Here is a 138,322-nt window from a genome sequence, read left to right as displayed (position 1 = left end):
CCAAGACATCCATGAGAGATTTGAGACATTTAAGTTACCAGAAGATTCGGGGTATTTCTGCTGAAGACAGTCTTCAGCAATTAAGAGGAGAGATACCTGGGTTCCAAGCGAAGATTCTTCTGCAAGAGCCAGATCCTTTCCTTATAATAGTGAAACTCTAGAAAGATGTGCTTTATGGTAACATAAAATTCTTGTTCATGTTTTATATGATTTGCTATTCTTATACTTTTTCTCCCCACATGGAAAAGATCATGCAACTTTTTCCCTGCCTAGAATCTTGGCAGTTAACGTGTGTAAAAAGAATTCACTGGTTTATCATATGAATTTCCAGCTATTGGTGTCTCCTTATATTGAGAAAGGCTTTTCCTGCTGTGCCAGGGTCAGGCTGAGATATAATGAGAAATAGATGTGATCAGCAAACCTCTGAACACCAACAACACAAAAGGAAAAGGCTTCATGTGCTCACTGAAGTACCCTTGAGAACGGGATAAAGGCAGCACAATGCTGGGCTATTTTTTCCACTGTAGAACATGTATTTGTATTCCACAGAAAGCAAAGCTTTTTCTTTTGAACTTGAGCATGCAATAAATTGGGAAGAAAACTGTTGAATAAAAATGATTACTATTTTCCATCCTGTACATTAAGAGGGAATCATGATCAACCATTCACAATAATAGCATGCAGGTTAATAACAGGTCCTCTTCTATTTTGCAAGCAGCTGTAGGAAAGGGTGTTCATATTTAATCCTAATATATGTGAAACTCCAGATCCTGCCTAGGCAAGCACTCTGACCTAGTATCACAGATCAGGTTACTGCTTGAATTTGCTGCAGTCAGCCATATTAATTTATTTTCCTTTTAAAATGGCTAGTTTTATATTCTCCTTGTATTACTGAACACAAAGGAAGTTTACACCACTATCTCTAAGAGTGCTGGGCTGCTGTTGCGAAAACAAAACAACAACAAAAACCATTTCACATGAACATTAAGACAACTTAAGAGGTAGCACCAAAAACTTGAGGCCACCTTCCAATAGCTTGTAAGCTGCATACAAGTTTACCCTGCTTCTGCTGAATTTTCTTTGATGTAATTTGTACATGTTTGTATAAGGTTATTAAAATAGCGAAATACATCAACAATTAATTTAACACATTGTCAAACTGCCACCTATTTAACTCCTGTCATTATATAGCCGAAGATTGCAATTTTAAGATTCCCACTAACTTTAGGAGACAAAAGTTTGAGAAAATACTCTTATGTCCACAAAATATAAAATATAATATTTTAAGATTAGTCCTACTCAAAAATCAGAGTCTATATACATTACTTGCAATAAACACATTTGGGGATTTGGATGGTGGTATTTTGTTTGGGGTTCGTTTGTTTGTGGTTTTTTGTTTGGTTGTTTTTTGGTTTTTGTTTAAGAGTAACAGTTTTCTGCTCCTATTGACTAACTTTTGTGGTAGTATTCCTCAGGTTTTTAATAATGTATCTTCAAGAACTCCTTCCTGCCATCACACCACATCTTCACTTTTTTCTGCCTTGCATACTTTATGACAAAAAAATTAAATTACATCCGTAAATTATTGTACAAGTTTACCACAATACAGCATTGATTTTTATATATATAATTAGAGGAAAACCCCATAATCTTATGGTGAGCAGTCATGTTCAGTAACACTAGTTCACCTGAAGCTAACACGGTGACTGCCAGATGTTATTTACACTGGTAGTTCAAGTTTAAGCAGTGCTGCTCCAAGGAAGCTTGTAGACCTCTCTTTCTTCAGGAGAGATATAGTGGGTTTCTATCTGAACAACAGCTAGCTTGATCTCATTTCTTTCAGTTCTATAACAAGGCTGGCACATCTTTCTGTGGAACTGACCCCTCCCAATTCACAACACAGAATTTTTGAGAGAGGAGACAGAAAAATGTAACAGAACCTAACACAGAGATTGTAGAATCAAATCCCTACACGAAATTTGTTTCCAGCCCAAAGAGTTCACACACTACGAGCATGGTTGTTCCCAGTCCATCCTACAGGGACTCAAATGTCAGCAATTCCAGATGGTCAGAGAACGATACCCACAAAAACACTTCTTGTTAAAAAGAAATCCTTCATCCAGCAAATAAAGACCTGCCACAAAACAGCTATTTCACAGGCTTTCTACTTAACACAGTGCAGAGGTGGCAGTTTTTTCAGAAACAGGGGTGGCAATTTTTATCATGCTACTTTAATTGCACAAAAAAAGGGCAGTGGAAGACTATTGAGAAAATGCTATTAAACCATATTTTTTTTGCTCTCTTCATGCTGTGACAGGTCTGAAAGCAAATGACAAATGTATGTAACCTCATTTTTTTCATGCAAGGTGTTAGGGTTCAGAGATAAGAGCACCATTATTATAGTTGTGTGTCAAGGTTAAATTTAATTCAGTTTTAAACTTTTCAAACATACCTGAAATGGCAGAAGATATAAGAACATAAGTTTCCAATACTTGCATTTTACAGTAGTTCGATGATAAATATTTGTGCAGTAGAGAGGTTTCCCAATCACTTTTTCAGCCTGTGCTTCATGCCTTAGAGATTGTTATTTGTTTTTCAAGAATTATACTTGACCTGGTCTTTTTGTTAAGGTTGTCACATTAGGTATTCCATCGGTTATACCCTGAGTATCTGGTAAACGCCCATAACATTTCTCAAGTTTTGTTGTATGTCCATTTAGAGCTAGATGCCACAAAAGTCCTCTATACATAAGGAAGCTGTATAGTTGCTCCTGCATCATATTTTGAGATGCTAGTACAGCTTTAATTCATTCAATTAAACTTGTTTTCATCTCCTGGGGCACAGAATGCCAGCTGCACCACTGTACTGTGACTAGTGATAAGCTACACTATGTACGAGTGCCATAGTTGTAGTGTGAGCAGCTGGACTCGATGATCCTTACAGGTTCCTTCCAGCTCGAGACATTCTATGATTCTATGATATCTTTCAGGACATCTTCCAGTGGCAACTTGATAATAGAGCATGAAAGAAACATTTCAAGACTCAACTAGTAAGATGCTCAGCAAGGACTAAGTGGGCAAAGTTGAAAAGATAGTAATTACCATCACTTATTCCATTAAAATACTAATATTGCAGGTAATAACTGTATATCTATTAGGCTAGTTGTCTCCCTAACAAAATAATACATTTTAAATTCTTAATTATGAAAGTGTCTGTGAACATTAATTTTTAGAAAGATACTTTAAGTCAAGATGTATATTCATCCTATCTCATTCCTACAATTTACCTTGAGTGAAAGCTGTTTGATGCTTCTCATGCTAAAGAGCCACCACATTTGCTAGAAACTGGAAAGCTGGCAAGTTTAAATAAGCATGTAGGAATAGCAACTAATGTATTTTTAAAAAATAATTCATCTTTAGCAAGAACAAAACCTATACTATTCAACAGATATGTAAGCTCCATTGTTAAGCCAATCATCTGGAAAAAATAATGTAATTAATATCAGACAGTTCTCTAGCCTCTACATATAAGGTCGACTTCTGTGTAATTTTTACTTTATGACCTTCAATCTGCAAATGAACATTTTTGTATGTTCACAAGCACAATTCAATTACAAAGAAAGAGAAACTGTGGCACCTAGAAATCGATAGCCCGTTATAGTATCCTATGATGGGCAATTTTAACGGTATGTCATCTACTGAAATGTGATAGTATATGCTATCATATTGCATGCTTGGAAAGCATCACAAATCTTCACTCAGGTTCACTGAGGCCAGCAGGCATGATCTTACCCATCGGTGCAATCCTACACAGTAAACAAATTGAATTCGCAAGCTTTAAAAAGAGAGCTAAGAGCATCCAATGAGAAAGCCCAGTACGTCAAAGCACTTGCCAGTTGAGAAAGCATGTTGTGCAAGAAGAAAAACTTTGCAAATGCCTTTAAAAAAAAAAAACAAAACTAAAAAGAGTAAGTTTCATTAGTTCGACAAGTTCATAGAAACTATGTCTGACTTCTGCTGCAGTCCAGATTGCTGAGTGATTTTTGAGCAGGAGACTGGAAACTGACACTAGTTGAATCAATAACGTATGTTATTAATATACTGAAACTTCTAAACAGCTTAATAAATTCATTTTACAGTGCTCTGTCATGACAGCCAGTGTAGTCACCATGAATCTTTCAAGCCAGCTATACGTTTAGTTGCCAGGAGGAAACAAGAGTTTTGGCAAAAGAACAACCACCAGTTAGCATATTAGCACTCAATAAAACTCTCCCCAGTCTGGGCTCCAGCTAAAATATTCAACCATAGCACTTTATCTGATAACCAATTTTGGACTATCTTAACATTTCAAAACAAATAGTCTATTATTAATAACTGGATAATTCACACTACAGAACGATCATTCCAAGATCTCCATAGACAGCCATTTGACAGGTTATCCTTGCTTCATGTATTCAAGGTTACCTTGTTAACACCAGAGGGTTGGAAAGCTCCTTGAAAAAGAAAATGGCGTTTTTTTGAACTTAATTCTGCAACAAGGGACAAATTCTCACAGAACACATAGGGCTCTAAAGGCAGCTAAACAAGATGCTAATCAGATGGCTGACATACACAATAGAAAGGAAGAAAAGGAAAAAATCATTGAAAAGTTCTCTGTTTTTCACACTGAAAATTCATCCCTACAATGAAAGATGTTTGTAAGTCAATTTCTGCAGTACATATACTGAAATCTGATGTGATCAACAATTGGTCAATTTATCCATCTCAAAATGGAGATGAGTGAATATTTGTGAGATTTTAAACAAAGTTTAAGAACTATTTAATTGAAGCAGTAATTAGAAGTCTGAATTACTCATGAATTACTCATCCTTTCTTCTTTTATTACAAAAACACTTCAACTAAGAAACATTTCAGCACTGCTATTTACTCACAGGACTCTTTATGTACCTCCTAACTACAGTATAATGAAGATACCATATTCCATTCAATATCAGTTAAACCTCTCATTAATGTTCTGAAAAACTGCCACATGGTGGAGGCAGATGTCTACAACTTGAAATGAGAGGCAGAGACTATGTACTCTTACATTTGACATTCATTTTATGTTAGCGTACATGTACTACTCAGATGTCACTCACTTTGAAAGTTACCAGAAAGCTAAATTGAGGAGGGCTAAGAGGAAAAAGAAGAAAAAAGAAAGAACAAAAACCACCACATCTTCAAGTTATAAATGTCTTTACCAAAAAAAAAAAAAACAAACATTAAATTTTTAGTGAAATTACCACTGAAACAATACTACAAATCCTTCTAGAATTTAAAACTATGCAGATCAATATTCTAGAAGTAAATTAGATCCCTAAGTAATGTGCTTGTGACTGAGGCAGACAACAGAAAATAAGTACTCATGACAGTAATGCCATAATCCTGTGAAAAACGTAGTCCGCAGTCTTATAAGAAAGCCCATACAACTGAAACCAGAACTGAACTTCATGTTATACAACACTAGCTGAAGTCTGTAACTTTGGTTTTAATGCAAATCACATATCTAGCTACAGCTAGAAGAGAATCCACCTTCATTGCAAAGCAGCAGGTACATAGTTAAAGGAATGGGAAGAATTGATTTTTAAATGCAATGCTACCTAACAGTAGCTAGCCTTAAGAAGGTTTACTTGAAGACTTTTCTAGTGTTTCAGAGATTCTTCACATGTGTACTTCTCAATATCCTCTGCTCTTTCACACATAGCCCTTGTACACTCATATAATTTGTAACAGTATGATCAGGAACGCATTGCAAAAAGCTGTGCAGTGGTTTGTGCAGCACGGGACTGTAAAGCTCTCACACTTAGTAAACCAAAATCATTGATACCAGGATTTAAACAGTTCATGACACTAAGACAATGTATTAAGTCTTACCAGCAGTCCAACTTAGCACAGTTTTAAATCTGGTACTTATTGGAGAAATAGGTCAGCCAAACTACTGACTTTAGTTTCAGATTTAATTGATCTGAGTTCAATCTTATTCTTCACCACTTGACTAAACTAAATCCTATACACATCATCACAAGCCTGAAGTGCACCAGAAGTACATTTTGCCAAGCAATTAGAAAAACAATAATTTAGCTGAGCTACCTATTTTGTCCAAATTCATCTGCATGACAAATATTTTTTGACCAAGATAAAGCCAGATGTATCTGGGAAAGCAGGTTCAGATATTAAATAGGTTTGAGCAGCTCATTTTGATCAAAAGTAAATGAATGAGTAGCAACCAATATTCCAAAAGCATCAGCCAGCAAATACAGTCAAATGCATCTCAAAAACCTCTGAATCTGCCTGCACGTAGGTTACTGCTAAAGCAAACAACAAAGCACGAAGTGCCCTGAGGTAGAAACCCAACTTCCCACTAAGTGCTTCGGGGATTTTAGTCTGGGCTATCTCCAGCTTAATCATGTAAACTGGATTCCCATTAGCATCCGAGGGACATTAGGCATGCTCCTGGACTAATCTTTCCATCTTATTTCATCAAAGAAGTACAGCTGAAGAACTCTTGAAACCACACTGCAAAGAGAAGCAAATGATGGAAATCTGTATGACTGGATATTCATCTGACAAACATTGACCCAAACTAAAATGCTGATGTTGACTTACACTAACACAGCCACAAAAACAAAAAAGTAATAGTTGCATGTAGTTTCCAAAGTACTGGAGAAAAGATTGCACTCTTCCCAGATGAAGGAGACCTTTATCTTGAAGACTACAAACTTACATGACACATCATTACTTGAGAGGGTCATCTCCAAACAAAAACTTCAAAGGGGAAGTATTTTTTTTTTTAAGTCATCATTCAGACAATACTTTAGAGAAAATTTCTTAGAAGAGTATCGAAATGAAAGCAGCTCTGGTTATGACACATTTTTCTGTTCAGCTATTTCAACCCAACATTTTAGAATGCTACAGTTTGTTACCTGTTAAGTGCACACTACTGTAGAATACCCATGGAGATGACATTTAAACATAGGCTAGTTTTATACGCTAGTTGGTACTATTTCAGTAATAATCAGCAGCATCTGCTCTGCTAATAACCTTTTAATAAACATCAGGCAGCATCATACTTAAGAGTACTGCAAACAGTTTTTCCTAACAGAACTCATACAGCCTAAGAAAAACTTAACTTTATTTAGCTTTATTAATAAAACGAAGAGTTAAAATGTTGCTATGACATTTAGAACATGATGCCACAGATAATTATAAAACAGCAATGAATCCTAATAAAATTACAATTATATTTACTAAGAACAGTCCCTGACTCTGAGAGCCAGCTGTGCATAGTGTTCTTCCTGCAAGGAGCCCATCATCTTTCCAGGAAAAAAAAATAAAGGCATCAGTAAATAAAGTCACCATTTTAAACATTTAAACTTATTGGGAAGTAAGTCACAGAAAGTAATTACAGAGGAAAAAAAAAAGTCAGTGCTGTTATTTTTTCTACAATCATGCAATCAGAGCACAAATGGGGAAAAAAAGCACTTATATTTACACTTACTCAGTTTTTAAAAATGTGTGTACATTGCCATTGTTTAAAGTGCAAGCTACATGTCTGCTGAATTAACTGAAGGCATAACAGGTGAGATGGAAGTTAAAATACCGCCACCAGTAGTTATATAACTAACCACGGATGCCAGTAGCATATTTCAAACCCTGGCCAATTTAGAGCATTACTTCCTCTTGTATATTACCAGCCGAACATATATTCCATTGCTTTAGATACAATACTTTCATCTTTCTTAGGAGTTTGTCTGTCAGAAACCACCTAGAAGGCAGGGGGAAATAGAGAAAAATAAAGAGAATCAGTCAACATATAGTTAATTCTTTTAATACTAGCCAGGTTGTTTTTTTTTTTTCCATAAGTGCTAACACATTTTGACAAAATACATTTGAAAGATTTTCAAAACAAGCCCTTAACCCCTGGAAAAGTGACAAGTCATTATTACTTATTACTATTATTTTAGAGACTGAACAGACTGAATTTGTACTTGAACCATGCCTTTCAAGAAATGACAGAAGATAAAGGGTAAGGTCACATTAAAGTTAATGTGTGTACAGCCTCATACAATTAAGGGGAGGTATCACAAAGCAACACATGCTTCTCTTTCCCTTAAAATACCTGATAGTCACTAGTGGAAGCTTTATATGCTGTTACAAGAGGTCTCATTGTAGAAATCCTTGTAGTATTATTTGCAGGTTGTACTGGTGTGCCAGTGGATTTCGTAGGTGGAGTGAAAACTGCAGATATTGAAGATGTAGAGCTTCTTTCAAAGTTTTCCATCACACTCTTAAAAAGAAGGTTGATGTAATGTAAACAAATACCAAAAAGCAGTATTTCAACCTTTATTATCTAGAATTGTTTGATAAAATACGTTCACATCTCCAAGTCAGCAAAGTCCACAGACAAATTGCTTGTCAGTACAAAGCACTACCAAGCATTTTCCTCACTGGGATCATCTGTGTGGTGGATGATGCCATCGCAAAGCAGTGAAAGCTTTCAATCTGTTCACTGTATGTACTAAATGTCAGCCAAGTTTGAAACAGTAAAGAGAAAGTAAAAAATTTTAAGACTTGCAGCAAACTTCAAGTAGTAACTCTTTTTCAGGCCCAGCTGAACATAAGCAGCACAACATTCTGTTTCTAAATAATTCTAAAATATTCTACCTGATCTATACAGGAGAGTCTCCAATCTTTTACCAACTTGCAGCATTTTGCTCCGATTCATATATGCCCAGGAGTTTCTCCCAGTCCCCTTGGCAAATGCTGGAAAAGGAGTCAGAAGGCTCCATTTTTGTAAGCTTATGTTTAGAAGGGAATGCACACAGAATAGAAGCAACAGCAAGTGACTTGATGGAAACAATGAGTTCCTCAAGAACTCAAGAGAAAACAAGACTGGGGAGACTCTATTTGCTGCATTTAGACTCAGTGGAGCACAGCATTCAACCAGCCTAAAGACATCAGAAGTTCAGAAGCACATGTGGCAGGAGATGGCTATCCAAAATTCAGGATAGAATTAGTGTCCAGTGTGGGTGGCAGATGACTCTGCTCAACACAAGGGGAACTGACTGCTACTTTTAAATGAGAAGACTACACACTCATGTAAAATCCATCGTATCTAATTTCCAGTTGCAAGGAAGAGTTTCACATGCTAACGCCAAACCCTGCAATGGATGTCTCCTGAATCTTCTCTTGCCTCTAAAAATATGTATTCATGATTACGGGTTTATTTATTGATATTTGAAAGTGGACACTATTCAGAAAAGACAGAGAATTAAAAAGCAACGAAGATCAGATACATAACAATTAAATTTCTTAGACCATTACTTCTGGATTTTCTGCTTACAGGCAATTCAGTCCTTGATACAAACTGGACATCAAAATAGTCAATAAGGCAGGAAGACACTGGAAGCCATACCAGAAACCCAAAAGGAAAAGGGGCACTGACATCAATTTCTGAATTTTAATCAGTATAAGAAGTATTTTGAACAGATAAAAATACTCTCTTTTCTACAATCATGCAATCAGAGCACAAATGGGAAAAAAAAAAAAAGCACTTATATTTACACTTACTCAGTTTTTAAAAATGTGTGTACCTTGCCATTGTTAAAAGTGCAAGCAACATGTCTGCTGAATTAACTGAAGGCATAACAGGTGAGATGGCAGCCTCTAAATGCCACAAATGTCAGTCTAGGAAACTCTTACCTCAATCATCTCTGATGCTATGGTTTCACTTCATATCTTGCACAGCAGTATAATCCTGTGCCTTATAACTTCCAAGCAGCACTGAGGCTTCCAACAGCTATCTTTCCCAGTAGGAAATTTTGTCAAGTACTTAAGAAAAACTCATGTAATGTATAATAGACTATACCTATTAAACTTCCTATGCTTTGCAGTTCAAAAAGAAAAAATTAAAGAGGTCAGGGAAAATACAGAGGAAGCCCAAAAGCAGAGTAACTTATACTGAAATAAAAGCAGCTGTTAACTTACTTTATCTATACACGGCTTGACACCAATCATAATAGATTCACCAAAAATTCTTCCATCTTTGCTTAAGGCTTTACGGGCTTGAAGCTTAGACTGGTATCGAATATGCATCCAGTTTCCTGTGTTGGACATCTGTATGAGATTAAGTGACAACTGTGAAATTCCGCCTTTTAAAGAATGTACCCAAAAGTTTTCAGAAGTAAGTCTCAAACTAAGACATACCACGTGCTTTAATATGTTTCCATACTGAGCAAACTGTATAAGAATATATGAAGCGGATGCCTGAGGAAATCTGAAAGGCAGAAAAAAAAATACTCAAAAAGTTATAATGAGTAGTTTAAGAATTTCAGTCCTAAAATACAATCCTTTGAAGGGTTTTTAGAAAAACAAAAGAGACCAGTGTGTTAATATCATTTCAGAAGCAGTGAATTGAGGAACATTATCTTCCAGGCATCACTACTTTACCACACACCTCAATGGTAGAACGTTGCCATTCAAATTTGAAAAAACTAACATGCAGCTTAAGTTAAGGTGCTTCACTAAAGTTTGCTGGCTTTAACCACAGATTTATGTCTGCAGAAGCCAGGAATTCCAGAGAACAGCAATGTCTGAACACTTCTTTCCGTATGTTCTCAAGACTTCACCCCTGATTTTTTTTAATACATTGGAAGTCAACTTACCCAAATACAGTTACCCATGTGTCATCAAGTTGATCTTCTGAAGTTAGGGAATCACCCTGAGTATAAAAAGGATCTAGCTGAGCAGGAGATAGAGTAGTCTTCTTAGGCTGCCCAATACTTGTAGGACTGAACATACTTGAAGCTGTTAAAATGAAATGGTATTGTTTAGGAAATTACTTTTGCAAGACAGGTAAGCTTAAGAGTAACTTCACCTGTATATGGAGGAGTTTGATGGAGGTTTATTTAAGGACACAGACAAACAGTAAGTCAATCCAAACTTCACATCTGCAAGCACGCTAATAAGTTTCATGACTAGCAATCTAGATTTCTCCTTGGCCTCTAAACACCAGCAGCTTAATACAGATGGCAAATAGGAACAAGACAGCAGAATTAAGCTTAGCAAGAAGCCATAGGTTCATACACAAGATAGGAAATCTTATGAAGATGGAAGGTGACCCATCAATCTCAGCTGCTTCACTCAAGTGCAACCACCTCTGTGCCAAGTTCAATAAAAAATAAGGAATAAGTTTATTGAAATTCAATCAGTCTCAGAGTGGAAAAGTATTTCCTATTCCCATCCACATACCTTTTGAAAAGCTTGTAAATGAAGATGCAACTCCTTCACAAATTAGCAAGTAATTGATACAGCTTGACCAGTTATGATTTTTGTGTATTAAGGAAAGCACTAAGAAAGTAGACAATATATTTTGACAGGACATCTACCTGTTCCAGGAGTTGATGGCATAGTTCCAACCAATGGGCTCTGTGTTAGAGAAAAGCTGCCCTGCATTAAAACACAGAAAGTAACAAATCATTCTTACAGGTACTCTTCTCAGATCAGAAGAGATGGGGACAGACTTTTTAGCAGGGCTCGTTGTGACAGGACAAGGGGTAATGGTTTCCAACTAAAAGAGGGAAGATTCAGGCGAGACATGAGGAGGAAATGTTTTACGAGTGGTGACACACTGGCACAGGTTGCCCAGAAAGGTGGTAGATGGAGACACCCAAGGCCAGGCTGGACAGGGCTCTGAGCAACCTGATCTAATTGAAGATGTCCCTGCTCATTGCAGGTGGGTTGGACTAGATGAGCTCTAAATGTCCCTTCCAACCCAAACTGTTCTATGATTCTATGATTTTCAAGTAACTTAAACATCAGGCAAGAATACTAACTGTTTGCCTTGAGTTACTCCTAACTTTAAGAGTAAGAACAGACATTTACATATATATTTAATACAAGACTATTAAATGTTATTAACAAAAAGTTATTTGGTAACGTTTTTACATTCTAGCGCATAGCCCAGCTGATAGCCTGGACATTCTGTAGACCTCAACTACTACATTCTGGAATTTCCAGTTGATTACTAAGCCTTAGAAGAGCGTGCAGTTAACTTTCTTGATCTGGGGCTTAAATGCAAATATCAGAGATAGTATGGGAATGTAGAACAAACTACACATGGGAAGCGCCACAAGCAACAAGATTCAGGTACTGTCTACAATGTTTTACAATCTAACAGGAATGAGCTACTGATATACAATTAAGTCTATTTAGTTGAGCTTTAAGTTATAAAATGGAAAAATCTGTTACCTAACATCAATCATACACTTTGTGAAACCAAGTACCTTTAGGTATCAATACTCAGAAATATTATAATTTAACTTTTTCAAAATAGGCACCTCACTGTTGCTGTGGTATAGTATTTCACAAATTCATGTGCACAGAATGGATGTCACTACCAAAAGTTACCAGGATCTGATTTTCACTAAAAGACTTCAAAATTATGGGAACATAATCCCCATTTGTGTTTTTTCATCACTGAATTACTTTCTCTCTCAACTACTTAGTGCAACTGCACTGAAGGAAAGGATGCTTCAAAGTTTTAGTTGCTAGTAGTTTTATTTTTAACATAGGATGTCTATATCTGAAACAATTTTAGTGTATTTTTAGCTGGAAGCATGGCATTTTTTAGATACAAGACCAAACTGGAGCACCAGGCCTAGCAACATGTGTTCTGATAGCTGTTTTATTTAAAAAAAAAAAAAATAAAAATATCCAGCCCTTTAAGACAGTATTGGATTATCTCTTTCAAAGGGAATCTGAACTTTTGGAATAAACTTTTCAGAAGGCAACACTCAATAAAAAGACTGCTCATTCAATGAAAGGCCTTCTCCTTACATGAAAGAAGCATGTTCACTGAAAAAGAACCTACTAACACTTGACTGCTCAGTTCAAGTAAGTAAAGGAGATTACAAGAATGACCTTCCAGAAATGTTACTGTTGCTCTTTCAATTAACCCCACCTGCTTGTCCAAATTTTTATTAGATATTTTACTCAGCAAAAATTCCTTCTATTTCAGTAAGCGCCCCTATTGCCCACTAGAAGAAATTATAACGCATATCTGGACCCTTCTGGCAATCAGCAGCACAATAAATCCGCAAGGTGAAAAGCTGTAACAAGCCTGCATTTGTCTTGTACAAACCATAGCAGCAGCATGATTTGCATTTTTCCTTCTCTACAGTATCGAAAACCAGCAACAATAGCAGACGGCTCCATGATGGCAGCTCTCATTTAGAATACACAGGAGCAGGCACACCAACCAAGCAGAGTAAGCAACAGCATGATCTGAAGGCTCATCAGTCACTTTGCCACAGCAGTTTATACAAATGAGTTAATGAATTTACTGAAGCAGTAAGCTACTTCACATTTTCTGATAAGACAAGGACAGTACCAAAGCCACTTACTGGTCGCCTTGAGGTTAGTGGCGATGATGCAAGTCCAGGACTAGATAATTCATCATATATGCTTCTAACTGGTGGAGCACCACTTTTATCCTTATGCGTAGGGACTACTGGTTGTGGGGGAGATCCTCCTGCAATTAAAAGGAACAAATGAAGAGCATGAGGAAACTTGTAATTTCAGTCACTGCTACTTGTTCTTGAAACTTCAACAGTAAATTCAGCCATGAAAGACTGTTGATTGTTTCACTGGAGGTTTGCAAAACCATCATGCCTAGCAAACTATTCAGGTTTGAATATTCTACATAAGAATATCACATGCATATCAGAAACTGCCTCCTTACACAAGTATCATCTCTGCTTAAGCCAGTATATTTGCTACTTTCATGCACTTGTTCCTTTCAAGAAGTTCTGAGTATAGCTATACCTTCCTACTTTAAAGCAGGTTAGCAGTGTATTTTAACTGTTTTAGAGACTAACTTTCCTGTAGCAGAGATGCAAAAGCAAGGTTTTAAAGACTTGATACTTACTACATGCTAAAGAACCATACCAAAATGCACACAGACATTGCACATTCCCACTGTCCAAATCCCTTTCCTTCCCATATGATTCCATATTAAATAAAAATCTAAGCCCTTGAGAGCAGGGACTGGCTTGCATTTAGACAGGATGAAGTTAAGCCAGTTGCTTTCCCATTTTGTAGACTTTGAGACTTGCAATATAACAGACAAACTGACTGAAAGATCTTGACTTACCTTCAAACACTTTGTACAGGTTTACCCCCATCTTCACCACCCAAAAGCAGTTTGATCCAAGAGTTTTCATTTGCAAAAAATTTGGAAATTAAGCTTTTCCAAAGTGCTTTTCAATCCTAAATTCTGAGCTTTAAGACTCGGCTCTGAACTGTTTACCACACCCAAGAACTGTTACAGTGTATTATATAATGCACTCTCCCATCAAGGTTTTCAGTTTAAGTGAGGTACTTAACCATACATTTTGGGACATCTGTGTTAGTATCTTATTGGTTCCTTGTTGCTAGAGTTAATACTTTCAGGCTGTAATAACACCCTTTAAAAACAATTAGGTGAAATTCACATAATTATTTTCAATTTTGTAAATATTTTCCTAAGAGGCTTGTATTTAAAGAAAAAATCAAAAACAAATGCAAGAAGCAGATCAGCAGACACCAATCCTGCTTGAAATTGAAAGAAAATAATATCTAAAGTTATCTTGCAGTACTTCTGCCCTCAATTTCCCCTTCAAAATTACTAGCATACTATCGGATATTTGGTTTATTTAGCCAACGTTACCCATGACATTAAATAAATCAGTGAAGCTCTAACTACTCACTCATACTTCTAAGAGAATAGGAATATATAACACTACCATCCTAGAAACATGGGTTAGGACTTTTTCTAGTCAGATCAACTAGGTGTTTGGAAAGAAGAGCATTTAAAGCTAGGAAAAGTCACTACTCCAACCCCATTACAACAGGTGTCAAGTCAATACAACTACTAGACACTAATTAAGGAGTATTTTTTAGTCTTTCTCTATCCAATTTTTAGAAGCCTGAGTGAGTTTTTTAGCATTCATTGCAAAGAAATCAGCAACTTGCACAAGCTGCATTTAGTTTGCCAGAAGACATCTTTGTTTGAAACAAAAGGAAACATTGATGGTTGTATGTGCCATTGACTTGTAGAAAGCTGTATAAATTGCTTTTATATTAGGAGTGGTTCATATTACCTTACCCATAAAAGCAACCTTTCCTGGTACCAAAACTGCCATGTTTTAAATGTTTATTAAACTTGCCTACTTTGAAGAATTTAACCAAACTCCACTGAATACACTTCAGTTCACTGTTTATTCTGTGAGTTGAGTTCATTCATAGCAAGTTATAAAACTACAGGAATTCAAGTCTGCAACAGTCATGTAGAGCAATAAGAAAAACAAAAATTCTACTTTCACAACGATTGCTCAGAATTTAACGAATTCTGACCTGCAAGTAGCATAGACCTCATTTCCATTACACCAACTGAAGGGCCGCTTAAAGAACGTGGTTGCGGAGTCACTGGAGCAGGTAAATCACCCATCAAGAATCCAGGAAGGAACTGAGCACTAGCTCCTGGTTTTGGAGATGTTGGGGAGCCAAGTGCCATCGGCTCAACTCCTGTATTAATGAAAACAAAATTTAAAGATGTGGAAGAAGCCAAGTGATCTCACCTTCTCCATTGTTTAGTGGTCCATTAAGGAAATGTAAAGCAATATACAGCAAGGGACTAAGGCAGTTCTAATTACTTATTTTCCAAGTAAGCAAAGTTTATCACAACCTTGCATTTTTAGCAACTGCAAGAACTGCCACACAAAAAAAATTAATTCTTAAAATACACTGGTTTGGTTACGGCTGGATTTCAGGCTTCACTGGCAGCTTTAGGTTTGGTGCTGTTTGAAAGGCGTTTCTTACACAAAAGCCAGGAGGTCCCGGCTAGACCCTCCTCCCCGGCCCAGGTCCCGCGGCCCAGCGCGGGGAACACGCTCCGGCAGAGCACGGCGGGCTCCCGCCGCTACAGCAGGACTCATCGCACCCCGCATCTCTCCTTGGAGCTCGGGGTGCTCCTGGACAGATCTTATAGCGCGGGGCACCGGCGCAGCCCCCGCTCGGTTTGCCCCCACGCCCCCTTCCGTCCTCCCGCAGAGGAACGTGCTCATTCGGGCGCGCACTCCCACCGCTCGCTTCAAGCCGGCGGCGCCCGGACTCCCCCCTGCCTGGAGCAGGAGACCAGCCCCGGGCCCCTTGGCCAGGCCGGAGGGGCGCGCCGGGCAGCCCTGGCCGGGAGGCGGCCGCCTCTGAGGCGCCTGGCGCCGCCCAACGGCTCCGCACGCGCCCAACCGCCGCACAGGACGGGGCGCGGCGTGGCCCAGCAAAGCCGAAGGGGCGCGACGCCGTAGAAGGGGAGCAGGGGGACGGAGCAGCTCACCTGCGGGCGGCGGCTCCATGGCGAAGGCGGCCATGTCGGCCCGGGCGGCGGGAAAAGGCCAGCGGTAGCTACACCGGGCGCTTTCAAACGGGACGGAACTTCCCGCCGCCGTCACTTCCGACCCGCCCCCCCACCATCTTGTGAGCCGCCCCAGCGGCGCGGGCTGTGACGTCACAGAAGGGCAGGGCAGGGCCCGCCCGCCGCAGCCGCCGCGCAACCTCACTGAATCATTTATCCAAACAGAATTCCTTTTATTTTATTGTATATTAACATATCAAACCGTTTAGAACTGTCAGGAAGGCCACAAAAACATTATTAAAGTCTTCTAGTTTTTTAAAACATGACACCTGAAGACAGCAATTCCAGCCCGAGATCGGTCAGGAGGGTCAGCTCCCTGTCATGTGATACCAGTTCCTCAGACATCATGTGGAGTAGTGAGGGGACAGCAGCTGAATGCAAAGGCAGCAGCAGCGAGTCAGACATAGGTTGTTATAAACATTTTTCTTATCACCATCAAAATGACCTTTAAAAAGCCAGCGATAGCCTGGGTCCAGCACTTTGAAAATATCATGTTAACGCACTTCAAATCACTACCTGATGAGAAACAGTAGAAAGAAATGAAGCATTAAAGCATTTTAAACCTCTGCTTCCATCAAAAAAAACATTGGTTTTAATTTCCAAAAATATTTAATGGCTGGCTAGCCCACAAAATTCAATAAAATCCTCTGCAGTTGCAATTTAAATTTAAAATCCAATAGAGGTACTTTATTATATGAACATTTTATTATCTAGATTTTACAACCAACTAGAATGCATAAAGATTTGGTTTACCACTTAAAGTAAAAAGGGCAACTAATCTCAGTTGATTTCCTTTCTCTATTGCCTGCATTCTCTGACGGTTCAATAAAAGAAATCATTGCGTTTTTCTCTAATATTGCAAGGAAAGTAAAACTTCATCTTTTTATTAATGCTCTAGGAAGAGCTGCTTCTTGGGCAAAATAATCTCTGAAGTCAGTGGAATACCATTTGGCCTTTAGACTACATGCTGAAAATGAGGTCAAAGGGGGGAGACACAAAAAAATGCACAGAGAAAGACTTTAAAATGCACATATGAAAGGGGACTGCAAAAATGACAGTACATCCAACATCTGTTACTGTATAGTTTAAACAGATCGCTTAACTTCTCCCTTTTGATCAGTCATGATCATTTATGCTTCCATTTGCCTTTATATTCTGTGCTTGGTACTTGTGAAGCTGCTCCATGAAGCCAGGATTTGGACAAGCCGCAGGCCTTGCACTTTTCACCAAGGAAAAGGCACTAGCAAAACTCAGTCTTTCTGAATTCATCAGAAAACCAGTGACTACTGCCGCGGCACGGGAGACTCCTGCGTTGCAGTGGACCAGTACCACACCATCCTTCAAGAAACAAACGTAACATTAGTTGGGATATTCATTAAGTAGATAGCCACAAGTAATAGAAACTTTACATAAAAATCTATTAAGAGTTACTAAAAGTTCCTTGCTGAACTCCAAGCAAATATTTCCATATATAAGTAACTCTGAACACAGATATATAAGCCCCAAATTAAATATTTTTATAACCAAAGCCACTTAAGCAAATGCTTCAAACCTAATTCATACCTTAGAACCAAAACACATGCCTCTGTCCCTTTCCCCAAGACCTGGAAGTAGCCCCCTCATGTAAAAAACAAAATCACAGACATCTGGGATACTAAGTGATCTGATCTAATTGGGTGCCGATTAAAAAATAGATTTTATTTGCAATATAGAAAGGAACTTGGCTGTATCTTGTTACCAGGCTAAAAACATATCAAGGCAGCAAACAGCTAGGCACAGAGGCAGATTTTAGAACACCTTGGTGTTTCAGTCGCACGCTTCTTGTGTACTCTGCAGTTCTTCCATGAAGATTCTGGGTAAGCAGGACCATGCACAGGAACAGAGAGATCAGAAAAGGTATCGTGTGATTTGCAACAAATCTCTATCTCCCCATCATACCGCTGGTACAACTGTAGTGGTTGGTACAGCTGGTGCAACTATGATCCCTTAACTGGGGGACAAAGGTGCAAAATCCAATACTACTGAACCTCCCATAAATTCACAAACATGTCTCCTGGCGGTTAAAGTCAGGCTTATCCTGAATTACATTTAAAATTAATGTTTTCATCCTACTTAAGCATTTCCCATAAAACCTTTGAGACACCTGAATGACTCTAAAGAGACACTGCAAGTTTCATTAAGAAAAAACGGGTCTGAGTTAACACACAGACAAGTAGACAATCTAGTGTAGCCCAGGTGGTGGTTGCAACGCCCAGGCCTTGTGATGGTGTCATGTTCGTACTGCAGACTATGACCTGGAAAAGGTTTGGTCAAAATCTGCCAAATGCCACTTCCACAAAAAAAAGGTCCTAGCATATTCTGAATAAAGACAGTGAAACACGACACAATGTGCTCAGATAACTGAGGCTAAACGGATATCATAGAATAGTTTGGGTTGGAAGGGACCTTAAAGCTCATCTAGTCAAACCCCTGCCATGAGCAGGGACATCTTCAATTAGATCAGGTTGCTCAGAGCCCTAGCCTGGCCTGTTTCCAGGGATGATGGAGCATCCAGCACCTCTCTGGGCAACCTGTTGCAGTATTTTTACCACCCTCATTGTAAAAAATTTCTAGATACAGACAGCTTCCTCTGTCTGACTTTAACAGGCACAAATTACTCGATGGACATTTTACCTACAATGACAAAAAAAAAAACCCAACAACCTTGTAACCACCAGGGGTCCTTTCCAGGAACTGGGTGACTTATTATACATTGCAGACCTGGGAGTTGCAATTACCTTGTATGTTAATCAACACACAAAGCAGGAAATGGTTCTTGCTCTAAAAACCTTCCAGTTTAAATAAGACAAAGAAGTATGAAATTGACTGTTATTATCCTAATCAAAGAAATGCCAAGCTGAGACTAGAAGAATGGCTTGTTCAACTTAATGGAACAAGATTTCGGCAGAGGTAGGAACTTCATCTAAGTTCCTGCGTCGCAGCACAAATAATCACAACACTACCTTTTTTTTGCAATGGAAATCACATCCCCTCGCATTGTCTACTGCAAATTATAATCTTCATCCCCTTTCTCACATTCACAGGGGCATGCCTCCTGATCACAGAGAGTGCAAAGCACATTTGCACGCGTTATTTCAGCTCACTGATAAAGTGCCAGTGGTGACCTGAAAATCCACTACCTCCTTTATAAAAATGACATTAAAATTATGAAATCAAAAATATTCTTTATGCCACTGCTAATGAAGAAATGGCTGAAGTCTATCCACTGTAGATCTGAAGTACTTTTTACTGATTTAATGGAGTTATTTCAGACATAAGATACCATAATCAAGATCAATATTTAGCAGTGGCACTGAGGGTAAAAAATAAGCATTGATCCTTTTTTCTTTGTCGAATTTGTGCTTTATTTCCCTCTTTCACATTTCTTTAAAGTTTTCTTTTAATGATTTCAGTTGTACATTGCCAAAAATTATATAGTGATAGACACAGAATAGACTTGAAAACTACTGAACATGAATGAACATGAGCAGTATCATTTAGCCAAATTTAACACTAAGAATATTTATCTTTCCTTGCTAAACCCTGTTGTTTCTTTATACAAAGATTAAATTGATATGTCATTCTTAACTAATTTTGTATTGGATATGAACACTGAGTAAAAACAAGAAGCAGATTTCAGATATGAAATCAACCTCTATTTACCAAGAACTCCTTGCTCTGATCCTGATAACATAACCTTTGCCTACCCAGAAATGGTCCATGCTCTTGCAAGAACTGCTTAAGATTCAAGACCAAATTGTTGTTTTAAAATTTATATACAGAGGGAAGCAAAACTTACTAACAGAAAGGGTTATCAGGCATTGGAACATGCTGGCCAGGGCAGTGGTGGAGTCACCATCCCTGGAGGGGTTTAAAAGACATGTAGATGAGGTTCTTAGGGACATGGTTCAGAAGTGGACTTGGCAGTGCTGGGTTAACAGTTGGACTCTATGATCTTAAAGGTCTTTTCTAACCAAAATTAGTCTATGACTGTATAAAATCACCTTCCACCAAGATAAAAGATAAAAGGTGATTATACAGTGGTTATACACAGTGGGCAAAAAGCCTCATTGAGTAAAGAAATGAAAAAGCAGCATAAAACTTTTTATGAAGAGCCATGGTCTAGTGTATTTCCTTAGGGATCCACTTTATTTTACAGGGGTGCCAGGGCTTTTTCTTTATGAGGGACAGGGGGAACAATGAGGAGAGATGTTCATAAATGAGCTAAGATTTCCTCCCTGGAAAGACAAGATTTTAGAGGTTTTATAATTAGATATTAAACAGAAAGATAATAATAAAAAAAATCCCTCATTGATAGCACTATGATCTGACATGGGTCACCTAACATGCCATGGAAAAATCTGCCTGCCGATGTGGACCCTAGAAGAAAAGGTGAGCTCTGATCAGTATCAGAGTTGGTACTATAGTTTCTCCAGACTTGAGCCATTACAGTTTTAGAAGAGTCAGTCCTTTTACAAGCACCAGCTGGCAGTGACTTACTGAACAGTGCAGGCTTTACTTCCATTCTCTAACTCAAGTGCTCTCATTCTCTTTCATTAAGTTAACCATGTTCTAGTTATAAATTCTCATGTATCATGCTCTCTCACCAGTGAACATCTCTCCCTCCCCCACATTAGGAGATGAAGCAGGAGTATCTCTTCATGATTACTTAAACAGAAAAGCACTTCATTATACAATTTATTATAAGCTCTTTTAACACTATTTTGACAAAGCAAATAAAGTGATCCAAACCATCCAGCGATCTGTCTCTGCATAACTATCATCACATGCTTCAAGTGCTGATCGCAGAGAACATCAATTACCCCCTCTTTTACTCAACTCTCCCATTAAAAATACCTTAGTATTGCTCTAAGTTTGCAAGAAAACTCCTTAGCTTACAAAATAGTAACTGGAATATAAACACCAGCAGCAGAAAGCAACACTGTAGTTATGAATGGCAAGTCTTATTTAGAAAGGAAGTGGAAACCGTAACTAGAAACCTTGAGAAGGTCATTAAGTGAGAATGCATATCACATAGCTCGTAAATGATAAATGAGAGAAGGAAAGAACATTGAGTGACACAAAGAAAGCTGGGGCAAGATTATCTTATTTTATCCCAGTGTATGTAAATAACAAATATGGTAGATATGGCGGAATAGCGTAAAGTTTGGTTGTCAAGTCATAGTGTTGATCCCAAAGCAATGTTTGTCAGTAAGCCTGAATTTAACAAACAGAAGTCAGGGATGGTCCTGGTTACAGACAGGTCTGCCAAGCAATGCCCGGAGTCCCTTCACCTTGTTTCCTAAGTGAAGTCTCTTTCAGGATTTTGTTAGCAGCTAAAAATCACTGGTTGGCTCAAATACTACTAAAACATTCTCTGACAGTCTTGGTATGTAACTGTGTGTGGATTCACAGCTCAATGGGTTGCATCTTCAATGGATGATAAAGCACGGGGATGGTAGATAGCTGCTGATAAACCACACAGGTCTAAAAAAGCCCTGTTAGGCTTGATTCTCATACAAAGCAACATCCCTCATGGATAAATTGTAAAAAGTAAAAAAGTTTCTGCTTTTCCCTCTGTCATATGTAGTGACTTGGGACTTACAATGATATTTTATTATCTAAAGTCAGACACTGTTCCAAGCTTCAGTGAAGATGCATTGCTCTAAAACATATGATACAGTCATTCTAAAAAAACCCAATACTGGAGGGAATGAGGATTAACAGTCATGCCATGTCTCTAAGAATGCTTAGAAATAGCTTGAATTTTCTATTTAAAATCAAAATGGTCAACAGCAAAACTATTCTTTTGGTACTATACTTTCTTTTGACAAACTAAGCTACTTTCCATTTTAAATAGGCTAATAAATAATCTAAACAGAATAACTAGTAGCATTAATTATTGATCTACTGTACCTGGATCTTGGCTTCCTCAATAAACTCAAAACATTCCGGGAAATAGGAGGTAATATCAGTTTCTGGGAGGTCCAGAATAGAAATAGTCTTGTATATGAAGTCATCAAGGAAGGCATTTTGGACTCCATATGCCACATTTAGAATATGAGTAACCTAAGACAAACAAAAAAAAAAAAAAAAAAGGAAAAATGGCATGTTCTGAAGACAGCAAGCAAAATCAGCAGTAGCAAATGTGGATTACTCATTAAATGTACACAGATTGTAACTTACAGAATTGTATTGTCTGGTTTTCCATGGGTATACTGTCTATGATAGTTTGCTTTTCTCCAAGCAAAATTCTACTGACCATTAAAGTATATTATGCTAAAATTCAGGTTTTTTTGAGAGGAAATGAAAAGATCTGTGCTCAATTAAACACATACTAAAGTAAGGTATTCAACAGAAAAGGGAGCTGTCGGTGCACAGATGGAAAACAAAAGAGAAAGCAATAGGAAGAAGAGCACAGACCACCCAACAATCCCCAAAATTTCAAACCTGCCCTAACCCATCCTCTCACTATTCCTCCTGCTAAGTGACCAGTACCATCTACTGGAGCAGAAGGATTTCAGAGTAAACTCTACTTGCACTTGGCAGACAAGACCACCTCTGGCCTCCCACCACCTTTGCCCCGCTCAGGCTACGGCCAGGATGTGCGTTATTTTAACTTACAGTGAAGTGACATTTAGATGGCACCATGTGTCAGACTGGTGCACGCCCTGTCCTGCAGAAGCACCACTGTCCAAAGGCCTTAACACCCCATTACTGTAACAGCGAAGAAGAAAAAGACCAAAGTTGGGGACAAACTTAGAGCTGCTTAGTGTCCGAAGCTGAAATGCATCTGGTAACTCAGGGATCTATTCCAGAAAACAGCTCTGAACAACCATTACTCTTGCAGCCAAGTATTTTGTTTTCTTGTGAAGCTCGCAGGCATCCAATCCATCTGCAGATGGAGCAGCTACAAGCTCTACTGGTAGCAGCCTTTCAAAAGTGCCAATTAATATATATTTTTTTAAGGTTACTTGAGAACATTTTAGACTTTTTAACATACAAACCAAACCCACAAACAAGCACTATGCGAGATTTTTTTTTTTTTTTTTTTTTTTAAATTTCCATGTAACCTTACCTTGTACTTTTTCAGCGTTTCCAGGTCGTGAGCAGCATCCTGCGACCCTGAGGAGAAAGGGAGCCGGTTGCCGCGCTGAACCCCTCCCCGGCCAGCGGTCCCGGCTCCGCCGCTCCGCGATGGCCCCGGCAGCCGCTCGCTTAGCGGGACGAACCGCGGCCTTTCGGGCAGCAGCAACGCGCCCCCGTCCCCGGCGAGGCGGGACAAGGCGCGCAGCCACCGCCGGGGCCTGCTGCCGCCTCCCGGCCCTACTCACCCAGCAGCAGCCAGGGCTTCACGACGCCGACCTGGAGGTCGGCACTCAGGTCCTGCACGAAACCGCCCCCGGGTGCCGCCGCCGCCTCCTCCTCCACCTGCAGGCAGGCGCCGCGCCACGTCTCGATGATCCTCCTGCCGCTCAGTGTTGTCACGCGGGTGCGCTGCTTCCGTAGGTTGGCTCTGGAGAAGCTGCGGATCTCCTGGGCGAGGGAGTGCATGGCCCGGGCACCGCTGCGGGCACCGGGCACGGCCGCGGGCACCACCCGGGCACCACCCGGGCACCGGGCACCACCCCGGGCACGGCCGCTCGCCCCGCCTTCGTCCCGCCGCTGCGCCTCGCCATTGGCCGAACGCGGGCGGCCCCCATTGGCTGCCGGCCCGCCGGGGGCGGTGCCTCAGCGCGCAGTGGCGGGGCGCGGGATAAAGGTTCCCACGCCCTGCTTGTTCACCTGAAACAACGGGGGGTTGTTAATTCTTTGTTTGTTTTGGTCTGCTAGTAAAGAATGCAGCAAGTGTAACTAAAGCAGCTTTTCAAATGTAAATGCCTCTTTCTGAAATAAGTACTCCTCTTTCGAAAAAAACAAATGGTGCAGTATTTCCTGTCTGACTGCAACTGGGATTTATTTTGTGGGAAGCATGGGAAAAATATTTAAGGCAGTTAAATGGAACATATTAGAATTAAATAGCTTGCTTTTGGGAGGGTTTGTTGAGGTTTGTTTTCTTCTGTTGGTTGGTTGGTTGTTGGTTGGTTTTGTTGTTGTTTTTTTTTGTTTTCCCAGAGTCATTGGTTTGGTGACCAAAAGCTAACCAAAATCAGCCTCTCCTGTTTACCAAAGAGGCAAAATAGAAAGTAAAGGAAGACAAGGTGAGACCAGTTTTTTCCTTATTCCCAAACCACTCAATGCTGACGTTTTTGTGTTCTCTATAGAGTGTAGTGTTACACAGCTAGTACCTAAGTGTGTGAAATTCTTGTTTGTGAATTTAAATGGTAATACTGTTAACTTAAATTGTGCCAGAAATACACTACAGTTTTTTAACAATCCTTCATGCCTGTTTATAGAATAAGGATGTATTACTATGGTACTTCCCCTCTGATGTTATAATATTTCTCAAACCTGTGCTGGCAGGATATGGTGACTCTGAAAAGATCTTTCTGATAATTCCCTAGAATGCAGTACAGAATGAGGGTGATTTAGTTCCACGTAAAGAGGTCTATGAGTGCCTTGTCAATTCAAGAGGCAGAGAACAGTGTTGGGAACATCAAGAGCCTAAATTATTTCTAGGAATGCCAGAGGCAAACTTCTGTCAGGAATTAGAAATAAAACAAAGTCCGTTTGTCACACTGTCTGGAAAAGCAAGAGTGTAAACCAAGTGATGAAATTGAGGAAGATGCTTAGGACAGGAGAGGAGCAGAACAGATATCTTGGCTGGATTGGAGATTAAGGTAGCAAAGGTGCCAAACAGAAGGCTCCAAGGCAAAACATAATTATCAGTGATCACTTTCTGCAAAAATAATTAAATTGTAAGTGCAAGTAGGAGGTTTTGTAACATTCAGCATGATGTGTAGATGTGTATTCAGTAGCCTCTCTGAAAGTGGACAGTGGCTCACAGCATTTAACTTAAAACAATAATGAGGTAGAAGTTGATTGATTTACTTTTGCTGAGGTCTAATCGATAATTTTGATGCAACTGATCAGAAAAAAGCAACGGAGAGCTTTAGGTCTTTGCGCTAAGCTAGCTATTGCATAGTACTTCATGGATGTTTTTCAAGCTGCCCTAGCTTGCTAAAGCTGCCCCTGAGCAAGACCCAGAGCAGTGGGCTATCCCACAAGAATGCAGAAAGCCTCATGCATCAGGAACTTGGCCAGGCCTGAGCAAAGTTTGCTTGCAGGCCAGGCCCAGAAGCTGCTGTTATGGTAGCAAGGCTCTAGGACGTGCTTTATAACCAACTTCTGACCCTTGCAAGTGTTTGCAAGAATAAGCTGTGACAGATATGTAAGACACTTGCAATTAAATTAAATAATACAGCTACGTGTTGTTCTGTAACCTGTGAAGAAAAGTCTGCAATATGTGTGGACACAGAAAGGCAGCTGATTCCAAACTAATAGATTCATTTTCTGTCAGGAATGCTTATCATTGTTATAACTATGGTAAACACCAGGGGGCACTACTAGACATAAAATCTACTGTTATCTCTCTGAAATCCAAATATTCTGCATATGTGTACATGCAGAATTAGTATATTATTATTTAATTACCGTGTCCATATCATAAATGTATATGTAGCCTAAATATTCACAGATGCTGTTTTCTGTGATGCGGACATTTACTTACTTCTGTCAAGTTGTTCATGCCTTCCATCACAAGACAGAAGATAATGGTGAGATTAGAGGTTAATATTTGGATGTCAGCTCAGAGATGAACACTTCCTCTTGCATGCTTTAGTGAGGGTAGAAGACTTCTCTAAAGATGTGCCAGGAGCTGGATGCTGTCTCCACTTCATTGGTTGAACACATTCATGGTATTGCTGGATCTTCAGGTTTTGAATAAGCTACCTACCAATGCAAATGCAATAGAGTTTTAAGTCATCTTTAATTTCACAGTTCTTCTGTTTTGTCTGTCAAGAAATTCAGCAGAACCTGCTCTAGTGGGTATAAAACAAGAAATATGTAACATCAGCGCTAATTATTACAGAAAACCACTTGTACACATTCAGGAAGCTCATATGAAAATACGTCACCTTCTGTTGTGTTTGTTTCCTTCCATTATTCATTTTGATCTAGGTACTGCCTGTAGTCACCCATGCAAAAGAGCCAGCTTCTATTGGAGGAAAGATAACCAGACATTCCAGATAGCTAACTTTGAGAAACCAGCCTTGTGCTCTAAAAAATGCATAGATTAGAGGGTTGAATTTGATTCTAAAATGCATCAAAAATTGTCAGTCAATTGCTTATGCCAGTAACTTAACTGAAGTGAAGAATCAAAGCCTACTTTGTATGCCAATAATATTATATTTGAAACTGAAGTGACCAGATAACTTTGAGGAGTAAAATGGAGCAAAAAGCAAAACATTTTTAGCTAATATCTAAATAATAATACAGACTGCAGCAGAGGCTAGTAAGTTCATTAGCTGAAAATAACTGAGAAGTTGAAAGTAACTGTGTGCACCAGTTTGTCACAGGATGACTGTGAATCATCAATGTAGTGTGGTGATGAGAAAAGCTAGCGTGACCATCAAGAGGTATTTAAAAGTAGAGAGATGGAAATAATAATGCTACTGTATAAAGTTCTCATGCATTGTGCTATTTAAGTGTATTCAAGAAAGAGGATCTCTTAGTTGAAACAAGTGCAAAGAATAGCTTAAAGCTTAAATTGCACTATAATATGTATTAGACACTAAACAAAGCACTGAGTGGCACTTGGACCCCTCAGGGCAGGCAGCTCCTGCCCATACTGACTTCAGTGGGAGTAGCCCTCTGGCATTGCAACTATTCCACCAACATTTGTGCCAATGCACATACAAGCATTTTTAGCAATGCCTTGTGTGCCTCAGACACCCTGGAATGGTGTGGAGGCCCTTACCTGATGCAGAGTCTGTTTCAGCTTTGCAAGGTTGTCAAGATGTGATGCCTACTCCTGCTGTCATTCTTGTTTCTGAAGATGTGAGCAGCTTGGAGACACAAGCTGAGGATCATTCACACTCCAAGCAACAGGGCAAGATGTCACATGGGAGGATGGCTGGAGCATGACATGCTACAGGGGGGGGAAAAAAAAAAAAAAAAAAAAAAAAAACAACAACAACAACAAAAACAATTTCCTTCAGAGGCATTTGCTTTGGTGTGTGTCTGTGCTCCATGACATTTCCCTTATGTAGACAGGTTTTGGCTGAGAGACAACCACACATTTGTTCTCATCCGTTTGTTTTCTGTCCTTTAGACTTAGCCGCATCTGATATGTGTGGAAAGAATATTCTGGAAGAAAGTTAGAGTCCCAGCAAAGTGCAAGTGAGGTTGATGGAGAATGACTTGTCCTATTCTCCACCCTGGTTGTGTACCTTGGTCCCATTTCCTGTATGAGGATGCAGATACTACCCATTGTGTCCTGGTATCCAGTAACATGCCTGAAGAGTCTGTTTTAAGTGGGATCTTGATTGGGAAGTGAAACATATTACCTTAAAAAGCTACCGAAGTGTAGACCAAATCTTGAAATGTAATTTTATGGGGAAGAGTGAATTTTTAGCAAGGCCTCCTCTGGAACTGGATGTAGTGAGGAGTAAGAAGTCCACAAGGTTCTCAGTTTTGTGTACTGAGATCACCGTGTCACTGGAGTGAGCCGTATAGGCCTAAGTAACTGTTAGGTTACTGATTATTGCAGGGGTTTTATTTGTTTGTTCGTTTCTTTTAGGATGTCAGGAGGAAGGGGTGAAGGCTGGGGCAGATTGTTAAGTATATGGCATTTTAAAAGTGTTGCTACAGTAGTTGATCCAAATGATAAAAGTGATGGGAAGCAGGACCACGCCAAAGTCTGAGTAGTTATCAAAACAAAAGGTTGACAGGGCATCCCTGCACATATTGCTGCCGTTACATGAACTAAGTCCTGAATGTGAGCAAAGCTTCAGTGTAAAGTGTTTGTTTCGGGATTTCTGGTGCTGCCAGTTCATAATGCATTGGCAGCAGCAGACCCAGTCAGCTAAACAATGTGCAGTTACTTGTGCATGGGAATAAGGGGAGGCCAGAGGCCTTTTCGTGCTTTGGTTCTACGTAATTGTGGTGCTCATTTACTGTTGCAGAGGGTTCCCCATCGTAAAGGATAGTATATATCCTAAGCACACATTTACATAACCTCTCTTCCTATACTCCTTTAACATATTATACAAATCAAAAGATCTATTAAGGCTATGTTTCAGATATATGCTACATCATTCTCAATCAGCTTTACCTAGGCAACATTTCTTCAGGTGGGAGCAGAAGATGCATGTTGGTCGAGCGCAGCAACAGAGCCATTTCCTCAACTCTGAGTGGGTAGCCTGGGTGACCAAGTTGGTGATGTGACTCTGACAGCATGCATGTGAAAGCCCAGTCCATGCTGCAAAAGACTGTGAACAATCAGAGGCCCAGCGGTTGCTCAACGATATTGGTAAGTCTGTGGACCTCCTCCAAACACCTATCTTCTGTCCCTGGCCTGAAGTGTAGGCAGGTTCTCTTTTATTTATTCATTTCAAGCAGCATTGTTTGCTGTTTTTTATAAAGCTAGCCTGAGCCAGTGGTGTTTCCACTGGCATATCGCCTCATATTGCTGCAAGGGAGTTTCCCCGGAAGCAAAGCCATGCCCACAACTCAGGACATTCCTCTCTGCTCTCACCACACTTTGTGAGTAATCCATGCAAATGAACAGGCTGATTCACTGATCTAAAGATGTATATTTTTATAGTGTGTCACGGATTATGCTGAATAATGAGCACTGAGGAACAGGGTAGAAAGCAAAGCTGAAACGTTTAATAGCCATAGGGAGTATCCCTGGGGACCCGTAGGTGTGAGGAAGGTCTGGCACAACTCGTATCTGTGCTGCATAAGTAGGGTCTGAATTCCAACCCCATCTTCACTCAGGTTTCTTTTCTCCAAGAGTTCCTTGACTCGCATCAATGCAGTCATGTGTGAGTGAAGGTCAAGATACAATGGTCATACGTTCACAAACCTTGGTGTAAAACCAGGTACGCCAGCTCGTAGTAGAGACACAGGCAAAGTAATCAGGGGAAGGGACGGTCTGTAAAGAGATTGCAGAAATCTATGCATACAAAACACCTTCCATGAAGGCCAGCTGCTGTGTGAAAGAGTTAACTATACAGCTTGCACAGGCAGTCAGCCACCGAAGCAGCTGCTCTCCACCATTTCTGTGTTATTTCATTCTAAGAATACCTTCACTTCAGAAAAGCTGACTTAAGAGAAGTTAACTTTGCAGTAAGGCCTGAAAAGAACTTAAAAGGATCAGGACCTTCAAAAAGATAAAAGAAAATCCGAGCTTTTCAAGAGAAATAATGTTAACATAAGTGACCTTCTGTAATGTTTTCAAGTCCTTTGCAGCTTGAAGTATGGTTTTCTTTCTCCATTTTAGGGGGCAGGGGTGAAGTAAAAGGTAACAGGATTTTTCAATGGCTGACCATTATGACTACTCATTATTTGGTTTCTTAGCAGAACACTCAAAGGGGCAATTTCCATTCTGCACTTTAGCTTCTAGCAGCATACATCTGCATAACCACAATTAATCTGTCTCCCAGCCTTCCTGTTTCTCTACAGGTTTATTTCAGTGGTCGTTCAAAGACCTGAGAGCTACTTTAGAACAAAAATCCCCACGAGTTTCTCTTGCAGCAAAGACCAAGCCTACTGCCTGGAAAGTTAAAATTAAATAAGGTAAAATCAAAGTTTATTTCAGAGTTCTTGTAGCATCTTATGTGTAGCTTTTGCTTATGTGTAACTTCCACAGGCTTAATAAAATATTAATGTTACCATTTGTACCAGGATGCATAGCAAGTTTTTCTAGCTTTGCAGAGTTCAAGAATGAAACCATGATAGCTTCTAGTCAAGATCATAAACCAAAGGCAGTAGGATAATTATTCTGTAGGTTAGCCTAGTTGGACAGTAGGACCTATTCTTAACATTTATCATGGAGAGATGCCTTCTCTAAGTAGGATTTAAGGTGAAGTGGAACATGCATAAGCACAGCATCTCACTTTGTGCAAAAAGAAATAATTGGATAATATGGTTCCTCTGCATGCCCTTTTCTTGCCTTAGCATATTGCTAATATTGCATTGTGCTTGCATGCTTGTGTGTGGGAAGAAGTCCCCTGCAGGCAGGGAAGGAAAATGAAGCTCTCTGTGCCCTATCTCATTCCACATCTATTGCCTGATCCAGCCAGCCCAGAGCTTCCTGATAACTCCCATCCCACTAACAAGGAGGGATCTGATTTTTCCTTTCCCTCTCTAAATACAAATATATTTACGCAGGAGCTGGCCTCTGTTATTACTCCAAATTCCTATATGCAAGACACAGTTAAGCTAAGTGAGCATTTGCTACAGAAACCTAAAGGTTTGCTTGGGTCCAGAAGGCAATGGACACATGTGTAGAAGAAAAGTAGATCAACAGCTATTAAATGCACGACAGTGTCTCTGGCTCATACAGTTCTTATGGTTTTATTCTCCTTCTGGTCAAGTGAATAATAAAAATGAGTAAGCTTAGCATTATAAAGATTCAAAATTCCATGAGATCACTTCATATTTTAATTACATAAATTACATAATTACATAAAATCCCAGATGCTATAAATGTGAACAGTAAGAGCATATATATTGCAGGTGACAGAGTAAAGCCTTGACTAGTCAATAGTGTCGATGGGATAAAAACCACCATCATAACAAAGTTGGTAATGTGATATTGCATGTGTCAGCAACAAAAGCAATACTGCTGGGATTTATTTTTGCTGTGAGGACTGAGGTAGATGCATTTATCAATATTTAGGGGATAGCTGAAAATATTTGAAAATCACAGCTTCAAAAACAAGAAGAAAACTATAACTTAGAGGCAGAAAAAGAGGTGACGTCCTGGAATACAAACACACACTCAAAAAAAATCTAATAATTTTTGGTATACTGCAGAATTGGAGAACATGTAGTTCATTTAGGCTTAGACTAATGGTAGAAAATCACAAATTTGGATATCAAAATGAATACATGATGTATTAATTTGACGTAAATAATTTACTACTTTGATAATACCTTAATTAGGAGGATTTCTTACCTTTGGGACTATCTTGTCAAAACAAGTCATGACCTGCATTTCCCTTTCTTCCTTTTCCCCCCCCACATGTTTTAACCTCACTTTCAAAATCACCAAAAGCTTACTGAATAACACTGTCCTTGAATGTGAAAGATTTCCATCCAAGGTTGATGGTCAGGACAAATGTCCTACCAAAAAGGCTGGTTAGTACTTAGAGTACCAGTCGACAACTTTTTGTGAGCAGCACTGAGAGTTCTTGGCTTCCCCTTTATTTTAAAACTTCACAGTTTTTCTTAAGATAGAATAGCTGCTTTCTGTCCAATGCTGAACAATCATCTTCATTAATTCAGGCACATGAAATCTCTGTGCTAATGGCACCACTTCTTACTGGAGCATAATTCCACAAGTTGAACAAGAGGTTATCTCTGACATGAGCACTATCTATGAAGGAAAAAGATTTTCCTGGATTAGAGATGATTACTTTTTGTGAGTAGCACATGCTGGATGATTAACAGTTTCCTTATCAATATCTCAAAATTTTGCAGGAAAAACAAAACCAAAAACCAACAGCCCTGGAAGATATACATAATGAGGTATAAGCCAAGTTTTTTTCAAACACATTAAAAGGTATTTAGGGGAACATCCTTAAAAAAAAAAATCCAAACACTACAACAACGGAAAAACTGAAAATTTTATCGCCAAAGAAGAAATGTATGTGAAAAGCCTTAAATGCAGTAGATCTAATCTATGTCAGGAAATCCACTAGGAAAAAATGGTATAGATCTTATAATTAATGATTTTATCACCTTTTAGACATCCTTAGAATTGTGTTTGTGTTATTTCACATTCTGCTTTATAACTCTAAGAAGTATTACTTACATTGAAAAAACATTTTAAAATACCCAAAACATTAGATGTTCAATGAATCTATGAAAGGAAATTTTTTGGTATCTAGTTCTCTGCCTCAGTGAAGGCAAACATACAGTGTTTCCCTAGAGAACAAATCATCAGGAAATAAGTACTTCCAAAATACTTATGCTCCCTGTAGTAAAATTACCATGCCTGGTTTTCCCCATACGCAAAATTTTCTGTATCTTATTTCAAAGAAGAGCTCAACAAACCAGGCTATTTGAAGAGCAAATGTTAAGATGCAGAGTAATCCCATCTGTTTCTTCAACTGGTGTAAATTTGAAGTGATGACACTTATTGTTGTTGTTGTTGTTGTAGCAATCTTAATAACCACTGAACTTTAGTTCTGAGCTACAGCTGTTTGAAGTATGAGCACTCCTCAGTGTTCACAGCCTTATCCTGTCCTGCCACCTTTCTCCACACAGAGATTCACACTGCATACTGGAGCTAGACTTTTGTCATATCTATCACAGTATTGTTTCCATTTCTGGTTTAAGTGTATATTTCTATGCTGTGTGAAGCAACTGTTAAGGGGTTTTTTTATACCCTCGAGTGATTCATATTTCTTTGTCAAAGGGAGAAAACATTACAGATGGAAATGTGGAGGATAACTGTAGTAGTTTTTCAAATTTTTTTTCCCTATTTGATCATAGCACACAGGTGTGACAATTTGGGTGATACTTCTGTTGTCCTTCTCCACTAGCTTGCTCTTCTCCACTCACATTTTATCTATCAAAATCTACAGTTGGACTGTTCTGTCTTCAAACTTTTGAAGGGAATATTTTAGCTTGATTTCTACTATAATCTGTATTCAAGATTCCCACTGACCAGTAAATGTTATTCCTAGAAACAGTGGGGGTTCTTTGGGTGTTCCTTGGCTAAAATTTTCCCCTAAATGCAGGGTAAGTTTAGGGCAGAGTGCTTCTTAGTCTTTGCTGGGTGGACCATGACAGCCACTGTATTTAAAGAGGTACGTGCTATTCCCTGGATTCTCACAAGTGAACTGGAGAAGAAGGGAGGAGGCAAATAAACCTCTACTAAGTTATTTTTGCACATGGGTAACTGTGGCCACATATTAGTCCCTGGTGCTATCCCATTTATCTAGGATAGAAATGTAACAGAGGCTGAAGAAATAGGTCAGAGCACATCAACTTGTATGCAGCTGCCAAAGAAGGCTCTGTAGGTAGATGAAGACACTGAAAAATGTGGGACCAGCAGAAGCCCCCCCAGTTTTTCTGTGTGCGGGAACTCTTGTTGGATCCTATTTGACTGGCATCTGTATTCCAGCATCCACACACAACTTTCCAAACATATCCTGGTTTCAAAGAGGACAGAGGTGATTCTTTGCAAACTGATCACTTGTAATTTATTCTGGTCAGTGGGCAGTTAGCAGAGGTTAACTCATCTTTATGACAAAGATTTGCAGGCCCATTAGACATTCTGTCTCCAGTGGACTCACAGACATCTCAGAGATCACTATTGGTTCTTCTTGACTCTTGCCTATAAGGAAACTGAAAATCAAATGTCCTTCCTAATCAAGGTGGGCTCCTAATCCACTGCCCTTGCTGATTTTGGTATTTACCAGGACATTTTTAAAGCTGGTGATGTAACCCCTGCTTAGAAATCTAACTTAACGCATACACCCCTATCAGTTGAGTGACTTAATTTAGTTGAGTGACTCATTCTGACAGCCCTCCTGAGCTTTGTTTGATAGCCAGCAAGAAAAGTCTTTAATCTATTTGCTCAATGGTTTCTGCAAGAGTTATTATAGCTGTAACCCTAACTCTGAAATTATACAATTGGATCTAACCTACCATCTTGCTTCCACCTCTGTTCCAAAAGTAATCGGTGCTTCAGGCACAAACAAGCCAAATCTTAGCGCACCAACACTTTCTATGCTCATTTTGTTTAGAGATACTGATAACTCACATGTAACCCATTTTCTTCCTGCTGTCACAAACTTCCGTAGCCACCAGGCTGATGTTTAATTTGCCAGCTGAGCATCACTGGTTAGTCGTGGGCCTGGGACATGCTGAGAAAGCCACCTCTCAAATGCTGATAACAACCTGCTTCGCTCCTGATTAAGGCTCTTTCGCATAGTGTTGGACTAGAAGCTCTGGAGCAGCGTCATCATACTTGTCCTTCCAGTATGAGCAGAAGTGCTCACACATTCCCAAACCAGCAGGTTTCTGCAGCGTGTGAGAGAACAGCTGCTATAGAATTCATCTGCTTCAAACTGGCTTTGCACACCCCTTTCATGTCTTCTCTATCCAATGTTCATGTTCTTTTTTTTTTTAAGTTCAAAGGCCTCATATATCTGAGCAGCTGCTGTATGGCATATACAGTGTCAGCTAGAAGGACTTGGACACATGCACAAAATTGAACAGAGAGCTGGCACACATAGGAGTTTGCATGTTAAAGAGAGAATAAATTAAAATAATGCTCAAATACCCTTGAAGACAGGGAGGGAGAAAAAAAAAAAGATAACATGGGAAGCTGCAGGCATGTTGGCTCCATGACAGATTAAATAATGATAAAGGTTTGGATTCACCAATAAAATTGTAGATTAAAATACAATGAATCCATCAGCTTGGTTTAGTGAGGATGACAGGTCTTTTGAACATGTTACTCCTTCCGATAAGATCAGAAGTTTGTCCAATAAAGGCAACTGTATTTGTTCAATACTATTTATTATTTTTATAGGTGATCTCAACAATAGTATAGCCTTTCCATGGTAAAGTTTTCAGCTTGTGTGACATTACATGCCAGTTTAACAGTGTAATAAATATTCATGTATTATCAACAAATAAATACTATGGCATGACCCAAATAACTGGGAATATGAGGATCGCCATTTAAAAGTTCTGGTTGGTTCAGGTAACTGTTTGGCTTTCTGTTTTGAATTGGTTTTACCTAAAAAGGAAATACTGAACAAAATGAGCCTGTAAATATTGCTTCTTGGTTCTGTCGGCCAAATGGACGGAAGTCATGCAGTGGACCATATGTAGCAAAGATCTTGGTGGCAATACAGTTTTCTCTGTGGTATTAAATTGTCCAGTACATGTTTTAAAGTAACGATGCTAGAAAAGTGTACATACTGTTTATATGCTTCACCAAACACCAGGTGGAGTTGACACATATGGAGCTACCTGGTGATTATTCTTTTGAAGCTTCTCAAACAACACTTTCATTATTAAAAGCCCCATAGTGAATACCACAATTAAACCTTGAACTGAACTAAAATTTGGCTTTAAAAGGACCAGAGCTGAGCTCAAGACATATCTAAAGGGCTGTTTGAAACTTGCTCTAAACTCGTACCTTTGGAATAAATATAGAAAGCTGTTTAAATGTTAATCATTAATAAATCATCAAGCAAATAGTAGTTGTGTGTTTTTAAAATAATTGTTAGCCTTCTTCCTTTCATTTAGTTTTGCCACATCTGTAAGAGCTATGGTGTTACTGACAAAGCTTGTATTTCCACTTTATTGTTATGCTTGCTGCTAGACTGGTGAACCCAGATTGTACAATGCATTCTTATAACCCAACATGTAATAAATCTTCCTGTCAAAAACCTATACATATTCCTGAAGTTTCTACATAAAATTCCAACAAAGGCAGTATGACAACATGGGCTTTACCCTACCACCATTAAAAGTGATGACAAAACTGTTTACTCCTTAAGTACATTCATTCACATTAACCAGGTTTGATCTCGGTGACATCTGCTTTCTGTTATTGTGATTTCTTCATTCACATACAGTAAAGGTGTCCACGTTGTTTTTTTTTTCATTGTGGTTTCTATGAAACCTAACTTTTTGCCTATACCCTGTCTTCCTTAGATGTGTGCATTTTCTCTTTCTAATAAGCAGTAAGTGTTTAAAAGCAAGAGGAAAAAATGCGTACTTTGTAGTTCCAAGCTTGACACCAGTCCTAACGCTCCCATTAGCAAGATGCTGCCAATTATGTGATCAGCTGCATTTTGTGTCTGCTCGGGCACTAACATCTTCTGTCGCTGAGTTTTGAACTCTCCTTTCAAGCCTTTCTCTGAGTTGAGACATGGTACACCTTCTTTTCCTAATCGTGTCTTGACACTTCGCTATTACCTTTGCTGAAAAACCCTCCTTTTGCAGAGGGTGGTAAGGGACACCGTGTACTTTAAAACCTCTGGTCTTCTTTGTTAGGTTCTACTTAGAGAGGAGATTATTCTTTGTTCCAATGTATCTGCTTGCATGCTAGAAGAATATTGTTAAAAGTCTGTGACTAACCACATTACAGTGATATTTCAGATAATATTCTGTTTAGTATTGGGTCTGTATGACTGCGTGGTAGTAAAAATTCCTTCTATCAGAAATTCTTGTTTACTGATATTACAGAATCATAGAATCATTTCAGTTGGAAGAGATCCTCGGGATCATTGAGTCCAACTGTAACCTGACTCTAGCACTAAACCATGTCCCCAAGAACCTCATCTAAATGCCTTTTAAACACCTCCACAGATGGCGACTCCACCATTTCTCTGGGCAGCCTGTTCCAATGCCTGAAACCCTTTCCATTAATAATTTTTTCCTAATATCCAATCTAAACCTCTTCTGGTGCAACTTGAGGCCATTTCCTCTTGTCTATCACTTGCTACTTGGGAGAAGAGACCAACCCCCTCCATGCTCCAACCTCCTTTCAGGTAGTTGTAGACAGCGATAAGGTCTCCCCTCAGCCTCCTGTTCTCCAGGCTGAACCCACCCAGATCCCTCAGCTGCTCCTCATCAGACTTGTGCTCCAGGCCCCTCACCAGCTTTATTGACTCCTCTGCTCTCTCTCCAGTATTTCAATGTCCTTCTTACGATGAGAGGCCCAAAACTAAACACAGGATTCAAGGTGCAGCCTCACAAGTGGTGAGTACAGTGGCATGATCACTCCTCTAGTCCTGCTGGCCACACTATTCTTGATACAAGCCAGGATGATGCTGGTCTTTTTGGCCACCTGGGCACTCTGCTGGCTCATCCTTTCCCTATTCCAATATTTGGCATGCTTCCAAGAAATGCGGCTAACTCAGTACCACTCACATTAAATATATATATATATATATATATATATATATAGCCAGCAGAGATCCTTCTTGTAAAAGGATCTTGTGAACAGGCTCACAAATAGTGTGGGAGTTTCAAACGAGGCTGCTCTGTCCTCACCGCACAGGAGGGTTGGTCATTTTTCCCTTCTCTGCCTCAACCTGTTGCCTGTGCAGCCTGGAAAGCGACTGTGAAAATGACATTAATTGTTATAGAGAGCCTGAAAGTTCTCCAGTGAGCTCTATAGGTGCAAACTCTATCAAAACCAAGTGACTTTGATTCCTTTGTAATCTGTAGTTTCTTGTATTAATTCCAGAGGAAGAAAGATTGGGATATTAGACCGTAGATGATACAATATGACACACAAAAATGCCCAATGAACTGTCACGATGTTGGTATCATTCCACTTGCTTGGCTATATATGAATTACAAATTCTGTGATTGTTAATGTTTGAAACTTCCAGAAGACTCAATGTGTCTGAAAAATAATTTAATATGGAATTAAAAATTGGCAGTTGTTGTTAGATGAGAAACAAAAAAATTGCTCTCAGCAATAATATTTGCTCTTATTTTGCAGTGCAACCACATGGGAACCATCTTCATTGCAACTAGAAATACTATATTTGACTTAAAAAAAAATACAATGAAGATGTTTTGTGTAAAAATATTACTATAAATATTATCAGTTAACTACTTCAAAATTACATAGCATTTTATGCTTGACAAATTTTAATACTGATTTGAATGTTTCTGATGTTTTCCATAGACTACGGCAGTGAAAGGTCAGGTCGAATCTAATTACTCATTACAACATTGTTGCTAGGTATTCCCTCCTCTTGGACACAAATCTGAGGCAGAAAATCATCTGATAAAGGCCAAAGAATGAGTCAATAGCAGACTTAAGATTGGAACTCTAAGTTCTTGCTTCCTGATTTCATTCTGAATCAGAAATTGTCTTGTAGCTGCTAAAGGGAAGAAGGAGGTCAGTAACAATTTAGTTACATTTAGGCTTCTCACATTCATTTTCTAAAATCTCACATTCATGCTTTCTGAAATCTATTAGTTTAAAACCACTAAAAGAGTGAGGTTGTCTGATTCAGATTTCTAATGCAAAAATGCAAACTGAAAATTAAATGGAAATATTAATATAAAAATAAAAGCACAGATGGTGGTGCCATTATAAAAAATGAGATTAGAAGGTTAATTCTTAAGCCTGTCTCCTGCTAACTGGACTCAGGAGCCCTGCAGCCCGGCTGGTTGTGCTGGATGATCAGCGGTGCAGCCGGCCCAGTAACAGGTTGCAGGAAGGGACAGCTCTGGTGGAAGCCCCACGTTGACATTCATGGTGTGGAAATCTCACTATTCCTTAAAAATACATGCTTTTAATTCCTGTGCTTTCAAGAAGGAAAAAAACAAAACAAAACAAAACAGTGATGTGACTCAAGTAATTAGTCAAATGGTATTTCTCTGAATTTGCTGTACATGGGTGTGCAGCTCAGGGGATGGCAAAGCCTCACAGGTGTCAGCGTGTCCCTGAGTCCCTCATGCCCCTGCCCTGTGGGTGTCCCTGGGTTCCTTCTGCCTCCCGGGTCCCATCCAGGTGCGGTCCTGAGGTGCCCTCAGAAAATCAGGGACCCTGGCAACGATAGTTGTATCAATATACGCCATGCAATGCTTTTCTGAGCTTCAGTTCCTGATTTCTGTCACGTAAAATTTAAAACAATAAAAAACAAAACGATTTTTTTATAAACCTTGAACAAAAATGAATATTCTTCCTGGTTTTGAAGCACACCTTGGGATTTTCCCTGAAATACAGCCTGACGGATCTGCTGTTCAGCACAGCAGCAAAATAAACCGCCCAGGGAGACCGCACCCCAAACCAACGCTCCCCCGCCGCGGTTTCCACCCCAGCGCCGCTCCCCTCCCGCGGCGCCGCACCGGGCGGACAGCGGGGACTCAGCCCTGCACGCCCCCAGTCCGGCCGCGCCACCGCCCGCCCGCAGGGGGCGGCCGAGAGCGGCGCCACGTGACGCGCGCCGTGGCCACGCCCCGCGGAGGCAGCAGCGCCGCGGCGGGCGGCGGGGGGACAGCGCAGCGCCGGGCCGGCGGCCGCACCACGGCGGGGCCCGGGCCGCGGAGGGCAGCGGGGCAAGATGTCGCGGTCGGTGCTGCAGCCGAGCCAGCAGAAGCTGGCGGAGAAGCTCACCATCCTGAACGACCGGGGCGTCGGCATGCTCACCCGGCTCTACAACATCAAGAAGGTGCGGGGGCCCCGGAGGGGAGGTGGGGGGGAGGAGGAACCGCCCCGGCGCGATCGCCGCGCTGCCGCCCCACCGGGCCCCGGCCGGTCCGGCGCTCCGCCTCACGGCTTGCGGCTCAGCCGGCCGCGCTGCGGCCTAGCTGCGGGGCCCGAGAGGCAGGGCGGGGAGGCGGCGGGAGCTGCGCCGCCGCCGCGGTCAGGCGCTCCGGCCCGGCCCGGCGCTGCGGCGCCTGCGGGCCCGGCGGCGGCGGGGGGTGACGGGGCTTCCCGGGCGGCCATCGCCTCGCTACCTGGCGGGCGGGAGGCCGGTTCTGCGCGGCGCCCGCAGGCCCGGCGCCCCCCGCCGCGGGGCCTAGGCCCGGAGCCGCTCCCGCCCCGCCGTGCGTGAGTCACGGGAGCCGGGAGTGGGCTGCTCGGCACGGGCTTTCCCACGCCGAGTTGCGAAACCCGTCGCTGCCGAAGGGAATGGTTTGGGGTAAAATTAGTAAGTTTTAATTTCGATAAGTTCGAGGCGCGCCGTTGCTTAGCAGCTCCCGGCGGGAGCTGGAGCAGATGCGCGAAGCTGCCGTGGGTGCTGGATCTGGTCCCGCCTTCCCGAAATCCATCCATCGGTGTTTGCCCGGCTGAGGCGGTGCGGGCGGCGGCAGGTCTGGGTATGAAGGAAAGGATGGGTTACACCTCCGTGCTTAGTTCCTTTCTCCTCTGGAGGAAATCCTGGTGCTTTCCGATGTATTAGAGCGTGGTTCATGGCCATCCCCTGCGCCGGGTGTTTCGTGTATTTTTATCAGTTTAATTTTCCTGACCCGCAGTGCATCATCTGAATGTGTGCGGCTGCTCAATCCACTTCTAGTAATGAGTATTAGTTCAGATTTTATTGCTTTCCCTCAAACACAATTACTTCTGAGAAAGGTTTTCCTTGTTTCAAATAAACTGTTAGTTATTCCGTTCAAGCAAGGGGCATCCTTTTGCAGGCCTAGTGTGTTAAAATTTCTGTGCCATTCACATGCTGGGTTCAGTTGGCCTGCGCTGCAGCAGTAGCAGAGGGAGTGTGAGATTTTTAGGTGCTTACTTGATGGCTTTGACTTCCGAACTCAGGTTTTTGTCAGGAGTGCTCCTGCCAAACAGATCTGAGCTAAAGGATGAGTTTTGTCAAATTGTTTTGCTCATATGAGAGGCTTGTATTCCAGGAATAGTAAGGGCTGCTTGGCTATACCAAGGGAAATGTTGATTTTAATTAATATGATGTTTCCAGGAATATAATAATAAAAAAACCCGAAGTATTCAGAAGTCAGTGTTGATCCAAAGCAATGTCAGTAGTCGATGTGCGCTTGAATGTTTGCAAGTCTTTGCTGACATAAATAAAGCATTTAAAATTATTCCAAATTTGTATATTTCCAAAATAGAAGGGAGGTTCATTTTAGTCTGCAGTTTCCTATGTTGGAAAACTGCATCAACTTAATAATTGTAACAATATAATCACACTTCTAACATAAAACAGGAGTTCCCTGTTTATGGGGAAGAGCATTGAAGTGGGGAAGTCATTTGTGTGTGTGCTTGTTATGCTGTGAGAGGAATACACCAGGTGAAAAACAGGCCAAAGGAATTTCTCCTGAGCATAGCCCTGCTTTGGGGCGAAAAGGCAGGAAACAAGACAGGAGAAGTTAAACCTTGTCCTGACATAGAGCTGTGCCTTAACCAGTGTGAGTGTGGACTCTGTTTCCATTACCAGTGCTCTGATTTGGGGCCACTTACTCATGTTAAGCAACCCAGCGCCTACAGACACATTTCTGCTGGCGTGTTTAGATGGCAGAGTCCAGAGCATGTGTGCCAGTAGGGTGGTAGCTTCTGCTGTTACTCGTATTAGTGATGTGAGTGGGTAGGTTCTCAGCAGGGGAGCACTAGAGATGACACCAGTTTTTCCTGCAAATGCCATGAACTGAGTCCAAAATTGTGTAGGTCCTACATACAGAGAGCAGACATGACCAAGCAGCTTGATTATTGTGTGATGTATAGTTTTGCAAATCTGTGTCCATCCCAGATGCAATTCTGTGTACTCATATAGTGATTTGTGATTCAAATAGTTGGTTTTTTAAGCTTCAGTGAGTACCGTTTGTCAGTAGTAACTGGCTAGCTCTGATGGTGAGCCCCAGAAGTCTCGGGACTGATTACTGTGTTTTATTGTGGACCTCTTTTCAGCCCAGCTGCAGCATAGCTGGCTGCCTGGAACGCTTCATTTTTCTTTATTTCTATTTTTTCTTTCTCTTTCGCTCTCTGAAAACAGTAAATGCCAAAACTGCTGTTTAAGATTCTCATAGCTTCCTCCTTTGAAGATGATATCGAAACTCAAGTTACTAGAGATAAGCACACAATATGTGGTATTGCGGTTAAAGGAAATGGTTAAGACTTTTTTTAATAAGAGGAAGTAAGAGGTGAAGTGTTTGTAGCTGCCATACAGATTGCTGTAGATGCTGTCTAGGGAGCAGAGATTTTAAAGGATCAAGAATTCTCTTGACTGTTAGAAAGAAAGCAGGAAAATTTTACTTCCCGAAGAAATACAGTTGTTAAAAGCAGTTAGAAAATTGATAAACACACTTCATCTTCCTATATAAATGTCAGTTTTGATGTCATTGTGCTTATAGCTGTTAATTATTCATAATGTCCTGTTTAGTGACTTTCTGTGGTGTTCTCTTCTGAAATAGTTTAAAATTTGTTGTTTTTAAGGTAGAGTATCCGTATGGTTTTTTTTGTCTCAGAGTGACATGGAAAATATGAAAAGTGGAGTTACTAAGGCCATAGCGTATCATGAGACAAAACTCTCATTTTATCCGTGTGGAGGTGGGGTTTTTTGTTGCTGCTGTTATTTTGGAGGATGACCCTTCGCTTGCTGCTTTCAGCTGGCTTTTGTACTGGGACAAGGATTAATTCTGAACTTGGAAAGCTTACTGTTGTGGTTTCTTTCCTAGTTTGTTCCTTCTACTTTTTAAGAAGTTATCCTCAGTTATCCAGGTTAGCAATTGTATTATTGCTTTCCATGTACCTCTTTTCTTGTTATGTGCCCACATCTAAACCTTCATAAATCAGAGGCGGCAGCACTTTTCATGCCACCCTGGCTCAGGTGAAGCTTGGATTTTGTGGTACCTTTCAGAGCAGGCCAAGTCTGTGTTGGCAAGTTTTGTGTAATGCCGCTGGTACTGACAAGTGTGTTGTTCAAGAGTGGTGGCAGAGAAATCTCGTTATCTGTGGGCCCATCTTTTGTTTGTTTATGAAGCCCTTGGATACTGGGAAGTATTCGTAATAAGAGATTTCATCTTAAAATACATGAAGTGTAGATTTAGCCAGAGCAAATCAACAGAGTGTAATTTTTGAAGAATGGCGAAGCAGGGCTACTGTCAACAGAAATGCTAAGGGTAAAAGTTAAGATTTTGAATTATTTAGAGTATATGTTATTCAAACATGATGATTCTGTTGTTTAGCATTAATTGCTTTGCTAGCAATGTTCTGTTCTTCACACTACAGGTTTTATGTTTGTGTGCAAAATTTTTTCTTAAAATGTCATTAACAAAAAAGTTCTTTTGACTTTCACAACTGATGATTCCATAGCATCTGAAAAATGAGAATGTTAAACCAATTCTTAGATATGAACTGCATAACCAAACTGAAGTAGTAGATAAGGAACAGAATAAATATTTGCAGGGGCTTTAGCTGATTTTATCTTTACCATTCCAAAGTAAAAATGTGGTTCCAGTCCTATTGTGAGCACCACACAGCTTAGTATGAAGCCAGATTTAAAATAATTTAGCAAGTGATTAAATGCCAGTTAGTTCTTTAAGGATACAAAGGCAGAAATATTGGATTTTTATCTGTATTGAGGATGTTACTTGTTAGCCTGTTTAAAGACTGAGTACTTTTTGTTTTGCCTATTATCTTCTACAGCAGGTAAAGTACTTAATACTTTCCAAAGTGCAAGAGGAGGCGTATTCTGTGAGGGAGAGAGGAGGACTGCATCAAGTCTCCTGTAGTAAAACAATGCCAAGTTGACCAGATCAGCCAAGGCTGAATAGAGCTCAAATCTTCCTTCGCCAGTCTTTTACGCTGTTTGTGAGATTGGGGTGAAGAAAAAGATCCCAAAAGTTCCAAAACTGAACTGGAGAGGACTTGACAATGTCTAAATATCGCGGGGGCAGTTGTAAATTGTCTGACTAGAACCGGTTGATAAAGTGTCCTGTTTTGCTCAGGCACTAGGGCAGTGCCTCAGGAAAAAGTAGGAGAGATTTTGGGTGGCAGGCAGAACATGGAGGAGTTTCCAGTCTGCAGACTGCTGAATTTTGAAAGACTGTAGGATTAGATCACCCTTTCGACACTGAGCTCACTGTTGGGGTGCAGAGCTTTGAACTGAGAGGAAAAGCTCACAAATAAAATCTAGTTTTGAGTTGTAAGGTTGATATTGGAAAGAACAGATAATGTCTTGAGACTGTCAGGAAGTGGCTTAGGGTGGGGTGGTATTGCTTCCAGGGATTGATAGATATCAGCAGTTCTGTAAAGGTTAAGATGATAGTTTATGTTTGTCTATTTGTGTCTGTGGTCTTGGAGGAATGACTCAGAATACTGTCCTGCTGATAGGAGGAGGAGGAAGAAGCCCCGAACAAACTCACAGGCAGTGCTGGAAATAAAAAACAAATAAATAAATTCATTTGCTCAGGAAGCAAACACAAACTGATGATACCATGTCACATTATTTTTTTAAACTCAGAAAAGCAACTTATTTTGTAAATATACAATAAGACTTTCTAATGCAATATAAAAATATCCTATGATGTCTTTTAAAATATACAGAAAGCCAGGTGGATTTATCCTTTTGCATCAAGTGTAGATGCCCAGAATTGCCTTGCATTGTTCCTTTGTTTACAAAATGAATTACGTGCCCTTCCATTTACTGTTCGTTTGTCCTGCCGTGTGTTGACACAAAACCAAATGTAGTTTTAGTTGGAAGAGATTTTTAAGATTGTGTGCCTCTGCATACAGAGATGCAGCTAAAAAGTCTTTAAGAGTTCCTGTTCTAGATTCAGAATAGACTGGACATTTCTGTTGCCTTGCTTTCCTTTATTAAGATGTTACTTTATAAATCACAGTTCGAGAAAGTTTTGTGGCAGTGCAAATTCTCTTTGTTTGTTGTGGGGGGTTTTTTAGATTTGTGTTTGGTTTGGTTTTGGTTTGTTGTTTTGTGTTTTGTTTTGTTTGTTTGTTTTCTTTGGGTTTCACCTGCCCTGTATTTGGTTGCTAGAACCAAGTGCTTACTCAAACAAGTGTTACCAAGCATATTTCTTTCGTGGACGAGCTGACAGGTCACTCTAGTATGAACAACTTGGTGGATATTTTACACTTAGACCTTAGCAAGGCTGCTGATGTGACCTCATCTGATTGTTCTCGCAAACAATCTAAGGAAGTACAGTCTGGATGAAATCGTAACGATGAAAGCAGATGGATAACTGTATTAGGGAACAGTTACGAAGGTCTCATTGTCAGACTGTGGTTCAGCAGGGTCTTCTTGGGCTGTGTCTTAACCTCTGGTTCCAATCACTCTTTATATTAATAACCTAAATGATGACTATGGTGTGCTTAATAAATTTGTGGCTAGGAAACTGGGAGAAGCAATGGAAGTAATGAAGAACCTAACTGGACTTCAGTTTGAGCTTAACAAATTGTAGGTATGGCCTAACGAACTTGGAAGTGGCTGAGAAAGTATGATTGTGCTTAGTGAAATTTAAAATGGTAATGAAAAGTAATGCGATAGCAAGTCTGCGGAAAATAGCCAGGAAAAATTAGGCACCTGCCAGCAGAAATGTGAGCCAGCTAAGTTTTGCTGCAAAAAAATCAGGGATGACATGAGGTTCTATAAATGTGTAAGCAAGATAGAAAGAAAATAATCCTTTTGGTCTGGATGGCATGCTTTCAGACTCATCTGAAATGTATCTGATTTGACACACTTTTCAAGAAAGATGTGGACAAAATGGAGAAAGTCCAGAGTAGAATAAGAAGACCACTGATGCAGGAAATTTCACCCATTAAGAAAATGGGAAGAATTTTTTTAAAGTAAATTAATAAGAGATACAGATTTTTAAGTATTTAGAACTGCTGTGGAGAGAAGGGGAATAGTTTGTGCAGTTCAGTATGGCCACAGAGATGAAAAAGTGATGCGTTAAATTGTAGAGAGAAAAGTTCAGTTTAGATCTTAGAACTTTCTAATTAAAAAGATTGTTAAATATTGGAAAATACTGTGAGAACGGTTTTGAATGTAGCCTGTTGGAGACCTGTAAGTAAAGATTTAGAAGATGTCTCCCAGGAGCAACAGAGATACAGTTCATCTTGCTTTGGAACAGGAAGGTCATTTCTAGCCTTTTCTTCTCATTTCACATGAGTTTACGTTGTAGTGGTATAATAATTTTGAGCCATATTTTGGATATGTTCAAGGCCTTTAGAGACTGTCCAGGAATTAGTACACTGGAGACTTTCTTCTGATTCCGGATCCTGGTTAAGTCATGGGAACAATACAGTTCTGGTTGAATCCACTAGCCTAGTTTATGTATCAAAATACATGTTTACCTTTTGTACAAGTATCATTTATGTAACTGTAAACATCAATAATGTAATTTAGCTGGTACAAGATTACCCAAGTGATACCGTTGTAGGACGGTTAAGCTATCAAAAGTATTTAAACTGTAATAATTTGTCCATGTGTGACCAGCTAATTCTTGCATCTGCTTGCTTTGCTGTTAAGAGGGACAAAGCTTCATTCACAAAGCTTGTCTGGAGTCAGCCTGTTTAATAATAATCTTAGGCTTCCATAAAACCTAAAATACAGCAAAGCGGTTGTAGTAGGCTTCATCAGAGATATTAAGGCAGATATAGTATGAACTGTTTCCTCACGTATTCACCCTTCAAAGAAGCTCTTTATTGACTATTCACCTCTCTCCTTCTCAGTTTTGCATTTTTGAAATTAGAGCTTGTCAGATGGTAATCTCATTATTTTAAATGCATGACAGAAAGAATAAATAATGTGTTTTATCCTACAGAAGTCTAGAGTTAATGATGAACCTATCTCTTTTAATGTTTCTTTGCCATGTATTATTTAGTATAATTTATAGGATGCATAGCTGCAAACCAGGCATTCAAACTTACAGATACATTTTAGGGTGAAGTCTTCAATGCCAGCAGCTATTCCAAGGGAAGCAGAACAGTTTTAGTGTGCATGCCTTTCTTGCATGTCAAGGGAGTGTGCTGTAGTAAACCTTAAATGGTACATACAAGAGCTGTTCCCATTTTTTTAATGTGAGAAATCTTAGTGTACTTCCATTTACTAATGAAAGTTACTGACTCAGGGGATGGCATATTTTTTGCTGTTATTGAAATTCCTTCAGTTTGCTGGTTATATTCATAGAGGTTTTTTTAGTGCATGTTCATTTGTAAATGACAGATTATTTCAGTAATTGTTGCAAAATATGACTTACTTTATGATCATCTGCTGATGTAGGTTTGGGGACTGAACATAGGAAATTCTTGATTTAAATGGCCCTGTTTCTCCTTTATTGGGAAACAGCCCTGCTAATCATTTGAAATAGGTTGGGCTTAGCAGCAGCAACAACAACAAAAAGTGTTTCTGTAATACAGTAACATATTTGGACTTTTAAAAATCATCCTACACCATGTAACTCAGGTAATACTTCCCAATATTGTTACTCAAGGACACCTGGCAGGTTTATGTAAAAGGCAGGAGTGAAGTTTAGGAGTTCTAAATGCGAGTTTGCACCCTGTTCACTGTGCCATGGCACTGACTTTTGGCAAGGATTTTACCTGAACATAAACTTCCCTTTTTTCATGTCCCATCAGTTGGATATATGTAACAAATTTGTTGATTTTGTTGTTGTTTGTTTGGTGGTTTGCGTTTTGTTTTGTTCTCCAACATCCTCTGCCCTCAAGTAGGAAGTAGAATGTTGGGGTTTGATTTTTGTGGTGATAGCTGTAACTGCACTGGGGCAAAAGGGCTCTTGGCCATATCTCTTAACATTGGTGTATGCTGCACCAAGGGCAGTTGTACCAGATTCTATGTTCTTTAGAGGCCCCTTATTTTAAATGTAGACCTTAAGGAGGTTTTTATTGTTGGTTGTTTTCTTGTTGGCCACTTCTGAATGATTATGACCTAAAAAGTGAAACTATGTAGTATTCTTCAGTTTCAAAATGAAAATAGTATAGAAGAGCCTCATAGCATCAAGTGAAGAATAGAGTCTGTATTTTGTTTCGTAATAATAATGACCTAGCTATCTAGATTATTAGGTTAGGTAGGAAATCACTGCGTTAATTCAAAACGTATGGCATCATGTACATGTAGTCCAATCTCTGAAGTTTGGCCTATACATGTGATAGCAAATGAGAATTCTGAATAATGAATCTCTTAGCTATAGAAGTCATATTCTTGTTAAGAGTTGGATGCATGGAATGAGATCAGGAAAATATGTTCACTTAGTTAACTGAGAAGTGGAAGCTTACCACAACGTGGACCATTCTAAACTGCTGTGGAAAATGCTGTGTAACTTGGTAGAAATCCAGTGCCTGAGCTTTTTTTTTTTTTTTTTTTTTTTAGGTTACTTGGATTAGTCTCTGATGGTAGCTTTGCATCATCTTGTTCAGCATAACTGCTTGGCAACTGTTTAGTAATGTACAAAGGGATTTAGAGATGACTGCTGGGAGATTCTTTCAGTATAGTATTTCGGGGCCAAAGCAGCTGGAATCCTATAGCTTCTCAGAGCTGTATTCCATGAATGCTGCTCTAGTAAGAACATTTTAAATTCAGATTTCTTTTTAATGCTCAAAAAACATAGCCATTCTGTTTTTCCTTAAAAAAAATAAATGAAGAAAGGTTATTGCAGCCCACTTAGGGGAGAAAGTGACATCTGAGGCTGACTGAGAAAGAGCTATTTCTCAAAATTCTATCTGAATGCTAGAGATATGTATATGGCAAAGTGATATTTTTATGTTGTACCACCATGTTCCTGCCTATTACATTGCTGACAAGGGGTTTTATATTGACTAATACAATGATTAAAAGCAAAAGCTGCTTTTCTTATCTATATTCTAAGGCCATTGCCCTCAATGCCTTTGTTCTTTCTGCAGTGCAAAATTGTGGCTATGTGTCTTACCACTTGTGTGAAAGTGCTGGGATTGGGGTTCGTATCTTCATTCTTTTATGCTTCCTAGACTAAATTGTAGTGAGCTTGAGCTTCATAGGTCTATTTGCCATTTTAGGGGAGGCTTAGCTTATGTAGACTGTTTTACCTGAATGCAGGCAACAGCATGGATGAAAACTGTGTTGATGCAACAACAGATAGTAACCAAATAATATCAGTTCTTAGAAAGGAGCTGCGGGATGTGGGAGAGGAAAGGAAAAGGCATTAACCGCCTTGTTCTGTGGTGTCTGACCTCATCAGTCCACATACATAGGCTGGTCCAACTTGTTAGAAGCTGGAATTTTGAAATGTATGGAGGAGACATTTAACCTTTTGTATCTTGCAGCAATTTCCTTTCTTATCGATGGATCCATCTTGTGTGGTTTATTAGTAGGAAGAATTAAAGTTGCTTTAAGTGCACTGTTAGTAAACAAACAATTGGAAGGAGCAAGGCTTTCTTGCATACTCAGATCTATTGAGGGGATTGCCAGTTAGACCGAGGATAATATTAATCATCTTTGGGATTAGAGTTCCTGAAGCTACATGAGGGTGTGCATGGTAGTGTTTTCAGACATGTGTTTCCATGTAAGTGATCTGGGGGGGGGGGCTTGGGTAGAACATAATTTTTACTAACCGTTTTGGAGAGCTGATTTACACAAGGAAAAACATCTGTTGCTACGAAAAACAAGGAGTGTAATGTGGAAGTAGTGTTTGAATTCAAACCGAAAAATTTAGGAAGTGAACAGTGGCGGATTTCTTGTCTCCTGTATAAGAGCAACCATATTGGAATTTAACAGGCCACAAATATGTGTTGTCTATGAAGCTGTTTTCCGAGTTTGCGATCCTTCTTTTAGTAGAGAAAATTATATAACTTGTGGCAAGGACAGCAAATTGAAATAATCTGACAAATCCGTGACATCTGGTTAAAGACTTCATAAATTTGAAGCTTGCATCATTTAATTTTTGGACACCTATTTACAGTATAATTTTTACTTTTGAAATTGTATAAAGACTTTAAAGTGTGTTCACAATAGATCTTCTGTGGCACATGTTTGCTGCTGGAAGAATATTGAAGCAACTATTTAATATCTAAGTGATACTGAGGATGTTGCTGCATTTATTTTCACTGTAAATTCCTCTTGTAGTATTATAGATATGATATTTTAATAAAATTAAGTATTTTTGTGGAAAAATTAGCAAATGTGAGAGTGTTGGTGTTAGGGTAGTACATTAGCATACATCATGATGGTCATGTACTACTGGTAGGAGTTTTAGAAACTTAAAATAATGACTCTTTTTTTTTTTTTTTTTCTTGGCTACCGTTTCTTTTTCAGGTATGTAAAACTTCACTGAGTTTCTCTCCTTTTTTCCCCTGTAGTTGCATGTGATGTTTGTTAACTCCTTTTTTTCCTCTCCCTATCTAAACTTAGTTTGGAAATACTATTAGAAGTTACATGTCTCTCTATATATGCAGCACTTTGCACAATAGTGAAATCCTAATGAGTATGCGTAAAGTTGTGTTTGACTACTAGAATAATCGCCATCCAGTAGAAAGTATGCTGCCTATAGTAACAGATGGTCATAATGTTCTCTTGGATGTAGGTAATAGTGTGTTAGTTCACTTAAATGTAACGTGTTTTAGAATTTAAGAGTAATATGTTTATATGTAATTTTTCTCTCTTTTTATTACACTGCTTTCCCAGCAAGGACAAGTTTGGAAGGTTTGCAAAGCTTTTCACCTTCCCTTTGCCCGCTTGCCCGCTTTCAGAATCGGTCTCATACTCCATGACTTCTGTCTCTGCAGTCCACAACTCGGTCATAGAAATCAATGTGGAGAAGTTTTTAAATGAGCTGTCATTTGAGTTCACTATGTTGCGTAGAAACGCCTAGCATGTGATTTAGTTTTGCATGAGACACGAAACTCCTTTGCAAATCCCTATGAGGACTGTAAAACTAAATAAATATTTGAGAGAAAATACAATTTGAGCACAAATTTTGTCATGTAAGTAACCCTGCTTTTAGTGTGTTGCTCTAAACTAAATGGTGTAGCATGGCTCACTAGTCAGAGTAGCGGAGGAGGAGTCGTGTGTCTGACAGCATGCTCTGGAGCTGGCAAAAGTAGGTGCTTCGTCAGTCCTTTATCCACAGAAGCTGTTTTGAGATGTCTACATAAGATATTTAAATAGAGACCTAACACTTAGTTGCGACCTCTCTGCAAATTAAAATTTAATGAAATTTCTTGATTGCTGCTTTTAAAGCACAGCCTATGCTGTTATAGGAGTAAAGAAAAGGGACAAAACTTGAGTTCTTAATCTAGGGAAGTAGGATACTTCACGCAAGTACTGGTGGTTTTATTGTGGCATGGAAAATTGTCTTGCAGTTAAGTTTGAAGAAAAATTAAATGCAGGTTGGTGGTGGGGCTTTTAGTTTTGTTTAATAAAGGATAGTTTAATCAACTAATGTGCTCAGCACTGTCCTCCACAGATGATTACATGATTGAATTTTCTAACAGTTTATTAACTTCAGATGATACAACACTACCTCAAACCAGGAATAGCATTAAAAAGAAACCATTCTTTTTCCTCCTTCTTTTAGGATTGAGTTTTTTCCCTCACTGCTGTTCTGCACTAACTGCTTTGATACTTCCATGCATCTTTTTCAGTAGAAGAGCATCTCTGTACTGTTTCCCATTGCATATTTCAGCTGTGACAGTCCCTGCACTTTGCCTTTCATTTTATCACCTGCTCACTAAAAACAAACAAACAAACAAACAATCTTTCTATAAAATTGTGTCGTCAGATTTGCAACTATCGCTTAGCTTTAGACGGATGATTGTATGTTTACTTCATTTTTTATTGTATTTTTTTATAGGCATGCGGTGACCCCAAAGCCAAACCATCCTATCTTATTGACAAAAACCTGGAATCTGCTGTCAAATTCATAGTCAGGAAGTTTCCAGCAGTAGAAACACGCAACAACAATGTAAGTAACTAAATGGCTAAATAAGTATTTTTCTTAATACCCTTCAGCACTTGTTGCTCAAATCCGTAAAGTTCTGTATGTTCTTGTAAAGCATCTGATGCTGACAGTTACGATTGGAATATAGTTGTTAATTCAAGTGTCTGACAGGGTACTCTAGAAAGAATTATCTCCAAAGAGAGAATATTGTACTGTAATTCTGGATTGGTTTTGTTAGGGTAGGATACTTGCTGGTTTTCTTTTTCTCTCTTTTGTTCAGTTTCAAAGAATTGCCAATGGGAAACGATTGTTGAAAAAATCATGCCTTACTTTGATAACAGAAATTCTTGTGACCAGGCTGATTGGAGAAGATGGAAGTTGCGTAACTATTTCTGATGAGACCGAACCAGCAGTTGGTTAAAAGGCACCTGACTGTAAAGCAGGCGAGTGTGTTTGTACTTTACAGGTGCCTGTACCTTCCAGGTGGCCTTACCAATGGGGTCAATCCCTGTGGAAATAAAAAATGTTTTAGTACATAAGGAGAAACCTTGTGAAATACAAAAATACATAAATATGTTTCCTCTTCAGATACAGTGACTTCAGTTGTAGTAGCAAATTATTTTTCATCCTTCTGAGTGATCCAGCATTGCTGAATTTGACTTTGTAGCCTTTTAGAGATAATTAAGATTATTAGATTACAGGTAGGCTTTTTGGCAGGTGATGGACACTTGTTTCTCTTTTTCAATTTGAAAGTCAAGGGAGAGATTTTTGTTTTACCTGCTTATATTTCTTTCCAAAGGTAGAAAATGGAGGTAGGTGTTGGGTTTGCATGTTCCCTGCATGCAACTACTTGCATGTGTGCTTGAGAGGTTTAGGCTTGCTTTAAGCATTCAGGTTTCTGCAGAATGGTGGTGGTAACATTAGTGGTAATAATTAGTTTACAGTGCCTTCTAGAATCCTTATGTGATGTCTCCAGTAAGACCAATGAAAGAAAATTAGAAAAAACTTTCCCCTGTGGAGGAAACTATTTCAGTAATGATGCTTCCTCATGTTAAAATTTGGTCGTGTTTTGTAGTGTTTAGTATTGCTCATCTTTGTATTGAATTTGATTGTGGTAGTAACAAATATGACAAATTCTTTATCAAAGTTATGTAACAACAGTAAACCTGTTAAACCATGTTTGGTCAATGCTTCATTTTTCTCTAAATTTCAGTGGCAGATCTACTGTTAAAAGTGATAGATTCTGTATATAGAATTTATTTAATGCAGTTGCATGTACGCTTGATATGTCTTCCGGTTGTTGACTATGAATTTGGAGCTTAACTAATGATAGATCTTTAAGGATACTGTGAGATTTATGGAAAGAGATCAAAGCTAACTTGATATGTTTTGACAATCACAGTTTCTAAAGTGGGACACGCTCATAATGTTTTGTCATTGCCTTGTGTTTATTTATCATGAGCCAGGCCGGACTGTGTTTATTAAGCACAGTTATCAAAAGCCCTACCACCTCCATGTATGAGCAGTTTAAAGTAGGGATTTGGAGTCGTAGCAGTAGGCAGCTGGGGTTTCCCTCCCTGCGGTTAGAGCTGACGGCAGTTTGCTTGTCTTCATTGTTTACAGAAGTTTTCTTCTGAAGTGGTGTATCTCCCAAAACAAACCTTTACCCATAGCAGGTACCTAATGAGACAAAAGCCACGTGATGTGCAAAGAACGTTCTGGTTTGATGTAAGGTGGTTTTTTTTTAATTTTTGTAAACTTTAGCTTCAAAAAGGCATAACCATGTAGGTCCTGGTCAGCAATATGGCCTTGTCAGCCTCTGGCCACCAACCAGCTCACCATGTACTGGGAGTGTCCACCAGTGAGTTCCTCCAGTAGGGAAGTGGGTGGTCAGAGATTTGGAAGAGCAAGAAGCTTCTTGGAACAAGGACACATCAGTTAATGAAATGTTACAAAGGATTCTTGCAGGGGAAATAGTGGAGAAGTCATAACCTGTACTTCCTCCTTGCAGTGAAAATCCAGGACAGCCTTTCGGGGGGCGCTGTGGATTTTGTGTGTTCAACTGCAGCAGCTGCTGTAGCTTAGCACTGTGCAGTTATTACAGTAGCACCTGTTGACATGTCAGTAGGTGATGTTGCTGAAGAAGCTTACATTTGGTGAGAGAAGCAGCAGTGCTTGCTTTTGAGTTTTGTTTTTTTTTAACCTATTGTTAGCTGCTAGTTTGTTTTTCTCGGGTGCCATCATTTACAGTGCTCTGTATCTCAGAGGTGAACAACATGTTTTATTGAAGAGTATGAGCAGTCTCTGCTGTAATCAGAAAGGTGTCTGATCTTGAAAAGCCTGCACTTTTAGAACTTTTGAAACAAGTGATTCTGTTAGGTTTACTATTGATAGCTTTTACATCTTTATTCACAAAAATGCAGCTCCTGGTTTTGTTTTTCCTTCAGTGTTTGGCATGCTGAGTCAGTCAGACTAGAGCGATGTCTGACAACCGCCGATTTTCAATATTGTAGCAAGAGTGAAAGTTTATGAACAGTTCAAACAAAAATTAAATGCCCGATGAATCCTTGCTGGCCAGGCTGAAAAACAAAATGAGTAGTTCATCTTCCAAGTATCGATTATAGATAATTCTGGACCTTCTCAGTTCATAACTCACTCTCTTCTGTCATCCGAGGGCAGTCACTGTGATCTCTTACACTTGCCTTTTCTTCTCCAGTCACCATTGTGAGACATATAACCTTGAAAATGTGCAGTTTAAAGACTGAGCTCTTAGATCAACCGTTAATTATGTTGGTCAGCAATGTAGTGTTGCTTAATAGTGTACACAGCACCTGCAAAGGAGGGAATATATGTAAACAAAAAATGTGATGGATTGACCAAATGAGAAACAAACATTTTAGACTTCTATTTGAAAAGGAAACTATATAATAATAAAAAGTGTATATCTTCTGTGTTTTGGAAACCTTAGTATTTGTATTTGTTTTAAACTGACTAAAGCTATGCTTTGAAAAACCCTTCTGAATTGGAGAGGGCTTCCAAAAAGCCTTTTAGCACCATCATTCTCAGTCAGAACAGTGATCTGATTGTGCTAGTGTTGACTCAGGGTAACATATATTTTCACCAAATTTCTTGCCTAGTTTCAGACGAAACATTCTGAATTAAGGGATGCAGAAGCAGCCTGATTTTTCTGAAGGTTTTTTTGGACCTCATCCTCTTACAAGGTGCACAGGCAAGGTTCTCACCACAGAGAAATCAAATGAGAATATACTGAACTCCAAAAAAATAGTAGGACCTAAATATTACTCTTTTCTCAGTCAATGCTAATATTTAATGCCATTGTAAAACCAGAATAAAATATTTCATTATGGGGAACTGGAGGTGCCAGGAGAAAAGATGTAGATTTTTCTGTAGATTGTGGAGAGGATCTGAAAAGTCTGCTGCCCGTGCAGGTAAAGCTCTGTGTCCCTGTGTGATGAAGTTGGCTCCTCTCTGCTTTCCAAAACACCACATATGGGAGGTAGTGAGAATATCTGCCTTCTTTCTTGAGCATATGTTTTTCTTTTACTCAGATTGCTCCTGAGCAATTTCTCTGTAGAAAAACTTCCCCTATTTTTAAATGTCTACCAGGGAAGCTGAGGCTTAGTCATTGCTTAGCAGTAAGCAGAACAGTGAAACATTACTCAGAAGTTGGTAAGTGTATGGTTGGTGGGAGAAACATCCATGTTTTCCACATATTGCTAGTCTTTATTTTTTAGTAGCTGTCTTCCAAGTATTGTTTATATCAATTCCATTGTGTTTTGTATTGACTACACATTTAATTTCTTAGGAGATAATATTTTGGAGGTTATTTCCCTGATTAAATTGTAATAATTTTTTGCATTATTATATCAGCAGGAATGGAAACAAGATCATATGAGAGTAGGGTGCAAGCAGTGTGAGCATTTCCAGCGCTGCTTGGATGAGGATCTGTAGATATGAATTAGTTCACTCCACATTGTATTTAATTCTACTTCATGGCTGCGATGGCTTTTTCCTTTTAGATGCCAGTGTGTATGTTTGCTCGGCTTACTGTGGCTTTCACAGTTTCACTTCATCGTGAGCTGGTTGCATAGCAAATTAGCTGGATGGTGGGAGGGGTGGTGTGGGCACAGCATGGCTGGACCTCCTTGGCCAGAGCTTATTAGAAGACATTAATGCATGCTTTTGTTAAGCGCTTTCTTCTATAATTATTGATATATGCACTTTATAACCAATCCTGAATTTTAAGTTGTGATAGGTACTTGCAATAATTAGACATTTTCAAAATACTTCACAAAATACAAATAAGAATTTGCTTTCTGAAGGGGTACTACTGTGCCAAAAGCAAAATGTCTTGTTTCCAATCAAGCTTTTAATATTGTGTTTTGCACAGTGCTAGTGAAGATAATTTAGAAATTCTCTTCTGAGGTAAAATCCAGGTCTCAGCCATGCTGCCTTATGTACTGGTAACTCTTTTTCTCTAAAAATCTTTTGAGGAAACAATAAGGTAATAAACACCTATGGCAGCTGATTTCTTAAGATTAACTTAAGGAACGTAACTTAACTCATGAAATTCAGTAAACCTTTTTCCCCAGCTTTCTGGAGTTCTAGACCTCTTGTCTGGGAGACTCAATTTTTCATACACCTTATTGCTTAGTTAAGCAATAAAAACCCAGCTCCCTGTATTTCAGCAGAAAACTAACTGGGTTCCTGGCCATGAAGACTAAAATCTTTTTGAGGTAAGAGGATGCTGTGCTTTGCTTGCACAGCTGCCTGCTCAGCTCTGCTTGCCATTGCTCAAGGAACTTACAGTGCTGAAGGGACTGCCAGTGAGATTGGTTTTCCAGAACTCACTGAGGCAGTAATTTAGTTTATTTAGTATTTAGTAATTTAGTTACCCTGCATGAGTAAGCCACATGACAAGTAACTAGTCTCTGATCAGCTTTCTACGAGCACTTAAGGGTTTTTTTTAGTGCTTGAGAATGGGATATACTAATGATAGTTTATTTCAGAAGAAACTGCAAAATATCTGCAACAAATAACAATTTTATTTAAATTGTTACTAAAAATCATTCAAAATGGAAATTGCTGTGCTGGTGCCTTGCTCTGATACAACCATACCTACTAGTTTGTGCACAGTAGCATGTCTGCTGTTTTCAGTTGTTACCTGCATAAGACTGACTTCGCAGCTTAAGATAACTTATGCTATAATGTAATCAGACAATAGCACATAAATTTTTACAGCCTAACAGTCATTTGAAAGTAAGCATTTTTAATATTTCTATAGCAATTCCAAAAGGAACATGAAATCTTGGATTGTCTTTAAAACGTTTCACCAAACAGAACTGTCATAATGTAATTTATCTTTTCTCAAAATCATAGTACCATCAGCTGCGATGCTTATACTCATGGCTTAACCCTTGGTTGTGCATGAATTTGAGATGGAGTAACATCCAACTACAATTTCATTTTTGTTATTATTTGTAGTAAATCATTGTATTATACTGCTGTAAGTCAAATCAGCCCGTGAGTCACTTGCTAAGGTAAACCAAACTAGTCATGTGCTCACTCTTATTACTTAATAGCATATGCAATACCTGCAGAGGGGTGAGTGTGTGTCATACTTAACGTGTTTGCTTTGTTCATTAAAACCGAAATCCTCTTTAAATATGATGATTGACAACTTCAGAGCTTGGCAATTTAAAACAAACAGAGAAAAAAAACCAACCTCAAAACAAAAAGAGAAGGAAGAACCTCCACTTGTTAATACCTAAACCATACTTTAGTTACACACTGTTAACGAAGTGGCATGTCAAAATTAGTTTTCATGCATGTTAAATGAATAGTTCTTTCATGATCTCATGACACTAATGTAGGTATGCAAGCAGCTAGAGACTTATGTCCAAAACATTTTGTCTATAGAACAGCACAAGCTTTTAGTCTGTAAATTGTTGCCCCAGAGGTGTCAAGACCTGTGTTGAAGGCTCGGGTGATGTGGTAATATATAGTGAGTTTAATGTAGGAATTACTGTATGAATTTATGTGAAAGAAAGTGAGAGAATGGGGAAACTGTTCTTATGACTGACAGGAGGGTCAGTTTTTAAAGAGAAGCCTCACTGCTCCAAAAGTGTATTGTCTGCCAGTGTTAATAATCTGGTCAGCCCTATGGGATGGTAACAGCTGTTGAGGGGCATGGGTGGCCATTTCCTTTTCAAAAGGGTAAACTTAGTGCTGGAAACTTAGAAACAAACAAAAAATAGATCTTGCAGTAGAAATACATTAGTTAGTAAACATGTCCATTGCATCTTTTTATATGCAGCATGTCATTTCAGAGGCTGTTAGAAATTGGAAATAAGAAAACCAAGGACACATCCATCATTCTACAGTCAGTTTACAGAATTCAGAACTGGTTTTCTTCATTTGATTAGTTCTTTCTCTCTCTCCTCACCGTTCTGCTATGGATTTTGTAGACACGGAACTTTGTTCACATAAATTGAGTTTTTAAAATCTTCATCTAAAGACTCTACAGGTGCCAAGTGTAGTGAGTATAATAAATGACAGTAAGAATACTGACAGTGGTTATTTACCCCTATCCTCAGAATTTTAACAGTCAGAATTTGTAATACACTTTTGGGGGCTTATATTGCATCTAGTAAGATTAAATTGATGGTGTTTTCTCTGAGGATATTGTAATATCTGTTGTGTTGGTTTGTGGAAAACAAATACAAGTGTTAAATGATGATGCTTGCAGGAAAAATATCACACTGACAGAAGGAGAAAATTCCCCTGCCTGCTGTCTGTTCCTGGATCATGAAATAAGACATTTATTTGCATGCTATTGCTACCAGTGAAACAAATACGATGAAATAGAGAACTACAGTTATCCTCTGGTTTTCCGCACATAAATCTCCCCGAATGCCTCTTCTGGTGTCTCGTATTTTTTCCTGTGCCTTCAAGTTAAATTTGTATTTATTCATACTGTTAAAAAGGTAGTGTCTGTGTCATTTTTCTCTTGTCTCTGAGCATTGTGTTCATGTAAGCTTCTGGTGAGGCTCTCCTGCACTTTCTGGTTTGTGTCTCATTTCCTTTAATGTACTTTCTCTGTGTACATCATCAGTTGTGTAAAGATTTTTGAGGGTTTAATATGAGGAAGGAAAGGCACAAGACTACTTGGTAAAGGTCAGTTCCTTCTCTTGTAGATCACATACTTGACAAAGTGTCAGCTTCACTCTCTGGAATTTAGAATCCTAATTTATAAATAATATTCAAATGTGTTTGGAGATGTAGTATTTTTTAGTAGACAAAATAAATTACTTTGGAATTTATTTTTTTTAATCTTTCAATATTATGCTAAAATTTGTGCAGCTTTTCATATGTCTTAAATTCAACTCACTTTGTTCAGCCAAAATACTGTTGTTCTCTGGTATAATCTGTACTTCAAGTTCTTTAAGAATAAATAAAACACGTCTAACCAATCAACAAGGCATGGTTAGCTATAGTGAAAATAATCTTTTGATGCGAGTAATATTTTAAGAGTTATTTCTTCATCTTATCCTATTATAAAACTTCCATCAACTATTGGAAACAAAAATGTTTGCAGTTAAATGAGAATTACAGGCCAATGAAGATAGCCTCAAACCAAATCCAAAATGATACAGCACCAGCTATTTCTAAACAGCTGTTAGGAAATTAGTAATGGAAAGTTTTGTTGCAGTGGGTGTGGAAGGCGTTACACCCACATTCCTGAGTGATAAAAATGCAAACAAATATCCACGACCCTCCGTGCTGTAAGCTGCACTTTACATCGCCATTCTGTCAGTGCTGGATGAAGTGAACTGTTTGCACCAAACTGATTTAACTGGGATTGCACTTGATACATAGTTTTACTTCTATACTAATATTTTAAATAAAAGTTTACTAACACCCTTGACACTCAGAGTCGGACGAATTATCACTTTAACTCTGTGCAGAAGTTTTAACATCATTTAAGTATAAATGTTTCTGGGAACACAAGTAGCTAGTTAACAATGAACAGCAGTGATTCCTTAATTCTTGGTTGAGTATAATGAATACATCCTTATATTCTCTTATTTGATGTACAGCTTCATAGAATTAAATAAATAAATATTTCTCTTGCAAGTATAGTTTCCAGCACTGTCTCCCTTTTTGTCATATCTCCCCACTTCATGTATTGTGGTTTTGAAACTGTGGTGTCCCTCAGAAGTGGACACTAGTGCCATTTTTTAATACTAAACGTAGGTGTTGCGTACAACAAGCTCTAATCTTGGTCTCCCATAGCATTGCACCTTGCTCAGTACGAATCAGTACCGTGGTAGGAAGATGCTGATAGTTGACCCGAAGGTTTGTTTGCTGGAGCTCCAGCCTCTGCTGGACCGTGCTGGGGCCTTTGTTCACTCAGCACAAGGCAGCTCTGGTTCAAGGGGCACACTGGGAATGGTAATAGCAAGTTCATAGTGAGGATCAAAATACGATTTGTAGGACTTGCATTTGAAAACAGATTTTGTACAGCAGCAGTTTAAATGGAAATAACCTATTTTTTAGTGCGTGAGATTATGGGATGTTACAGAATAAACACATGTACATACACCCATTTTTCATTTAAGTCCCAGCTGATGACTATGTGAAAGAAACTTAAATAGGGCACGCATTCAAAGTTGTACCTTCAAAGTTAAAGAGTTTAAGAGTAGGCAGGAGTATTTTATAATGTAGCCATTCCAATTTGTTCATATTTCTGTATATGCCTATCTTCTTTGGCTATAATGGAAGTCTTATGGCATAAGGCTTCTAAAAATCATAGTCGCCTCTAAAAATTCAGAGGAAAGAAGCAAATATTGTCTTATATATGATAAAGTGGTCCAGGCAGTCTGTTTTTTGCATTTAATGGACTTTTAGTGGTTTCCATAAAACTGAGAGGACAGAGCACAGGTTTATAAAGAGAGGGAGATGAACTGTGTTCAGGTCTAACATCTCACGTGAAAATGAGCTAACCAATTTGAAACAATTTTATTTAATCTTTCTTATAATTGATTGCTCTTGCTGAGAAGAAAACCCTATTTAGCTTCATCAGTCTTTAATTCAAAATCTTGCAGCTTTTTGGAGGGCACTTTTTCATACTGAGTGTTATGATTGCTTTAACTCATTTCAGTTCCTATATCAGGAAAGAGACTTAATTAGTTGCTGGATATTGCAAGTTAAATAATTGGATTTTTGCCATGCTGTGAGACTGTAATACATAGATAAACAGAATGGTTGTTCAGTAACAGCCACCTTTTTGTGTGTTCTAAATTGTAATTGTTCAAATGATCTGTCTGATTTCTCCAGAAAATTTTGAAAAATATGGAAATTAAGTGGTATTTCATTGGATTTATTTTTTTTAAAACAGACATATGAGGTATTTTATGCCTTTGTATTCGCATTTGCCTCTTCCATTTTATCCACCAGTGTCTAATGCCAGTGTTTTGCTTCTTTTTTGTTTCCTTATTTTGTTGCTTTTGTTTGAATGTATTATTGTCTTTATATGGAACTGGTCAAAGAACCGTTACTGTATTTTATGTTTGTATCTACATTTTATTTTGCATGCTTAACGTGGCTTTGCCTGGATATTCTTTTTGGTAAGTTCAGAATTTAAAAGCATAATGTTTTTCTGTAGTAAAGTTTGTAACCTGCCACCTTCTTTTCTCCCACTTCAAGTAACGTCATTATTTTTTTGTCATACTGATTTGTGGTCATGTACTGTTTGCTTTTGCTAATTATACATAACACTGTTTTCCTAACTACCCATTTTCATCCCTAGCTGAGTAAACAATATGACTTTGGTACTAATGTGTACTAATTTGACTTTTATCTTCCAAGTATAGTCAGCAGCTGTTAAAATGGTCTGTTTTGAGAACTCTGTGTTGTGTTTGAGACACACAGAACCTCAGTCTTAGAAAATCATGTTAAGGCTTCTTTGCATAGCCTGGTGGTTACTCTGCGCTTCACAGGTTTTGTTTTTCAGCAGTCTTCTCAAGAGCTTCTAAGAACAGTGTGAATGTTTATGCTCTCTTTTAGCAACAGCTTGCTCAGCTCCAGAAAGAAAAGTCAGAGATTCTGAAGAACCTGGCGTTATACTACTTCACGTTTGTTGATGTCATGGAATTTAAGGTAAGGTATTGCAAATATGTCAGTTGTTTTGTTCCATCAAGTTTCTGTCTTTATATTATATTAAATAGTACTATATAGCTGAACTTGTAGCTCTGTTATTTTAAAAAAGAAATCAGCATAATCCCCATCACTAAGCAGGGCTCATTTGGAGAGCTTTAAACTAGACTCGAAGGGGGATGTGGTTGTAGCCTGGCTTGCATCAGTAGGGCATCACTCTAGAGTTCATGAAGGCTGGGAGGCCTCCCATGCCCCTGGGTTGAAATCGGTGTGCTCAGCTCGCTCTCTGAAATGCCTGTACACCAATGCGTGCAGCATGGAGAATAAGCAGGAGGAGTTAGAAACCTGTGTTAGGGCAGGAGATTATGACCTAGTGGCAATTACAGAGACATGGTGGGACAGTTCACATGACTGGAATGTGGTCATGGATGGCTATGTCCTTTTCAGGAAAGACAGGCCAGCCAGGCGTGGTGGTGGAGTTGCTCTTTATGTGAGAGAGCAACTACAGTGTATTGAGTATTGTTCAGGCATGGATGAGGAGCGAGTTGAGAGTCTATGGGTGAAAGTTAAGGGGCAGGCTGGCAGGGATGATACTGTTGTGGGCGTCTATTATAGGCCACCAGATCAGGGTGAGGAAGTTGATGAGGCCTTCTACAGACAGCTGAGAGCAGCCTCACAATCACAGGCCCTGGTTGTGGTGGGGGATTTTAACTTCCCTGATTGTTGAAAGGACTACTCAGCCAGCCAGCCACAGTCTAGGAGGTTCCTCCAGTGCCTTGTAACTTTCTGATGCAAAGGGTGGAGGAGCCAACTAGAAGAGGTGCACTGCTGGACCTCATCCTCACTAACAAGGAGGGTCTGGTTGAAGCGGTAAAGGTTGAGGGCTGCCTTGGTTGCAGCGACCATGAGATGGTGGAGTTCAGGATCTCATGTGGCAGGAGCAGGATAGTAAGCAGAATTGCAACCCTGGATTTCAGCAGGGCAAACTTTGGTGTTTTCAGGCAATTACTAGGGGAAATCCCATGGGCAAGGCTGCTTGAAGGTAAAGCGGCCCAAGATAGTTGGTTAGTGTTCAGGGACTGTTTCTACTGGGCACCAGATCAGAGCATCCCGACACATAGGAAGTCAAGGAAGGGAGCCAGGAGACCTGCATGGTCAAACAGGGAACTGCTGGGTATGCTCAAATGGAAGAGGAGAGTTTATAGATCATGGAAGGAGGGGCTGGCCACTTGGGGAGAATATCAGGCTGTTGTCAGAGGGTGTAGGGATGCAACTAGGAAAGCTAAGGCCTCGTTAGAATTAAACCTGGTGAGAGGGGTCAAGGACAACAGGAAGAGCTTTTTCCAATACATGGCAGATAAAACTAACACCAGAGGCAATGTAGGCCCACTGATGAATGGGGTGGGTGCCCTGGTGACAGAAGATACAGAGAAGGCAGAGTTAGTGAATGCCTTCTTTGTCTCTGTCTACTCTGCCAGAGGCTGTCCTGAGGAGCCCCGTGCCGCTGAGGCCCCAGAGGAAGGCAGGACAAGGGAGGAGTTTGCCTTGGTTGATGAGGACTGGGTTAGGGAGCAGTTAGGCAATCTGGACATCCATAAATCCATGGGTCCGGATGGGATGCACCCGTGGGTGCTGAGGGAGCTGGCTGAAGTCATTGCTGGACCGCTCTCCATCATCTTTGCCAAGTCTTGGGAAACAGGAGAGGTCCCTGAAGACTGGAGGAAAGCAAATGTCACTGCAGTCTTCAAAAAGGGCAAGAGGGAGGACCCGGGTAACTATAGACTGGTCAGCCTCGCCTCCATCCCTGGGAAACTGATGGAACGACTCATCCTTGGTGCCATCTGAAGGCATATCAGGGATAAGAGGGTCATTAGGGGCAGTCAGCATGGCTTCACCAAGGGGAAGTCATGCTTGACCAACCTCATTGACTTTTATGAGGACATAACAAGATGGATGGATGATGGCAGAGTGGTGGACGTGATCTACCTTGACTTGAGTAAGGCATTTGACACAGTCTCCCACAGCATCCTTACAGCTAAACTGAGGGAGTGCAGTCTGGATGACCAGGTAGTGAGGTTTACTGGGAACTGGCTGAAGGGAAGAAGCCAGAGAGTTGTGGTCAATGGGGCAGAGTCCAGTTGGAGGACAGTATCTAGTGGAGTGCCTCAAGGGTCAGTACTGAGGCCTATATTATTCAGTATATTCATAAGTGATTTGGACAAGGGAATAGAGTGATGTTTCCTGATGACACGAAGTTGGGAGGAGTGGCTGACACGCCAGAAGGCTGTGCTGCCATCCAGCGAGACCTGGACAGGCTGGAGAGCTGGGCAGGGAAAAATTTAATGAAATATAACAAGGGAAGGTGTAGAGTCCTGCATCTGGGTAGGAACAACCCCAGGTTCCAGTATAAGCTGGGGAGTGACCTATTAGAGAGCAGTGTAGGGGAAAGGGACCTGGGGGTCCGGGTGGACAACAGGATGACCGTGAGCCTGCACTGTGCCCTTGTGGCCAAGAAGGCCAATGGCATCGTGGGGTGTAGTCGAAGGGGGGTGGTTAGTAGGTCAAGAGAGGTTCTCCTTCCCCTCTACTCTGCCCTGGTGAGACCACACCTGGAATATTGTGTCCAGTTCTGGGCCCCTCAGTTCCAGAAGGACAGGGAACTGCTGGAGAGAGTGCAGCGCAGGGCAACAAAGATGATGAAGGGAGTGGAGCATCTCCCTTATGAAGAAAGGCTGAGGGAGCTGGGTCTCTTTAGCTTGGAGAAGAGGAGGCTGAGGGGTGACCTCATTCATGTTTACAGATATATAAAGGGTAAGTGTCATGAGGAGGGAGCCAGGCTCTTCTCGGTGACAACCAATTATAGGACAAGGGGTAATGGGTTCAAACTGGAACACAAAAGGTTCCACTTGAATTTGAGAAGAAACTTCTTCACAGTGAGGATGACCGACACTGGAACAGGCTGCCCAGGGGGGTTGTGGAGTCTCCTACTCTGGAGACATTCAAAACCTGCCTGGACGCCTTCCTGTGTAACCTCATCTGGGTGTTCCTGCTCCGGCAGGGGGATTGGACTGGATGATCTTTTGGGGTCCCTTCCAATCCCTAACATTCTGTGATTCTGTGATAGTAAAACAATTTACTTCTATCTTTTGAAACTGAAATTATTCCTTTGTTTTTCAAGGACCATGTTTGTGAGCTGCTGAACACTATTGATGTTTGCCAAGTCTTCTTTGATATTGTAAGTTTTGTAGGTTAAACGTTCAAATGCCATGTAAAAATGTTTCCAATAGGAGTCATGCGTGGAAAATTAGAAGAACTTGTTTATGTTAGCCAAAGAAACATGACATCTCTAGTTATAAATGCAAGAGAAATAAAAATGTGATCTTTAGGTCCCTAACTTGTAGAAATAGCTGGAAATCAGAAGAGACCATTTTAAACAGGCTACTTATGGACAGCAGTAACAGTGTTGTCTGTTATCAAATATACAAATTGTTGTGTAATTTTTACTTTATTGTATTTCTATCTTAGAGGTTTACTGTCATCTACATGATTAAGCCATGTAGACTCACAAAACAGGAATATAACTGTTGTCCACCAAAGAGATCTGTGATAAGGTCCACCACCAAAAAAAAAAAAAAAACGAACCTTAAAACAAATCATCAAACAGCTTTTCATTTTCTTCTCAGCTTTCTTTTCTAATGTTCATAATGTCACCTTGCTAGTTTTAGTCAGTAGTCTAAATTTTGGCTGACTTAATTTCATACTATGAAAAAGGAACAGGTATATATCCTATGGAATGATCTTACCAGGCCAGTGGGGTATGTGTCAGCTTTTTATATGACAGAGTCTTACTAAATTATAGTTCTCAGGCAAGGCACTTGCTGATTGCTTAGTAACATCCAAGAAAAGCTTTCTTATCTGTCAGCTCATCTGTAACACCAGAGCCTGGAAAGATTTATTTGCATGCTTGCTTTCAGAAATGTAAACAGGTCTGGGGATTTGAGTGCATAAATTAACATTATACATGTCTGTATGCAAACAGAAAAAAAGCTGATCGGGGTAGTCCGTTGTATTTTTAAAAAGCTGAAAATTGATGGAAAGGTGAAGAAAATGTTTTATGCTTGTTTTTGAAAGTTTTAGGATGATAATGGACTGTATTTTGTCTCTAGACTGTAAACTTCGATTTAACAAAGAACTACCTAGATTTGATTATAACCTACACAACTCTAATGATATTGCTGTCTCGAATTGAAGAAAGGAAGGCTATCATTGGATTGTATAACTATGCCCATGAAATGACACATGGAGCAAGGTAAAAATCCGTTGTGTTAATGATGTGTACAATAATAATAGTAACAACTCCACCTGAGTGAATTGTTTGTTGTTGTTTTTAGTGACAGAGAATATCCACGCCTTGGCCAGATGATTGTGGATTATGAAAATCCTTTAAAGAAAATGATGGAGGAATTTGTACCTCACAGTAAAGTATGTAACTACTTTTCACAGGCACTCAGTAACCTTACTTGACAGAAGCAGAGATAAAAAAGTAAATATACAAGAGTTTGTTTTGTCAAAGACCATTAGGTATAAATTTTATAGGTCATTTTACTTATAAGGGACGCCTGGGGCTGGGGATTGATATCCTATTAAATAACAAAACCTATAGAAATACAGGAATGCTAAGACTCATCGGTAAGGTTCCATTTCATTCACTATGGATTAGAAATGGATTAAGAATCAGTTATTGTTCTTCTGAGAATAGCTACATCTGGGGTTTGGTTTGTAGTTTGAAATGTAGGAGACGGCTCATGTTTCTCTGAAACCAGTTTTTTGCTGGTTTACCATCCTAGATTAATGTGGTTTTTTATTTTGTAACCTGAAAGTTTTTGCTTTGCGTTGTCTTTAAACTGGGGATCTTGGAGATCACTGCTGCCTCTTTAATAATATATCCTGTACTCAAAAGCCGACGTTGTATACCCTGCTCGGTTGACTTGGCAAAGTTAAATGAACCCAGTTCCTTAAGCGTTTTCTATACAAACGTTTTCAGGCTTGCATTCTTACACAGCTGGTTGTGCTACAGTTCTGTGATGATTTGTCTAGGCTGTGTTTTCGTATGTTGATATCTTGGAAAAGTGACAGAAGCCTCACCGAAGTCAATGTATATCCTGTTACTCACTTCCCTGTTTGTCCAGCAGTCTTGCAACTCTGTTGGAGGAAACTAGGTTGGTTTGATCAGTGCTTGACCAACTTATTTATAAAGGTGTTATTTTATAGGTGCTTGCAAAATGATTGCCTAACAACATTTTGGAATCTTGTGCAGGAGTTAAATACTAAGTTACTGCCTAAAGTTTTAAAGGTTTGGTGTTTTTTTCCTATTTCACAATCTACGTACTGATTGTGTGTTCCTTCTCTAGTCCTCTTGAGATTTTTCTTAAGTTCCATAAACTTTTTAAGATAGTCACTAGAAGTTCAGAGAGTTTTCCAACTACTTCTCTAAGTGCTCTGAAGCAGAATAGTATTGAATACTTCTCATTTGTCTAAATAATCTGTGATCTTATTTTTTATACTTTCCTCTGCACAGTTCCTGTCTTGTTAAGGCTTATTTAGCTAAGGATCTCATTTGCAATTAAACTTTTCTTGTCCACATTTTAGCAGAGATGCTTTACTTTTCAGTGTTATCTTTGTTTGTGCTCTTACATTTCATAGTGGGCCAATCCTTTCGCTTGAAGAGTTTTGTAAAGCCGTTTTTCAGTTTGAGGGCTTTTTTTCCTCTTTATCCTGTGCTAGAGGTATAAATTGGGGTCACGGATCCCTTCAGGCACTATGCTATAGAAACACAGACTTAGGTTGCACTCTCCAGAACTGCACATTTAAGTTGTCCTTCCATCATCTCACTACTTTGTGGTAAACTGACAGTTGTTTAGTCCTTTAAATTAGCTTCAGCAATGACTTTTTTCTTTTTATTTTTGTGCTTCCTGAGTGACCTTCTCTGCTGGTGTAATGCTTAGACATGGCTCCCTAGGCAGGCACCAATACTGGTGCAAAAGACACGGAAAAGACATGGATCCACAGTTAAATAAGCTTAGTCTGCTATGAGGATGTTCCTGCAGACAATATCTGCTCAAAAAAATTAAGATTTGCTAGCGAAGAGGAAGGACATACTAAATGAAGTCACAGAGAAGGGTATAACGCAATAATTGGGATGCTTGAATAAATAATGAAAAGCTGTCAGTGGTACATGAGAGGTTTCTTGTCTCCTGTTGATTTTTTTTCATGTCCTCCAATTCTGAACTTGGAATTTTATAGCTCTAATTAAAAAAAAAATCAAACCCTCCTGCTTATCTGCATCCTTTCCTTAGCCTGAAATAGTCTTTTATATGTGAAGTAAACTAGATGCAATGGATTTTAACTTCAAATTTAATTTCAGAACTAGTTCAGTAAGATGTTTTTATTATTGTTAGTAATAACGCTGAGAAGGCAACACACAGTTCACAAAAGGAGGTGAATAACTTGAACATTTATCCAAGACGGAGCCTTGAGGGCATCTTTAAACTAATCATTGGTCATTTATTTATTTATTTATTTTTTCCCCCAGTCCCTTTCAGATGCTCTGATTTCACTCCAGATGGTCTATCCTCGACGAAATCTCTCAGCTGACCAGTGGAGAAACGCGCAACTACTGAGCCTCATCAGTGCCCCCAGCACAATGCTGAACCCTGCACAGTCAGACACAGTACGGCCTTTTAATTTGCATTATATGATAAAGTCAAGCGGGGTTTTACAGAAAATAACATGGGGGTGTTTAATTTTCTGTTTGATTACCTTTATGTGGCTTTTAATGAGAGAAGTAAATAGGCTGGCTTAGAGAGTGAAATACTTTAGTACGGGGGAAAAGTTTTCTCGCATTAATTAAAGCTTCTGTTGTGTTAGTTCATGCTTTCACCTCCAGTATTTGATAATTGAAAGATGAAGGGAAGCGGTCCTAGTTCTGCAGTGTAGAAGGAAGGAGTCCTGGATACTGCCTTGGATGCTTGTGAGCCAACAAACTGAAAATCAGAACTGATTTACCTTGAAAATTTTTACTGTTTGCGTTTACTGCCTCAGTTTTGAAATGAAAGGTCATCTTTCTGGAAATATTCAAGTATGAACAGCTGTCAGGTTATGAGTAGTATACATCAAAAGCCCTTTGTTCTTAAATGTTCTTAAATACAATGTGTGTTGAAACTTTTGCCAAAATTTGTTCACCATTTTGTTCATGGTATTGGAGGATATAGAAGAGCATTTAATATTCAGACTCTCCATTTCTAAAGAGATAAAACAATATCCTGTTAGTATTCAGCATCAGCCTTTCCTGATTCATCAGCATTTAAGGCTTTATTTTTTTCTAAAAAGCACTTCCCATAAAATGTATTGTCTTTTCTGTCATTACGTGGCTACAAATTAATATTTTTTCAACAGATGCCATGTGAATACCTCTCTCTGGATGCAATGGAAAAATGGATCATTTGTGAGTAAAATATTCTGAAACAGCTCATGGTTCTATTAAAAAAAGTTAGTTTACATATAAAAGACTCCTTGCTTTTCTGTAATGTACAAAAGCTGTTGCATTCAAATTAGATTGTAGAGAACTTGATTGGATCTCATTTGTATGTATCATACTTTTACATGCAGTGAAGGTAGAATTCAGGATATGCTGCTGAAATAAAATGTGTCATCAGATTATTCCAAACTTTGACTAAAAGCGAGGGCTTTAGTCATTCTGATGAAAATAGCTGAGTAGTATCAGCATTAAGTTATTAATGGTACAAAACCCTTGCAAAAAAGACCTCTTCTAGAACAGTGTGGGGTATTTCTCTATTAATATTTAAAACAATGTTATCCATTAAACACTTTATCAATGAACTGTTTAAGAGAAAATATGTAATAATCTCACTGTTCTCTTATTGTCTTTGTACATCGGGTTTGTGACATCAATCAATGTGGACTTTTGAAGTTGGATTTATTTTGTGCCATGGAATCCTAAATAGTGATGCTACAGCTTTGAACCTTTGGAAACTTGCACTTCAAAGCAGCTCTTGCTTGGCTCTGTTTCGAGATGAAGTATTCCATATTCACAAAGCTGCAGAAGACCTGTTTGTAAACATACGAGGGTAAGTTTTTGTTCCCTCTTTCTCCTTTCAGAACCTCTGTTTAAAAATCAGTTTATTGAAAAACTGTTTTGAAAATGTTACTTCATATAAATTCTGCTTGAGGATAGTCAGAATACAAACGTTTTTGCTTAGTATCTTGACTGTTTCTTTAATACATAACTTCCAAGAGCCTGATTTCATAACCATTGTGCCTTTTTTTAATCTCGGTTCTGAAAAAGTTTGGTGAATCAGTCTCTAAAATGGCAAAAGTTAAAATTAATGATCCCGCCCACAAATCTTAATCTAGGGAAGAGAAATGATGTCAGGAATGCGGAGTTTGCTTGAAAAAGTTGCAAGTATGTGCTACTGTTTCTGCAGCGTATCACATGAAAGCTCAGGCAGTGACCAAGTTGAGGTCTTTACCAGCCGATACCAGGACCTCTTTTCCATTTGGGTATCCAGTTTTAACATTTAGCTCCGAGAGGGAAATAAATCTTATGTGAGCTTTTTGCTGTGTCCTCCTTGCAGCACCATTGCAGCTCCTCACAAGTTGCAGTTTTTTCTAAATTCTGCTGCTGGTACTTACTACTTTATCGGATTGGTTTTCATTTGCAGGTACAACAAGCGTATTAATGACATCAGAGAATGCAAAGAAGCTGCTGTTTCCCATGCGTAAGTGTCTTACAAAGTTTTCCTGACAGATTTTAATGTTGTTTTTCTTAGTGAAGTTATAAAGAATGTTTAAACAGGATTTGTTGAATGCAGAATTAATTGTGCATTTTCAAATGAGATCGTGTACTGACTGTTCTTTCAAATCTGGATTTGCTTAATGGTTTGTAATTATCGATTTAACTTCCCAAGTTTTAGATTATTTTGCAAGTTTTCAGGACAGAAGCATTTAGTTTATGTAGTGTCCAGTTTTTGTCTAATTACTTAATGTGAATGCAAACTAAATAGAAATGTTTTAGTGGAGTCAAATGCTCATCACAGACCAGGGGCAGAGAACTTGTTTTTTAAATTTAACCATACTTCAGGAATATACAGCATTGGTGATGGGGATGCCAATTTTAATTGAACCACATCCTTTAAAATACTGAACTTTTGAAGTTGTATCATATGAGCTGCCTATGCTTGGGCTCAAATGTTTGGAAACTTCAAGTGTTCTGTGTTTGGCACAGTGGATGATGATTTGCTTTGTTCTTTCGATGCAGCGGTTCAATGCACAGGGAGAGACGCAAGTTTTTACGTTCTGCACTCAAAGAACTGGCCACTGTCCTGTCTGATCAGCCCGGCCTGTTAGGTCCCAAGGTAATTATGGTTCTTATGTTTTGCGGTTATGGTATCTTAATTTTGTTTCTCGGTGATAATATGTTATTTTCGAAAACCACACTTGACTCCAAGAGAAAACCTATTTAGGTTTTAAGATTCTTTGGTTTTACAAACTAGTTGCCTTTTAGTGTGCACAAGGTGTCCAACTGTTGTATGTATCTATAAAGTTGTGAACAACTTTTCTTTTTCAGGCACTTTTTGTATTTATGGCATTATCGTTTGCTCGTGATGAAATTATTTGGCTTCTTCGTCATGCAGATAATATGCCGAAGAAGAGCGCAGATGATTTCATAGATAAGTATGTTAACAATTTTTAGTGTGATACCTTAAATATTTATGAGAAATTCACAGATGAAATGCATTTGAAGGCAAGGGAATCTTGGGAAAGGGTGGCTCTATGGAAGAATTGGAACTGCTCAGAAAATCTTTACCTGGGAATCCGAAAAAGTGAAGCATATAGGTGGAAGTTTGTTTTCTCTAGAAAGCGTATTTATAAAATAAAAGTATTTTATAAGAGCTTTATGCATTTTTTTTCCTTTGAGAAAGCAAAACAAACAAAAAAAAAACCCACTTTATCCTTTATCGTCAGTGTTGCTTATTTGCATTGAACAAAGCTGGTGGGGAGAAGGAAACTGTCAAAAAGCTTGATTTGTAGAATATTTCCTGTGTTGTAGCAACACTGACTTTTAAATCAGATAAGATTTATTTATATACCAGAGCATTATTGTCATAATAAAGAGTAGTTAAAAATGAGAAATGGGCTTAAGAGATTTGTGAATATGGATAGGCAGAAGAGCACTAGTTGTCTTTGAGTTCTCAAGATTATTGAACACAAGATTGAACTGAAAGTCTGTGTATTTACTGCAGGAGTTTAAACAAGAATTGACAATCACAAGGTCTCACATCCTCTCTGAAACAACCTGTGCAAGTATTTAGCCATCCTCATGGTTTTTAAAAAAACCCAACCAAACAAACCAAAACCAGCCCAACAGAAAAGCAGTCATTACAATCGTATTTTTCAGATTTAGCCACTTTACAGGGTTGTGTGGATGTGGTTTGGTTGGTTTTGTTTCTTTGTTTTCTTTTCATTTTTTTCTTCAAATTGAGCATTCTAGAAGGGCTTCTTCTAAAAATAAGTGGATAGTCGTACAAACCTTTGAGGATTATCATGAAGGCATCCTGGTAATTTATCTCTTGTTGAGTGGATTTTGCTTTAAAGAGAAAATTACCTGTGTAAACTCCTCTTAAAACATGAACAAGTATTTTCATACAGAAATTGCCTGTAAGTAATACTTTTAAAAGCAAGGTGTAGGAGGAAATCCCCTTGAGAAGCATTCCACCAGTAGAAGATATTTTTAGTATTTTTTGATGTTTTCTATTTTCTAAGCTTTTCCTTGTTGTCTTGCCTAGACACATAGCCGAGCTAATATTCTACATGGAGGAGCTCAGAGCACATGTGCGAAAATACGGGCCTGTGATGCAGAGATACTATGTGCAGTATCTCTCCGGCTTCGATGCAGTCGTCTTAAATGAGCTTGTTCAGGTATGTCAAGCCTGTGGTTTTGGCTTCTCACATGCAAACTTTAAAAAGGGCTTTTTATCCAAAATGTCTGTGAAATGTGTCCTGGTTTGTGGATTTTGAAAAACATATGGAATAAGGCGAATTAACTTAACTTGCTATTTAATTCTAGGATTTAGAGTTGTACTTAAGGGTTTTATATGAATACTTAAACGTTATTAAGCAGTGTTATGTTTAGGGACAATGAAAGGAGTACTGCCACTGAAGGACTGTTGAAGAAACTTTTCTTTATTTAGCCTGACCAAGACATTATGGGCTTTCTGAACTGTTTTGGTTTCATTCCCTGGTGACCACTAGATGGAGCCCACATTTTGTGAGTAGGTCAGGTATGTGAACCTGATGAGTCTGTACAGCAAGCTTTCAAAAATTAATTTCACACTTCAAGCACTACACCAGTTACCAGGAGGTGGAGCTTACATACTCTATTTAAATGAATTCTTAAATAGTTTAAATACCAGTTTGTATCACTGTTTATTAGGTGTAACTGAATCCTTGAGTTTGCATTTAATACCATAGTAACTGTACTTAGGGCTTTTTTGCTTATAGCTTTATGTATTTACATGTTAACAGATTTTTTTTTTTTTTTTAGAGTGACAGAATTAAGTTTTTTTACATTTGTCATCAATTCCTGGGAAACTATTTCCTAGATTTAGTGAGTTACTTCTAAATGCTGTACAAGTGGCGCAGGTGTACTCTGTTTAAATAAGAGAAACCTTAGGATCAAACTGAAATGAGGAAAAAAATAATTGGCTTGAGTTTTAGTTGTAATTAATTCATAACAGGTATCAAGCACAAGACTAGACAAATGACTGAGTGATAATTTGGAATTTTTTCAGCTTAAAATGTCAGTCACAGCTGGAATTCTGAGAAACTTCTGTATTGTTTTGTTTATAGAAATATGATTTTATCATTTGCTGAAACTGCTTTTTCATGCACTGTCTCCTTTTGTAAAATTTGAAAATGTTATAGCCCATCTTTCAGGTGGTACCAATCGTAGAAGTCAACATTAGTGAAAAACTCTTGAGAATGGGTTTTGTGGGAAGCAAAGTGATTGTCGAGGGTTAAGATTGCGGGGTGACAATAAAACCCTGGCAGATGTATTGTTAACCTCCTCTCCCCTCCCACTTCCCCCTTTTTGCCCCTCCCTCTCCCCCCTTCCCACTCAGGACAGACGATCAGGAGGAAAAGAAGGACAGAGAGAAGAGAGTTGGAAAAATTAAAAATGTTTTACTAATGCTGCTAATAAGAATAGAGAATATAATACAAAATATACAAAACCAGTCTTGAAAAGTCTCAGCAACTGCAGAACCTGCACCCAAAGTCCTGGATTGGACTCTGCAGCCAGTCGGAGCTGTATTGAGTCTCTCACTAGGTCTCAGTTCGCAGGGACGACTAGCAAGGCCCTCTCCTAATGTCAGTGATGCAGCAAAAAGAGACAAGATCCTCCTGATCTCCCACTTTTATATGAAGTATTCACGTGAATGGAATGTTATACACCGTTGGTCAGTTTCTTGGTCACCGGTTTCTCATTGCCCCTCTCGCGAGATGTCCATCCGTGCTTATCAATAAGTTTGCATTCCATTGCTATGTTTACCAAAACATGTATCTGGTTCTCCAGGAAAATGCAGCTAATATGAAAGCTTTAGCGGACAGGCAAATTCACTAAAAGAGAAACTTGGTTTTTAACAAAACCAGGACAGTAATGCTGATGTTGTCTCTGTTACATCCTGCCATGGCCAAATTTTCTTTGCAGACTGGTCAGGTGCCTGTAGAGGTCAGGAAAATGTTTGCTATCTGATATATAACAGGGTAATATGGTGTCTATTTTTGTAAATGCCTACATTCTGAATATTGGTGGGCCCATTTACTGCCAGATTTTTGTGTTTTAAGAAGGTGTTGGTTTGGAAGCAAGCTTTTCTAGGTACCTGTCATCAACCAATGAATTAAAAAGTGAAAGCTTTTAAATAGTGCTATTTGAAGTATTCCATCAATTAAGTTATCTTGTGTAAATTTTTGTACATTTGAGAGCATAGCTGATAAATTGGGCATGGGTGGTGACATTATTTCATAAAGCAAGTTTGAAATAATAATAGCAGCAACATTTACTTTAGAATCTTTCAGTGTGCCCTGAGGATGAATCAATCATCATGTCCTCTTTCGTAAACACAATGACTTCACTAAGCGTGAAACAAGGTAAGTTTAAATGAACTTGGGAAAATAGTAACAGAATGGTAGATTCCTCTGGAAAGCTTCATCAATTTGTGCTTCATGCAATCAGTTGAAACAGATAGCTTGTGTAAACTGAACTTATTCCCTTGTTTCTCTTTCGTTACGGTATCGGCTTCTTGTTGTGTGTCCTTTTTCCAGGGCAGCTCTATACAGATACAGCTTTTGAAGAATGCTATTGGGAAGTAATCCTACTGTTTAATTTAGAAAGCGTATTACACAGGCTTTCATCTAGATATTTAAATTCCTATTAGCGTGTCTGTGCTGGATCGAAATTCTTGCGTAAAAGCATCAGGTTAAGTACCCAAGTAATTCTTGAGTACTTTGGAGTTTTTTAGGATGTCTGATATAGTATAGCTGGATTTGTAGTCGTTTTCCTAAAGGTTTTATGTTCTGTATTGTTTCCTTATGCAGTTGAAGATGGAGAGGTATTTGACTTCAGAGGAATGAGATTAGATTGGTTTAGATTGCAGGTAAGACTTTGTAAATATGTGTGGCACTTTACTAACTTAAAACCAAATGTTTCATAAATTACTTCTCTCATAGATTACTCTCACACTGCAAGTGGATGACAGGCTATCTAAGAATAACTTGCTCTTTTAAAATAGAAAAAATACTTAAGCAGATAATTTGCTACATTTTCGTGTAACTTTGCATTGCATACTTTATGCAAATCATTCTTTGGGGTGTTTGTAACAGTTCAGAAATAGAATGTGTTGAGGATGAACAGTTTGGCGGCTGTGCAGTGTACGGAGTGATTCAGCCTGCCCAGCCCAGGGGAGGCAGAGACTGTTCAGTGGGAAAATAACATTCAGTGAGAAAATCACTCCTGTGCATTGCAATAACAGTGTCTTCCATTGACTTAATAAAGGGGGGAGTACTGTTTAGGCTGCAGATCAATTGCCTCAAGATTAGATAGACATGTTATTTTTATATTTTCAAGATACACCTGCTTTTTCTTGCCTTGCAAAACCTGATTGTTAAAGTGGGGTCTCGCAAGTGCATGCTTGTGTTTTGTCAGTGCATTTGTTCTACACTTTATCTGTGAATTGGTATCACGTTCAAATGACATTTGGATACTTCACTGAAAGGCAGTTTGCTTTTCTTAAGCTATAGTGGAAAGATAAAGCCGTCTATTCATGGTCTTTAACTACATGGGTATCCTATACATAGCATAATCAGTATTTAACTTTTGTATTGGGCAATAGCAATGGAATTTGGAAAAAAAAAACAGCTGTAGGTATGACAAAGTTTTTCTTGTGTCTTTCCAGGCCTACACCAGTGTTTCTAAGGCTTCACTTGGTCTTGCAGACCATAGAGAACTAGGAAAAATGATGAACACAATCATTTTCCACACAAAAATGGTAGATTCTTTGGTGGAGATGTTGGTTGAAACCTCCGATCTTTCTATATTTTGGTATGTTACTAACCTGACTGTAGAAGCTTTTTATTTTTTATTGTTTGGTTTGTTCTTGCAAGTGTCATTTTTAAATAACAAATTTAGTAGAAAGATAAGCCAGCGGGAGAATCAATTAGAATTTCTGGTTTCTATCAGAGGTTGATAAAGGTATTTCTGAGGATGTCAGAGATTCTTCAAGCAGTCATGTAATTTATCTGGCATCATTTGCAGATTCTTCCTCAATAGATTTTTGCAAAACGTGCAAGTTTTTGCAGTGCTGAGGTGGCAAACATCAGAATAATAAGATTATTATGATAATGATAATAATAGAGAGATGCAAATAAAATGCATAACAAGTGAATGCAGAAAAGAAACTTATTTGAAAGTATGATGCAGTTTTTGATAAGTTATAACTATAAATCTTACAATAATAGCATGTTTGATTTGTGTGAAGTAGACTTTATTTGCAGCAAAGTTATGTATGTATTCCATTTAAACGTCTCTTTCTGATCAGTTTTTATAGTCGTGCTTTTGAGAAGATGTTTCAGCAGTGTTTGGAGCTTCCCTCTCAATCAAGATACTCAATTGCATTCCCACTGCTTTGTACTCATTTTATGAGTTGTACCCATGAACTGTGCCCAGAAGAGGTAATTTTTAAACATATTTTCTTAGTTATTTTCATTTCTCATTTAAAGTAGAGAGGTCTAGAGCTGAGCACTGCAAGTTTGTGTTCATGGTGGCAATGTAAAATTTGAGAGAGGAGAGTGGTAAAAATTGAAGTAAAAGAAGTAGATAGCTTCTTGTGTGATTCTTCACCCGTAGAGCTCAAAATCCTTTTCTGAAGTGAGTAAGCAGTATTATCTTTGCTTTAAAGAGAGATTAAACTAAGGTACAAATGTTAGATGACTTTTCTGGGGTCATTCAGGCTTAGATGCTACTAATCTCATATGCCTATAAAAACTTGCAAGCAACAGTTTTTCTTTCAAATGGTTTATAAAGTCATAGTTAGAAAAAGGAAATAGGAAATTGGGAGTTCTGTATGGCTTGTTATTAATAGTGTTTCTTCAGTATGATTAAAAGAAAAAATCCTAAATGATATACAGTATAATGCAAGCATTTGTTTTGGTAAGCATGGGGTAATGCAAGCTCTCTTTGATTAGAATTAGAAATGAAAAATGCAGAGTGTTGCTTAAAGAAACAGAGTCTTTGTTAAGGGAAGTACTTTGATTCTGAGGAAATTCTTTCTATTTCTGTTGCAATGAAATAGATCCTTCACTACATTTCCTGTTTGTCCATTGACTTTGGAATTACTCCGGGGGTTAACTTGGCCAATTTTGTGTAGTGCTCATAAAAGTGTGTTTTCATTCTCAGCAGCACTCATCTGAAACAATTAGATGAATAAGACCTCTTGTAATATGTGCGATGTAGGTTTTTTTGTACTTAAACTTTAAAATCCTCATCTGCTAACATCTCAATATATGTCTAGATCCTTATTTTCCCAGTATACAGTGCTGTAAAAAGCTGCAAACTGTATTTATACTAGACAACCACTAAAACGTTTCTAGGAAAGCTCCCTTTCAGAACAAGAGATGTCTTTCAGCACAATTATAGAAACAGTAAGGAATTGGTAGCAAGAGTTCACTGTACACTAGTTACTGTGAATTCAGCTGCAGCAAGCACATTCTGCCACAGCCAGAGAGCGTTGTATTCAATATCTGAATTGTATAACTTGGTAACTATTATCATTTTGGAAAAATAATCTTCACTGCACTGTGTACAATGCGTGGTAGTGTGGCTGTTGGGAAGTAAACATCAGTGGTGAAAGAAAGATTCGAATGAGACAGTCTGTGCTTGTGCGGATCCAGTGACAAAGGGACTGAGTCCAGAAATTAATGCAGCAGGCCTTCATTATTGACTTTTCCAGTGCTGTGAAGAACATTCTGCTTTCTCTGTAGCTGGAGTTGCATGCTCTTTTGCTCTAGATTTAGTACTGGTACAAATAACTGAAGAAGAGATTCACAGAAACCTTGAGTACTGGACATGATAAAGTAGATAAAATTCCGTGTCAGTGGCTTTGAAGATTTCATGGTTCAAGTTGCTTCTAAAAATAAAAAAACCTGGAGCTGAGATTATTGAGGACTAATTAATTTAGTATTTCTCATACCCTAGTTACATGATGCAGTGGACTGTTACCTGCAGTATGGTGTGTCTTGTGTGAGTATTGTAGGACTAACGGGAAACTGAAAATCACACTCCCTTTGTTTTCTTCTTTAACAGCGACATCATATTGGAGATCGTAGTCTTTCCTTGTGTAACATGTTCTTGGATGAAATGGCTAAGCAAGCTCGAAACCTTATCACAGACATTTGCACAGAACAGTGTACACTGAGTGATCAGGTGAGTGTGGTTGTGTCTATTTTAATTCTCCTTTGAGATTTTTCTCTGTTCAACTTTCTGAACTTTATGGTTCTATTTCCTGTTTGCCTCTTTCCCCCCTGTCCCCCGCTCTGTTTTGGGGAAGATTTTTCTGTTTGTAAAATGGAAGGTGATTTGAGGAAGACTTTTTAATATTTGAATTTTGTAGTTAGTAGTCAAAAGAACATGTTACTTGTTTGAAGTCTGCATGGGACCGTAAGCTTAGTTTGTATGTCATGGCTGCTGAAAAGTTGGATTTTAATTTGGATGGGCTATTTCTTTTCATTTACTAGTTGCTGCCAAAGCACTGTGCCAAAACCATCAGTCAAGCAGTGAACAAAAAGTCAAAAAAACAGACTGGAAAGAAAGGAGAACCTGAAAGGGAGAAACCAGGAGTAGAAAGCATGAGGAAAAACAGATTGGTTGTGACAAAGTAAGCCGCCTCTTCTGTTCCTTTCACCTTGAGTCCTAAGTCAAAACATGTGTGTTTGACATATTGAATGCTTCTTGCTTAATTTACTCAAGTAAGTTTGACTGTAAATACAGCTTTGTAGTTTGTGAGCGTATGATGCTTCTGTAGTTTGTATGGAGACTGAATTCTGTTATGAACAGTTATCGGAATGTGTATCTCTTGAATTTATCCCTTTGGCTGTTCCCTTTCCTGAGCAGAAAGGATCGCTGTGCTGTAGGTGGGTTTGCTGTATAGTCGTATTAAATCGTTACAGAAGTGCGATTCCAAGGAGTGGGTGAATTCTGCCTTGCTTTCGTGTTAACTGGCCAAAGTACAGGCTGGGCTGGGAGTTCTTGCTGCCAAAAGGCTCCTTGCTGCCTTCAGCCCCTGGGATGCAGTTGAGGCTGCAGTACTGGCTGGGGAAGGTTTCCTTGTTAGTTACTATAGAAAAATTGAAAGGGTCAGCAAATCAATTAAAAACAGCACCACCACAAAAAAACTAACACACCAGACCTGAAAGAGCTAAGAGAGAAAGGTTAATAAATACAGTTTAAGTGTAAAAGATGATAGGGAAGGAAAAGGTAGAAGATAATTTTTAGGAGAGATTGGAGGACAAGATGGTAGAGTCATAAAAGTATGAAGAGGAAGGAAGCTAAGAAAAGGAAATAATAAATGTTTAGTGTCGTGGCTGGGAGTGCATAAGCACTCATTGCTGAAAGGGAAGTGGTTTTGCTACAGTTGCAACAGCAGACATCAGAGACAAGATTAGGGAAGTTGAGGGAAAAGAACTTAGTTGTAGCTCAAGATTCCCTCCCCCAATATTTTAGGTTTTTAGTATCGGTTAGTAGTGTTGCTTTTTAGTATTGGTTGTTTGTGTTGCTTAGTTCAGTTAGGGAAGAACCACCTTGACAGAGTCTTCTTTTTGAAGGGAAAAATAAAATATATATACACATAAAAATATGCATATCTCTCGCATCGCTGTGTGTGATGCAGATCAGTGTACAGTTGTAGGAAATGTTCTTACCCAAAATACTTTTTTTAAAAAAAGCTAGAACAGTGTCTCAAAGCAGAAAAAAGATAAGAAGAGTTAGAGCTGCACTTGCTCTTGAGATGTCTTCCTTTCGGCATGTGCTTTCCATTATAATACATACTTATGCTACATTAAATAATTTTCTTGATTTCTTGTTGCCTGTTCTTAAAGCCTGGACAAACTGCACACTGCACTTTCTGAGCTCTGCTTCTCAATCAATTATGTACCGAACATGGTGGTTTGGGAACACACGTTTACCCCAAGAGAATATTTAACGTCTCACCTGGAAATCCGCTTTACCAAGTAAGAAATGTTGTAAAGATAAATGTATTCATATACCACATAAGTCTTTGTTATTTGACATTGGAATTATTGTATACCTAATACAGAAAACTAGTTTTTAGAAGGATGGATTGCAAAACTGAAAAGACAGTTGAGTTATATGTGCAGACACACACAAGTGTTAGTTTCTCTTTAAAACAAAATATATTGGAAATTAATATCACCTGTACAATAGCCTGATTCTGCATTCCTAGTCCTGTATATTTTATAGGAGTTGTTGATGCCTGTTTTTACACATGTATAAAGACTGTCTTCCCGCCATTCTTTTGCACAGTGCTGGATTGTTTCAAGTGTTTGAGTTTACTGGCTTGCTGAAAGGAAAATCTAAAAAGTGGAATTCAAGACCTGACAAAGCCAACTGAGAAGATATTTTAATTTTTTTCTTAGAAGAAAAAGTATTGCTGCTTGATATTCCTGTCTCTTCCTACCTTGATCTTCCCATTGTTGTTTACAGAAATAGGCAACTTCTGGGGAGGACTTAATATTTAAAGAGCCAGCTATCCTGGTTGTATTTCATGCCAAAGATTGCTAATTATATATTCCGTACAAGGTATAAAGACTTAATAAAGCTGCTACTCCTCAAGACATAATATTAGGTCTCTGGAGTCTCCCATCTTTAAAATAAGATCAGGTGGCATAAAAGTAAAGATAACTTCATGGCTTTATAAGAAGTCAGCTGTAATCTTCAGGTTTATGAACCTAGACCAGTGCAGGTCATATTTACTTTTTCTTAATTTGGGGGAGTGGGGGTTGGCTTGTGGATTGGGACTGAAGCCACAGGCAGGTGGCCTTCAGAGTCTGCTTTCCTTTTTTTTTGCCTTGTGAAAGAAACAAGACTAGTTAGCCAAAGAGAATAAGTGTTCAATTTAGAATTATTTTTCAGATATTTAAGTGTATTTAAGTGAATACAATTGCCTTTGACATCTAGAACTATTTTTAAAAGTGCTGGTATAGTCTGTGCGTTGAGTAGAGTTTTATATTATATTTGCAGATTGGAGAAGTATTTGAATAAAAGCTTTGAATCTAAAATTATTTGTATAGATGCATCTTTGTTTAATTTTACTAACAAATGAAATTTATTTGTTTCCATTTTTTTTCTAAAAGGTCGATTGTTGGAATGACTATGTATAATCAAGCAACACAAGAAATTGCAAAGCCTTCAGAGCTGTTAACCAGTGTAAGAGCCTATATGACAGTTCTCCAGTCAATAGAAAATTATGTACAGATCGACATTACACGAGTATTTAACAATGTTCTGCTTCAACAAACCCAGCATTTAGATAGTCATGGTGAGCCAACCATTACCAGTCTGTACACAAATTGGTAAGTAATTGTATGAACAATTACAAGTTTAATATTATTTTTATTTAATTAAAAATCTAGAATTGGAGAAGTGGAGTTGTTTAGAATTTTCTTGAGTTTCAGAAGTTCACTTCTCCCAATACATGTTAAAAGCACTTTAAAGTTTGCCTTTTGTGAAATTCTCCTTATAAGGGAGATGTAGTGTTAAGATACAGATATCAGTTGAACTATGAAATTAGAACTTTAGCCTATAGGCTTTGCTGTCCGTTGTCATACAAGTATACTTGCATCTGTATGGAGTATCTGTGAACATGTATATTTTAATGTAAAACCTTTTCCCTTTCTGATAAGGTATTTGGAAACTTTGCTACGACAAGTCAGCAATGGTCACATAGCCTATTTTCCAGCCATGAAGGCATTTGTGAATTTGCCTACAGAAAATGAATTGACATTTAATGCTGAGGAATACTCTGACATATCAGGTAAACCTTGATATTTCTACTGAATGTTTGTGAGGGACAGGAGTAACAGCAACTCTTAGAGCATTTTATTATAGACAGCATTTGTTAACCTTCAGTGGTTTTTAAGTACTTTTTGTTCATGCTGCCTCTGTGTCTTGAGAGCTCAGTTTTCCTGTTTTTGGTCACGATGGGGTGAACAACAGAACTGCTGCAGTTCTGTTGCGATAAAACACTATTGCTAGATACATGGTGAGCATCAAATAACTGAAGAAGGAATGTTTGAGGTAGAGCAGTTTGTTTTCTTTCTCAGAAATGAGAGCCCTTTCCGAACTTCTGGGACCGTACGGCATGAAGTTCCTAAGTGAAAGTCTGATGTGGCACATTTCTTCACAGGTTGCTGAGCTCAAGGTAACCTGGGGAAACTGGTGGGTGGGCAGGCGGGTGGTTTTCTGTCTGCTAGCTGTGCTTCTGCATGCCGTCTTTTTGAAATGACTGCATCAAACACACTGATAAAGCTGTGAATTTCACTTTTATTTTGTAGTACATTTGCACATGTGGTACGTGTGTATCCCACATTATTCAGCAGCTGAATGGGCAGGACTTTACTCAGGCTCTGTTGGTTTCTATATTAGATACCCTCAGTTAGGAGTCAAGTCTTTTTTTATCATCAATGGGAAGAGAAATGTTTTTCGAAATCTCCAGGTGCTTGTGAACTGCTTACCTAAGTCTGTTGACTGTCAAAACTTAGCATGAAATCTCAAATGTATCTCAGTCATTTACAAGGACCTACTTTCTTTACCATGTGTGTTAGCATCTGTTGTTCAGTTTACATGGATGGGAGACTTTGGGCCTTTTTTGTTAGTTTTCCTTTGTTAGTTTTAGACATACCTTTCCCTCTGGCTTAACAGTATCCATTTATTATAAATGTCTGTATTCTGATAAAAAAACTGGAGACCTACAGCAACACAAACTATAAAGTTGGTGCCATGAAAAAGAATTGGAAATATGGGTATGTCAAGGAAACTAGTTGCACGTATATTCAAAACAAGGAACAATGACAGGGAAAGCACTTGGTGCCTATGTAATTAACTTTATGGAAAAAGAGGTTTTAATAACTTCAATAATGTGTACTACTTTACCAGGATAGTCATACTATTAAAATACCACTAATGGGCATATATTTGCTTTTCATATGACTTACTCTTTTAATGTCATTTCCAAATTTAATTTTAAGTTGTTATTACATCTTACCATCTTCAATTTGTTTAACCACTAATTACAATAAGGACTTTTGGTAACTATTCAGGCATGCTGTGTTTTTAGAAATGCACACGAATACTTCAGCAATCTAAGGAACTTCCATTTTTTTATTTCAACAACAATTTATTAGCATACAAGGCCTTTAAAAGTGTGTCTTTTTAATATAGACCATGTTACACTTTCAAAGATCATGTTCTCTCTGTAAACATTGTGGATTTCAGTGCTGCAGAGTAGCTAGGATATATTATATGATGCCCAAAAAGATCAGAAACCTTTTATTCAATGTGACAGCTCAAGGAGAGGGGCTGCTTGTGCTTCTCCAGCTGCCACAGCAGCCCTGGCCTCAGTGACAAGCCAGGCAGGATCATGGATTTCTTATGTCCGTTCAAATTTCTGAGTTTTATGTGGAGACTTTCCGGGTGAGAACACAATGATTTTAAGGATAAATTCTTTAACTCCTGGCTAGGCACAAAGTGACGTCTGTTATGTTGCAAGTCAAACACAAAGCCGTTGGGCAGATGTTTATTTGTCGCTGCTGTATTTGTCCACTTAGCGCAGGGTTGCCATACTTCCTCAAAATCAGCATGATTGATATTGTAGCTCTGTGTATTTTTTTAAAAAAGCAACTTTAAATTGTCTCTGAGATTTGTTGTTTTGTGGTACTACAGAGGATAAGCAGAACATAATGTAGATCCACATGCACATGACCACATACTTGGAAGAAAAAAATCATGTAATAAAATGTTCATCTCTCTGGCTGACGTGCAGTTGGCTTAGCAAGAGAGCACTGAGAAACATCTGTGTTTGGGGGAAGGAAGCAACAGGAGGATAGAATGGGGAATTTATTAAGAGTAGGGTTCAACATGCTTGCTTTGCTTCCCGCAGTGGGACCAGGTGTTGGGTTTATATCTGAAGCTTTAGACTGGGACAAGGAAGGGAAGTTTGCCTCATTTCTGTAACTATTTGAACTGTATTCCAGCCAGTTCCTTTTAAATCTTAAACCAACATGCTGGTTATTTTTTTGTCAAGTTGAAAGCTTGACTCAATAACAATGTGCGTGGGCTATTGCCTTCAATCTTGTATTCTGGAGAGCTTTGAGGGATTGAAATTTAAATGTCACACATCTGCCAAGTTCTGATATATCAGTTGGTTTTAAATTGCCCATCTCAATTTCAGTGCAAACCAGTCTTGCTTTGGCTTTCAGCTTAGAAATGCATCTTGTATGTCCCTGTGCACACATTCTTGGAAGTGGTTAGTTTGTTACTTCTTGTATGGCTTATTTCTTTCCTTGCTTCTCACTGAAGATAAGAAGAATGTAAGTGGGAGGACTGGGTGGATTATGGATAAGACTGGAGGTTATGGAAACAGCACAACAATGGCACAGTGTAATTGAACCTGAGAGGTCTGAGCTGTTGGGCAGATCTGCTTTGCACAGGCTACATGAGTAGGAGGTGGGAGTAAACAGAGACCACCGTTTATTTCATAGCAGCATCATAGTTTAAATTGTGTTGTTTTTTCCTGCTACTGTGGTCACAGGAATATTTACTCCAAAATTTAATTTCCCTGCTTGCCAGTTGACATGTTTTGCCCTGTTTTCAGTGTGGGTTGAAGTGAAATAAAACTATTAAAGCAGTTAGTAGAACTGTCAAAAGTCAAATGTTCTTGGATCCTTAGCAGTAGGTTCTTGCAGGTATGTCTCTTCTTACATTCCATTTGATATATCTTAAATTATGTTCCAGGCTTATAGTGGCCTACATGTTTGATGAACAGTGATTCTTACTGCTCCCTCCTCATTGCTCCTTTTCTGTGTGCTGCCTTGAAATTAAGGTAGATTGGAATAAATACACTTGAAAAATAAAACTGTTAATAATCGCTTTGGAAGACCACCCTCAGTTCAGAATATCTTGTTTTATTTATCCATCTTTTAGTTCTTCTCTGTCTTAATAATGTTTAATATCAAAGCATGAAGTCTTTAAAAGAAGGCACTTTCTTCATTTGATGTTCAGAAGCACACAAGAGATCTAAATTTTCTTAGCTGCTGGTTTTCCTCTACATAAAGAGAGATAATAAAATTTTCCTTTTCTGAATCAGAGCACTTGGGATACAAACTGTAAAAATGAAGTACCTATTTCTTGCTTGAAAAGCATTTAAAAATACCACTTGGCACAATGTGAGTTCCTCAGCTAGCAAGAAACCCATTTAGGATCTGACATTTTACAGTTGTGATTATGCAATCTCTATAATTTAAATCTGTTACGTGTTTCGGGAATGATTGCAGGGAAGCTATTACGTGAGAGCTGTTACAAATTAGAAACAGAGATACATTTTCTTTTCCTTTGGTCAAACTGACTGAAAAATATTGAACTTGAGTTTAACTGCTTCAGGCTAAGGTGTTGGAACTTTAATGGATGTCTTTGTTTTTATTCTATATTGTAATGAAGAAAATTTCAAGTAAACTGCACTGAGGTTTAACAATCTAACTCTTACACTCTTCATTCCTTTTCTAAATTTTACCAACATAAAATATCTAAGCTTTACAGTGTACCTGGTGAGAGGAGCAACACAAAATAATGGATTATTTAGTGAATCTTCATTTATATTGATACATGTAGCCTTTTCTTACAAAAAGCTGAATAGCATGAGGAGCTATTGTTCGGGTTTGATGCTGGAACAGGAATTAGCAGGGCTCATTTGGAGAGCTTTAAACTAGACTCGAAGGGGGATGGGGTTGTAGCCTGGCTTGCATCAGTAGGGCATCACTCTAGAGATCATGAAGGCTGGGAGGCCTCCCATACCCCTGGGGTGAAATCAGTGTGCTCAGCTCGCTCTCTGAAATGCCTGTACACCAATGCGGGCAGCATGGGAAATAAGCAGGAGGAGTTAGAAACCTGTGTTAGGGCAGGAGATTATGACCTAGTGGCAATTACGGAGACACGGTGGGGCAGCTCACGTGACTGGAATGTGGTCATGGATGGCTATTCCTTCTCAGGAAAGACAGGCCAGCCAGGCGTGGTGGTGGAGTTGCTCTTTATGTGAGAGAGCAACTACAATGTATTGAGTATTGTCCAGGCACGGATGAGGAGCGAGTTGAGAGTCCAGTGGACAGAACACTGGAACAGGCTGCCCAGTGAGGTTGTGGAGTCTCCTACTCTGGAGACATTCAAAACCTGCCTGGATGCCTTCCTGTGTAACCTCATCTGGGTGTTCCTGCTCCGGCAGGGGGATTGGACTGGATGATCTTTTGAGGTCCCTTCCAATCCCTGACATTCTGTGATTCTGTGGTTTGCTGAGTTTCCTTCCCTTGTTTTAAGAAGCTGCACGCATGGCTGAATATAAAAATCGTGTTCCAAGGGGTGTCCGATCCTCTGCTTTTTGATTCAGAGCTTATTTTTGTGTAGGGTAGTGCCTGATAATAATACTGATATTGTAGTGCCATTAAGAACACAGTGGGTACATCTGTATTCCATGAGTTTCATTTCCTCTGCCAGAGTGAAATATCCCAAAGCATGCATTTATCCTTTAACATACTGAAATCTATAGCTGACCTGAATCCTTGCTTCTTTTTAGAAACTTGTGGTGGAGAACGTTGAAGTTCTGACACAAATGAGGACCAGCTTTGACAAGCCAGACCAGATGGCAGCACTCTTTAAAAGATTATCATGTGGGTAACTAGCAAGGTCCTACTAAACATATAGAATTGTTTTTTAATCTTTATATTTGAAATAGGAAAAATTAATTTCTCTGTATTAAGTATACAGAAGTAGCAAAATGTACGTGAGCTTGTGTAAACTGATGCATTCAGGGATGACAGCACATAGCTATAACAACAGTAAACTGCCAACTGGGTATGTAGCTATAGAAGAGAAAATGTAGGCTTTTTTGACACACATTTCTGATTTGATTCCATCACAATGTAAATTATTGTGTTCTTTGGAAGAGTATTTAGATATAATTAACATGAGGGTTTATTTTTAACAAAAATAAATACTAGAAAGAGATACTTTTGGCCTCAAGAAAACACAGAACTATGGGTAGCATCCAGTATTGTGAGCTGTGTGTAACAGGGTCATTCCATGAAGTGGTAAACAGGATACATCTTCTACTGAGAATCCCATTGTCAGCTTAGATATAAAAGCTGACTTAAGCACTGCTTATTTTGGCTCTTTTAAGGAATGCCATTGTTTCAGTACCTTGTTTTTCAGTATTTTGTTAAATGTTTTACTTGTCTTTTTTGAAGAGCTGAGCTTGTAAACATCAACAGGTTCTTGTTCACTGTTGTTCTACTTTCTCTTCAGCTGTTGACAGTGTTTTGAAGAGAATGACGATTATTGGTGTTATCTTGTCTTTTCGGTCATTGGCACAGGAAGCACTTAGAGATGTAAGAAATAACTTAATATCTTCTGAATTATTGTCGTTGTATTTAATTTAATGGAATGAAAAGGTATTTGAAGCTTCACTATTTAGAAATGCTACCTCTTAAAAGGTCGTGGGTAAAATGGCAACATTCAGTCATAACTGAATTTTTAATTGCAAGCTGGGGGTGGGGGAAATCTACTTTTTAAGTACTGTTCAGAGAAATGTTATGTTAAAACATACAGGTTTTAGTTTGAGCGTGCCTCTCAATGTTTTCTGTGTTTAGTACATTTTAAAAGCTTTCATTTCACTTTGTTTGCTAACAATTTGATTTTGTTTTATTAGACTTTAATGTCTTAAATCTACAAACAGATTCATATGCGTAAAATAAAAAATCAAATAATAAGTCCACTAAAATAATGGCAGTGTCTAATTGATCATTAACATGGGAAGTTATTTTTTTTTCATTTTGTATGTGTTTGTGTCTCTTAGGTCTTATCCTACCACATTCCTTTCCTTGTAAGTTCCATCGAGGACTTCAAAGATCACATTCCAAGAGAGACTGACATGAAGGTAATGTTTGGCCCAAAGGCTGATATAGCTTACTGAAAATATGTAAGGGGCAAGACTTTCATGCTTAGTGGGAATAATCCAGAAACAAAGAACACCTCTTTTTTTCTCCAAAGAGCGAAGTAGTTGTGCATCTGCAGCCTCCTGATGTTCGGGAAGCAGGGGTAGAAGAAAAAGGAAAACAAAACAAAACAACAACAAAAACAAAAACAGAACCCCATACCACATCTAATAGGATAAGCACTTGTAATTGCATTTGAGAACTTTAATGGAAAGAATTAAGAGCAAAATTTATCGAGTGTTAAAACATGACTAGCGATAAAGGGAAGAATATTAAGATGCCAAATCATTTTTAATATTTCAATGGATTTCTAAAGACATCACTGAACTGATGTGTGGCAGCAGACAGGAGGAAGCAGAGTATTTGCTGCTTCTCTGTTGGAAGTTACTGGAGTAATTCCGGAGGTTACTGGATCAATTCTGGAGGTTACTGGAGTAATTTGCAGTCACTGGAATAACTGGTGTTGTGGTCTAACCCAAGCTAGCAATACAACCATGACAGCCACTCACTCTCCCCCTCCCCTCCTTCCCCCCTCCCCGGTGGGAGAAAATTGAAAGGGAAGGGAGAAACTTGGATTGAGATAAACACAGTTTAATAAAACAACAAAATACTAATACACTACTAGTAAATATATACATAAAATAGAAATAAAAGATACTCAATGCAATTCCTCATGAACTCCATCCACACTAAGGAGCCAGTCCCAGGAAGCAGCACCCTGGTCCCGAACAGCTGATCCCAAAGAGAGAAAAGAGAGTAAAAAGGCAGAAAAGCCCAGAGGCCTCTGCAAAATGGCAAAAAGCCCAATTAAACGTACTGAACAAAACTCACCTGGCTCCGACAAAAAGAGCAAAGCAAAATTACACAAGAGCGAAAAATGCCTGAGAGACTGGAAGATCCTGACTCTCCTTAAATATGAAGCATGACGCTAATGGGATTAAATACTCTCATTGTTCAGTCTGGCTGTCAGTCAAGCTCTGCCCCATCTCTGCCCTCCTTTCTCGCTGCCTCACACCTGTGGACAGAGTACTCAGAATGTCCTTGGCTCTCAGACCAGAGCAATTAAAAACATTGACTCTGTGCTGGGGTGTTCTCTCTTGTTCTCAAACTAAGTCCAAATAATGACCGTGCTAGCTATGAAAAAGAAAGGTTTCTAACTGCATGAAGAAAATTAACTCATTTTCAGTCATACCAGCACAATTGTATAGCAAATAAAAAGCTATTTACTGTTAAATAAAACCATGCTGAGGACTGTTCTTGGGCTTATGTAGCACCACCTAGTTGCCTCTGCTTCACATAGTATTTTGCAGTTGGTCTTCTCTGGGTGTGCTGTAGTTCTGCTGTGATTCCTAAATATACCTGATGTGTGTTTTTTTTTAAACTAGTTCTAAGTGTCTGCAATAAATTGTACGCGCTGTGGTACAGCCGAACATGCTGGTGTTTGTGTGACACCAACCAGAGATGTCACAACACATGGTGTGGCGTGATGCCCTGTAGGCTTGTTCAAGAGTACACAGCTTCCTGGATAATGTTGGTGGACTGTGCATGGACAAGGAGTCAAACCTGTGTAGTCTTGTCCATAGTGCCTTCTGGGAATACCGGGAACTCTGACATGTGCTGCCCCACAGCTCTGCCAGAGCTTTGTCTTGAAAGCAGCTTGTTGGAAGGGCCAGAGCTGTGCTGTGAGCTCACTAACAATTAAGCCCTGGGGACAACCAGCAGCTCATTGTCTGAGCTTTCTCCTGGCCTTGTCACATACAGCAGTGCAATTGGAAGCAAAAAAGGCTTCTTTGGGGACAATAAGGCAGACTTTTTTTTTTTCTTAAATGAAGCCATGTTGACAGACAGATATTTACAAGGCTTTGTATAATGAGTTGGGACTGTTGCCCCACTGGACATATTTTAGGATATAATAACATAGTAATTTCCTCTGTACTGAATATACCAAGCAAAGCATAAATAGCATTAAAGCTGTTGATGAAATAAATACTTGTTATGAAATGTTATTTTTATTTTAGTATCTCTGAAACTTATGATTTGGCGTTACTGACAAAGTGGGGATTTGTTCTCATTTTTGGTGATTTTTTTATATTAAATTGTTGGGAAGTCTATACAGGCTTTTAGAAACAGGCTTGCATTTATTCCACTGGTTACTCCTTAATCGGTTTGTTGTGAACCAGCTCCCATCAGATGCTCTGTAATTCTTTTAATGTAGGACTGTAGTTGATCTAATACCGTGTGTCCTGCTGACATATAGCACTCTGCAAACTACTTTCTATATGTTTCATATCAGCACTTGCCCTCGGTTAGCCAGGCTGGAGCACAGGAATAAGGATAGTCTGCACAATATCCCCTACATGCAGCTGACCCACTGTAGGTGAGAATTTGTGGGCAAAGTGTAAAACTTCTTGAATATTGATGGCAGTAAGACACATTGCTAGCATTTCCTGTCGTCCTTTGTGTTTGGTATAGACCTGCTGTTGTAGAGATTCATCTGAACTTGAGCTTCAGATACGTTATCCAAAATGTAAACTGGGGAAAGAGTGAAGAACTGTGGTGAACATTTTTTAATGGCAACAAAGGTACTGCCTGGAAAATTGAATACATTTCAAGGTGTTCTTAGTTCCTCTGTGTATTTGGGCCACCTAGAGCCTAATTCTTGGCACTTGGAATCACTGGATGCTGAATCTGTACCAAATTTGAATATTTTAAGATTTCTGCCTTACTCTAATATTTCACAAGATTGTGAATTTTGGCTTTTGTATAAAAAACCCTGTATTTGCAGATGTTAGCTCATACTTTAGATCTGGTAGAGAAAATCTCTTAGTTTCTTTTGAACAGTGAAGAAAGATGTGGAAATGGCTAATTGGATGTTGGGATGTTTGCTTTGGAGGTAATGTAGAAAAGTGTACAAGCTTTGTTTGGCTTGACAAAAAGAAATTACAATCTAGCACATAAAGTACTGACCCAGCTGTTGAGTGTAGGCTAGAAACAAACAAAAATCCAGAGTCTCTTCATATTCTTTTAGCCAAGTTTGAAATTCCTTAGTGCCTCAAACTCTAATAAGAACACTTTAAACATGGCAGCAAAACTGTGCTTCATCATGTACACAAAAAACATTCAGTGTTCTTTTTTTGTAATTATCTTCCTTCTGGTCCTCAGGTGGCAATGAATGTATATGAACTGTCATCAGCTGCTGGATTGCCTTGTGAGATTGATCCTGCCTTGGTCGTAGCACTGTCTTCCCAAAAATCAGGTAAGAAGTTACAAATTAAAAGCAGTAAATGTAAAAAAAAAAACCACAACAAAACAATCTGGCGGGAGGAGGGAGACGAAAAATAAATGCACCCAGGCAGGGAACTGTTTAAAGTGCTGGGAGGAAGATTTATATTTTCGGTCCTTTGTATTCCTTTGATGAACTCCATAAATGGCATAAGAAGATAAATCATTTGTGCCTGCTGTCTACTGATGTGTTAGCTTGAGAATCTTTTCAACCGCATGTGAATTGACTTGTTGGCCTGGAAAAGAATAATGAGTAGATGTTGAAGGACTTTAATAACTAATGGTGAAAACTGCTGTAATTTAAGGACAATGAACATAGGACTCTGTTGTGAACAACTGCGGACACGGTGAGTTGTGTTGTACAGATCTCTAACAAATCTGTGTCATGGAGCTGAAATGCACTTCATGAGTTTTACAGCATTGTGTTACCTGTGTGTTATACAAGTGTAAACATGGAGCCGACAAGGGAAAATAAACATGTTAATGTTCTGACATACATGGTACTTCCTCTTATTTGCTTTGAGCACCATGGTCTAAGCTTTTCAGTTTGGTTTACTCTGGCAGGTTCAAAGGCATGAATTAAGACTTCTAAGTACTTTTATGACGGTCTTGAGCTTTTCTCCCTGTCTTCCTAACTGAGCACTTTATTGCCTTTTTTTCCCCCTTTATGTAACGGATAGTTCTTATCAGATCATGAATATTTTAAATGCTGCCTAAGTTGTTTTTTCTTGCTTTAATAGTAGTTATTTTGGGAGGGGAAAATACAGGTAATTTCAAGGGGGCATTTTAATATTTAAGCGTAAGTGTCAAGCACAGTTTCTTTGTGTACCTTAAAAAAAAGTGTCTTTGTTTTATATAAATTATATGTATAATATACGTAAGTATATCTGTGGAAGATAGCTAGTATCTGAAATGACATTTTAAAATGGGTTATTTTCTTTGTGGAGCAGCTGTGAAATGTTTAAGCTGAGTGCACAAGACAGAATTTCTGTATTTTTTCATGGTTGGTTAGGATCTTGTATTTTGATTCCTACCTTTGCAGTTTGAAGTATTTTGCTTTTAGTGATTCAGTTTGTACAGACAGAAGTACTGTATTTCACCAACTGTTGACTTTTTTAAACTAGTCTTATGCTTATGTGTGGTGATGCTGCTGTTTGTGAAAACACAAGGTTTTAGTGTGAATTGGGGTGGGTGCACATCCCCTTCTGCTCACTTACCGAAGGGAGAGGACAAGACACGAGATGTTTTACGTTCTAAACTACCTGCGGTTGAAAGGAAATACTTTAAGATTAATTCTTTAATTAAAGAACTTTATTGTTTTTGTTTGTAGAAAACATTAGTCCAGAAGAAGAATATAAAATCGCTTGCCTTCTCATGGTGTTCGTGGCAGTCTCCTTGCCGACTTTGGCTAGTAACGTGATGTCTCAGTACAGCCCCGCCATTGAAGGTAACATCAGCTCAATATTTGTTGTGAGAGCTTTCTTCATAATAGTCCTGGTAGTTTCTTGAATATTTTTGGTTTACATATTTACTTATATTTTGTAGTGAACAAAATTTAAAAATCAGTTTGCTCTGATACAGGAGAGTTCTTCTGAAAGTTACTTTAAAAAGCATTTACTTAACTCTTGTTTGAGATAACTTTCTATGAAAAATAAGTCTTCCGCTTGAGATTTTAAGAACAGTTCCAATACTGTAGGGGGCAGTCTCGTCCTAATATGTAGAATTGCCAGAGCATACATTCTACATTGATTAGTGTGAGACTTACTCTGTAATAGTATAGATGTTTTAGTAATCTTTACATTGGCTTCGGGCCAGTCATACAAGGTGTCTTTTCTATATTTAATATGCTGTTTATATTACTAAGCATAAAATTTTGAAAAAATAATCTGGAAGGTGTAAGCTGTGAACAGCATTATATCCTATGCAGTAGTTCAGCTTTTTTACTTAAAAAGCTTTGCCTCAAGGAAATTCTTTGCATGTAATCCACAAAAAAGAAAGAGTTCTCTTTCAGACAAAATTAAGTTGAAGAAAAAAAGACTGACAAAACTGTTCCAACACACACAAAAGTCACCTTTCAGCTGTTCAGGCTATTTCCTTTGTGATGTGTAGCATGGCTCACATAAAAGACCATGTTTATTCTGCATCCATTTACTGGGTACAACATGTTTTTTCTGGTCTTTGTTTTAAAAGCAGCATTATTTTAAATCTTGTCAAAATTAAACTCACAAAGAATGCCTAAACTGATTTAGGAAAATTCGAAGTACGAAGACAAGACCAAAAATTCTTAAAGCTGTCTTTATCACTTAGTGTAGTATGCAGATCACATTTTTTCAGACACCCATGATTGTTTAAGTTGGGTTAATTAACCTTTCTTTTTGTTCAGTTTTGAGAAATTAGGGATTTGTTAACTCTAGTTTCATTTTAAACAGATAGTGTAGCCTTTTGTTCACATTTCCATAAAATACATACTGTAGAAGCACTTTGTGCTCCCACTTTCTCCTTCAGAAGCATCTTACCTACTGTAGAGTCTCAACACTTATACTACTTGCCAGGGGGACAGCACTAAAAGTTTTTAAAGGTGATCATATTTTCACATTCACCCCCTCTGCAAATTTATTTCTAAAGATACGAGTCAGGTTCTCCAGCAGGTTGGAGCTCCCGCAGGTTTGCCTTCCTTGAGCTCCCCTCTCTTCCAAACACCCTCTAAGCCCTCCGGTCCTGAGCAGGCTGAGATAAGTTTTTATCTTCTGCCTGTTTTATATCATGTAGCTTAAATGTTCCAGTTTCTGTAATTTCATTTACATTCAATAACTCTTAACATGAAGCTGCGTTTCAAAGTGGCTTCTTAAAGTAAGTAGAGTTAATAAGATCTCATAAAACTGTGACTGGAGAGCAGTTACATCTAGAACTCAAATAAGCCCATATTGGGAGTAGCTACTGATTTTTATGAGATGCGGCCTCTGCCTTATGTAATTCTTTACTAAGTGGGCTCTTTTTTATTGAGAGGAAAGGAGCCTCGCAAAAGGAATACCTAAAATATGTTCACTCTACAAAAATAACTGAGCAAACAGAATAGGCCTTGTCAGTCCTACCTTCCTTGCATAATATTACTTTTTCTTGTGTTCTGCCCTTATTGGAGACCATCTGGCTTTAGACACTAAATATAGATGCTATTTCTAGAATGAGAACTTAATAAATGCTGCTTTTTATGAAGTAAATTCCCTAGACAAATCCCGACTTTATCCATCAACGAGTCAGAGATTTGAAGGAGTTTCAGCTTTCTAATCTGGCAAGATGTACCTCCCAAACACAGAGTTCTTGGCCAGCTTTAGCAAAGTCTGTGTTCTCTCTGCCTACTTCAGGATCAAGCCGGTTTCTTCCACTAGCTCCGGATAAAGTGTCGGACTCTAACAGACCTTTACTTTTGTTCCCAGTAAGAAATTTGAACTGCTAGTCGAATATCAGGCTAGAGGACTAATTTATCATCTGAAGGCTGGAATAGAACACGTCTGTGAGAGACATAGCTTTTTCTAAATACTTGAAACCTGTTGCAGCTTGGAAGACAACAGTTCTCAGTTGAATTCCCTTGCTGATGCTTTTTCTACAGTCTCTGAGTCATAGAAATGAAGTCACTTCAAAAAATCAAGCCTCTTCAAAAATAAATATAAATTTTAATCAGCAGAATTAAGCAGAACAGATGTTCTTGACTGATGTTCAAGGAAAGGGGTGATATCTTATTTTTTTTTGGACTCGCATATTCATGCAGCAATATTTAATTAAAAATAGATGATGGAGTAGGAGTATCAGCTCGGGGGGGGGGCTGATGATGGAGAATTGGGTGATAAAATTACAGATAAGTCATTTTAAGTAACAATACTGATATGCGTAGGGGAAAAAAAAAAATCTCATGTGAAATGCTGGGGTCTAGCTGACCTCACTATTCAACCATGATCTTGGAGTTACGATAAATGACAGAATGCAAAAATGAGCTCAGTGCTCAGCAATGGTCCAAAAAAATTGGAAGAATCAGCAGCGTTTGGATGCTTGAGTACTTGTCAGCTCCTTCAAAGACCTCTTCCTTTTCATGTGCTAGCACTTCCCCAGGATATTAGCCCAGGTGTCTGTTAGTTTTGTTTGAAAGTGGTAGATTTGACCTAATTTGCTTAGAAGATGTATCAGTCTTACTGAGGAGCAGTCCTGCTCTGTTTGAAAACCTATGTCATTTAATCACCCTTAATCTGAAGCCTGGGTGCATTTTAGGCAAGATGTTATGTGTGGCAATTAGCAATTCGACAGTTTTGTTCTTGAGTTCCTGCAGATCTCTTGGGTGCTGTTGTCTGGGCATGACGACTTGTTTGTTTACATAGAGGGGAGAAAAAACAGCCAATTAGCTTGAAAAAATCCTGCTTGCATGTGTCTTTTCAGCCTAGTCAAGTGGGAATACTCTCAAGTGTTGGAGAAAGCAAATAAGCTTCCAGTATATTATTTTTCCTTGTTTCTAAAAGCCACAGGGTTCTCTGTCAGGTCATTGTGACCTCTACAGCGTTCAGAAGGGAGATCTGTACTTCTGCTGGCTTTCCTTATACCAAGTTCAGTGTGAAAAAATAACTTTGCTCCTGTTGCGTAAGCTGCTAAAAGTTGATCTTTCGTTGTGACAAGTTTACCCTTTGGTGATCTTTTCCAAAGAATACTGTAATTTTCAAACATGATGCCGAGGTAATTTGTATATGTTTTTGTTTAGGGCATTGCAACAACATTCATTGCTTGGCAAAAGCTATCAACCAGATTGCTGCAGCTTTATTTACCATCCACAAGGGAAGCATTGAAGACCGTCTCAAAGAATTTTTGGCCGTATGTATTAACTTCATTTCTAGAGCTGGCCCCTCAATCCATTAGATACATTGTCCAGCTTGCGCAGTGCTGTCATGAAGTTATCAATGTGTTTGTCATTGCAAGTGTTACCTTTACAGCAGCAACCAGCCATGAGTAGTCTTAATCGTAAGGGCATACTATAAAGATTTAGATTACTGAGTATTGATTAACAAACATTTATTCCAGTAGCAATATTGCTTCATAATGCTTGTAATGTTACTTATTTTCCTGTAGCTACAGATTGCACAGAAACTCAAGTTATTGTATAACTTGTTGATTTTTTTATTAGGAGAAAATCAGGTGAATATTTTTGAAGTCTAGCAATAGGCAAATATTCATATCTTAACAAGAAAAATATATTGACCTCAGGAAGTATTTTCAAATTCACATGGAAAACGTAATATTAATTTGGGATGCAATGCAATTGATTTCCTATAAATCTACTGTTGGTACGCAAGAGAGAAAAACATATTGTTAATACAAGTTTAGATTAAATTTAGTAGTAATCCTTTAGCAGTAGTCAGCTGTGTATGATGTTGGAAAGTAACAGTAGCAAATCAGTACAAGTGTCATAATTTTTTTTCGGTATAATCTAAGCACATACCATCTCTTACATTGTGTGACCCATGACTAGAAAAAGACGTGCAACGCATATAAAATCAAGATTCTGTCTAGCAGACGTGTTGGACTATTTAGTTTGTTTTACTTTTTGAAAGAAGGTAACTCCAGAGTGGCTTTTGCATTGTATATTTGCCATGCCTGCCCTCCTTAAACAGTAACTGTCTGATAGTGGCCTGTTGCAGGGACAGTTGGGCAGAGGAATTTTTATCCTTCAGAGCTGGTTGGAGATCAAAGCTTCTGAAATCCTCAGTGATGCTTAGGAAAAAAGCAAAAGCCCTTAGGTGGTGTTGATGCATTTTAAATACACTTTGGTGTGCTGCCTGAGTAGAAATAGAATTTTTAAAGTGGCTCTTAATTAGCTGATGCTTGAAGGGAAGCTAAAGGCTAAAACTGCAGCTTCACTTCAATTTTTAAAAATTACTACTGATTTTGAGTCATCCTTGAGTTTTGCTGTCTTCCCCCCTTATTTCAGGTGCCTTACACATTTACGGATGTGGGGTAATGGTAACTTTCTGTAACTAGAAGTCCACAGAAACTTTTTTTCCATTTCTGGAAGTTCATTGTATTTTGTAAAACAGAAAAAACCTTTGGCCATTGACCTTGTCTAATGCAACTGCTGGCTGTAACAGATGAAAGAGAAATGGTTGTGTCAAGTTGCATACATTTGACAAGTGAAGGAAACCAGTAGAGTTTCATGTGATAAAAGCACTTTTGGTATGAGGTTTGCATTTTTTCAGTGTTTACGAACTGGTTTCAGGCCATGGCTTTTACTGCACAGACCATGACTTGATGGGTCAGATATTTTGATAAGCTTTCTTTTCTAGCACCTTTTATATATCACTTACTGTTAGTCTGAAAGAAAAACATTTCTTTTAAGAAGAAAATGTACTGCTGGGGATGATCTGCTTTTCTGTCAAAGTTAATTAAATACAGAAAAGTCTTAACTAGATTATTGAATACTGCTGAGTGTGTACTCAGATTCTTTTGAAGTATGTGTATTCATTTTGTATTACAAATTGATTAATGACAGAATTTGTTAAGAGGACTATTGATTTAGATTTTTAAAGGTAATATTTTAAGTTAAAATCCATTTCTGGTAAACATGTGGTTTAGGCACATTGCCATTGCTTGGTGTGAGGGCATAAATGCTGATTGTACATCTCAAAGTTGAAAGGAGGTTTTTTCAAATTTCTGTAAGGCATGAAAACATGGATTATCAATGCATCTGCAAAGGAAGTTTTCTACTGTATTCTGCCATCCTGAGCTTGTAAATACCTAAATACATGTTAGAAGTTTCTAGGATATCTTCTTAAACTAGTATTGTAGTGTTGCTCATGGTCTGGTAAAATATTATTCATTTACATTTAGGATGACATTTCTTCAGTTCAAAATATAGCTTAGGAAGTAAAACTTTTTTTCTTTAACTTCAAACAGTTAAAACTTCAGTCACTTTAAATCTTACAAAAGTGCAACAACTTCATATGCGTATTTATTGGGAAGGACAGAGGGAGTGAGATCTTGATCCCATGAGGGTTCTGTCATTAATTTCAGTACTGACTTCATAGTGGTCAACCAATGGTTACAATGATTATTGATTCTTTGCAATGAATTAATTCATGTTTTCTATAAAATAGCACATCTTCCTCAGTAAACACTGATAGAAATGAACAAAAATGACTCACTGAGACTAAAGCCCTGTACTGGTCCCTGGGCTCAGGATTACTTACTTTTCCTTGGGAGTTTGTTAGTACAGCACAGTGTCCCTTGTCTGGGATATTGGTTCCTTTAGAAAGGTTTTGTGTCTGTGTAACAAAATAGCAGAAGCTGATCAATGCATTGTTTTATTTATTGCTTTTAAATACACATATTATGTAGCTTGCATCATCTAGTCTACTGAAGATTGGCCAGGAGACGGACAAAACTACTACAAGGAACAGAGAATCTGTGTACCTACTACTAGACATGGTAAGTGTTTGTCTGTTTTGTTCGTGTTGTTAACTTAAGGAATAGGCTCCACATTGCATCGTGCAACAGGGGGGTTTTGGGTGTCACGTTGGGTGTTGTGGCTCCTGATCTAGTGGAAATCATTTTTTATGTTGTTCTTCCTGGCATTCTAATGTAAGGAATTAATGTCTTTCATTCCCCCAACACATTCACACATTTTTACCGTTGTCCTTTGTTGCCTAGAACATTGTATCACATTGTTCACATAATTTTCATTGTTCACTTAGTACATGCAAACAAAATGAAATTTCCCATTAAAGAAACAATGTTCAGAGTGTGTGGGAGAAAAAATCCTCTCTGCTCTGAGGTTTTCCTTTCAGTATTGTGTATCTTTTGGAAATGGTTGGAGTGCTGTATGGCTATGGATATAGGAAAGCTCAATGACTAGCTCCGAAAAGTGATGAGTTTATAGTAGCGTGTTTCTCCCCAACATTTAAACTTTGTATTATTTCCTTTTGCCATGTAATATGTGAGTGGTATTTTGGTGCAGACCCAGAAGTATCTCCGTGAAATAGATTAGCATTAGCAGGCAGTAGGTGCTGTTTCTGGTGTGGTTTTCTGCGAAATCTGGTGTTTCTGGTATTTTTCAGATTGTGCAGGAGTCTCCGTTCCTGACAATGGATCTCTTGGAGTCTTGTTTCCCATATGTCTTGCTGCGAAACGCATACCATGCTGTCTACAAACAAAGCGTCACATCCTCTGCCTGAGTATCTACTTACTGGAGATAAGACATAGCACGCATCTATGTGGCCTCAGTTTTATCTGTAAACTGTGGAGCTATTTTACTTTATGGCCTGATGAACAGTTTTGTGAATTATAAACTTTTCCCATAAAGTTGTATTTCTGATCAGTGGTTTCTTAATATGGTTGTACTACAATATAAGCTTGGTTGATTTTAGGTTGCACATTCATGGAAAATCTTTTTTTCTCATGACTTCCTTTTATTTTTCTTTTTTTTTCTTTTTTTTTTTTACTTTAGAGCATCAGTTATGTTTAAAAAATACTACTTCTGCTCTATGTTTTTTGATATTGATCATGCAAAACAAATTGCTTATTTCCCAGAAGAAAAATGTATTTAGTGATTATTTTAGATAGTGTAGCTTTCATCTGTGTGTAAATTATTTCATATAGGGAGAGTTATAATCTTGTACCTATTGTTCTTATTGAAAACAAATATTGGATGTGCATTTCTGTGAAGTAATTACAGCATTTCTAGTTTTATTTTGAAATATTCACCGATCTACGTACTATGACACTATCTAACATTAAAAATGTTATAGGACTGCTTATCCTCCTGACAGCGATCCTCTCCCGATATTCTTAAACAACAGCAAGTGGTGTTGTTTGTATAAAGCATAGTGGAAATTTTTTTTAAACTAACTTCTGTGGTGCCCTGTTGGCATTAACACTACCATTGTACCCTGCTGTATAATAAACATTCTTACACATTTATCACATGTTGATAAAATGTTAGCCCTTAACCACTTTTTATATGTTTTAAATTTTTGCAATTCAAGTGTACCTTCCATAACATACAATAAACACTAGACTGTATTATCTGTAGGTGAATTATTTTTAATATAAATGTTACCCTAGTATTTTAAGCTTAACTGTGCTGTTGTGCATTGATTTACATCTCACAGTTCATTAAATATCAATCCTTAGAGCTTTTATGTGAAAACTTCTTTTAATCCTTTACCTTTTGGCTTCTGCAATAGTGTATCTTGTACAAAGTTGGAAGAAGGAATTAAAAACAATGTAAAAAGTGTCAATTTAGTGCCATTATCCTTTAAATCTTAATTTTACATAATAAAGCGAGAAAAGCATTTATATACTACGTAGCGATACCAGTTGTACTCATAGAAATAAGTGTATTGTTAAAGTATAAAACTTGAAATAATCATAAAACAGGAGCGTGTTGCTAAACCCGTAACATCAGACATTACTGAGACAGATGTATAATAGACCTTTTTTAAATCAATCGTGCAAATTGGCGTGCATTGGCTCATTTAGCCTGAAAGCTGACCAGATGGTTGTGTTCTTTAATCCGCAGCTTATAAAAGCGATGTGTTTCTCAACAGGCTCTGGATGTTGTATAGAGCCCCTGTTCCTGATGCGATTTCTGTGCATGCTGGTAACTTTTTCTATTCTCAAAGAGCTGTTGTGTGCTCAGTTACAATAGCTTCCTCTGTCCAGAGGAAAAAAGGACTGGAATAAAATTGTCCTAAGGAAGTAAGACAGTACATCTGTATTTTTCCTAATTATGCATTTTATGTTATAACCATGGAACTGTTTTTAAATTGATAATTTAGTACCATAACGATTAAGTTTGTTCATAAAGAAGTTAGGTCGAATGCAAGACTGAAGAGTTCTATGCTGTAATATTTATAATCTAATGCGTTAAAATGTCTTGATTTCAATGAAGATTTTGATTGTAATGTAGCCTTTTGTGGAAAAACAATGCCTGCTTTCAAGACTGACTCTTGAAAAACTCAAACTTAAGAAATAACCTATTTTGTGTCTTTAATCTTTTTAAGTACAAAGCAGTTGTCTTTGGTTGTTTACCTCAGATCCCTGCCAGCTTTCTACTGTCTGAGGGGTTACGGAATTAGGCCTAGAAAACAGGTAATCTGACAAACAGATATCTCTGCAAGAAGCTACTTCTGACACAGTCAGATTAGATTCAGTCATGAACCTTTCAGAGCTGCCTGGCACACAGACACCTGAGGCATTGTGCCTTATAGCTGCCCTTCCTGCAAGAGCTCAGAGCGAGCTCAGAACCAAGCTGAGAAATGGGGAAACTGGGGAGGAATTGTGTGGACTCATCCATGTATTAGTTGGATTTTGGAGGGGTTTTGGATGGGAGGGGGAGAGTGTCCTTGATTTCTTCTAGCTGTATTTCCATTATTTCTGGTTTTAACTGAGCTCCCACAAAGCTATTCAGGGTTTAGCCTGCTTGTGGAAGGCAGAGCATGTCAAATTATTGTCCTCGAGGCAACCTGTGTCCACGTACTACACAAATCAAAATAAGCCTGTTGAGCAAAGCTTGTTTGGGGAGACAGGTAGGGAAGGAATTCTTCCTCTGGAGCTGGCAACACCATGTCCACAACTTAGTAAGTTCAGCTGTTGATACTGTCTATTGAGTCATCTCAGGTGGCTTTTTGTGCATTTCCAGAAGTGTGTGTAATTCCTGGAGCATGAAGCACAGATGGCTGAGCTGATCCCATGTGGAGCCAGTTTGGATCAAATGTCTAATTCACGGGGGAGGGCTCTGCCTCCTGAGAGAGGGAGAGAAAGCATGGAAGAGCAATGTCCTGTGCTGTCCAGAAAACTAGTTTTGTTTAATTTAAAAATTGTGTCCATCGGGACAGAAGATTACCATTGAAAATAATGGCTACTGTTAAACCTTTGGTTTTTTTGCTCTAGCAATTTATTTGGTAACCAAACTGACACTTGGAGTATACAAGTTTTGATGCCCTGGAGAATGGTGTTCTCCCCAGAAAATGTTGAAATGAGGCTGGTGATTTGAGGAAAGATATGAGCCTTCTTCAGCAGGTCACCGTGGGCTTGTGTGACTTCTCAGTTATTCCTTCCAGATTCAAGAGTTCTCAACCAGAAGTAAATATGCCTTGCCTCTGAAATGTATTTTTGCCAAAAGTTTCCCTGGTCCTGGGACTCAGCATTGTGATTCATACAAAAGAGTGAACTCTCAGTTACTCACCAGTAACTCTTATAAATTCTGTAAGTACAGGTATGTCTGAATTAATGCTGTAATGTTTTTAGGTAAATTGCTCTGTCAAGCTTGAACCAAACTCAAAGCCAGGTTTATAGCTGTAGCCACTTATCCTGTTGAATCAATAAGAGTTTTTTTAGACCTAGGCTTCAGATTGCATCTTTTAACTCCATAATACCTTTTGGATAGTATAGAAGTAATTTATCATAGTTGTATTCACTACTAAACTTGGCTGATAAATTAAGGACTGAATGAATACAGGGAAACTGCTTTCATTTCAGCCCTTGTGGTTAGTGCTGGAATACAGGCACGACTGGCTACGTAAAGCAAGGAAATTTAAATGACAGCTACAGACGTTTGATGTGGTTTCATGGATGGGGACCACTGTTTCCAGAGTTGTCAAATAACCAGTTTTCAAAAATACTAAAGTTCTGCCTATTTTTTTTTCTTTAGGTACAATTTTTGGGGTAATTTTTATGGTAAAAGTAAATCTTCCCCTAAGATGACAGAAGGTTTTTACTTGAATTTGCCACTGCTTGTGTGCTTTTGCTATTTGTTGTGTTGTGAAGTCTGTAAATATTTGTACTAACACATAACAAAATCAAAACGACCCCCTGACCAGTGTCCAAAACGATATCTAATTTGCTATTAGTCATGCTGTTTCTAGTACTACTAGGTCAAAACGACCTGCTCACTGGTTATAGTGTCATTGTCTTAGGCAATTCAGTAACAGAAAATGTTGGTATTAAAGTCAGAATCAAAAGCCTATGCTGGGTTTAGTGTAAAGCAAGGGGATTGAAGTAGTTTCTTGTGTAGACTTTCAGGCTGTTGCCTTGTTCATGACAATAGTAATCCAATCTAATAGTAATCTATTTCTCACAAATAATTAGGGTAAATAATTAAAAAATAATACTGCCACCAGCATGAGTACAGATACGAGCTGCAAAGCTGTTACAGCCAAATGTTTCAAACCCTGATGCCACTAAATCCAGTTAGTTATCCACTAACAACATAATTTCCTATCTTGTCAGTACTCCAGGTTGTAACAGGAAGATGGAGAAGGCATTATCACAGATTACCTGCAACCTCTTCTGCTCTTGCCCTCCCTACCCTTGTCATTAGCCTTTGAGCTTGTGCAGCCAGTGCAGAGAACAGAAGAGTTGAGATGGAAAGAGCAGTATTATTTTTGAATACAAATTAAGTGGCAATCTGTTTAATAATAGCAAGGATGCATTAGCAACAATTAAACCATTCCTTGCACAGGCATGCAAAGGAAAGAGAAGTAAAACTAAGAATACACTGTAAATTAATATTAGGATAACTATGATGATACAAAAAAAGGAGTGAAAAGGGGGTAAGAGGGAAGTAGAAAATGGTGATCACAGTGTGCTCAGAGAAGTTGGGAAAAGACATTGCTCAGTGACTCCGAGTCCATTTTGTAGCTCTGATGTCTGACTTGGCACTTCATGAATTAAATAGAGATTGTAGCTCATAGCCTTCAGAAATGCATTTAAAAATTTCAACTGAGATATCAGCTGTTTTCCGTTCTGCATATGAAGCAAACTTATCCAGCTTTCAGATCCTTTGTAAATCAAGGATGCTTGAAAATGTTAAACTTCGAGGCATCGTTAGTATGGGCATGAGTTTGTGAAGACTGAGTCTGAAGAACCAGATAGGAACATCTCTCGTGCCTCTTACAGTGAAACACTAAGGATGGTCCATGCTGTTTGGATTTTGTTCCATTTGTTCTTCGAAGTGGAATGTGACAGGAATTATGTTTAACATTACAGTGAGATCAGGAAAGTGACAGCGTTCATCTCGGCAGTTTATTAATTTGGATAAAAACAAAGGCCTGAAAAGCAGCTGAGAAAATGCGCTGAGCCTGTGACGCTTGCTTTAGAGGCAGCTTTATTAGGGAAATAATTGCACTGGTGTTTTCATAATGATTTTCGTTTGAATGCCAAGAAAATATGTGAACTTTTATCTAATAAAAGCTCAGAGTGAAACCATAGCGACAAGGCAGTAATAATTCATCTGAACTTTATCGTATAGTGCTAATTGTTTGCTGGCTAATCTATGGCGGTACAGGTGCGAGTTGAAGGTGATCACAGTCATTTGCTAAGGGGTGTGTGGAATGAGAGTTCGCTTGGTTTTAAATATGTTTCTTCAGCTGGTGGAAATGGACACCGTACGTGGATTTTGTTGGCTGAGCTGACGCTTAGCATACTTGCAACAGGTATCAGATGCCTTTTCAGAAGGATCTTGGAGCATTTCAAACCAACATCACCTTGGAGCTTCCCAAAATCCCAGTTACTGGCAGATGATCCAAGCAGCAAAACCAGAGAAGTCGCGTATCAACATTGTAATTTTGCGGGTAGGTGATGGGGATGGAGAACGGTGAGTAAGGACACAGCCCCTGGCATAACACTGAGGTGTCTGGACCTCAACTTCTAGGTCTCTGTGCTATTAAGCACTCAGTGAACCTGCTGTGAAGGGGGAGAATGGGATTAAAGCCAGTGATAACCACTGAGGACCATTTTAAAACCACCACATACGCTGCTTGAATCCAATGGGACGGGGCTGTGAGAGTGCGGGTGGTTTGCAAAAAGCTTTGGAGCGGAGATGCCAAGTGGGTGAAACCCCAACTACCCTCTCCCTGAACAGAACTGCCAAGTAAAAACCCTCTGCTGCTGGAAAATGTCTTTTTCTAAGCTTGTATTTTAATGATCTCAGCATTGTGAGTGACAGCTCTGTAAACAGAGAACAGGCTTGTTGAGTGTGTAATTAGTCCTTAGCGAGCAGGTAAAACATGCAAGCTTTTCTAAGTCACAAAGTCTCGATCAAGTTTATTCCCACCCAGTTAAACTGGCGGATATTTGTGTGTATGTTGTGAGCTATACTGCTAAAAAAAGGATTTGTGTTTCCAATTCTAGTAAGCAAGCCTGTGGCTTTGGGGAGAGAAAAAAAGTAGCACTGTTGTATGAACTGTCTACAAGTGTGGAAAAACAAAACAAGACAAACCCAGCCTGAGAAAATCTTGTTTGGGGGTTAGTTTTATGGGTCTTGCGAAAGAAATACTAGGGGAGGCACAGAGAAATGGCCACATTTAAAACCTATAAATATTTTCTGGAAAAAGTACCGCGAGCTTTTTTCCCTTGTTATTAGTTGAGCTATGGAAGTTTGTTGAATAGAGAAGTAAAGCAACTTTAAAACATTTAGTTATCAGCACTGTTATGCCATTATTTAACTTTTTTTTAAGTTAAAAATAGATTCTTAGTGTGGTCAGGGAACTGGAGGATGATGAAGATCTTCATAATTTCATGGGCATAATTTTTATTCTACTACAACTAAAGTGTGTGGGAGATTAAGAACTAAGATCTGAAAGTCCCAAAGTTCCCCAAATTTCCCCAAATCACAATTTATAGGGGGGAAGAGCTTTAGCATGGCCCAGTGCATACTCTGAAGTGACTGTAAATGCCTGGCCATGCTGAGCGCTGTGGTCTGCTGCAAAGGGCTCACATCTCTGGTGAGCAAGGAAAGGGTTCTGCAGAAAAATACGATTTTTGAAGAGACTGCGCTCTTATTTTAGTCTAAGCTGTGGATTATGTTGTGTCATAGCTTCACACCTAAGTAACATTGTGGTGTTTCCGCTTATAGACCACCAGCTCTTCCTTAATTTTGTGAATCTTTCTATAGCTATTTTCTGCTCTATTTCACTGTCTCTCACAGAAGTAAAGTGGCAAAACGCGAACACCCTTGTGAAGTCACAGCAGCAGCTGCAGCCTCGGCAATGCTGCCCAGTTGTAAAGGTTTTCAGTAAATCAGAAATGGGGCAGGGCAGCCAGGGTGCACACGGAAGGCAGCTGTAGAGTTAAATAATTTTATTTGCATGGGTTGACTTCTTAAAATGAAATTGTTTTTACAGGGTTAGATTTCATAGTTCTCAGCTTTCTGGAGCATCTGCTGTTTGTGTGGTTTGCAGGTGTGTTAGTAAAAGCCCTCAGGAAAAGCGATGTTGCTTTTCCCGATCTTGCTGAGGTTCTATATAGAGGCCTTTGTGATCCCACCTGTAACTGCTGAAAACACAAGTAAAATACACACAAACTGTGTTGGCTTCTATTTATAGGTAATACTTCATCCTGGGGTATGTCAAACTCAATCAGCTCCCATGGAAATCAGTGGTGAGTCTTGAGTTTCAGCACCTGGCAATATTGGGCTGTTACTGTAAAACTCAACTGTTTGTGCAGGGTTTATTTTTAGGCATGGGTGTGATTTGGTACTTAATACTGCTGGGCACGGGTAATAAATCTGGGTAAGCAGAAGCACAGGCGGACTTGGGCCATGCAACCGGAGAGGCTGTAAATCTGAAATAGTAAATTTATGGTTTACCAAAATTAAATTCTGAGTGGTTATTGCCTTTAAGCTAGGCATCTCAAATTATTTCTGCAGGGGCCAGACTAGAAAAGCTGCATAATGTATATGGTATTATAGAGCTTTGCAGGTTTTTTTGCCTTAAATGCTCCATCTGGAGGCAATTATAACTCAGAGAGGGTTCAGTGGATTTGGTTGTGTCTCTAGTATGGCCCACAGTGGGAGGGAAGGGTGTATTTTGCATTATCTGGATGGTCATCATAATAGCATATAACAATTTATCACATTAGAATAATAAACTGAATGCATATTTAAATTGAACATCTGTATATAATACTACTGTGAAGGCTACCTTGCATTCCTAAATACTTGAGCAGTATTTAAATTTTTTTTTTAGAAAAGGGTGTTCCGGGAAACAAAGCAAAGGAGCATCCACCCCCATGTCCCCTCCAGTGCAGCAACAGGTCTCCCCGACCTGAGACAGAACTGCCCTGAGGACACTAATTACATTTCAATCAGCACAGTTAAGTGGCTGTAGATTGTTGTTCCTCACCTTTGGACTGAGGAATTGCTGTATTAACACAGATCGGTGAGGAACAGTGGAATTAGATGAAAACAGAGCTACTTTGCTCCGAAACACACACAAATGCTTTCCCAGTTTTAAGTCCATGAGCCCTAGTTCAGCTCCACCGACTGTGCCTTGGGTATGCCACCAGCTCAGCTCCCTTTTGCTGCTTCCTTAATATTTTCCACAATGTAAGATGATTCTGAAGGTATTTAGACAAACATGGTAATCGTACAACACTTAGAGTACTGTTATTTGAAGGGCAATGTTTGTGGAACAGGGGACAAAGTTCTTAATCCCTGTCAAAAATAAGCTCTTCTCACATTTCTTAGTCATGAGTACCTGTCTGATGCTTTTGCCTTATTTTTTCTGTGCTTTTGGTGATAAACTTGCATGACTGCAGAAACATCCAGGTATGTTTGTATTAATTCTTCAGTGGAAACAGAGCTGCACATGTTGTGCTACATCAGAAGATGTTCTTCTGCTTGTCTGCATCTTGAAACGTGAAAACATTGTTCAGAATGTGATGGCAGCCTTTAGGAAATTTAATTACAAAGAAGAGAGAATTAAAGTGGATGTGATATTTATATTATTTCACTTTTGAAGAGTTGGAATAAAAAAATATCTCTGGCATTAGCTTTGAATTTTGTGCAGTGGTTAAGAATTTGAGCAGCTGTAGATTATAAGTAAAAAGCATCTATGCCTCTGAATTTAGGATGTGCTCTTCCAAAGGAAAAGTATCACGATTCAAGCTAAACAATAAACAGGAGCACTTCTCTTTCCACTGGGACCACCTGTGCTCAGAATTGCACTATATATTGTGCTTAAAATGAGCTGGGAGGGTTGTCAGAGGAGGATTGCAAAGACACGTCAGGAAGTTCAGCTTTTTGTCTTCTGCTCTAAGTCCCTTTGCATCACAGAGCGCATGGAGAAGCTCATACTGCCTGCACTAAACCTGGCTGTGCTTTTCCACAGGAACGCTAAGACAAGTTCCAATGTCACAAACTTCAGTATTGAGAAGCTTTAAGCCCTGACCTGGAGCTATCCCAAGCAGCAAGCAAATTCACCCTGCAAAATGAGGCTGCTATGGGAGATGTGGACAAGTGTGTGTGTGTGTGTGTGTGTCGATTGACCGAAAGCCTACACGGGGCAATATTAAAGGGAATTGCTATCGTATAATTTCATCTTTTAAATGCATGTTAGTTGGGCTCCTTGGTGTTTAAAGATAAAGCGTCATATTTTCCTAGCCATGCTATCAATTTTACCAGTAATGTAGGATTCAAAGCGCTGAGTGAACAGGGTTTTTTCTTCTGGGATTTCAAGAAGACAAGCAATGTGAGGAAATATTAATATAAAAATTTGATTCTAGGAGGCATGCAGACCCCAAGGGCACAGGATAGCTAATAATGAGCTGTCTAATAAAAAGAGTCCTCAAAATTACAAATCTGAAAGAGACTGCATTAAAAGAACCTTTTCTTCTTCCTGGCTATGTCCAAGTCATCCATGTAGAGGCTTGAAAGACTATTAAAATAAGTTAATAGTCCCCTGTGTTTTGTCTACCTGAGGGAACTAAAACAAGACCCCGTCTGGAACAGGAAATGTACCATAAATCCGATTTTTATGACTCTGTAAGTCAATGATTTTATGGTTTTAGTAACAGCTATGTAAGAAGTATTTTAGGGTTTTGTTTTTGGTGATTTTCTTGGTTGTTTTCGGTTTGTGGTTTTGTGTTTGTTTTCTTAAGACAGTGTATATAAACAAACGAAATTGTATGTAATCCTGAGATTGCTATAGAAAGGCTCAGGAAAGCAAAAACCTGTGCTGAAGAACTATTTTTATCTCAGCTAGTTTTCTTCCTAGGAACAGCCTGAATAGATGTGGGTTATAGTTGCACTATTTTTTTCTCCCCGGTTGGAATGGGCAGGAGCAGACCATGGAGCACAGTACCCGGTTTATAACCAGCAACCCACTGGGCACATGGGCAGCCTGCACCAGTGAGGTGACGGGAAGCCGCCAGGCAGAGGATGAGGTCGTGTTCTCTGGACACCTTTGCAGGTTACTGGTCTGAAGGATCTGGCAGAACCTGCAAACTGAAAGGGAAAAGGTGACTTACGATATTGTTACCTAGAGCTTACAGCTTAACAGGCTGTTCCCCACAATGCCAGACAGGTTCATGGTATCTAAAATATGAATGTGCCGTGCAACATGGGCCCTTCATTGCCAGAGCAGCTGTTAGACCAGGAAAAATGACACACTTATGCTGCAGTTTTCCAGATCTTGGGTCTAATTTTCCCTTTCTGAATTTTACCTCTACCTTGTTTTAGACATGTACTCGTTTCTCAACAGGTCATAACAGACTATGGAGTTACACACATCCACGGCATCTACTTAATATCATTCCTCTTAGAAATGTAAGTGCAGATTTGTTGGCCTGCTGAACCCTGCCCCAAGTGAGAGTGGATGCTATGTGGTTTTAGCTGGGCCATTGTCCTCCCCTCTGGCCTATAAACAGCCCGTCTCATCGAGGTAAACTGTTGGGATGGATATACGGGGTTATATATAACTAAGTCGAGACTGTAGCACTTGAGTATAGAACTGATGCTAATAAGTGCGCTCCAGAGTGCCTTGGCTACAACCCATCCATCTTGTTCAAAACCAGCATGCATTTCTTACTGTTGCAAAGAAGGCTTTGAATTTCAATTTTATTTTTAATAAGAAAATGTTTCTCATCACTAATGTCATTCTTCCAGCTTAAACTTAAAATACATACATTTCTATATTTTAATCCATGAAGTTTTGCTAAGGTACAGTTCTAAGAGCTAGGCTGGATATCAGAGCATCTCAGAAAGCCAGCTCTTGCTTCTTAAGCCCGTTGCTGTTTATCTGACTTCCACGAGAGAAAAACAAACAGAGGGGGGTGAAAAATAGGCACAGTGTAAGGCAAAAGCCTCCAAAGGAATAAATTAATGCCAGCTGTCTGGAGGCAGTTCCTTACTCGGGTTCCTTTTGGGGAAGGGTGCAAGAACAAAGCCTTCAAGCCCTTTTCACGTTCTCTGCAGCCCCCTCCTTGTGCTGCTGCATTTCTGTGCCCAAATAAAGCCACTTGCTGTCCCCAGGGCTGTGAGGCTTCTCCAGCCACCTCCCGCTGAAATCCCCCCTCATGGCGTTGCCATGGCTCAGAGGTTTGCTTTTTTTTCCTGGATGGGGTTATGGATGAGCAAGTGAGGGCAGTTTGGCCCCAGGCTGTGTTTTGCACTGTTGTGGGTTACTGTGTTTCTTGCGGGCGTGTAATAACAATAAGCTTTTTCTGTAATTCATGTATGAGCTCCTCCAGGGGCAAATCCTCACCTTAGGCCTCAGCCCCATGGAGAACTTAGGTTTTTTTGTACAAGGTTAGGAATCCTATTATTTTCACCACCCAAAGGTTTAACATTCCCCTTGTTGATGCAAACTGTTCAAGGAGATTTTGTTTTTCTTACTGAATCTTAAGGAGGTGGCAGGAGAAAAGGCATTAAATTCCCAATGGCAGTGTGGTGGCACCCAAAGTACGAACTACTTTTCTGCTGACGCTTTTTGATTGTATATGAGGTTTGGCTGAAAATCCGTGCATCGTTTGTGCATCTATCCGGAAAACATGCATCAAGCGCACACAGCCTGGGGAGGGCTGAGCAAATCTCTTCCCCTCTCCCAGCACAGTTCTCCCTCTGCAAAATGCGGGTGGTAGTTTTGACCTGTCCTATACAGTATTTTGAGGCTGGTGGCAAATTCTGGACAGCGCAGCACACGCTTTGCTCAGCTAACACATGAACTCCATATTTCATGGAATGTAGCCTCATCTAGGTGTTCCTGCTCTGGCAGTGGGATTGGACTACATGATCTTCTGAGGTCCCTTCCAATCCCTAACATTCTGTGATTCTGTGATTTCTCATTTTAAGTATGTATGCATATTTCAGTTTCAATTAGTAGTTTCAGTATTTTGCAGCAACTGTGTGTGAACACAGAAAGCAGGTTGTTACTTCACCCTTTTCCTCCAGCCGTTTTATTTTCCTTCTAGCCTCACCTCTCCATGCGCAGAGCAAAGTGCCACGACCACACTTTTATAGCACAAAACCACAGCCCTCCTCTTTGCTGTCTCTTTTCCTCCTTTACTGGCCTCCTCACTTGTTTAAAAAGGTTTTGAGACTGGCTATAGTGTTTCTGTATAATAGAAAATAAGATACTGGGGTATAAATATTTTGTAAAAACAACAATGCTTATCCTTGCCTGGTGCTGGCACCGGCTGCCTCCCCCAGTGCTACAGCACTATGGGTTTTCCAGCAGAGCAGACGGTGGGTGATACTCTGCCAGCCAAATGCATAGGAGGTACCTTCACACCCATATTGGAAGATTTATGGCCAGGTCTCATGGGAGCATATGTTAGGGCTTGTGAGTTTGTGGGGACATCATCATTAGATGGATTGGGAAACTATTTGCAGTATTTTGACTGTTTTTAAAAAAGAAGTGCAAGGTCATCTTGTGTAGATCATGACTTGGGGATTAAAAATTAAACTTATTTAATTGTGAGCCTTGTAGCAGACATAGGAATATCCAATGTATTTATGCCTTCTCCTGTTTTTCCTTTTTAAAGCTGTTCTGTGTAATTATGAATTCTAAAACAGATTGGAGATGATCTGAAAAATTATTCCCCCAAATAAAATACAGAGATTGGAAAACTTCATGTTGAAGGGGAAAAATATGAACTCGGGTTCATTCATGTCACTGGTTGCTTTGCATCGCCCTGGCCCATCTCCCTTGACTCAGACACCCCGGGATGCTCCACTCCCACATCCATCGTCGCTGCCAGGTAAGGTCCTGCCGCGAAAGCCAGCGTATTCAGTTCCCAACCTGCTGGGTAAGGTTTTTATTACACCACACACTTTTTAAATGTGTATTTTACCTTACAAGAAGAAATTCAAACCTCAGACTTTGCTATTACTTAATTTGAGGAGCTGAGAGGGTGAGTCAAACCAGATCTCCTTTTCATTCCCCCTGCAGAAGAACAAGCTCCCCTTTGCTTACCCCTATGGCTATTTTGCAAGCCCGGGTGCAGGCTGAGGGGCATGGGCATGACTGACAGCTCTTGAGGCTGTCACACACAGTCTTGTGCAGAGATGCTGAAACACGCGCATTGTACCTCCACTCCGCTGGCTTTATTACAATTCCCTGTTTGCTTGCCTTGTGCCTTCACGAGAGCCAATGGGGTTTTTGCAGCCAAGTTAAAGAGATCAAGACTTCATCTGCAATGATAAAAATTTTTTAAAAGCCTTTCCAGGCTTAAGACCCTGTGTTTCTGAGTTTCTGTGTCCATGGTTTCTTTCACAACCTATCCACACTTTTGGTCTGGTTTCTGAGCACTGGCTGCTGGTAGGTGTGTTTCTACTCACAGGTTTGGTTTGGCTGCAGAAACTGAAATAACACACCTGCTGGTACCATAGCAAAACTAAACCAAACACACGCTCAAGCAATTGCTTGATACCTTTATAACTAGAACGAATTTATCTGGTTAACAAATGTTAGTTCATTTATATCAAAGCTTTTTTTGCAGATCAGTTGGGATACCCTTTGTCGTGCCATTGCTCTGCGAGATACTTAAACATCAATGTATGGCTTTTTTTTTTTTTTAACCAGCTGAAAAGAAAGCACCTCTAGCAGACCAGCTGAACTTCCTGGATGTTAATCTGTCTCTTTTCTTAAACCTCTCAACATTATCACAGACTCTCCTCTAAAAATGGTCACCCATGACTGTTTCAAAGTGGCTTCTCACACACTTTTTCTCCGTGTACCTCCTCCTGGAGCTGTTACGCTATGAACAATGGAACACATAAAAAAAACCCGGGCATTTTCCAAACAGCACGTGAATGTACGTCTGTCTGGGAGAAATATCTGAAATCAATGCTTTTGTGTCTGTCTTCACAGCAATGTTTCTGCTTTCTTCCCGGAGCAAACGTTCTCCTTGCGGTGAGGACGGAAGGATTTTCGTTGTTGATTTTTCTCTTTTTTTCTTCTTCTCTTTTCTTTTTCTCTTTTCTTAGCATAAAAAAGAGCCCGTTCCTCTTCCTCCCCCGCCGGGGCTCTCTTTTGTTCGGGGCCAAGCTCCGGGGCGGAGCGGGGCTCCCCGGCCCCGCCGGAGGGGAGAGGCGGGCCCCGCGGAGCGGCCCGTCCCGCCCGGCGGCGGGAGGCGCGGAGGGGCCGGGCGGCGGGCGGGGGCAGCGCGGCCGCCGCCGCCGGAGGAGCCGCCCCCCGCGTCGGGGTCTGGCCGCTCGGGCCCGGGCTCGGCGCGGCGGGGGCGACGCCGTCGGGGCGGGCGGGCGGCATGTGGCGGGGGCTGCCGGTGCTGGCCCTGGCCGGGCTGCTGGTGCTGGGGCGGGCGCCGGCGGGGCGGTCGGCGGCCTGCGAGCCGGTGCGCATCCCGCTGTGCAAGCCGCTGCCGTGGAACATGACCAAGATGCCGAACCACCTGCACCACAGCACGCAGGCCAACGCCGTGCTGGCCATGGAGCAGTTCGAGGGGCTGCTGGGCACCAACTGCAGCCCCGACCTCCTCTTCTTCCTCTGCGCCATGTACGCGCCCATCTGCACCATCGACTTCCAGCATGAGCCCATCAAGCCCTGCAAGTCCGTGTGCGAGCGCGCCCGCGCCGGCTGCGAGCCCGTCCTCATCCGGTACCGCCACGCCTGGCCCGAGAGCCTGGCCTGCGACGAGCTGCCGCTCTATGACCGCGGCGTCTGCATCTCCCCCGAGGCCATCGTCACCGCCGAGGGCGCCGGTGAGTGCCCGGGGCCGCTCCGCGCCGCCCGCCCGGCGGGACAATGGGCGCCGGCGAGCGGGGTGCGGAGCCCGCCCCGGGGAGCGCTGCCTTTCCTCCGCGCCGCTGCTGCAGACTTTTCTCTAAGCCGCTTTTCTTTCTTTCTACTTTTTTTCCTCCTTTTCACTCTGCCTTTGTCAGCCGCGTCGCTGCTGGAGAAGTTTTGCTGTCGGGAAGGAGGGCGTGCGACAAATGACAGTCCTGCCGTCACGCAGGGGAACGCTTCAAAGTGTGGGAGCAACAACCCTCATTTCATGTAAATGGGAAATGTTTCGATACCCCTTTTTGGTATTTCATTGGAAGTGGAAGGCAGAGCCACCCAAGAGAGAGGTGCTCATCCCTGGGCTGCCAGTTCCCGCAGCACCTCTTTTTGCTCATCCCCAGCCGCTCGCTCTCCCCAAAGCAGGCTGCTCCCCTCCCAGGCGAGGCTTTTGCACCCCTGAGCACAGCCAGTGGATTTTGGGGCAAGAGCCATGCTCAGAGGAGCCCCAGGCAGGGTGTGAGGGAGCGTGGTCTCCCCAGCCTCCTCGTGTGCCAGCACTGGCACATGCACAGCCAGGCGGAGAACAACCTCCTCTCTGTGGCTGGTGTTGAAGGTGCGGTCGTGGCACAAATACCCTGTCAACCCTGCACTCATGAGTTACAGTCAGGAGAGGGGTGCAGTGAAGGTGCAGCCTTCCTCTCTGTTTCATTCCTGGTGTCCCTGAGCAAGCCAAAGGCTGTCACCAGCACTGGGGCATCTTCAGCGCAGCTCTAATGGTACCTGATCCCCCACAGTCTGTTGGAGCCCCTCGGCTTTGTCACCACATCCCATTTCACCAGCTGTGCTTGTTGTCGCCCTACAGGACAGCTGGCACTGGGTGTTCCATCTGCTCTCTGGGCCTATCAGGGAGGCAGGAGCATCTCTGGGTAGTTGGGTGAAGACTGCTGACCGCTTTGGCCACCACAATGCTGCAAACATGCTGCTGCTCCGGGACCCTGCTCTGTTAGGGTTGCGCTTCTATCACAGCTGCCTTTGGGCTGGAAGGGTTAGTGGGGCAGAGCTCCAGCTGGTGAGATGCACACCACAGAAACACTAAATTGAAGGAGCTATTGAATTGCAAATTAAAGCAAGCCTGTGGGTGATTATCATGAGTGAGCATTGACCTTTACAAAATGACCACAGTTCCTCTTGAGAAAAGCATTTGCTGGTGGTGGAACCAAGCCACGTTTCCTTGCTGCAAAGCTGCAGTGTTGGTGGGTCTGCCAGACTTCTCCCTCCAAGCAGGGGGAGAGCAGAGCTGGGGCAGCGGAGCAGCTGTGAGGGGTCAGAGGCTGAGGCAGAGCAGCACCAATGTGCCCTCTGGGCTTGTTTTGCTGCTGTACAGCTCGTTCGGTGCCCGCAGCTCCAGTGCCAGGTTGTGGCAGCTCGCTGGTGGGCAGCAGATCCCACCTCTCCATTGTCCCCCAGCAGGGGCCTGTGAATTAAGGTTTTTTTTCATGCTATGCTTAGCACAGTATTTGACCATGCTCCTGTCCTGTTACCAAATGCTTTATGTGTCCCACTGCCAGCAATGCTGAACACTGTAATTCCTGTTTTTCCCTTCTAATGAAATCTCATGCTTCCATTTCCTGACCATACTCCCCAGCTCAGTCTTCCCAGGTAAGCTGCTCTCCCCACTCATCCCCATGTATTTGTAGGTCAGACTGACCTCACTCCTCCTCTGACTCCATCACTTTACCCTCTCCACCTCTTGAAATCTCAACTCAGTGACCATGCCCTGATATCTCCAGTCATTACTACTATTTCTCTCTAACTCTTCCAATTCTTCCTCTCTTCCCTTTCCTTCCTGCCCTCGCAGTTGTCCACAACCATCTCTTTTTGCCAGCATCTACCTCGCTGCTGCTCTTGGGGGTCTGCAGACCTGCTGGCATGGTTCAGGCAGGTACACTTTAGAACACCAAGCGCCTTTCTCTGCAGTCTTGAGGTGCTTTCAAAACCACCTTAAAAATGGCTCCAAGCTGAGCAAGGCTTGGCAGGTCTGCTGCGATTTGAAAGCAATCGCATTCAAATCTGGAGGGAGGAAGTTTGGCTAAAATTGCCCCCGAGTTACCTATTTCTGAGGATCTCAGCAGTACAATAACCTCTTTGAGGGATTCCAGGGCTGGATCCATGAAAACTCTCTTTCAGTGAATGAGAACCTGATGACATTCTCATTTCTGGGCTGAAAATTTTGAACCGATGCATTATGCACCAGACTGAAAGAATCCTTCTTGAGGGAATAAAACTGCTCCTTTAGAAAGCAGAGTGAAGGATTCCTGTTCTAGGAAGAGGTAAGGCGAACACTTCCAAATTCAATTCTTCAAATAAAGGATCGCAGCCAAGTAGCAGACAGGAATAACCAACTGCCTAATGGACACCATACAGAATACTTGCTCTTATTTTCTCTCAGAAGCACTCCTGCCCCTCATGCTGTCTGTAAACTACACCTGGTAGGGCAGGCAGACATATAAATCCATTTTTTCACAGGCTTCTCTTGTGGAAGGGAATGTTTTATGGTCTTCAGAAGTGAGATTTTGATTTTTCTTTAATTTTTTTTCTGCCTGCAAAGTAACAGGATTCTACGTTTTCCTTTCCTCTTGAGGTCTCTTCATTTTTAGTGGTGAGGATTAATGCCGTTGTCTAGTACCAGCCGTAAGGCAGCAGCCTGAAGGATGACATGGTCAGATGTTTGTCCTTTTCAGAGCAGGGACAGGGTGTAGAAAGGCCAATTTCTGTTCCTTTTTCAATATTAGATTGTGCATCTTTCTGAGTGCACAATTCAGCTGGGTACAAGGGCTCTTCTGACCTTCAGGACACACTTCAACTGGGTTGCATCACCTGCAATGGCTGTAGCAGGTCAATATCATGCTGAGTCAGTTACCATCTGCTCTTCTGTGGCCAGGAAGAGCCTGTACAGACACTTACGAAAATTTCCTGTCGCCATTAAAGTAATTGGTCTTGATGCTCATTTCAGTGATGTCAAGTTGAAGATCACTTGAAGTTCACCTGACTTTTACTTTTGGCTAATGTTGCAGTAAAAGATGAGAAATTCTTTCACAGTATCACAGTATGTTTGGGATTGGAAGGGACCTCAAAAGATCATCTAGTCCAATTCCCCTGCTGGAGCAGGAACGCCTAGGTGAGGTCGCACAGGAACATGTCCAGGCGGGTCTTGAATGTCTCTAGAGAAGGAGACTCCACAACCCCCCTGGGCAGCCTGTTCCAGTGTCTGTCACCCTCACTGAGAAGAAGTTTTTTCTCAAATTTAAGTGGAACCTCTTGTGTTCCAGCTTGATCCCATTACCCCTTGTCCTATCATTGTTTGCCACCGAGAAGAGCCTGGCTCCATCCTCATGGCACTCACCCTTTATGTATTTATAAACATTAACAAGGTCACCCCTCAGTCTCCTCTGCTCCAAACTAAAGAGACCCAGCTCCCTCAGCCTTTCTTCATAAGGGAGATGCTCCACTCCCTTAATCATCTTCGTTGCCCTACGCTGGACCCTCTCCGGCAGTTCCCTGTCCTGCTGGAACTGAGGGGCCCAGAACTGGACACAATATTCCAGATGTGGTCTCACCAGGGCAGAGTAGAGGGGAAGGAGGACCTCTCTCGATCTACTAACCACCCCCCTTCTAATACACCCCAGGATGCCATTGGCCTTCCTGGCCACAAGGGCACGGTGCTGGCTCATGGTCATCCTGTTGTCCACCAGGACCTCCAGGTCCCTTTTCCCTACACTGCTCTCTAATATGTAATTTCCCAACCTATACTGGAACCTGGGGTTGTTCCTGCCCAGATGCAGGACTCTACACTTTCCCTTGTTAAATTTCATTAGGTTATTCCCCGCCCAACTCTCCAGCTTTTCCAATCTTGTATTCTCCGTGCCCAGCTACTGTTGCAAGATCTGGAGAAACTGTGCTTGGTAAAATCTGTGGCAAATCCCAGTAAGAAGTTCACTTTTGGTTATTGGGGCACATGTTACAGGTCCTCCACAAATATCTTTTAGGGCTTCTTCCCTGGTGCAGCCCAAATGGTAAGATCTAGAGGCTTCTCCTTTGCAGCAATGAGGAAAGTGTTTGTGTGTTTCTCCTGATGTTCTTCAGGGCTCTGACATGCTGAAGGGATGAAATAGCTGCTGCTGTGTCTGTGATGGAGAAGGCTGGTAAGAGCAGTAGAAGTGCCTTGTTTAGGGCTTAGTCAGAAGAAGAGCTCTGTAGACCCTCTGGGCTTGTGCTGATCTCCCCAACATGAGTGTGAGCTGCTGTGCCACACTGCTGCTTTGGAGGTCTCAGGTCCCTCATGTTACAGAGACCACCTTGAAACAAGTGTCCTGTGGGAAACGTATCTTCCTTGAGTTTTCATTATCTTTGGGAAATACCTGTGTGCCTTTACACCCAGGCAGCAGAGAGATGCGCTGGTTGTGGTGTGGGTGTTCTGGAGGCAAGTGCGACACTGAACATTTTGTTCTTTTGTGGAAGATCAAACAAATCACAGTCCAGGATGGAAGAAGAAAAAGGCTCTTGACAATATCCCAGAGGTGAGATTAGTGCATGCTAATGTCTGATGTCTTTATCCCACATCCTTGTCCTTCGCTTTTTGGGGATGAAAGCAGTTCTACTCGCAGACATCAGTACAAGTTAACTTGCATATGTGGGAGGTCCCATTCACGTGCTCCATATATCCTGGTCTCTGTGTGCTGAGTGCATATGCTGTCCTCACATCTGTCAGGTTATCTTCTTCCTTCACTCAGGAACCTGACAAATCTTTATTCTGTGAAGCGGCAAGAAGTGCAGATAGACAAAAACTGTTTTGAATCTAAAATATCAATAGCGGGACGTGTCTTTAATTTTGCATGGAATAAATGACCACCCTGACCACAGTCGCTGCTGGTGTTGGGATGCTGACTCAGAAAAGCACTTGAGCACATGTGCTTGGCTGCTGCTATCTAGTAGAGTTTTTACATCTCAAGTGACAAGTTTATTCCTGTTTCGAAGAGGGAACTGGCAATTAAAGGAGAGCAGTATGATGGGTACCGTGCATCGCGGAGGACAGATACATCAGTTGGATTTCTGTCTCCTCGTATCACATTTAGATAGAAAAAATAGCTGGAAGTCATGTTGCGTTGTTAATGAGATGCTGGAGAAAAGGGAAGCATCGTCACAAGGTATTAACCACATATAATTAATGTCCAAACTGATTTGGATGATTGTCATAAGATGGCTGAGGAGTGCTCTGAATCTCTTAAAAAAATACCAGCTCTAAAAAAATGCCACCTCTTAAACATCAAATAAAATTAAAGATTATTCAAGTCATTGAGATGTATTTTCTTAAATCTTATATGAACCACTGATTTCTCCATGTAGGCCAAGTCCTCTGTACCTGTCTGTCTGCCTCGATGAATTCAAAGTAATCCAGTGTGTGAATTTGGCATTGTATGCTTAAAAGAAAAGTGAAAGAGCCATTTCCTATGCTTCTTTTTCATATGGTATTAACTTCATTTCCAAAGCAGTAGTTTCTAAACTCCAGATCGAACATATCTCTGCTTTCAGTAACCAAAATGCACAGTGGTGTTAGGAGCGTTTCAGACTGTACCAAGGACAAGCAGTTGCATCCATCTTGTCATTTTGAAGCTGAGATTTGTTTTAAATGTCTGCTCAAAACTCAGAAGCAGCTTCATTTCTTAGTTAAAGAACGAAATAATTACAAGCTTCAAGCCTTAAAGAAGAAAGGAAAAGTAAATAAGAGAATTTAAGATCTTATTAATAATGGTAGCATTGATGCTGTTGTAGTGTTGCTATGGTTTGTAGGCTGAGTCCCCTAGAATGGCTTTTGTAGTCTAAGCATCAAGTCAAGATCTAGGCCATCAAATGCCATCAAAACCTGGCAGGACTCGTTATGTGGAATAATTCATTATGTGGAATAATTTGTCACATGGAGCAGCCATGTTGCTGTCTTGCAGGCCTCCCGGAGTTTGAGTGGTCTATATTAAATTGTAACTGGGATCAGTTTTCACATTACTTTGCTTCAGTGTGCGTGGTTTTGCAGTCAGGTTAGCAAAGTTCCTCTCTGTATTAAGAGCTGGAGTAGATGACAAGCTGAATTCATGCAGTTTGGAAGGCTGTGTTAATCAAGGGGGCTCACAGATGTCTCCATCTGAAGAAAGTGCCCAAGCAGCGAGTGCTCGCTGTGGTTTTGTCCTGTGGAGCAGAGCGCCTGGAATGGCTTCAGTCATAGCTGGACCATGTTCTTTAACTGCAGTGACAGTCGGGATTGTGTTACTTTTGGCTCTTTGTCTGCCTTATTTTTCTTTTTTAAATTTCAAGTGTGATATAGGTAAGATGTTTGCTCGAAACTAAGTTTTTCCAAGTTGTTTCCTTTTCCCAAACCTCTCATCCGAATCTGTGTCCTAGGCATTGTTATTTTGTACACTTACTATGCAAGTGGCTTTTATTCAGCTTTCCACCTTAGTGTTTTGTTGTTTGGTTGGTTTTTGTTTATTTTTGCCTTCCCCTCCTCCCCCATTTAAACAGCATCCCTGTGAAAAACAATTAATTAGAAGGGCTTATTGGAAAAATCCATTTGGATTTTTTCCCCTGCTCTGAAACAAAATTTAATAGCAAGCCTTTTGCTTGGAGCTCTGGATAATATTTTCTCTTTGGCAATCCTGCTAATCATCACTGACAGATATTTCTTTCAGAAAGATTGTTTTGCATAGACAAAACTTGGCAGAGAGGTTTATCCTGAAGAAAAGTGGAACAATAGGAAGTTAGCTGTTAATTTTTTTAAATGGCTTTTTTTTTTTCCTGTCTGCATTGCAAGTGAAGGTGTAAGCAGCATGTATCTCCTGGTGAGGAGAGGTATCTGCCGTTAGACCGCAGGGGTCAGGGCATGGGATTTTGTGGCTGCTCACACCCATCTGAGATCTCACGAGTGGCTGGTGGCCAGGCTGGCCCAGACCTTTTTTCTCATCGCTTCCCTGGGAGATGAGGAAGGACCAGGTGGTTCATGAGCTTCACTGGGAGAAGGATCAAGGAGATGTGAAGCCTTTCCTGAGATGTGTCCTACCGTGTTCAAGGTCTCTGGTCCCCTCTCCAAGCCTGTGCTCCTCTCCATCAGCAGAAACTGCTCATCCCTAAATCAGCACGAGTGCATTGGGCAAGATAGCATCAAGGCAAGGTCAATGCTTGCCTGGCCCAAGCCCTCGCAAGGAGGGAGATGACCCACAGAAGTAATGAACCGGTGCCTTTTTACTCCTCCCTTGCTCACTGACAGACAGTGCTCTGACCACAGTTGCAGAGCACAGTGTGCTGCATACAGCATCAGGCACAGAAATGGGAGCCGTTTCCATGAGTAACTGCTCTGCACACAACATCTGGGTTACTCGTGTTCTGCAGGCAGCTGCCTTGTCGGGTACTCACAACCACTGGTTTGGCGTAGGAGGAGTGACCTGGCAAATGAATAAATGCAGAATTAGGAAACAGGTTGAGGTTGTGGTGTCTTGTAATTTGGTAAAAATAAAATAAGTTGTGTAGCTAGGAGAGGAAGAGAACATCTGGTGGAAAGCAGTTTAGTTCTGTGTTTGTTTTTCAGGACCAGGTTTATATTGGGCACCTTGGGTGTTTACCAGCCCTCCTTGTGTCAGTGTGAGTTTGAAGGACAGTTCCTCAGCCAATGCACATGAGCATCTTATGCCCAAGTGGGGTCAGGGAAGGCTGAGAACCCCTTACTGGGCTCTGGTTTATGTTTAGTTGTAATTCCAGAGTGAACTGGGCTTGGTTTGCTCAAACACCATGAAGTCATGACTTCTTGGATCAGCCCGTGGTTTTAGAAGGGAGAGTATACTTCAGGGCTTCCTTCTTCTTCCTTCCCTCTTCCCTCTCTGGATGTGAAGATGGTAAACATTTCACCTGGTACTTCCCTTACCTCTTCTGCTGATTAAAATCTTTTCTGTCCCCACTAACAATTTTGTTGCAATAAGGAATGTGCTTTGGAGGTGTGAACGAACTGTCCCTTTGTTCATAACTGAAGTATCTGTTTTGGTAAGGACTGTATCATAGAACTGTAGAATGTCCTGCGTTGGAAGGGACCCACAAGGATCGTCGAGTCCAACTCCTGTCCCTGCATATGACAACCCCACAGTTCACACCGTGTGTCTGAGGACATCGTCTAGTCTCTTCTTGAACACTGTCGGGCTTGGGGCCGTGACACCTCCCTGGGGAGCCTGTTCCAGTGCTCCAGCACCCTCTGGGGGAAGAACCCTTTCCTAATGTCCAACCTAAACCTCCCCTGGCACATCTTCCTGCCATTCTCTCAGGTTCTGTTATTGATCACTAAAGAAAAGAGTTCGGCGCCTGCCGCTCCTCCCGTTGTGAGGAAGCTGTAGACCGTGATAAGGTCTCCTCTCAGTCTCCTCTTCTCCAAGCTGAACAAACCAAGTGACTTCAACCGCTCGTCATACAGCTTCCCTTCCAAACCCTTCACCAACTTCCCAGCCCTCCTCTGGACACTCTCTAGTAGCTTAATATCTTTTTTATCCTGTGGCACCCGGAACTGCACACAGCGCTGCAGGTGAGGCCGCACCAGTGCAGAGCAGAGTGGGACAATCACCTCCCTGCCCGGCTGGCAATGCTGTGCTGGATGCACCCAGGACACAGTTGCCCTCTTCACTGCCAGAGACACTGTTGGCTCATGTTCAACTTGTAGCTTGCTGGGTCACATGAAGCACCAGGAGGAGTTGCCTTGGCCATGTGCAAAGCCAGGCAGTCGTGAAGGCAACCTGAGAAGTTGGCCAAGGCAACTGAACGAGAGGGGCAGTGCATCTGGAGAGCTTTCCCTGTGGGGGTCTTGAATGCCCAGGGGGTGGTGGAACACCTCAGGCAAGCTTTGGGTACAGCAAGAGGCAGAGCCACCTCTCCATGGTTGATTGCTGGGAGGTTTCACGCTTCTGTCTACACTTGGGGGCTGATGGGAGGGTTGTCAGGCTGTAGACCCAAGCATCCTCTATGGTGTTCCCATGCCAGAAGGAGTTGCAGGTTTAAAGCAAAGCCCTAGCTAAGTGAAGAAGAAATCTGGCCATCCTTTTACTCAGCATTTGCATGAGGAAGACATTTTAATTCCTCCTTCATTCTGTCCTGGAATACATGAAAGCACTTGGTACAATGTAAAATTCATTTAAATTTGTCGAAGATCTCTTTTGTTTGCCATGTAGTATTGGTAGACATCATGATGTCTGATTACTGCCTGATAACAATAGCTTTTTAAAAATCTGAGAAAGCAGAGGTGAATAATCAAAATAAAACACTTGAGTAAGAATTAGCATGTGTAATATGACTTGTTACAAGGCAGCATTGAGAAGCCTTACAGCTGCTGTGGAAGGACGAAATTGGCACCATGAAAATTACTGCTCTGTTCTATAAACTATGATCCTGCAATAGTTTGAAGCTTTCTTTGAAAGAAAATGGGTGTGATTTTTTTATTAGGAACAGGATATTGGATGTAAAATAGTTCTATGCTATTTTCTATACCCTTTGCTCTTTATGTTAGTAGGAACAACTGCTCCTGAAGTCTCAAGTTTTTGACATTAATGATCATGTTAGTGAGGGAATTAGCTGTTTTTCGGATTTACTCTTGCCTTGACTGTCATTTAGCCATATTTCCATTTATGTAAAGGAAGTTTCATCTTTCTATGAGTAGTGTGAATATGCATTAAGATGGAGATTTTTATTTTTAAATAAGGATGGACAAATGAGAGGATTAAATAAGTAATATTAGATCTCTTGTAAGTAGGTATTTAAAATACGTATGTACAGAACTTAGGATTAAATAATGGCCCCAGCCCTTAAAATTCAGTCCATACATCTAAGCCCTTCACCTGTACCAAGTATCATCAGTGTCCTGGGCTGCGTTACCACAGATCCTTACAGCTTGAGCTGCAAGTGAAGAGCTTTTGTGACATGGTCATGTTTTCATTTTTCCTATATTGCAAAAGCAGTGTTTTTGTCTCCATGATAATGTAAGGATAAAAAAAGATGATGTTTGTGCGATGCCAGCATCCAGAGTTGAAAAAGCAGCATAGACTTTTGGGCATGCAAACTTAGAGAAGGGCTTTTTAAGTTGAAAGCTCATTTGTTTTTCCATTTTATGTATCATTCTAATAAAATATACTGCCTCTCTCTCAAGTCTTGTCTCTCTTGCATTCATTTTTTCTTTAATTTGTACAACATTATGTGCATTAACATACTTGTTTTTCATGATTAAGTATATGTAGAAATCCATTAAATTGTGTGATTTAATAAACAATAGTTTTGAAATTATGTGTTTTACCTATGTGGGGCACATTCCACTTATGAATGTATCTAAAAGCAGTCCTTTGGGCATAGTGCCTTTTTTCCTCCTGTTCTTTATCTGTCTGTCAAACTAATCAGTATGTTTTTAAACTGAGGGGAAGGGGAAGGTCTGAAACATTTGTTTTGGCATTTACTTCAACTATGTGATTATGGTTGTTTGGTTTGATTTCCTCAGTAACCAAAAAAACAAACCAAAAGTAATTTTTCTTTCATCATCTAATTAAATGCAAACAGTACGTGTACTTCTTGTAGATGCTTGTAAGTTCATGCCATAAATGTCTATCCTTGTCCTGAGCCTGCCAGCCTGTGTACCAACAGTAATGGGATATTTAATTTGCTTCAGCATTTAACTTGATGTGCTGGATTCAGGTGAAGTTCAGATAAGAAATAATGTCAACTTTTAACAGGCTGGCCTGTAGAACATTGCAATTTGTTTATTAATTAGGTTATTAAGTTTTAATATACTAAATATTAGAAAAAGAGAAAACATTGTAGTGTGGGTGTATTGAAATAATCCAATATTAAAAATACTAACATTTCTTTACATATTTTACAAATCTGTGCCAGATTTCCCTATGGATTCTAATAATGGCAACTGTAGAGGTGCCGGCATCGGTGAGTACACTTCGATAAAACTATATCATAAGCTATAGTCTTTCAAATCCTTTTACTACTTAATTAAGAAAGAGCGGTAGGATAAATAAATACTCTGTCTTGTCTTGGAATCCTGTAGATTGTGCTTTTGTATCTCCAAAAAGAGATTTCTGTCATGGGCAGGTGGGATTTGGGGCTGGTCAGCCTTTGGACCTCTCAGCAGACGACTCAATTAGCTCTTTAGCATGTCTTTTAGTGCTCATCTCTTCTGCTTTTGTCAGGGCAAAATTGCCAACAAATCAAGAGGGCTGTGCTGTTTCCATTAAAAGTTTTGTTTTGAACAGTGAGAATGTTCATTAAATGGATTTTCTCTGGGTAAACCAGTGAGGATAATGGTTCATTCTGACTTTAAAGTTTGCAAATTGAATTCTGACCTCTTTGTAGATAATGGCAAAACTTCTGTTAACCTGAGGAGATAAAAACTGTGACCTTCTGAGACTGGTTTTATTCCAACAGGTCCCCTGTCGCTTTTGTTTTGGTTTGGTTTTGCTGGAACTTAGTAAAACCCCTTGAGTGTTACCACTCTCTGGTCATACGCAATGCAAAGAAGCAAAGCCCAGACTGGTAGCAGATAGTTTATAGAAATATGACTTCTTTGCTCAGGCACACCAATGACTGTAGGTTTTCTTCAATTTTATTACCCTTCCTTCAGAAGTTTGCTTCTTAGGCCTTAGTTAAAAAGATGACACTGGAAAACCTAACGTTGCCCATCATGTCTTTCCTTCTTCAGAGATGTTCACCAGCTACACCGTGCACTGATGCTCAGTTTTATATTATAAAAGCCCCATTATGGTTGTGGAACATAAAATTAGATACCTACATCCAGTTGGATAACTTCAGCATTAGCCTTTATGACTATATTGTAAAAAGAGATTAATAATGCCTAGTTTTAAAATGTGATCGGTAGGTCCCAATGTGAAAGTAGTTACATAGGTGCAAAATGTTATTTAAATCATAGTGTATGTGCTTCGGAAAGCCAGCTAAAATGAGAAAAACCTGATAAAAGGAAACCCCTTAGCAAGGTTTGCTTTACATTCCCTTGGGCACAGAACCATGTCTAAAAGACTTTCTAAAGATTTTGATAGCTAATGTTAGTATCTTCTTAGTTTTAAGCCATTTTCAATTGTTGTGGCATTGAGAAAGTGTGGATTTCATGCTCTACAGTGACTGTACAAAGAACACACAGGCTACTTGGAGTATGAACCTCCAGCATCACCTTCTATCCAAAATATTAAACATACCTTTAGCACTGCCCGTCTTTAGGGAGGTAGGCAGCATGTTATACCAGTAAGTGACCCTGCAGTAGAAAAGAGTAAGATTCAGTTATACTGTTGCTGATGCTTTTTCAACCGTCATGAGGCTTTTTGACTAGTAAATGCAAAACCAGATGTAAAAAGATCCCATTAAAAAATAGGGTGAAGATGCACAGAAAAATTGCTAATGAAAGGGAAGAGGGGTATTTTTATTGCTGACTTTTGCTGTACAAACACAGTTTCTGGTTCAATGGCTACACCTGTTTCAGCTGACAAACACAGTTTAACCACCTAAAAGGCTGGATTTCATAATTGCTTTATTTATATGTTCAGTAAAGTAAATTTGTAAGTTTGCCATTGTAAATAGATTTTTTTTTTTTCTGGCAAGTAGCAACCTGATATATTTTAAAAAATCCTGGACTTGATTCTATTGCATTTGGTGTTGTGTACAGTTACGGTGCTCATGTATTACTCCTCTTCGAGGCACTTTTATCCCTGACAGCATCTGTTCACAAAACCTTCCCTCTGAGTCTGCAAGGACCTTTTTTGCTTCTCTTGCCGGTAAACTACACCGATGTCTGCTTCATCAGATGCTTTTCAAGTAACTTAGAATTTTTTCTAGAGTTGTTAGTTGTTCTGTTTGTTTGTTTGTTTGTTTTAATCCTTAATTTATCAGGGAAGCATTTTCCCGGTTTGAGCACTGGTACTGGTTGCTGTTACCTCCAGGTTTTAGATTATGCATGCACATATATTTAGGATGACACATTTCTACACAGCGATCTGTGCAGAAAACCCTTTTCACATATAGTTCATTTGTTTTGGCATTTACAGGGAGACATTTTCAAAGGTCTAGATGTGAAGATTTTTAAGTCCTACATTGACTTGTATTAAAAAAGAATATATAATGGCAAAGTTCGCTGAGATCTCAGTCAAAACTGGTGTGAGCCACTGCTGCCTGTCTCGGTGCTTGGGATATAATGTTGTCATGGTCTCAGAGCTCTTCTGGTAATTCTGGCAGCTTCAGAGGAGACTTACCTTATGAGATTGGACTTGCCCTTGGCATCAAGAGATGCAATACGTTTTTATAGCCACCTTGTGTGGGTGTTCCCACTCCCTGGGGAAAGCTCAGCTTTGTCAGAAACATTCATCAATCAAACGTGGGTTCTCTCTCTAATACTCCTGTTGTGCTTCCTTTGAAAAAGGCACCATCAGAGGAGTTGGGAGAGAGGAGCTGATTGTAGCTCCAACACTGACTTTGTACCTGGCCTTGGCAAGTGACTCCGTATTAGCTTCTGTGTCTCTAAGGAGTAGTTAGAAATAAAGCAGCGTTTTGTGAAATCCTTTGAAATGTAAATTTGAAAAGCACTAGGGTATCTGGGAGGTATCCTGCATTAAGAACATGGGCTGGTCTGTAATGAATTTCTAGAACAAGACTAGTAAAATACAGTCCTCAAATAAATAAAATAGAATAATTCAATACTATCTTAAAACTGAGGGGACTGTGAGGCTGTGTATTCTTGTCCTGTAATTTAGACTATTTTTTCTACTTACGTCACAAAGCAAAGTACTGTAGAGCAGGAGAATGTTAAAGGGTAAAACTTGTTGGACATGAATGCTGAGATGCCTGCCTGAGTGTGGGTCATAGGAGCACATCTTTTATGACCTGTTCCAAAGCAGCTTATAAAATGGGCCGTAATTTGGCCTCAAGTATGCCTGAACTCCCACAGGCAGAAGGAGAGCCAAAAATCACTTCCCTTCTCTGCCTTTATTATTTTAACACAGTCTCATACAAAAGCTGAAGTCTGTAGGACTCTATATATATAGATGCCTGAGGATGTGTTTGAAATTCAAGGAAACGATATCCTCTTCTTTTGAAATGTTCTCTACTTTCTTAGGAGTTCTTTTGTATTTTCAACTCAAAAAATTCTTTCAATAGAAAACAAATAATGATTTGAGAAGTCCATAACCATACGATGCCATCTCTTCTCGTTTTAATATGTCAAAATCTTAGAGAGCAAATAAAAGATCTCTTTCAGACTCTTCAGGCTGGATTTAACTAAATCACTAGCTATACCTTTTGTTATTTTAGAATGATGGTGTATAGAAATAGGCTGCATTAAATTTTCTTCCACTTAAATGCCGAGTCAAATGTCAAAATATATGAGCCTGTGTACGTAATATTTAAACTACTCCACCAAAATTCACTTAGACACCAGCCTGAAATAAGTAAATATTTGCATTAGAACAACCAGCCATGAAATATTGGTGGTGTTAACGAACGCATGGGTCCAGGGCTTCAGCATTAGCACTCCCCAGGCACTAATGAAGATGTTTTTACCTCTGTTATTGCTCCCAGCTCTCTGGAAGCTGCACCACTGGAAATGCTACTCTGACAGTGCTCGGTTTTATTGTCTTTTTAACGTCATCCTTACAGCCATAAGGGCTAATAATTCACTTATTTTAATTCAACTCCAGGTTCTGGGTCATAATAAAATTTTGTAAAATTTACCAAAAAAAGAAAAAAGGACGAGTCCAGAGCAGGATTAAAAGTAGCACTAAACACCTGTAGTAGTCAAGTGAAGCCCTTCACTGTCTTAAACTGAATATCTCTAAATCTCCCGCCAGACACCACTGAACAAACACGGTTGATTTTGTTGGAACCAACCCAGAAGTGTTTGGAGCAAGTAGCCATGGGCCACTTGGTCCCCACCACCCTCCGACATGCTTAATCTGTTGACTGTAGCTCTTAGACATCTTCAGGTGTGAAGGGGATGTGCCACTGTAAGAAATCTTATGGTGCAGTTTCAGACACGCACTCTACATTGAGAATTTGCCACAAAAATATAATTCCTTATGATGAATTCCTGCTCACCTGAATAGCCCAGTGTGTTAAACTGAGCTGTGTAGTCTCCAGTCAAATGTTAAGTCATGCCCTGTCATAGTATTTTCTTTCTGTGTCTGTGTTGCAGTCTGTATGATTAAAGGTGCAGAAAGGAGGAATTCAGTAGGTGCAGTACAGAAGAGAGAACAGCATTGTAAGGAATCACAGCACCTGCGAGCACAGAAGAAACCTAGATTGAACCTTGATCTGGCTTAAAATGGAAGATCTTGTCACTTGAGACTCCAAGTCCGTGTATCTTTGTTGTTGTGGAGTTAGCTAGTTTTAGTATTTTTGTTTTGGTTTGTTTTTTAAATTTCAGCTTGTTAAGCTTTCTCCTAGAAACATTGAAGATTGCATGGACAGATCCACAACATCTTCCAGCAGAGCAGAGTGGGAATGCCCTGTAGTTTTTAATATTTAACTTGGCTGTAATAAAAAAGTAAATTCAGTGACATTTTTGTTAGGTGTGAGCTTGGGTTTTGGGGGAGATTGTCACTGAACATACTCTCTTTTCTTTCTAAACAAAGCTTTCTGTTTTTACAGAGCGCTGCAAATGCAAGCCTATAAAAGCCACCCAGAAGACCTATCTACGCAACAATTACAACTACGGTAAGGACAGCTGGCTGGCCAGCTCCCAGCATTCTTAAGGCTACAGTAAGGGGAAAATGTTCATTAAAAAAGCCTGTAGACCTGATTACTGGTGCTTAATCCACTCATACTTATTACAGAAGGAAGAAATGGCCTGAAACTTTTCCAAATTGAAAACCGAGAGTGCTTGTAGAAGGATGGAAGGGATTAATTTAATATGTTAGCACAAGGGTGTCTGTGTTGATGCGGGGTTTTGTTTCAGTGTCAGCACAGGCATTGGGAGTTCATGCACTTTAGTGTGAAAAGTGATGTGACAAAAATGACCTTGTGGTCCCTCCTTGATTTCCAGCTCCAGTATGCTCTGCTTTCACAGGAAAGGATGTTTTTATGAACTTTCATGCCTACAAACCCACCGTGGGATCTAACGGGCATACTAGGTTCTTTCCTTCTTGCATATTGAAGCCAGAATTGAGCATCTTGCCGACTGTGTTACGCTGTCAGTAAAAGTGCATGGTGTCCACGTTATGTCCTCTCTAGTCTAGATTGTCATGGTCTTCAGGCATATCACAGGTCCAGGCTGCTACTTTAATTCATATTGTTCATTTTAAGCAAATGAGGCTGATGAAACCAGTGACTACATATCACAGGAGCTGAACAATTGGGCCTTTTCCCATTACTCATGTGAATAGCCTTAGGCTCGCAGAACTTCAAGACTTCATTTAAATAGCAGTGATTGCATAATATTTATTAAGATTATGCATTTATACAACTATTGTCAGATAATCTTCTTTTAAAAATAAATCCTATTAACAGCTAAAAAATTATAATTGTATTCTGTCAAATATCCTTATTTTATAGGTGACTAGTTGGTTTTATATTGTTTTGGTGGGTTTGTTTGGAAAATAATTACAGAGTGAGTGTTCTCTAGTGGTACCATGACTGCACATGGTAGAGAGTCGCTGAGTGTGCAGCTGCCCATCTTTTCCAGCTTTTGAAAGCAAAGAGGTTTCAGAATGTGTTTGAAAGAACTCCAAACCAAAGCAAGATTTTTTTTTTTAATCTTAAAGAGATTTTAAGGAAGTGGATCACTTGGGGTAAATTGTGCATGTTAAATGCGTAACAGCTATTAATTGTTGGCAGCTGTATTCAATGTGGCTGCAAAACATGCTGGCTGGATTGTCTGGGTCTTTATGGGCAATGCGTGTGGAGAGAGGAGATAAGTCCATGTTTTTCTTTCTTCCTTATTACCTTTTGCGCATTGGTTAGAAGAAGTTGGGAATCTGCTGTCTGTAATGGAAAGAGACTCTTATTTTCAGGCTGTGAAAGACGTGACGTTCTCCAGAGCATGACCTCTGGATTGGCTTTGCATTTGCATGTGGGATCAGTTCACTGGTCACCGTGAGAGAAATGAAAAGCGTTGCCTTTGAAAGGCAGCTTTCCCTCCTATGCAACTTAAGGCAAAAAGAAAGGGAGAGGGAAGAAACAATTAGACAGGTCATCAGGTCAAGATCAGGAGCATTTGGAGCATAAAGAGCAGAGCAGATTGTTGCTGGGTCACTGGAGACAGACTAAAAGGGTAAGGGCCTGTCATCCAGCAGAAGTAGTGATATGAGAAGTTCTAATGCACGTGCACATTTTGTGGAAGGTTCAGTGACAAATTAAGTTTGGGCATCTGTACTGCAAGTAGTCAAAGAGGGAGCAGTTCCAGCTCGAGGGAGCATACAACTAATGAATTAAATATATTTAAATTGGAAAGGATGAAGAAGAGGGGCTGCAAAAAAATAACCCCAGCTTAAACAGGATGCAAATATGACTGGTACATAACTCCTGCTCGTGACCATACTGTTACGAAATAAACTGAGCTACCTGGGCCCTCTGGGTGGAGAAGTAATGAAGTGAAGAGATGGAGGGAGGGACATTGCTGGAGTTCAGCTAAGCTTTTGATAATGGACCATGCAAAAGATTAATCACAGAGGTCACCAAGAGTGTTTGGGGGGTGACCTGCATTATCAGCTGCTGCTAACTACACTCTTTGTGACTTTTTTCCCAGTCATTCGGGCTAAAGTGAAGGAAGTGAAGACTAAATGTCACGATGTCACTGTGGTAGTGGAAGTGAAGGAGATCCTAAAATCTTCCCTGGTGAACATCCCAAAGGACACTGTAAACCTTCACACGAACTCTGGCTGCCTGTGCCCACCACTCAGCGCCAACGAAGAGTACATCATTATGGGCTATGAAGATGAGGAGCGCTCCAGGTAACTCTTTCTGCATTGTCCTTGGAGCATATTTGTTGTTGTTTGTTCCCCTGGTCTTGCACCAGCCAAGGAAAACTTGGTGTGACTCTCTGTATGGCTTCTTAGTTGTATTCAGGGGGGACAAGGCACATGGAGATCTTAGTCTGGGATGTGTTGGGTTGTACAGCTTGTACATGGCTATTGATTGAGTAACTGATTGTCTCCATTGGGTAGGTTACTCTTGGTGGAAGGCTCCATAGCTGAGAAATGGAAGGATCGTCTTGGTAAAAAAGTAAAGGTAAGAAAATATCTCACTAAAAGTCAAATGTTGCAGGTACCATGAAACATCTACCTAATATTTTCAAAATAAGGGAAGAAAATTTACATATTGACCCCAGTTAATTAGTATCAGGTATCAAAAATTAACTTGGTGTTTTATTTTCTGTATTACTTAGAAATGCATGCTGAATAAACTAAAGGGATATATTAAATTACCTGAAAGTGCACCAAGTGTAGCAGCAATCAAAACCTCTGTCTCAAAAAAGCAAACAGTAGGAGTGTTTTAACTCCATAGGCAAACTGTGCATTCTGCAACACACACCTGCTTACTTGGGATTGTGATACTATTTTTAAAAAAGGGCTTTACAAATGTTTTCCAGATTAAGTAAAAATTATACTTTTTAGATTTAATATTCTTTAAATACAGTTCTCTTACCAAATTATGTGGATTAACGACTATTTTGAATTTATCTTCCTGCCTTAGATGAGGGAGGTGCGTGATGAGGAAGTCATGTCATAGTGAATTGGAAGCAATGAGCTCAAATGCAAGCAGTATATGAAAAGACATTGTAATGTTTTGTAATTTAAATGTATTCTAATGCCTTCTGAATTCTGCAAGGATTGCCTTTTTATGTTTTGTTGCACTGCAAAGTATCAATGATTTCCACAGTTAGGAGTGTCATTTTACACAGAATATTCTTATTTTGACACAATTTTTCAGCTATTGATTTGACATAATGATTGTGCCTGTATGAAACAGTCTCCTCTTTCACTGAACACTTTCTTCATCAACCTTAATGGTGATTGGCAGGAGAATACTGTTCTGATTACAAATGCAAGTTATTCTGTGTGCATTTGTCACATCCATAGGGATTACATGAGTGAAAAGATACAGAGATCTTATTCCAAGTTGTTGCTTGGTTTGGCAGAACCTTACGAAATCCAGTGCTGCACAGCAAATATCATGTTACCGCTGTAGGTTGACTTGTGCTTAGTTCCAATTCTTGGGTGGCAGTGTAATTTGTTGGGGGATTTTTTGGGAACTGGTTCATTTTCTCACTGCTGAGGACCACGCAACATCGCCACCCACTTCTCTTCGCAATCTCCTTTTCCAAAAGCATCATCACCTGTATCAACTGTATTTATTACATCTTTTTGTACTGTGGTTGCTATTATGTGGAAAAGTAAAAATAATTTTTTTAAAATGTTTTTTTAGAAAATTAAGAAAAATCACTTATCCTGCTTCCCCCAGAGACTGCACAGGTTGCTTCATTTACATTTCGTTATTTAGCATTTACATTTTATTATTTAGAAGGTGAGATGCTTCTCCGCTGAAGCCATTTTGCCTTGTATCAGCCCCTTCATTCACAGAGGCTGCAAGAAAGCCAGGAAACGGTTTTTCTGCTTAAAATGTCTTTTACTGATAACCTCACATTCCACCATTTGACCCCAACTCAGGGTAACACGGTGGGAGCAGCGACGGCTTCTATTTTTCTGCCGCCGTTTGTAAACACACACGGTCGTTTCACACATGACTTACATCTTTCTTCTCTGATCCCTTTTGCAATTTCTTTGCCTTTCGATCCGCAGCGCTGGGATCAGAAGCTCCGCCACCTCGGGAAGGCGAAGGGAGAGCCTGGCCACGGCGACTCGGCTCCAAAGCCCGGCAAAGCCAGCAGCGCCCGGCAAGCACGTAGTTAGGTGTGGGACGCCACGCGGTGACGCGCAGGGGACTGTCCGCCAAGACTTCATTGTTGGAGCTGCAAAGGAAAAATTGCACTATTGCACGTTATATTCTATTGTTTACTACAAAATAATGTTTTAGCTTATATTAGTTTTTATTCTCCCTCTTGTTTTCTGCCTTTTTTTTTTGGATGTGTGCAAGCTCTGGAAATGGAAATATATATATATATATATATATTATTTTTCTGTTTCTAAGAACTGTAGAAAACTGCCCTTATGAGATGAGGAAAGATAAGGACATGCAGAATTTACCTTTTTATCTCCTGAATCTTCCTAGGGAGAAAGTTCTGATGCAGGCAGGAATGAGATCTGGCAAAGACCATCGCTTGAAGGCCTGACTCACACTGGCTCCCCCCTTTCACTATTTCTTGGTCTCTGTCTGCTGAAACTTGTGTTGGGGGGACGTTGTTGATCTGTTTCTAAGTGCTTAACTTTTTTTATTCTGAAATATAATTCCGCAATACGTAAAGAATTGATGTTAAGAGAACTGTTTTAATAAGTACACCTTTGTTTTCTGCCTCATAAATAAACCACTTGTGTAAGCCAAAGTCTAACTTAAAGTATTTCCCGTGACAAACACGGTGTGTTTGTACACAGGGGACCTGGGTTTTCCAGCACTCTAGACTTACAGGAAAGGTTGTATAGTTCTGTTACTGCAGGATATAATTTATAATACACTTCTCTTATAATGGCAGGTTTTTTTCCCTTTTCTTTCTTTTCCTTCTTTCCTTTCTTTCCTTTCTTTCCTTTCTTTCCTTTCTTTCCTTTCTTTCCTTTCTTTCCTTTCTTTCCTTTCTTTCCTTTCTTTCCTTTCTTTCCTTTCTTCCCTTTCTTTCCTTTCTTTTCCTTTCTTTTCCTTTCTTTTCCTTTCTTTTCCTTCTTTCTTTTCTTTCATCTGCTGAGTTGTAGGAGTAGACTGACTTACCAGACCTGCTTCTCAGTACAGGTCTGCACTTTATCCTTCTGATTTTGTGGTGTTATTCTTCAATCTGTGCCTACATAAACAAGTGTTCAATGCTCAGTAAAATATGTCCAATAAAAGAATTGTAGTTGTCAATACAGACCTTATCTGACTTTTGAACAAACATAATTTTTTATATTACTTTTGCAAATGAGAAAAGGAAAAAGAAGTTTATTTTTTGTGCTTTTATAGAATTCTTTGCAGATAGTGCCAACATATTCAAAATTATCTTCTGTTTTCCTATTCTCTCATGCTCAAAATAAATTGAGGTAAATAGAAAAATATTCGTCTTTGCTGTAGCCTGCAGAGGGGAACCTACTCAAGATGCAAATGGCTGTTGTGTTCTCAGCTGTCAGTGTTGTCTGAAGTGCATTAGGGCTGCCTTGCATTAAGAAAACAGTGGTGCAGTTGTCAGGTGTTGTAGAAATATAACAATAAGTAAACACAGAAATATTTGAGCATAATTGTAATAATGATTTTTAAAGTTTTCAGTTAATAACCAGAGGTCTCAGGGCAGTTTTTCCACTGAGTTGGAGAAGCAGCAAGTTGAAACATAGAACTGTTTCCTGCAACAGTCAGAATCTTCCTTTTTTTTTTAAATGAAAAGTAAGGGGGTAATTTAGAGGAATGGTTGGCTCTGAAGGGTAGCAGTGGAATATTAAGGCTCCAGGTAGTTCAGTGTTTGCTCAGGGTATTGTATGGGCAGACTTAGAAGCTGTGAAAGAACTTTCAAAGAGGAAGCTGAAATAGAAGAATAAGAATAATTTTTAAAACAGCAACAAAGCTCTTTCCATTTGAAAACACTGCTCTGGTGTATTTTGGCCATTGCATTTTGGTGCTTCTGTTCTCATCTACTCTGTTGCTGGGTTCCTGTGTTTTCCAGCCATGCTACCAGTGAGCAGGTCTCTGCCTGTGATGGTCGCAGTAGGTATGGCAAGGTGAACATCCTCACTGAAGCAGCAAGTCCTGGGAAGCCTGTTGTCAATCATATTTAATTATTGGGCTTTGGACTTTTTTTTGAGAAATCACTGAATAGCAGGCCGTTAATGTGAGAAGGAAAATCTGCTGCACAAAAAGCCAAGAAAACTAAACTTCTGAGTAATCTTGTTTACTACTGTCCTTCTGCCGCCATTCTCGGAGCTTTCTGAAGACAGCAGAGTTTGTTGTTTTACACCTTGCTTGATTAGGTCACAGTTCAAGACCCACCTAGCCTCTCATATAATTTAGAAATAGAGTCTATGGTGTGAAAATACTTCCTTTTGACTTGCCCAAGTTGTGTTGAGCTTTACCTTGTGCTTCCCCCTCACTGTCACCCCAGTCCTGCACTCAAAGCAGGTCAGTGTCTGCTAACAGGTAGTGTTTTACTCTTAAATTGTTTTTAACAGTCTTCCTTACAATCCAGATACTCTTCCATCTTTATTCCCCTAGCTGAGGTCAAAGGAAAAATACTGTCAAAGAAAAGGAAATAAATAGATCTGCTTCGTTAATTGATGAGAACTGGTTTCTGATCGTCTTCAATCCCTTAATGTTTTATTTGCGAGGCTGGAACTCTTGCCCATTCTTCATGAGATCGACAAGCTGATGACCAGAAAGTGAGTGGGCTCGTTTTGGTGTTGTTGACCACTGCTGGTTTGCATTTTCCTGGTGAGGAGAGGAGGATGTGGTGGCTTCCTCAGAAGGCAAGCAGAGGTGCTAGTGGTGGGTGGGTTTGCTCTGCTCTGCACCATGCCAGCCAGGAGCACTGGTTACCCATCTCTTTTCCTAGCTAAAGGAGCAGTTCAAAAAATAAGGGGGAGCTTGTTGAGTTGTGTTCCTGTGCAACGGCCACCCAAGAGCACCCTCAGATTGCTGAGCTCATGGGTCAGGAGCATCTTCAGCTGGGGCTGTTAAATGGAGGGGTTTCCCATTTAGCAAGCGCTGGTGTGGCTGGAATCCATGTGAAA

General features: G+C 39.7%; 4 protein-coding genes across 6 annotated transcripts; 2 read left to right on the top strand and 2 right to left on the bottom strand.

Annotated features, from left to right (window-relative positions):
* Positions 1 to 7,153: 7,153 nt before the first annotated feature.
* On the bottom strand, positions 7,154 to 16,562 carry NUP35 (nucleoporin 35). The gene is made up of 9 exons (XM_082057338.1): positions 16,411 to 16,562; positions 15,432 to 15,602; positions 13,442 to 13,569; positions 11,426 to 11,486; positions 10,703 to 10,844; positions 10,245 to 10,314; positions 10,026 to 10,154; positions 8,158 to 8,325; positions 7,154 to 7,803 (listed from the first exon to the last, which is right to left on the bottom strand). The coding sequence occupies exons 1-9, from the start codon at positions 16,442 to 16,444 to the stop codon at positions 7,726 to 7,728; spliced, it is 981 nt and encodes a 326-aa protein (XP_081913464.1). The 5' UTR covers positions 16,445 to 16,562; the 3' UTR covers positions 7,154 to 7,725.
* Positions 16,563 to 16,650: 88 nt separating this feature from the next.
* Positions 16,651 to 24,194, bottom strand: DUSP19 (dual specificity phosphatase 19). Of its 2 annotated transcripts, none has more exons than XM_082057339.1 (4): positions 23,862 to 24,194; positions 23,606 to 23,652; positions 22,444 to 22,596; positions 16,651 to 17,826 (listed from the first exon to the last, which is right to left on the bottom strand). In XM_082057339.1, exons 1-4 carry the CDS (start codon positions 24,079 to 24,081, stop codon positions 17,605 to 17,607), a joined length of 642 nt encoding a protein of 213 aa, XP_081913465.1. In that variant the 5' UTR covers positions 24,082 to 24,194; the 3' UTR covers positions 16,651 to 17,604. The 2 variants fall into 2 exon arrangements, with proteins under 2 accessions (XP_081913465.1, XP_081913466.1); XM_082057340.1 differs by lacking the exon at positions 16,651 to 17,826 and adding an exon at positions 17,900 to 18,340.
* A 15,486-nt stretch (positions 24,195 to 39,680) lies between these two features.
* NCKAP1 (NCK associated protein 1) lies at positions 39,681 to 102,327 on the top strand. Of its 2 annotated transcripts, none has more exons than XM_082056783.1 (31): positions 39,681 to 39,866; positions 51,955 to 52,065; positions 62,137 to 62,223; positions 65,399 to 65,455; positions 66,387 to 66,529; positions 66,612 to 66,702; positions 68,813 to 68,950; positions 69,676 to 69,724; positions 70,211 to 70,367; positions 70,962 to 71,018; positions 71,558 to 71,654; positions 71,867 to 71,973; positions 73,086 to 73,218; positions 75,366 to 75,447; positions 75,895 to 75,953; positions 76,752 to 76,897; positions 77,394 to 77,526; positions 79,157 to 79,276; positions 79,588 to 79,727; positions 80,947 to 81,078; positions 82,222 to 82,440; positions 82,771 to 82,901; positions 83,191 to 83,288; positions 87,708 to 87,801; positions 88,436 to 88,518; positions 88,986 to 89,066; positions 92,287 to 92,380; positions 93,737 to 93,853; positions 97,148 to 97,257; positions 99,775 to 99,864; positions 100,494 to 102,327. In XM_082056783.1, exons 1-31 carry the CDS (start codon positions 39,759 to 39,761, stop codon positions 100,608 to 100,610), a joined length of 3,381 nt encoding a protein of 1,126 aa, XP_081912909.1. In that variant the 5' UTR covers positions 39,681 to 39,758; the 3' UTR covers positions 100,611 to 102,327. The 2 variants fall into 2 exon arrangements, with proteins under 2 accessions (XP_081912909.1, XP_081912908.1); XM_082056782.1 differs by having other exon boundaries at positions 62,131 to 62,223.
* Positions 102,328 to 114,833: 12,506 nt separating this feature from the next.
* On the top strand, positions 114,834 to 135,966 carry FRZB (frizzled related protein). Its single transcript, XM_082056015.1, has 6 exons — positions 114,834 to 115,378; positions 126,354 to 126,401; positions 131,118 to 131,183; positions 133,213 to 133,417; positions 133,631 to 133,694; positions 135,266 to 135,966. Exons 1-6 carry the CDS (start codon positions 114,925 to 114,927, stop codon positions 135,374 to 135,376), a joined length of 948 nt encoding a protein of 315 aa, XP_081912141.1. The 5' UTR covers positions 114,834 to 114,924; the 3' UTR covers positions 135,377 to 135,966.
* Positions 135,967 to 138,322: the final 2,356 nt, after the last annotated feature.

This window comes from Streptopelia decaocto, assembly GCF_964273445.1.
Source record: "Streptopelia decaocto genome assembly, chromosome: 6".
NCBI classification, from domain to species: Eukaryota; Metazoa; Chordata; class Aves; order Columbiformes; family Columbidae; genus Streptopelia; species Streptopelia decaocto.
Note: the sequence above shows the minus strand (reverse complement) of the source record. Positions and strands in the feature narration are given on the sequence as shown.

Bases quoted from the DNA above. Each gene is read 5' to 3' on its own strand.
- NUP35 (XM_082057338.1), bottom strand. From the start codon at position 16,444: ATGGCCGCCTTCGCCATGGAGCCGCCGCCCGCAG. The intron at 10,155-10,244 runs GTATGTCTTAGT...AATCTCATACAG, and splicing joins GAAACATATTAAAGCACGTG to ATGTCCAACACAGGAAACTG. The intron at 7,804-8,157 runs GTATTTTAAGGG...CCTGCCTTCTAG, and splicing joins CTTCCACTAGTGACTATCAG to GTGGTTTCTGACAGACAAAC.
- DUSP19 (XM_082057339.1), bottom strand. From the start codon at position 24,081: ATGCACTCCCTCGCCCAGGAGATCCGCAGCTTCTCCAGAGCCAACCTA. The intron at 22,597-23,605 runs GTAAGGTTACAT...TGTTTGTCTTAG, and splicing joins AAACGCTGAAAAAGTACAAG to GTTACTCATATTCTAAATGT. The intron at 17,827-22,443 runs GTACAGTAGATC...TGTTTCTTGAAG, and splicing joins TTGAGGAAGCCAAGATCCAG to GATGGTGTGGTACTGGTCCA.
- NCKAP1 (XM_082056782.1), top strand. From the start codon at position 39,759: ATGTCGCGGTCGGTGCTGCAGCCGAGCCAGCAGAAGCTGGCGGAGAAG. The intron at 52,066-62,130 runs GTAAGTAACTAA...GCTCTCTTTTAG, and splicing joins TAGAAACACGCAACAACAAT to CAACAGCTTGCTCAGCTCCA. The intron at 82,902-83,190 runs GTAAACCTTGAT...TTTCTTTCTCAG, and splicing joins GGAATACTCTGACATATCAG to AAATGAGAGCCCTTTCCGAA.
- FRZB (XM_082056015.1), top strand. From the start codon at position 114,925: ATGTGGCGGGGGCTGCCGGTGCTGGCCCTGGCCGGGCTGCTGGTGCTG. The intron at 115,379-126,353 runs GTGAGTGCCCGG...AATCTGTGCCAG, and splicing joins CGTCACCGCCGAGGGCGCCG to ATTTCCCTATGGATTCTAAT. The intron at 131,184-133,212 runs GTAAGGACAGCT...CTTTTTTCCCAG, and splicing joins ACGCAACAATTACAACTACG to TCATTCGGGCTAAAGTGAAG.